The sequence below is a fragment of the Euprymna scolopes genome, chromosome 46, assembly GCF_053919585.1.
Source record: "Euprymna scolopes isolate OS-2025 chromosome 46, ASM5391958v1, whole genome shotgun sequence".
Lineage (NCBI taxonomy): Eukaryota > Metazoa > Mollusca > Cephalopoda > Sepiida > Sepiolidae > Euprymna > Euprymna scolopes.
The window spans coordinates 90,427,043-90,571,221 of record NC_136527.1 but is presented as its reverse complement, the minus strand read 5'-3'; the positions used below and the strand labels follow the sequence as shown (position 1 = coordinate 90,571,221).

The window sequence follows — 144,179 nt, the reverse complement described above, 5'->3', positions numbered from 1 at the left end:
AAATAATGAGAAGAATACTCTGTTGTCAAAATAATGAAAAGAATATTCTGTTGTCAAAATAATGAGAAGAATATTCTGTTGTCACAATAATGAGAAGAATATTCTGTTGTCAAAATAATGAAAAGAATATTCTGTTGTAAAAATAATGAGAAGAATATTCTGTTGTAAAAATAATGAGAAGAATATTCTGTTGTCAAAATAATGAGAAGAATATTCTGTTGTAAAAATAATGAGAAGAATATTCTGTTGTCAAAATAATGAGAAGAATATTCTGTTGTCATAATAATGAGAAGAATATTCTGTTGTAAAAATAATGAGAAGAATATTCTGTTGTCAAAATAATGAGAAGAATATTCTGTTGTCAAAATAATGAGAAGAATACTCTGTTGTCAAAATAATGAAAAGAATATTCTGTTGTAAAAATAATGAGAAGAATATTCTGTTGTCACAATAATGAGAAGAATATTCTGTTGTCAAAATAATGAGAAGAATATTCTGTTGTCACAATAATGAGAAGAATATTCTGTTGTCAAAATAATGAGAAGAATATTCTGTTGTCACAATAATGAGAAGAATATTCTGTTGTAAAAATAATGAGAAGAATATTCTGTTGTCAAAATAATGAGAAGAATATTCTGTTGTCAAAATAATGAGAAGAATACTCTGTTGTCAAAATAATGAAAAGAATATTATGTTGTCAAAATAATGAGAAGAATATTCTGTTGTCACAATAATGAGAAGAATATTCTGTTGTCAAAATAATGAGAAGAATATTCTGTTGTCAAAATAATGAGAAGAATATTCTGTTGTCAAAATAATGAGAAGAATATTCTGTTGTCACAATAATGAGAAGAATATTCTGTTGTCACAATAATGAGAAGAATATTCTGTTGTAAAAATAATGAGAAGAATATTCTGTTGTAAAAATAATGAGAAGAATATTCTGTTGTCACAATAATGAGAAGAATATTCTGTTGTCAAAATAATGAGAAGAATATTCTGTTGTAAAAATAATGAGAAGAATATTCTGTTGTCACAATAATGAGAAGAATATTCTGTTGTCAAAATAATGAGAAGAATATTCTGTTGTCACAATAATGAGAAGAATATTCTGTTGTAAAAATAATGAGAAGAATATTCTGTTGTAAAAATAATGAGAAGAATATTCTGTTGTCAAAATAATGAGAAGAATACTCTGTTGTCAAAATAATGAAAAGAATATTATGTTGTCAAAATAATGAGAAGAATATTCTGTTGTCAAAATAATGAGAAGAATATTCTGTTGTCAAAATACTGATAAGAATATTCTGTTGTCAAAATAATGAAAAGAATATTCTGTTGTCAAAATAATGATAAGAATATTCTGTTGTCTAAATAATGATAAGAATATTATGTTGTCAAAATAATGAGAAGAATATTCTGTTGTCAAAATAATGAGAAGAATATTCTGTTGTCAAAATAATGAAAAGAATATTCTGTTGTCAGAATAATGAGAAGAATATTCTGTTGTCAAAATAATGATAAGAATATTCTGTTGTGAAAACATTGAAAAGAATATTCAGTTGTAAAAATAATGAGAAGAATATTTTGTTGTAAAAATAATGAGAAGAATATTCTGTTGTCAAAATACTGATAAGAATATTCTGTTGTGAAAACATTGAAAAGAATATTCAGTTGTCAAAATAATGAGAAGAATATTCTGTTGTAAAAATAATGAGAAGAATATTCTGTTGTCAAAATAATGATAAGAATATTCTGTTGTCAAAATAATGATAAGAATATTCAGTTGTCAAAATAATGAGAAGAATATTATGTTGTCAAAATAATGAGAAGAATATTCTGTTGTAAAAATAATGAGAAGAATATTCTGTTGTCAAAATAATGAAAAGAATATTCTGTTGTCACAATAATGATAAGAATATTCTGTTGTCAAAATAATGATAAGAATATTCTGTTGTCAAAATAAAGATAAGAATATTCTGTTGTCAAAATAATGAGAAGAATATTCTGTTGTAAAAATAATGAGAAGATTATTCTGTTGTCAAAATAATGAAAAGAATATTCTGTTGTCACAATAATGATAAGAATATTCTGTTGTCAAAATAATGAGAAGAATATTCTGTTGTAAAAATAATGAAAAGAATATTCTGTTGTCACAATAATGAGAAGAATATTCTGTTGTCAAAATAATGAAAAGAATATTCTGTTGTCAAAATAATGAGAAGAATATTCTGTTGTAAAAATAATGAGAAGAATATTCTGTTGTAAAAATAATGAAAAGAATATTCTGTTGTCACAATAATGAAAAGAATATTCTGTTGTCAAAATAATGAGAAGAATATTCTGTTGTCACAATAATGAGAAGAATATTCTGTTGTCAAAATAATGAGAAGAATATTCTGTTGTCAAAATAATGAGAAGAATACTCTGTTGTCAAAATAATGAAAAGAATATTCTGTTGTCAAAATAATGAGAAGAATATTCTGTTGTCACAATAATGAGAAGAATATTCTGTTGTCACAATAATGAGAAGAATATTCTGTTGTCACAATAATGAGAAGAATATTCTGTTGTAAAAATAATGAGAAGAATATTCTGTTGTAAAAATAATGAGAAGAATATTCTGTTGTCAAAATAATGAGAAGAATATTCTGTTGTCAAAATAATGAGAAGAATATTCTGTTGTAAAAATAATGAGAAGAATATTCTGTTGTCAAAATAATGAGAAGAATATTCTGTTGTAAAAATAATGAGAAGAATATTCTGTTGTCAAAATAATGAGAAGAATATTCTGTTGTAAAAATAATGAGAAGAATATTCTGTTGTCAAAATAATGAGAAGAATATTCTGTTGTAAAAATAATGAGAAGAATATTCTGTTGTCAAAATAATGAGAAGAATATTCTGTTGTAAAAATAATGAAAAGAATATTCTGTTGTCAAAATAATGAGAAGAATATTCTGTTGTCATAATAATGAGAAGAATATTCTGTTGTAAAAATAATGAGAAGAATATTCTGTTGTAAAAATAATGAGAAGAATATTCTGTTGTCAAAATAATGAGAAGAATATTCTGTTGTCACAATAATGAGAAGAATATTCTGTTGTCACAATAATGAGAAGAATATTCTGTTGTCAAAATAATGAGAAGAATATTCTGTTGTAAAAATAATGAGAAGAATATTCTGTTGTCAAAATAATGAGAAGAATATTCTGTTGTAAAAATAATGAGAAGAATATTCTGTTGTCAAAATAATGAGAAGAATATTCTGTTGTAAAAATAATGAGAAGAATATTCTGTTGTCAAAATAATGAGAAGAATATTCTGTTGTAAAAATAATGAGAAGAATATTCTGTTGTAAAAATAATGAAAAGAATATTCTGTTGTCAAAATAATGAGAAGAATATTCTGTTGTCATAATAATGAGAAGAATATTCTGTTGTAAAAATAATGAGAAGAATATTCTGTTGTAAAAATAATGAGAAGAATATTCTGTTGTCAAAATAATGAGAAGAATATTCTGTTGTCACAATAATGAGAAGAATATTCTGTTGTCACAATAATGAGAAGAATATTCTGTTGTCACAATAATGAGAAGAATATTCTGTTGTAAAAATAATGAGAAGAATATTCTGTTGTAAAAATAATGAGAAGAATATTCTGTTGTCAAAATAATGAGAAGAATATTCTGTTGTAAAAATAATGAAAAGAATATTCTGTTGTAAAAATAATGAGAAGAATATTCTGTTGTCAAAATAATGAAAAGAATATTCTGTTGTCAAAATAATGAGAAGAATATTCTGTTGTAAAAAAATGAGAAGAATATTCTGTTGTCACAATAATGAGAAGAATATTCTGTTGTCAAAATAATGAGAAGAATATTCTGTTGTCACAATAATGAGAAGAATATTCTGTTGTCAAAATAATGAAAAGAATATTCTGTTGTAAAAATAATGAGAAGAATATTCTGTTGTAAAAATAATGAAAAGAATACTCTGTTGTCAAAATAATGAAAAGAATATTCTGTTGTAAAAATAATGAGAAGAATATTCTGTTGTCACAATAATGAGAAGAATATTCTGTTGTAAAATAATGAGAAGAATATTCTGTTGTAAAAATAATGAGAAGAATACTCTGTTGTCAAAATAATGAAAAGAATATTCTGTTGTCAAAATAATGAAAAGAATATTCTGTTGTAAAAATAATGAGAAGAATATTCTGTTGTAAAAATAATGAGAAGAATATTCTGTTGTCAAAATAATGAAAAGAATATTCTGTTGTAAAAATAATGAGAAGAATATTCTGTTGTAAGAATAATGAAAAGAATATTCTGTTGTCAAAATAATGAGAAGAATATTCTGTTGTAAAAATAATGAGAAGAATATTCTGTTGTCATAATAATGAGAAGAATATTCTGTTGTCAAAATAATGAGAAGAATATTCTGTTGTAAAAATAATGAGAAGAATATTCTGTTGTCAAAATAATGAGAAGAATATTCTGTTGTCAAAATAATGAGAAGAATATTCTGTTGTAAAAATAATGAGAAGAATATTCTGTTGTCAAAATAATGAGAAGAATATTCTGTTGTAAAAATAATGAGAAGAATATTCTGTTGTCATAATAATGAGAAGAATATTCTGTTGTCAAAATAATGAGAAGAATATTCTGTTGTAAAAATAATGAGAAGAATATTCTGTTGTCAAAATAATGAGAAGAATATTCTGTTGTCATAATAATGAGAAGAATATTCTGTTGTAAAAATAATGAGAAGAATATTCTGTTGTCAAAATAATGAGAAGAATATTCTGTTGTCAAAATAATGAGAAGAATACTCTGTTGTCAAAATAATGAAAAGAATATTCTGTTGTAAAAATAATGAAAAGAATATTCTGTTGTCACAATAATGAGAAGAATATTCTGTTGTCAAAATAATGAGAAGAATATTCTGTTGTCACAATAATGAGAAGAATATTCTGTTGTCAAAATAATGAGAAGAATATTCTGTTGTCACAATAATGAGAAGAATATTCTGTTGTAAAAATAATGAGAAGAATATTCTGTTGTCAAAATAATGAGAAGAATATTCTGTTGTCAAAATAATGAGAAGAATACTCTGTTGTCAAAATAATGAAAAGAATATTATGTTGTCAAAATAATGAGAAGAATATTCTGTTGTCACAATAATGAGAAGAATATTCTGTTGTCAAAATAATGAGAAGAATATTCTGTTGTCAAAATAATGAGAAGAATATTCTGTTGTCAAAATAATGAGAAGAATATTCTGTTGTCACAATAATGAGAAGAATATTCTGTTGTCACAATAATGAGAAGAATATTCTGTTGTAAAAATAATGAGAAGAATATTCTGTTGTAAAAATAATGAGAAGAATATTCTGTTGTCACAATAATGAGAAGAATATTCTGTTGTCAAAATAATGAGAAGAATATTCTGTTGTAAAAATAATGAGAAGAATATTCTGTTGTCACAATAATGAGAAGAATATTCTGTTGTCAAAATAATGAGAAGAATATTCTGTTGTCACAATAATGAGAAGAATATTCTGTTGTAAAAATAATGAGAAGAATATTCTGTTGTAAAAATAATGAGAAGAATATTCTGTTGTCAAAATAATGAGAAGAATACTCTGTTGTCAAAATAATGAAAAGAATATTATGTTGTCAAAATAATGAGAAGAATATTCTGTTGTCAAAATAATGAGAAGAATATTCTGTTGTCAAAATACTGATAAGAATATTCTGTTGTCAAAATAATGAAAAGAATATTCTGTTGTCAAAATAATGATAAGAATATTCTGTTGTCTAAATAATGATAAGAATATTATGTTGTCAAAATAATGAGAAGAATATTCTGTTGTCAAAATAATGAGAAGAATATTCTGTTGTCAAAATAATGAAAAGAATATTCTGTTGTCAGAATAATGAGAAGAATATTCTGTTGTCAAAATAATGATAAGAATATTCTGTTGTGAAAACATTGAAAAGAATATTCAGTTGTAAAAATAATGAGAAGAATATTTTGTTGTAAAAATAATGAGAAGAATATTCTGTTGTCAAAATACTGATAAGAATATTCTGTTGTGAAAACATTGAAAAGAATATTCAGTTGTCAAAATAATGAGAAGAATATTCTGTTGAAAAAATAATGAGAAGAATATTCAGTTGTCAAAATAATGATAAGAATATTCTGTTGTCAAAATAATGATAAGAATATTCAGTTGTCAAAATAATGAGAAGAATATTATGTTGTCAAAATAATGAGAAGAATATTCTGTTGTAAAAATAATGAGAAGAATATTCTGTTGTCAAAATAATGAAAAGAATATTCTGTTGTCACAATAATGATAAGAATATTCTGTTGTCAAAATAATGATAAGAATATTCTGTTGTCAAAATAAAGATAAGAATATTCTGTTGTCAAAATAATGAGAAGAATATTCTGTTGTAAAAATAATGAGAAGAATATTCTGTTGTAAAAATAATGAAAAGAATATTCTGTTGTAAAAATAATGAAAAGAATATTCTGTTGTAAAAATAATGAAAAGAATATTCTGTTGTCAAAATAATGAGAAGAATATTCTGTTGTCAAAATAATGAGAAGAATATTCTGTTGTAAAAATAATGAGAAGAATATTCTGTTGTAAAAATAATGAAAAGAATATTCTGTTGTAAAAATAATGAAAAGAATATTCTGTTGTAAAAATAATGAAAAGAATATTCTGTTGTCAAAATAATGAAAAGAATATTCTGTTGTAAAAATAATGAGAAGAATATTCTGTTGTAAAAATAATGAAAAGAATATTCTGTTGTAAAAATAATGAAAAGAATATTCTGTTGTAAAAATAATGAGAAGAATATTCTGTTGTAAAAATAATGAGAAGAATATTCTGTTGTAAAAATAATGAAAAGAATATTCTGTTGTAAAAATAATGAGAAGAATATTCTGTTGTAAAAATAATGAGAAGAATATTCTGTTGTAAAAATAATGAAAAGAATATTCTGTTGTAAAAATAATGAGAAGAATATTCTGTTGTAAAAATAATGAAAAGAATATTCTGTTGTAAAAATAATGAAAAGAATATTCTGTTGTCAAAATCATAATAAGAATATTCTGTTGTCAAAATAATGAAAAGAATATTCTGTTGTAAAAATAATGAGAAGAATATTCTGTTGTAAAAATAATGAAAAGAATATTCTGTTGTCAAAATAATGAAAAGAATATTCTGTTGTCAAAATAATGAAAAGAATATTCTGTTGTCAAAATAATGAAAAGAATATTCTGTTGTAAAAATAATGAGAAGAATATTCTGTTGTAAAAATAATGAAAAGAATATTCTGTTGTAAAAATAATGAAAAGAATATTCTGTTGTAAAAATAATGAGAAGAATATTCTGTTGTAAAAATAATGAGAAGAATATTCTGTTGTAAAAATAATGAGAAGAATATTCTGTTGTAAAAATAATGATAAGAATATTCTGTTGTAAAAATAATGAAAAGAATATTCTGTTGTAAAAATAATGAAAAGAATATTCTGTTGTCAAAATCATAATAAGAATATTCTGTTGTCAAAATAATGAAAAGAATATTCTGTTGTAAAAATAATGAGAAGAATATTCTGTTGTAAAAATAATGAAAAGAATATTCTGTTGTCAAAATAATGAAAAGAATATTCTGTTGTCAAAATCATAATAAGAATATTCTGTTGTCAAAATAATGAAAAGAATATTCTGTTGTAAAAATAATGAAAAGAATATTCTGTTGTAAAAATAATGAAAATAATATTCTATTGTCAAAATAATGAGAAGAATATTCTGTTGTAAAAATAATGAAAAGAATATTCTGTTGTCAAAATAATGAGAAGAATATTCTGTTGTCAAAATAATGATAAGAATATTCTGTTGTCAAAATCATAATAAGAATATGCTGTTGTAAAAATAATGAAAAGAATATTCTGTTGTAAAAATTATGAAAAGAATATTCTGTTGTAAAAATAATAAAAAGAATATTCTGTTGTAAAAATAATGAAAAGAATATTCTGTTGTAAAAATAATGAAAAGAATATTCTGTTGTAAAAATAATGAAAAGAATATTCTGTTGTAAAAATAATGAAAAGAATATTCTGTTGTAAAAATAATGAAAAGAATATTCTGTTGTAAAAATAATGAAAAGAATATTCTGTTGTAAAATAATGAAAAGAATATTCTGTTGTAAAAATAATGAAAAGAATATTCTGTTGTAAAAATAATGAAAAGAATATTCTGTTGTAAAAATAATGAGAAGAATATTCTGTTGTAAAAATAATGAAAAGAATATTCTGTTGTAAAAATAATGAGAAGAATATTCTGTTGTAAAATAATGAGAAGAATATTCTGTTGTAAAAATAATGAAAAGAATATTCTGTTGTAAAAATAATGAAAAGAATATTCTCTTGTAAAATAATGAAAAGAATATTCTCTTGTAAAATAATGAAAAGAATATTCTGTTGTAAAAATAATGAAAAGAATATTCTGTTGTAAAAATAATGAAAAGAATATTCTCTTGTAAAATAATGAAAAGAATATTCTGTTGTAAAAATAATGAAAAGAATATTCTGTTGTAAAAATAATGAGAAGAATATTCTGTTGTAAAATAATGAGAAGAATATTCTGTTGTAAAAATAATGAGAAGAATATTCTGTTGTAAAAATAATAAAAAGAATATTCTGTTGTAAAAATAATGAAAAGAATATTCTGTTGTAAAAATAATGAGAAGAATATTCTGTTGTAAAAATAATGAAAAGAATATTCTGTTGTAAAAATAATGAAAAGAATATTCTGTTGTAAAATAATGAGAAGAATATTCTGTTGTAAAAATAATGAGAAGAATATTCTGTTGTAAAAATAATGAAAAGAATATTCTCTTGTAAAATAATGAAAAGAATATTCTGTTGTAAAAATAATGAAAAGAATATTCTGTTGTAAAAATAATGAAAAGAATATTCTGTTGTAAAAATAATGAAAAGAATATTCTGTTGTAAAAATAATGAGAAGAATATTCTGTTGTAAAAATAATGAAAAGAATATTCTCTTGTAAAATAATGAAAAGAATATTCTGTTGTAAAAATAATGAAAAGAATATTCTGTTGTAAAAATAATGAAAAGAATATTCTGTTGTAAAAATAATGAAAAGAATATTCTGTTGTAAAAATAATGAAAAGAATATTCTGTTGTAAAAATAATGAAAAGAATATTCTGTTGTAAAATAATGAGAAGAATATTCTGTTGTAAAAATAATGAAAAGAATATTCTCTTGTAAAATAATGAAAAGAATATTCTGTTGTAAAATAATGAAAAGAATATTCTGTTGTAAAAATAATGAAAAGAATATTCTCTTGTAAAATAATGAAAAGAATATTCTGTTGTAAAATAATGAAAAGAATATTCTGTTGTAAAAATAATGAAAAGAATATTCTCTTGTAAAATAATGAAAAGAATATTCTCTTGTAAAATAATGAAAAGAATATTCTGTTGTAAAAATAATGAAAAGAATATTCTCTTGTAAAATAATGAAAAGAATATTCTCTTGTAAAATAATGAAAAGAATATTCTGTTGTAAAAATAATGAAAAGAATATTCTGTTGTAAAAATAATGAAAAGAATATTCTGTTGTAAAAATAATGAAAAGAATATTCTGTTGTAAAAATAATGAAAAGAATATTCTGTTGTAAAAATAATGAAAAGAATATTCTGTTGTAAAAATAATGAAAAGAATATTCTGTTGTAAAAATAATGAAAAGAATATTCTGTTGTAAAATAATGAGAAGAATATTCTGTTGTCAAAATAATGAAAAGAATATTCTGTTGTAAAATAATGAAAAGAATATTCTGTTGTAAAATAATGAAAAGAATATTCTGTTGTAAAAATAATGAAAAGAATATTCTGTTGTAAAATAATGAAAAGAATATTCTGTTGTAAAAATAATGAAAAGAATATTCTGTTGTAAAAATAATGAAAAGAATATTCTATTGTAAAAATAATGAGAAGAATATTCTGTTGTCAAAATCATAATAAGAATATGCTGTTGTAAAAATAATGAAAAGAATATTCTGTTGTAAAAATAATGAAAAGAATATTCTGTTGTAAAAATAATAAAAAGAATATTCTGTTGTAAAAATAATGAAAAGAATATTCTATTGTAAAAATAATGATAAGAATATTCTGTTGTAAAAATAATGAAAAGAATATTCTGTTGTCAAAATAATGAGAAGAATATTCTGTTGTAAAAATAATGAAAAGAATATTCTGTTGTAAAAATAATGAAAAGAATATTCTGTTGTAAAAATAATGAAAAGAATATTCTGTTGTAAAAATAATGAGAAGAATATTCTGTTGTCAAAATAATGAAAAGAATATTCTGTTGTAAAAATAATGAAAAGAATATTCTGTTGTAAAAATAATGAAAATAATATTCTGTTGTAAAAATAATGAAAAGAATATTCTGTTGTAAAAATAATGAAAAGAATATTCTGTTGTAAAAATAATGAAAAGAATATTCTGTTGTCACAATAATGAGAAGAATATTCTGTTGTAAAAATAATGAGAAGAATATTCTGTTGTAAAATAATGAAAAGAATATTCTGTTGTAAAAATAATGAAAAGAATATTCTGTTGTAAAAATAATGAGAAGAATATTCTGTTGTAAAAATAATGAAAAGAATATTCTGTTGTAAAAATAATGAAAAGAATATTCTGTTGTAAAAATAATGAGAAGAATATTCTGTTGTAAAAATAATGAAAAGAATATTCTGTTGTCAAAATAATGAAAAGAATATTCTGTTGTAAAAATAATGAGAAGAATATTCTGTTGTAAAAATAATGAAAAGAATATTCTGTTGTAAAAATAATGAGAAGAATATTCTGTTGTCAAAATAATGAAAAGAATATTCTGTTGTAAAAATAATGAAAAGAATATTCTGTTGTAAAAATAATGAAAAGAATATTCTGTTGTAAAAATAATGAAAAGAATATTCTGTTGTAAAAATAATGAGAAGAATATTCTGTTGTAAAAATAATGAAAAGAATATTCTGTTGTAAAAATAATGAAAAGAATATTCTGTTGTAAAAATAATGAAAAGAATATTCTGTTGTAAAAATAATGAAAAGAATATTCTGTTGTAAAAATAATGAAAAGAATATTCTGTTGTAAAAATAATGAAAAGAATATTCTATTGTAAAAATAATGAGAAGAATATTCTGTTGTAAAAATAATGAAAAGAATATTCTGTTGTAAAAATAATGAAAAGAATATTCTGTTGTAAAAATAATGAAAAGAATATTCTGTTGTAAAAATAATGAGAAGAATATTCTGTTGTCAAAATAATGAAAAGAATATTCTGTTGTAAAAATAATGAAAAGAATATTCTGTTGTAAAAATAATGAAAAGAATATTCTGTTGTAAAAATAATGAAAAGAATATTCTGTTGTAAAAATAATGAAAAGAATATTCTGTTGTAAAAATAATGAAAATAATATTCTGTTGTAAAAATAATGAAAAGAATATTCTGTTGTAAAAATAATGAAAAGAATATTCTGTTGTCAAAATAATGAAAAGAATATTCTGTTGTAAAAATAATGAGAAGAATATTCTGTTGTAAAAATAATGAAAATAATATTCTGTTGTAAAAATAATGAAAAGAATATTCTGTTGTAAAAATAATGAAAAGAATATTCTGTTGTAAAAATAATGAAAAGAATATTCTGTTGTAAAAATAATGAAAAGAATATTCTGTTGTAAAAATAATGAAAATAATATTCTGTTGTCAAAATAATGAAAAGAATATTCTGTTGTAAAAATAATGAAAAGAATATTCTGTTGTAAAAATAATGAAAAGAATATTCTGTTGTAAAAATAATGAAAATAATATTCTGTTGTAAAAATAATGAAAAGAATATTCTGTTGTAAAAATAATGAAAAGAATATTCTGTTGTAAAAATAATGAAAAGAATATTCTGTTGTAAAAATAATGAAAAGAATATTCTGTTGTAAAAATAATGAAAAGAATATTCTGTTGTAAAAATAATGAAAAGAATATTCTGTTGTAAAAATAATGAGAAGAATATTCTGTTGTCAAAATAATGAAAAGAATATTCTGTTGTAAAAATAATGAAAAGAATATTCTGTTGTAAAAATAATGAAAAGAATATTCTGTTGTAAAAATAATGAAAAGAATATTCTGTTGTAAAAATAATGAAAAGAATATTCTATTGTAAAAATAATGAGAAGAATATTCTGTTGTAAAAATAATGAGAAGAATATTCTGTTGTAAAAATAATGAAAAGAATATTCTGTTGTAAAAATAATGAAAAGAATATTCTGTTGTAAAAATAATGAAAAGAATATTCTGTTGTAAAAATAATGAAAAGAATATTCTGTTGTAAAAATAATGAGAAGAATATTCTGTTGTAAAAATAATGAGAAGAATATTCTGTTGTAAAAATAATGAAAAGAATATTCTGTTGTAAAAATAATGAAAAGAATATTCTGTTGTAAAAATAATGAAAAGAATATTCTGTTGTAAAAATAATGAAAAGAATATTCTGTGGTCAAAATAATGAAAAGAATATTCTGTTGTAAAAATAATGAAAAGAATATTCTGTTGTAAAAATAATGAAAAGAATATTCTGTTGTCAAAATAATGAAAAGAATATTCTGTTGTAAAAATAATGAAAAGAATATTCTGTTGTAAAAATAATGAAAAGAATATTCTGTTGTAAAAATAATGAGAAGAATATTCTGTTGTAAAAATAATGAGAAGAATATTCTGTTGTAAAAATAATGAAAAGAATATTCTGTTGTAAAAATAATGAAAAGAATATTCTGTTGTAAAAATAATGAAAAGAATATTCTGTTGTAAAAATAATGAAAAGAATATTCTGTGGTCAAAATAATGAAAAGAATATTCTGTTGTAAAAATAATGAAAAGAATATTCTGTTGTAAAAATAATGAGAAGAATATTCTGTTGTCAAAATAATGAAAATAATATTCTGTTGTAAAAATAATGAAAAGAATATTCTGTTGTAAAAATAATGAAAAGAATATTCTGTTGTAAAAATAATGAAAAGAATATTCTGTTGTAAAAATAATGAAAAGAATATTCTATTGTAAAAATAATGAAAAGAATATTCTGTTGTAAAAATAATGAAAAGAATATTCTGTTGTAAAAATAATGAAAAGAATATTCTGTTGTAAAAATAATGAGAAGAATATTCTGTTGTAAAAATAATGAAAAGAATATTCTGTTGTAAAAATAATGAGAAGAATATTCTGTTGTAAAAATAATGAAAAGAATATTCTGTTGTAAAAATAATGAAAAGAATATTCTGTTGTAAAAATAATGAGAAGAATATTCTGTTGTAAAAATAATGAGAAGAATATTCTGTTGTAAAAATAATGAAAAGAATATTCTGTTGTAAAAATAATGAGAAGAATATTCTGTTGTCAAAATAATGAAAAGAATATTCTGTTGTAAAAATAATGAAAAGAATATTCTGTTGTAAAAATAATGAAAAGAATATTCTGTTGTAAAAATAATGAAAAGAATATTCTGTTGTAAAAATAATGAGAAGAATATTCTGTTGTAAAAATAATGAAAAGAATATTCTGTTGTAAAAATAATGAAAAGAATATTCTGTTGTAAAAATAATGAAAAGAATATTCTGTTGTAAAAATAATGAAAAGAATATTCTATTGTAAAAATAATGAGAAGAATATTCTGTTGTAAAAATAATGAAAAGAATATTCTGTTGTAAAAATAATGAAAAGAATATTCTGTTGTAAAAATAATGAGAAGAATATTCTGTTGTCAAAATAATGAAAAGAATATTCTATTGTAAAAATAATGAGAAGAATATTCTGTTGTAAAAATAATGAAAAGAATATTCTGTTGTAAAAATAATGAAAAGAATATTCTGTTGTAAAAATAATGAAAAGAATATTCTGTTGTAAAAATAATGAAAAGAATATTCTGTTGTAAAAATAATGAAAAGAATATTCTGTTGTAAAAATAATGAAAAGAATATTCTGTTGTAAAAATAATGAGAAGAATATTCTGTTGTAAAAATAATGAAAAGAATATTCTGTTGTAAAAATAATGAAAAGAATATTCTGTTGTAAAAATAATGAGAAGAATATTCTGTTGTCAAAATAATGAAAAGAATATTCTATTGTAAAAATAATGAGAAGAATATTCTGTTGTAAAAATAATGAAAAGAATATTCTGTTGTAAAAATAATGAAAAGAATATTCTGTTGTAAAAATAATGAAAAGAATATTCTGTTGTAAAAATAATGAAAAGAATATTCTGTTGTAAAAATAATGAAAAGAATATTCTGTTGTAAAAATAATGAAAAGAATATTCTGTTGTAAAAATAATGAAAAGAATATTCTGTTGTAAAAATAATGAAAAGAATATTCTGTTGTAAAAATAATGAAAAGAATATTCTATTGTAAAAATAATGAGAAGAATATTCTGTTGTAAAAATAATGAAAAGAATATTCTGTTGTAAAAATAATGAAAAGAATATTCTGTTGTAAAAATAATGAGAAGAATATTCTGTTGTCAAAATAATGAAAAGAATATTCTATTGTAAAAATAATGAGAAGAATATTCTGTTGTAAAAATAATGAAAAGAATATTCTGTTGTAAAAATAATGAAAAGAATATTCTGTTGTAAAAATAATGAAAAGAATATTCTGTTGTAAAAATAATGAAAAGAATATTCTGTTGTAAAAAAATGAGAAGAATATTCTGTTGTAAAAATAATGAAAAGAATATTCTGTTGTAAAAATAATGAAAAGAATATTCTGTTGTAAAAATAATGAAAAGAATATTCTGTTGTAAAAATAATGAAAAGAATATTCTATTGTAAAAATAATGAGAAGAATATTCTGTTGTAAAAATAATGAAAAGAATATTCTGTTGTAAAAATAATGAAAAGAATATTCTGTTGTAAAAATAATGAGAAGAATATTCTGTTGTCAAAATAATGAAAAGAATATTCTGTTGTAAAAATAATGAAAAGAATATTCTGTTGTAAAAATAATGAAAAGAATATTCTGTTGTAAAAATAATGAAAAGAATATTCTGTTGTAAAAATAATGAGAAGAATATTCTGTTGTCAAAATAATGAGAAGAATATTCTGTTGTCAAAATAATGAAAAGAATATTCCGGGGTCAAAATAATGAGAAGAATATTCCGGGGTCAAAATAATGAGAAGAATATTCTGTTGTAAAAATAATGAGAAGAATATTCTGTTGTCAAAATAATGAGAAGAATATTCAGTTGTCAAAATAATCAGAAGAATATTCTGTTGTCAAAATAATGATAAGAATATTCTGTTGTCAAAATAATGAAAAGAATATTCTGTTGTAAAAATAATGAGAAGAATATTCTGTTGTCAAAATAATCATAAGAATATTCTGTTGTCAAAATAATGAAAAGAATATTCAGTTGTCAAAATAATGAGAAGAATATTCTGTTGTCAAAATAATTAAAAGAATATTCAGTTGTCAAAATAATGAGAAGAATATTCTGTTGTCAAAATAATGAAAAGAATATTCTGTTGTCAAAATAATGAGAAGAATATTCTGTTGTAAAAATAATGAAAAGAATATTCTGTTGTAAAAATAATGAAAAGAATATTCTGTTGTTAAAATACTGATAAGAATATTCTGTTGTCAAAATAATGAAAAGAATATTCAGTTGTCAAAATAATGAGAAGAATATTCTGTTGTCAAAATAATGAGAAGAATATTCTGTTGTTAAAATACTGATAAGAATATTCTGTTGTCAAAATAATGAAAAGAATATTCAGTTGTCAAAATAATGAGAAGAATATTCTGTTGTCAAAATAATGAGAACAATATTCTGTTGTAAAAATAATGAGAAGAATATTCTGTTGTCAAAATAATGAGAAGAATATTCTGTTGTCAAAATAATGAAAAGAATATTCAGTTGTCAAAATAATGAGAAGAATATTCTGTTGTCAAAATAATGAAAAGAATATGCTGTTGTCAAAATAATGAGAAGAATATTCTGTTGTCAAAATAATGAGAAGAATATTCTGTTGTCAAAATAATGAAAAGAATATTCTGTTGTCAAAATAATCAGAAGAATATTCTGTTGTCAAAATACTGATAAGAATATTCTGTTGTCAAAATAATGAAAATAATATTCAGTTGTAAAAATAATGAGAAGAATATTCTGTTGTCAAAATAATGAGAAGAATATTCTGTTGTCAAAATAATGATAAGAATATTCTGTTGTCAAAATAATTAGGAGAATATTCTGTTGTCAAAATAATGAGAAGAATATTCTGTTGTCAAAATAATGAGAAGAATATTCTGTTGTCAAAATAATGAAAAGAATATTCTTTTGTCAAAATAATTAGGAGAATATTCTGTTGTCAAAATAATGAAAAGAATATTCTGTTGTCAAAATAATGAAAAGAATATTCTGTTGTCAAAATAATGAAAAGAATATTCTGTTGTCAAAATAATTAGGAGAATATTCTGTTGTCAAAATAATGAAAAGAATATTCTGTTGTCAAAATAATGAGAAGAATATTCTGTTGTCAAAATAATGAAAAGAATATTCTGTTGTCAAAATAATTAGGAGAATATTCTGTTGTCAAAATAATGAAAAGAATATTCTGTTGTCAAAATAATGAAAAGAATATTCTGTTGTCACAGCTCTATTCATCATTTGTTTTTCTTTTATTATACTTCCTGCAGTTTTGTTTGTGCTGCGATCTTTAAGTGTCTGAAAGAAAGACGCAACTTAGTAAAAACAAAATACGTTACACAGAAAAGTAAATACAACAAGTGAGGATATGTGTAGCTGCAGGGAAACGTACGACTTACCTAACTAGCAGGTGTGCATAATTCAACGGGTCGGTCGTGGAATGAAATGAATGAAGAAGAAAGAAACAAAAATGGCTGCCTTATCTCTGTATATGCATGTAATGTGACCACCCGATATGCAAATGAGATGCTCCTGGTTGGAGATAAAAGAGGGTTGATTTTTTAGAGATACGTTCATTTGAAGTTGGATTTCGAAGAAATAAGTTGAATTAGCAGAAGTTCGTTGGGAGTTGAGAGAAGGTGCGTTACGTATACAGAAGTTTGGAAGTTGGAAGTTTGGACAAAAGTGTAAACCTTACCCAGGAAATTATTGGTGTGACGGGCAGAAGAAATAACACTCAAGTTATTAAATATATTGTAGCAGAAACAAATAGAACTCTTTTTCTTGTGCGTCAGTGCCTCCCCTGACTGTGCGATATGGCACATACTGACCAATCAGAGGCATGGCGCAGGGATCTTCTTTACCCCTTAGGAACTACTTCCATTCCGGACGAGAAAACTCCCTTCTTTTCCAGCCAGACGCCTAAGAGAGCGGACCTGTTTTCTCCCTCCCCCTCTCTGCCTACACCGATATCAACGATTCCCACTTGGGAATAATTACCAGGCAAAGGCAGATAAGTTTTATCCGAGTTATATCTTTTTGGCATCCTGCCCTGATTCGCTTCAATAAACCTGTTCCTTGTGAAGTTTGACGAAGTTGTTGGTTCATTTATTCAGTAGCTTGTGTTGAATTATTTATTTTATTAGGGAGTGCCCGAAAAGCACTAACTCAACTCCCTAAATATGCGTGCTAACTGACGCTTTTTACTAAGAGTAAGAGATATGCTAAAAAAAAGAGAAATTAAGCCTAGATATCAGTTACATTTAGGAGCCTCTAATTGGAGAAAGCGTATTTTATTTTAAATTTATTTTTATTTTATTCTAAATTTATTTAATTTTATTTTAAAATATTTTTTGTTTTATTCTAAATTTATTTATTTCATTTTAAATTTATTTTGTTATTTTAAATTTATTTTATTTCATTTGAAATTTATTTTTATTTTATTTTATTTTAAATTTATTTGTTACGTGGTTCATTACTTCAGATTTTATTTTATTTGATTTTAAATTTATTTTATGTTATTTTAAATATATTTTATTTCATTGTAAATTTATTTTTTTATTTTAAATTTATTTTTATTTTATTTTAAATTTATTTTATTTCATTTTAAATTTATTTTTATTTTATTTTATTTCAATTTTTTTTATTTTACATTTATTATTATCTTATTTCATTTTAAATCTAGTTTCATTTTATTTTAAATTTATTTTTATTTGATTTTATTCTAAATTTATTTTATTTTATTCTAAATTTATTTTATTTTATTCTAAATTTATTTTTATTTTATTTTAAATTTATTTTTATTTTATTCTAAATTTATTTTATTTTATTTTAAATTATTTTTTGTTTTATTCTAAATTTATTTAATTCATTTTAAATTTATTTTATGTTATTTTAAATTTATTTTATTTGATTTTAAATTTATTTTAAATTTATTTTATTTTATTTTAAATTTATTATTATTTTATTTCATTTTAAATTTATTTTTATTCTACTTTATTTTAAATTTATTTTTATTTTATTTTATTCTAAATTTATTTTATTTTATTCTAAATTTATTTTATTTTATTCTAAATTTATTTTATTTTATTCTAAATTATTTTTATTTTATTCTAAATTTATTTTATTTTATTTTAAATTTTTTTATTTTTTTTTAATTTAATTTTATTTTATTCTAAATTTATTTTATTTTATTTTAAATTATGTTTTGTTTTATTCTAAATTTATTTATTTAATTTTTAATTTATTTTATGTTATTTTAAATTTAATTTATTTCATTTAAAATTTATTTTTATTTTATTTAAAATTTATTTTTATTTTATTTTATTTCAAATTTAATTTATTTTAAATTTGGTATTATCTTATATCATTTTAAATTTATTTTTATTTTATTTTATTCTAAATTTATTTTATTTTATTCTAAATTTATTTTATTTCATTTTAAATTTATTTTATATTATTTTAAATTTATTTTTTTATTTTATTCTAAATTTATTTTATTTCATTTTAAATTTATTTTATTTTATTTTAAATTTATTTTTATTTTATTCTAAATTTATTTTATTTCATTTTAAATATATTTTATTTTATTCTAAATTTATTTTTTATTTTATTCTAAATTTATTTTATTTCATTTAAAATTTATTTTATTTTATTCTAAATTTATTTTATTTTATTCTAAATTTATTTTATTTTATTCTAAATTTATTTTATTTTATTCTAAATTTATTTTATTTTATTTAAAATTTATTTTATTTTATTCTAAATTTGTTTTATTTCATTTTAAATTTATTTTTATTTTATTTTATCCAAATATTTTTTGTACATTTATAATAAAAAAAAAATGCTTACGTAACTATTCAGTGGACAAAAGACTTCGATTCTTCTCATAATTTAAATTATTTCTTTAAATTATTAGAAGAATCAAAGTCCTTTTTCCACTCAAATAGTTGCGTAAGCATTTTTTTTTATTATAAATGTACAAAAAATATTTGGATAAAATAAAAATGAATTTAAAATGAAAATGCAACAAATTTAGAATGCATTAATATAAAAATAAAATCAATTTGGCATTTTTGGGGGTTTGAAAAAAAATTATTTTAGGCTGAAAAAGTTTTTCATGGCTAAATAGACAAATGTTTGCGCAGGGTCCACACTCGTCATTAAGTACCGAACCCCCCTTAAGAGTCATTAAATTTATTTGTTTTCAAAAAAAAGGTTTTATTTATTTATTTATTTATTTTTAAGTTCTGCGGGCACCATTTTTTTTGGAGAGGGGGCGCAGAGTGGATTTTTCTGCTACGGGGAAGAGGGGGGCGGCGGCAATCCCAGAAAAGTTTTTTCCGGTAGGTAGCAGTGTCATAGATGAGTAGATTCGTTTATGGCGCGCGCACGCGCGTAAAAAAGATGGCCGCGAAAGATTACAATGCATAATACAACTTTTTATATCCCGACAACTACTTACTTCTGCAAAATTTCAATGCGATTTTCGTATTCAGCATAGTCGAAAACCGGTAAAAGTTGTCATTTAAAAGAAAATTGTGGAGGTGGACCTAATCTGAAAGTTTACCGATGATTATATTATTCATGAAAAAGAACAGCCACCTATTTCGGCAGTCTTACAGTGAAGTCCCGTAAAGTTCGACTGCTCTAGAAGGGGAACATCAGTATTTTTACACCGTCAAACCACAAATATTACGAATTATTAGGTTTAAAATAAAAATAAAAATTATTAAAGTTTTAAAATTAAAAATATGTAATTAATATAAAATATATAATCAATATAAAAAAATATGCAAATTTGTTCCATTCCCATCTAATGGAAGAGTTGTGGAGACGGCGTGAGAAAGGACACGCATTTCCACGAATTATTAAAAGCATAAGACAACAAAACACTTTTTAAGAAATGTTTAATTTTTAAAGTTGTTTTATTTTGTATAACTTTATATTTTGTTACGTGGTTCATTACTTCAGATTTTATTTTGTATAAATTTATATTTTGTTAAGTGGTTCATTTTATTTTATATAAATTTATATTTTGTTATGTGGTTCATTACTTCAGATTTTATTTTATATAAATTTATATTGTGTTACGTGGTTCATTACTTAAGATTTTATTCTGTATAAATTTATATTTTGTTATGTGGTTCATTTTATTCTATATAAATTTATATTTTGTTATGTGGTTCATTACTTCAGATTTTATTTTATATTAATTTATATTTTGTTACGTGGTTCATTACTTCAGATTTTATTTTATATAAATTTAAATTTTGTTATGTGGTTCATTACTTCAGATTTTATTTTATATGAATTTATATGTTGTTACGTGATTCATTACTTCAGATTTTATTTTGCATAAATTTATATTTTGTTATGTGATTCATTACTTCAGATTTTATTTTGTATAAATTTATATTTTGTTATGTGGTTCATTACTTCAGATTTTATTTTGTATAAATTTATATTTTGTTATGTGGTTCATTACTTCAGATTTTATTTTATATAAATTTATATTTTGTTACGTGATTCATTACTTCAGATTTTATTTTGTATGAATTTATATGTTGTTACGTGATTCATTACTTCAGACTTTATTTTGTATAAATTTATATTTTGTTATGTGGTTCATTACTTCAGATTTTATTTCATATAAATTTATATTTTGTTATGTGGTTCATTACTTCAGATTTTATTTTATATAAATGTATATTTTGTTACGTGATTCATTACTTCAGATTTTATTTTATATAAATTTATATTTTGTTACGTGATTCATTACTTCGGATTTTATGTTGGATAAATTTATATTTTGTTACGTGGTTCATTACTTCAGATTTTATTTTGTATAAATTTATATTTTGTTACGTGATTCATTACTTCAGATTTTATTTTGTATAAATTTATATTTTGTTATGTGGTTCATTACTTCAGATTTTATTTTGTATAAATTTATATTTTGTTACGTGGTTCATTACTTCGGATTTTATTTTATATAAATTTATATTTTGTTACGTGGTTCATTCCTTCAGATTTTATTTTGTATAAATTTATATTTTGTTACGTGGTTCATTACTTCAGATTTTATTTTGTATAAATTTATATTTTGTTATGTGGTTCATTACTTCAGATTTTATTTTGTATAAATTTATATTTTGTTATGTGGTTCATTACTTCAGATTTTATTTTGTATAAATTTATATTTTGTTATGTGGTTCATTACTTCAGATTTTATTTTGTATAACTTTATATTTTGTTACGTGGTTCATTACTTCAGATTTTATTTTGTATAAATTTATATTTTGTTACGTGGTTCATTACTTCAGATTTTATTTTGTATAAATTTATATTTTGTTACGTGGTTCATTACTTCGGATTTTATTTTATATAAATTTATATTTTGTTATGTGGTTCATTACTTCAGATTTTATTTTGTATAAATTTATATTTTGTTATGTGGTTCATTACTTCAGATTTTATTTTGTATAAATTTATATTTTGTTACGTGGTTCATTACTTCAGATTTTATTTTGTATAAATTTATATTTTGTTACGTGGTTCATTACTTCAGATTTTATTTTGTATAAATTTATATTTTGTTACGTGGTTCATTACTTCAGATTTTATTTTGTATAAATTTATATTTTGTTACGTGGTTCATTACTTCAGATTTTATTTTGTATAAATTTATATTTTGTTATGTGGTTCATTACTTCAGATTTTATTTTGTATAAATTTATATTTTGTTATGTGGTTCATTACTTCAGATTTTATTTTGTATAAATTTATATTTTGTTATGTGGTTCATTACTTCAGATTTTATTTTGTATAAATTTATATTTTGTTATGTGGTTCATTACTTCAGATTTTATTTTGTATAAATTTATATTTTGTTATGTGGTTCATTACTTCAGATTTTATTTTGTATAAATTTATATTTTGTTATGTGGTTCATTACTTCAGATTTTATTTTGTATAAATTTATATTTTGTTATGTGGTTCATTACTTCAGATTTTATTTTACATAAATTTATATTTTGTTATGTGGTTCATTACTTCAGATTTTATTTTATATAAATTTATATTTTGTTATGTGGTTCATTACTTCAGATTTTATTTTGTATAAATTTATATTTTGTTATGTGGTTCATTACTTCAGATTTTATTTTACATAAATTTATATTTTGTTACGTGGTTCATTACTTCGGATTTTATTTTGTATAAATTTATATTTTGTTATGTGGTTCATTACTTCAGATTTTATTTTGTATAAATTTATATTTTGTTATGTGGTTCATTACTTCAGATTTTATTTTACATAAATTTATATTTTGTTATGTGGTTCATTACTTCAGATTTTATTTTATATAAATTTATATTTTGTTACGTGGTTCATTACTTCGGATTTTATTTTGTATAAATTTATATTTTGTTACGTGATTCATTACTTCAGATTTGATTTTATATAAATGTATATTTTGTTACGTGATTCATTACTTCAGATTTTATTTTATATAAATTTATATTTTGTTACGTGATTCATTACTTCAGATTTTATTTTATATAAATGTATATTTTGTTACGTGATTCATTACTTCAGATTTTATTTCATATAAATTTATAATTTATTACGTGATTCATTACTTCAGATTTTATTTTGTATAAATTTATATTTTGTTATGTGATTCATTCCTTCAGATTTTATTTTGTATAATTTTATATTTTGTTACGTGGTTCATTACTTCGGATTTTATTTTGTACTTTTCTGTTTAGACAGTAATACACTTTCTAAAAATTGTTTAATTTTTCTGTTAAATAAATAATCATAAATATATAAAAATGTATATTTTGTTTGTTTACTTTATTTAATCAAGTTCTTACTTCCAATATTATATGTTTTATAATTATTACATATTTTTTAATTTTAAAACTTTAATAATTTTTAATTCTTTTTTAAACCTAATAATTTGTAATATTCGTGATTTGACGGTGTAAAATGCTGATATGGCCCTTCTAGAGTTGTCGAACTTTGCCGGGACTTAACTGCAAAACTGCCCCTATTTTTATATTACAAAAATAATTTTTTTAATCATGAATTTTGCTTTTGTTGTTGTTGTTTTTTTTGGTTTTTGTTGATGTTTTTTTTTTTTGTTTAAAAACACAAAGTAACTATTTTAAGTTACTCGGTGTTTGTCATTCAGCATGTTTGTTTACTTATCCTCCCTACATATATACTATGATTTTGACCTTAATAGCATTAAAAATCAAGACATTTCATGCGAATGTAATATGTGCAAACTACAGCACATTATCTAAGGTGTGTTATAGGCATATTACCTCTCCACTTCCTCGATAAGCGTAGATTCCTATATTTTTTCTGCTGAGAGTTTACTGTCAAAATCCGTTAAAATCTCTCTATAAATTCCTCCTTTCCCCCACCACCACTTACACCATTTCCAGGATCGTTCAAAGGGACAGTTACAAAGAAACACCAGTTTGGGGTTTTCTTTACTTCGTAGTTGCTTAAAAAAACTGGAATGGAATTTTATTATACTTTTCCGTTCTATGCTTTCCACTGGGTGAAACGCACCATGGACTTAATACTGTTAGAAATTCGCTCGCTACATGTTACCGTGACATAAGTTGACATATATTCGGTGTTTTTTTAATAGTATTTTTCTAGTTTATTATTTATAACATGTTTTCCCAAACTTACCGTGTTAAAGAGAGAGTTGGGCGCCATTTTGAATTTTTCAATACATCGGTAAACACTGCATGTTTCTCGAGCTAAATAAACATGTTACATTGAATAAAAACACAAAAAAATATATCCAGTTTGGTAGAAAAGTAACTTATCTTGCTTTTGATAACATTTATTTGTTATATATTTGTATTTTGACAACTTTTTCGAATCTATGTATACAGTAATACAAACCGGAAATTGTTTCTTTATGTCTATTTTTGTTGTAAAAAAGACCAAATGGCTTAATTGTTAATTTTTGCCAGTAAAGATGTACCATTTGCTCACTTTCCATAAATATTAATTTACATAACAAGAACCCAAGTTTGCCCAGCTGGGTACCAAACATGGATATAAATATCACTTAAACATCCGCTTCATTTCGGTACCTTACTTGCCTGGGTGGATTGCCTGTAGGCTGAAATAAACCGCATCACACACACACACACACACACACACACACACATACTAAATCGAACTTACTAAGGGAGATAATAACTTCCGGTGAATACCAGAAAAATATCCAGTAAATAAAACGTTGTTTAGTAAATCGTTATTTTTTTGCATTTTTTTTTTTTGCATTTCCATACACCAAACGTGCATATATCACTAAAACATCTGCTGGGCCATAAGCTTCATTTTTGTCTGGGTGGATTGCCTGTAGGCTGAGATAAACCGTGTCACACACACACACACAGACAGACATTAGGAAAATTTATAATAATAAAGATTATCTTATTAAATAGTAAAAAGATAGTTTCTTATTTTCTCCACATATTTCAGAGGTAAGCATAAGAGAATATTCTTTCATTATTTTGACTCTCGAGTATATATCTAACACAGTTAGGCACAATTAATCAACCGAGAACCACATCACTCTATCTAAAAACATATGATATCAACTGATATATACTCAAGAGTCAAAATAAGGAAGAGAATACTCTCTTGTCATAGCCCTAATGCTTAGATGTCTCGTTGACCGCTACGTGGCCCAAAATTGGGTGCTCATTTTAGGTTAAGTTTAAATAGGAAAGTGATCCCCCATATGAATATGCTTAGTAAATTAAGAGAATATACAGAATATAAAAGCGTATATAATAAGTATGTAATAAGTGAAGTTAAGCAGCATAGAGCCTGGCCAGTACCAGATGGGTGACCATTTGGGAAGACGAGGTGCTGTCTGTACCGCGACGTAAAATACCAGGTTGAGAAACTAGTGCGATTTATCTTTCTCTCGAGGGAAGATCGGACTCTCTTAAGCTGTGATAGGCACTCCTTCTAGTGATGGCGTCATGACACAAGATACCCTTGATAGCCCTGGTGGAGTATGTTGGTTGAGCCAAAAACAAAAAAAAAAAAGTGGTATTAGGCAAACAGGCACAAACCTGTACCGTGAAGGAGGAAAAGAATGTGAAAAATAAAAATGACATCGCCAAACCGGAAGTGACGTAGGTTTAAATTAAGGCTAGTCAATCGAAAATAGGCAATGACTTTGGAAAATATCAGCAAAAAAAAGTACCCCCCCCTGTCTGAAGAAAAGTGTCCAGTTGAAGGTCAAGCAATTAATGTTTTTAGTCAATTTTTTGATATTTGTTGTCTGAAGGGTCGAGCTTAAAAATGATACCGATCTCATGAAAATCTGTTGCCTCTGTCGAAAGTTTTAGGCGGATATACAAACATACATACATACATACATACATACATTCATTTAAACAGACAGGTGAGATTTATGTTATAGATTATATATGTAACCCGACGTGCACCCCACAACAGATCGCCGACTCCCAACGTCATGTACCGTGGATTTTTCGTTCGACTATTCCTCTTATGACCGGACCGTCATTTTCTCGCTGGCGACTGTCGGTGGGAACACACGCGGTTCACAAAATAGAAATATGAACAAAGAAAGGAAAAACACAAACGGCAATGTTCACATATAAATTGACTGTTGGACTTGTGTGTGTACGTGTGTGTGCGTGTGTGTGTTCTTCCTGTTCTATTGATGTTACATTCGTCTATCTCTGTTTCACAGTCAACTCTATAACTGTTCAACTGTAGTCGTTATCAACTCCCATCTGCCATAAAGGGTATCTAGTTGTCAACTTTAACTGTCCAACTTCCATCCGCCGTCTAATGCATCTAGATGTCAACTGTCTCCTCTGTCTTGGTCTCTCAGGTCGCCCACCCCACCCTGGCTACCGGAAGCTGCCCTTCCCTGTTTTATCAGTAGGTTTCTATTGTTATTGTTTGCTACTTCCTATCTATTGTTGATTGTAGAATATTTCCGATTTCTTTGTTTATTCTAAGCCATTTCCTATCCCTTTGTCTATTCTTCCCTCTTAGCTCAAATCCACCTCAGGGCCACTTTATAGTATCACATATATACTAGCAGATCACCCGGTCATAAAATACACATAAATATTATATTTTAATTAATGCAAAATTCTTATTTATTATAAACAGAAATACTTTAAGTATTAAACGTAATGTAAAATTCCTTTAAAAAAATGAAATAAAAAAATGGAAACATAGACATATATATGCGAATAGTTTTTCTAAACAGTTCACTTCTTGTAAGTAAAAAAATACTTGAGTTGAGATAGAAACAAAAACCTAAAGACAGTGAGTCAAGTACGATAGCCATTAAGCCAGCTTGACACAATCTCTAAAAGGTGTTTTCAAACTTACTTATTCTTAGCATAAGTATTTACTCATGTGAACGTTTCACGCATGCGCATTCGTTAAACAGTTGAGAAACGGGCAAAATCTGATGGCTGCTACCTACAAATGTTCGAGTTTTTTTTTTCTGGATGAAAACCGACTTTGCCCGGATGTTTGGAGGTGTATGTTGAGCAAAAAAAAAAAAAAAGGTCAATTTTTTAAAACTTTGACCCCTATTATGACCCCTTAACATTTATTGTTTTGGGCTCACATTAAGTTATTCAGTTAGATCCATGTCCAAGGAACCTATATCTAAAATTTCAAGTGTTTAGATCCAAAATAGGTGGAGGAGTTTGGTAGAGTTCTTAAAGATCAAATCGTTGAACTTTGACCCCTTAACAGCCAAATTTCTGGCCGAAAACCCGATCACATAGATTTTCCCAAATCTCAGTACCCTGTATATCAAATTTTGAGTTATTGCGTACAATGTAAAATGTACACAGAGACACACACAGACACTTTCACTTTTATAGATATATAGATTATTAATTTTATTTATTAAAGATTTGAATATTAAAAAATTCCAATTCGGCATATATAAATTTTTATATTTAAACAAACTTGAACATGAACTGAACACTATCAAATATATTTTCATTCGTAATGGTTATCTGAATTTGATTAATTATATTATTAATAATCAAGTAGAGAAATACAATTCGCCAATAGCCCTGGGTCCCTCCAAGTGTCCTGTTTATTTAAAACATCCTGGGGTTGGAGATGCTGGTTAGTGTTTTGTCAGACAGATTAAGTTTGTATCATATTGTTTCCCGTCTGTTGGGTTACGTTTGGTTTTTGGTGCAAAATCTGCATTCACGTTGTTTATGAATTCAATTGCCAGTATGCTGCTGGCTGTGTGGGTCGATCTTCCTTAAATTTGAAGACCCGCATTAATCAGCATATCCTGGAAAAAACTAGATTGGGCAAGTGACGTCGCTCTCACCCCTCTTCTACCTTGGAACCTGCCATTGGCCAGAACTTAATCTAAAATTCAACTCGTGTTAACGCATAGAAAATCGACTGTTTTTGAATCTTACACTTGGCTGACTTTCAAAACCATTTAAAAGATTTTGAAATCAGTCTCAATTACTTGACGTAGGCCCTCTCTTTGCTGGCAGAAGGAATTTATTAAATCATTGGGCTTGCTCGTTCCCATACCTTATTTGTACATACCTTTTATATAATTGTATATATATTATTTTACACAAATTACCATTCGTTTTTTTTACTTGTATATCCCTGAGTACTTGCTGTTTCAATTTTTTTTTTTGTATTTTTGTGTTGCCTCCTGATTAGGTTTTCCCTACATTATTTTTCAAGTGCTATATAAGTTTTGTACCGTTAAAATGTTGTATAAATTATTATACACACCTGTGTCATCCTTGTGAATTTGGGGTGCTATTATCTGTGGATATCAAGCACCTCAGATGCTGATATTTAGTTTAAAAAAAGGCTTATTTACAAAAAAGAAAAGAGACCACTACATTAAACAGCAATGAAAAGGCGTTTGGTTTGTTTTCCCCTCGTGCCTGTTATAGAGATTGGTGCCATCAGCAAATATACCCATCTCAGAAACAATTTTATCAGGGAGGTCATTTATGAATATCAAGAATAATAAAGGTCCAAGAATCGACCCCTGAGGTACACCCGCACTTTTAGTTGTATATCCCTAAGTATTTGCTCTTTCGTAATAATTTAATTTGTTTTTGTTACCTCCTGATGAGTTTTTCCATACATTATCTTTCAAGTGCTATATAAGTTTTGTGCCATTAAAATATTGTATGAATTATTATACACACCTGTGTCTTCCTTGTGAATCTGGGGTGTTCTTATCTGTGGATACCAAACAACTCAAACGCTGATATTAAGTTTAAAAAACGGTTTATTTAAAAAAAAGAAACAATCACATTGAACAGCAATGAAAAGACGTTTGTGGATGCATTAAAAAAGGAGAGAAATGTAGACAGACAAATTGATAGCTCGTCACAAATTCATCAGCTTTATAGTCCCTGGATATGTATTCTATGCTTGAAAGATCTTCCGCATCCTTTTTATGAATCGTTTGCAGTCTTAGTGTCACACAGTGCATTGTGCGGAAACATCTGCATGTGTTGGATTGTCAACGGTAGCGGAGGCCGGATGTACACATTGATGGGGTTACAGGTTAAAGCCGTTGACATCGCAGGTGCATCAGGGAACTCGCGACTGATATAAACAAAGCGGGTAGCTTGTCAGGGCAGGAGAGAAAACAGACACGTGCCCAGCTATTGGGACACCGCTTGATTGTCTACCGACCACCGTCAACCGCCGCCCTCTCTATTCCACGTCGTCGCTTAGTTTCTCGCAACAATTGATTTTAGTAGTCGCAGCACTTTGGAAAAGAAATAAAGGCATTTATTTTTGTACAAGTTGTTTTGCGTGTATTTTTGGCTGGAGAGCACTGGGAATGCATCATTAGCTTCTATAGAAAAGTTGGTAGATTGCTAAGAGGAAGCTGTATACAAAATTGATTCCAGACCTCTATCCAGTGCAGTTGCACTTGATTTATAAAAGTTTCAATTATTATTTTTGTTTGCCGTTCGACTTAGTGTTGGGCCGATTAATCAGAATCAGAAGATATGGAGGTATCAGAATTGGTATTGGAAAAATTGATGCCTATTTTCCGATGCGAAAACGATTCTTTTAATTGCCTTTTTTTTTTTTAATTTGATTTTGTTTAAAATAAAATGTTCCATTGCTGGTCATAATGATAAAATGATAAATATTTATTGATTTTTAAATACCAGTAAAGATAAAATCAATGGATCATCATCCGCAAATGTAATTTTACGTTTAGGGAAATATTTGCATATTTTTACGAAAATCAGGGGGAATAAAAATCTTTCAATATTTAAGTTAAATAATTAGAGATTTATTAAGAATCGGAATCGGTAACTGTATCGGGATCAGGAATTTTGTATGGAATCGGTAATTGTATCAGACTTGGGAAAAATATTGGAATTGTCCCATCACTAGTTCGACTGTTGTCAGCTGCACGAGAAAGAGATATAGACAAATTGATAGCTTATTCTTCTACAGCTTGGTACATCAAACCTTAAATATTCATAAAAACTGTTGCAGTCGTTTTCGAATCTATAGGGAACAAACTCACAGACACAAAGTTTCTTTGATATAATTGTAGAGATAGAGATGGAGATAGAGGTTTAAAATTGAAAAAAAAAAATGTCTGTTCGTCTGAAGCCGTTTTTTTATTCACTGGTCATAAATAAGAAGTCTGTTCGTCTGAAGCCCTTTTTTATTCACTGGTCATAAATAAGAAGTCTGTTCGTCTGAAGCCCTTTTTTATTCACTGGTCATAAATAAGAAGTCTGTTCGTCTGAAGCCCTTTTTTATTCACTGGTCATAAATAAGAAGTCTGTTCCTCTGAAGCCCTTTTCTTTGTTCACTGGTTGTAAATAGGAAAATCCTCAGTCTATTATTTTACACCTCGATACATCAAACCTTAAATGCATATTCTTTGCTTAAGATATCTACGCTGTCCGTTTCTTGGATTGTTTGAAGTCTTCACTTTTACATTGAATAAACAAATTCAACATTCAGAAAATTCAAGGTGAGTAGAAAAATAAAGGAAATACAAGGTGGTCGCTAGAAAAGCGGGAAATTTGAAGGTCAGCGTAGATCATGAATAAAATGCGTGATTGCTATTTTTTGATTGGTTCTTTTGTTGTCGAATGGGTGTGCAATCTGCATTTCATTAAATGTCATCGATTACTGTTCTGGGAGCTTGTTATTTACAGAGACGCAGAACTGTCGACGAGACATACACTCTATTGATGACTTGAAAACGTGCTTGGCAAGAGCTTGGAATGATATCCCACAAGTTACCCTTCAAAACGCCACACGAGCTTCGATTTCTAGCTTAAGACGCTGCAGTGAAGTGCACGGACAACATTTTGAGTATCTATGAGTATAATATAACATTTTAAATATCTATTAATATAACATTTTGAGTATCTATGAGTATAATATAACATTTTAAATATCTATTAATATAACATTTTGAGTATCTATGAGTATAATATAACATTTTAAATATCTATTAATATAACATTTTGAGTATCTATGAGTATAATATAACATTTTAAATATCTATTAATATAAGATTTTGAGTATCTATGAGTATAATATAACATTTTAAATATCTATTAATATAACATTTTGAGTATCTATGAGTATAATATAACATTTTAAATATCTATTAATGTAACATTTTGAGTATCTATGAGTATAATATAACATTTTAAATATCTATTAATGTAACATTTTGAGTATCTATGAGTATAATATAACATTTTAAATATCTATTAATATAACATTTTGAGTATCTATGAGTATAATATAACATTTTAAATATCTATTAATATAACATTTTGAGTATCTATGAGTATAATATAACATTTTAAATATTTATTAATATAAGATTTTGAGTATCTATGAGTATAATATAACATTTTAAATATCTATTAATATAAGATTTTGAGTATCTATGAGTATAATATAACATTTTAAATATCTATTAATATAAGATTTTGAGTATCTATGAGTATAATATAACATTTTAAATATCTATTAATATAACATTTTGAGTATCTATGAGTATAATATAACATTTTAAATATCTATTAATATAACATTTTGAGTATCTATGAGTATAATATAACATTTTAAATATCTATTAATATAACATTTTGAGTATCTATGAGTATAATATAACATTTTAAATATCTATTAATATAGCATTTTGAGTATCTATGAGTATAATATAACATTTTAAATATCTATTAATATAACATTTTGAGTATCTATGAGTATAATATAACATTTTAAATATCTATTAATATAACATTTTGAGTATCTATGAGTATAATATAACATTTTAAATATCTATTAATATAACATTTGGAGTATCTATGAGTATAATATAACATTTTAAATATCTATTAATATAACATTTTGAGTATCTATGAGTATAATATAACATTTTAAATATCTATTAATATAACATTTGGAGTATCTATGAGTATAATATAACATTTTAAATATCTATTAATATAAGATTTTGAGTATCTATGAGTATAATATAACATTTTAAATATCTATTAATATAACATTTTGAGTATCTATGAGTATAATATAACATTTTAAATATCTATTAATATAGCATTTTGAGTATCTATGAGTATATAACATTTTAAATATCTATTAATGTAACATTTTGAGTATCTATGAGTATAATATAACATTTTAAATATCTATTAATATAACATTTTGAGTATCTATGAGTATAATATAACATTTTAAATATCTATTAATATAACATTTTGAGTATCTATGAGTATAATATAACATTTGTCTTTGAAAAACTTCGTAAAAATTATTCTTTGTAAAAATAAATCGTTGTTTGGCAAATTTCCCGCTTTTCTAGCAACCACCCTGTAATATAGACATGTGACACTTTAGTATTCTGGCCATACTCTTAAATATGATATAACTTTGATGAATAAAAATATGGATTTTTTGAAGTCTTCGCTTTTACAGAGAATAAGCAAATTGAACATTCAGGAAATTCAAGGTGAGTAGAAAAGTAAAGGAAATAGTAAAGACATGTGACTGAAGAATGATATTACTTTGATTTATAGTAATACTAGCCTGGGTACCCGGCATTGCCCAGGTGGCAGTAAGCAGGCAGGCTCAAACCTATACTGCAAAGAAGGAAAAGAACGTGAAAAAAAGTGACGTTTTTTGCGGTTGCACCCATCGCCAAACCGGAAGTGACGTATGTTTAAATTAAGGCTAGTCAATCGAAAAAAAGACGCTGACTTTGGAAAATATCGTCAAAAAAAAAAAAAAAAAGCGACCGCCTCCTTGTACAAAACTGCCCAGTTGAGGGTGAAGAGATTAATCTTTTTACCCAATATTTCTATTGATGACTTGAAAACGTGCAAGAGCTTTTTTTAAATTTTTTTTATTACATTTTCACCCCAAACACTTTGGTGTAGGGGGCTACTATCAGGGGCAACAACTACTGGGGTACTATGTAGGGATTTGGGCAGCAAGGTGTCGGTTCACGTTACACTTGAACTTCTGCACGTCAGTACTGTTGGGGAAGCAGGGACCTGGAATGGAATTCCAGAGTCTAGCGGTTCTGGGGAAGAAACTATTGGAGTAAAAAGATCTTTTACATCTAGGGATCTCTACAGTGTGGGGGTGGGATTTAGCAGCCTGTCGGGTTTGTCGAGGGTGCTCACGTCATGGGGGCACAAGTGATTGCAGTTCGTCAGAGCATTCACCACTAAAATACTTGTAGAAAAGGCAGAGGGATGCAACATTTCGTCGATGGGACAGAGGCTGAAGCTTAGATGCCAGTTCAGGGCCTATCAGGTTTGCGACTCTCTTTTGAACCTTGTCAAGGAGCGAGAGACTAGTAGCAGATGCTTGGAATGATATCTAACAAGTTACCCTTCAAAACACCACATGAGCTTCGATTTCTAGGTTAAGACACTGCAGTGAAGTGCACAGACGACATTTTGAGTATCTATGAGTATAATATAACATTTGTCTTTGAAAAACTTCGTAAAATATCGTAAAAAAAAAAAAAAAAAGAAAAAGCGATCGACTCCTTGTACAAAACTGCCCAGTTTAGGGTGAAGAGATTGATCTTTTTACCCAGTTTTTCGATTATTGTCATCCGACAAAAACGGTACCAATCTCGTGAAAATCCATCGCCTCTGTCGACCAGACAGGGGAGATCTATATTATAGATAATGACAACTTTATTGTGGGGTTTGGTGGTGAGTCTGGTGAGTGGAGATGGATGGTGAGTTGGTAGGAGGAAAATGCTCGCACAGAAATTCAGCGAGTGACATTTGACATTCATAAAAATTACTCTCAATGCAATTCAGGCTGCTGTTATGTATTTTTTTTATGTTTGTTGCATTTACTAGATTTTTTTTTATTGCATTTTCATCCCAAACAAGGCAAAGTGCCACTTTGATGTAGGGGGCTACTATCAGGGACATAAATTGCAGGGATACTATGTAGGGAATTGAGCAGCAAGATGTCTGTTCACATTACACTTGAACTTCTGCATGTCAGTACAGTTAGGGAAGCAGGAACCTGGAATCGAATTCAAAAGTCATCAATAACATCCAGTGTTGATAAACCTGAAGATGGTCAGAGGTTACATTGGGCGAAACGTTGTGGAAAAAAAAAAACCAACCAAGATGAGAACAATAGCCCAAACAATCCAAAAAATAATTATCTAGGCTCATCTAAAAAATATACAAACATTAGATACAAGCAGTCATGCCATATGAAGTTCTAGTGACCATTGGGAAGAGAATGAGATTGTATGATGACCATGTCACACAATGATCAGGTTTTGCAAAAAGAAAAGAAAAAGAGGGAAGAGAAAGAAGAAAAAGAGGGAGGAAGAGAAAAAAGAAAAAGAGGGAGGAAGAGAAAAAAGAAAAAGAGGGAGGAAGAGAAAAAAGAAAAAGAGGGAGGAAGAGAAAAAAGAAAAAGAGGGAGGAAGAGAAAAAAACTATTAGAGGAGAAGGTCTGTGTAAGAATGGGACTTTGCTGCTTGCCAGGTTTATTGGGGGTTATTTATATCAAGGGGGTTCAAAGGCTTGTAGTTTGTCGAAGCATCCACCATTAAAATACATATAAAACAGGCAGAGGGGTGCAACATTTCGTCGATGGGACAGAGGATGATGCTTAGATGACACCCTGTCCAAGGCAGGTAGCAGATGCACCTGCCCAAATATGACAACAATACTCCATACATGGGCGAATGGTGGCCTTATAGAGGGGCAAGATGCTTTCAGTTGTAAGTAACTTTCTAGCATGGTAGAGAGAGCCCACCTTTCTCGTAGCAGCCATTTTCTGAGACCTATATCTGACATCTTTTGAAAATCGATTATGAACCATTATATAGTGCAACTGTACTCGCCTTTGTTTTACCCAAATGGCCTTTTGAGATGTCAATTTTTGTTTTAGTTTGAGGGATTTTTGGCACACATGACTGTAATTAATAAACGGAGATAGGAAGAAAGAGGATTTGAATCCAACTAAATAGTGATAAATGTACAGAGGTAATTTCTTACTATGGGAGCACATTTTAACAAAAAACAACCGAAGAATTTACTTCAGTAAGAGGGACTAGTAATATAATTAGAAATCCACTTTTACTCAATTAAAAAAGTGGAATTCAGCTAATTATTGGAGAACTAACATTAACATAAATGGTTCTGATGGCTCTTTCTTAGAAATGATAATTTGGGTTTGTATTCCTATACACAGAGATATGAAAAAGTTGTCAAAAAGCAAATATATAACACTAAATGGTGGTAGAAACCCACCCAATAAATGTTACCATGACATTTTGCTTTATTTCTTATTTTAAAGTGATTTTCGAGTCTTCAAAGACATCACACCCATCTTTTCTTGTTCTCTGGTAGTTCTCAACATTACTCGTTTTTTTTTAACTGAATAAACGTTTTACATTAAATAAAGACACTAAAAACTTTTTACATTAAATAAAGACACTAAAAACTTTTTACATTAAATAAAGACACTAAAAACTTTTTACATTAAATAAAGACATTAAAATTTGTTATATATTTGTTTTTTGACAAATTTTTTGTACCTCTTTTTACTCTTTCATTATCTCATGTTGCATATATTTCAAATTCATTTCGCCCCTCTTATGTGCACATGCATGTGTTTGGTGAGACTGGTACTCTGTGTAAAAGCTGACCCACAAACTGTACAGGAATATGGTTTCTCACCTGTGTGTACACGCATGTGGCTTTTTAGATTGCCTTTCAGGGCAAATACAGAAGTACAAATTGTACAAGAATATGGTTTCTCACCTGAGTGTATATACATGTGATTCTTCAGCGAGTTGCTCTGTGAAAATGCAGACCCACAAACTTCACAAGAATATGGTTTCTCACCTGTGTGTACACGCATGTGGGTCTTAAGATTGGTATTCAGAGAAAATATAGACCCGCAAACATGGCAGGAAAACGGTTTCTTAATGGTATGCTTCCTCATGTGGTTTTTCAGGTGATTTCTCTGTGAAAATACAGACGAACACAGTTCACAGATATACGGTTTCTCATTTTGGTGCACTGTCAGGTGCTTGTTTAGATGGGAACGCTTTGAAAATGAACATCCACAAATTTTACAAGAATAAGGTTCCTCGAGTTTAATTTCTATTTTCTTGTTTTGTTCTAGCTCCGGTTGAAGCATCTTACCAAATGCCAGACTTTCACCTGCTATGTTACCCATTCCGACTGAGAGATTTCTTTCCGTGTGTACCCACATGTGAGCTTTAAGATTAGCGATCAGAGAAAAAACCACGCCACAAACATTGCAAGAATATTGTGTCTTACGTGCATGTTTTCTCAGGTGACTTTTAAGATGGTTGCTTTGGGAAAATGCAGAGGGGCAAAGTTCACAAATATACGGCTTCTCATTTCGATGTATTATCAAGTGCTTGTTTAGATGGGCACGTTTTAAAAATGAAGATTGACAAAGTTTACAAGAATATAATTTTTCATTTGGGTGAGTTTCAAGTTTTGTTGCATGTTTTCTAAGGTGATTTTTAAGGTGGTTGCTTTGTGTAAACGCAGATGGACAAAATTCACAAATATATGGTTTCTCATTTCGGTGGATTATCAAGTGCTTGTTTAGATGGGCACGGTTTAAAAATGAAGATTGACAAAGTTTACAAGAATATCGTTTTTCATTTGGGTGAGTTTTACGTTTCACTGCATGTTTTCTCAGGTGATTTTTTAGGTGGTTGCTTTGAGTAAACGCAGCACTGCAATGTACACAAATATATGGTTTCTTATCTTGGTGTACTATCAGGTGCTTGTTTAGATGAGTACTGTTTAAAAATGAAGATTGACAAATTTTAGAAGAATGTGGTTTTTCATCTGGGTGTAGTTTCATGTGAGTTTTTAGACTATGACTTTGTGAAAAGCAAGAGCCACAAACTTTACAAGAATAAGGTTTCTCTCCAGAGTGTATTCGACTGTGAATTTTTAGATCGGACTTGCGTGAAAATGTAGAGGGGCAGACATCACACGAGTATGGTTTATCCCCTGTGTGTGTTATCATGTGAGTTTTTAGACTGCTGCTTTGTGAAAACGCTGAACTGCAAACTTGACAGGAATATGGTTTAAGCCCTGTGTGTGTTCGCAAATGAATTTTAAGGTGAATACTCAGTGAAAATGTTGATCCGCAAATCTGGCAAACGTATCGTTTCTCACGTGTGTGAATCTGCATGTGAGCTTTTAGACCATTACGCTGAGAAAACGCAGATGGACAATAGCTACAAGAATATGGTTTCTCACCTGTATGCACTCTCATATGATTTTTCAGATAGACATGTTGCGAGAAAGCAGTTCCGCAAATCTGACAAGGATACGGCTTGTCACCTATGTGTAAACGCAGGTGCAACTTAAGACTCTGCTTCAACGAAAATGCTTTACCACAAACTTCACAAGAAAATGGCTTCTCCCCACTGTGGATTAGCATGTGACTTCTTAACGTGTTACGCTGTGAAAAAGCCGATTTGCAAATTGTACAAGAATATGGTTTCTCGCCTGTGTGTGTTCGCAGGTGGGTCTTAAGGTAGGCATCTAGGGAGAATGAAGCATCACATATGTCACACGAATATGGTTTGTAACCTGTGTGTATCAACATGTGATTTTTCAGGCTACTGCTCTGTGAAAATGCGGACCCACAAATTTGACAAGAATATGGTTTCTCACCTGTGTGTACACGTATGTGGACTTTCAGATTCGAGCGAAATGAAAATGTCAGTCCACAAATTTTACAAGAATATGTTTTCTTATATCGTTTCATTTTGATCAGTTACTTCTCATGGGTCAAGGGGCTTCACACTGGTGCAAACACTTTATTAGTCGTCACGACGAATACTTTATTTGTCCAGGGTTGGTTTTATTTATAGCATTTTATTGTACGGCCGAACCCAAGTAAGCTGGGTTTTTTTTTTTTACATAGGCATCACCATTTATAAAGGCCAAGAGGCCACTCGAGGATAAGGGTTAAAGAGTGTACAGTAGAAATTGACAATATAGTAACCGTTAGTAATGGCGATTCGGTAAATTTGTTAACTTATATGGAATGGCTCATCAAAAACTTGTTCACATTAGACTTGAAGGCAACCATATTGTAGTCAGCTGCATTAATTCATGTGACTTTTAAGCTGCATTTAAGAATGGAATAGGGTTTCTCACCTGTGTTTATTTGAGAATTTACTCACTTATATATATTCTTTCATTTTTGGTGAAATCTGTAAAAGAAATGTTAAATTTTTATAGTTTTCATATAAAACAAAATGTAAATAAAGAAACGTTCAATTTTTATTTTTTTCATATAAAACAAAATGTAAATAAAGAAACGTTAAATTTTTATTTTTTTCATATAAAACAAAATGTGAATAAAGAAATGTTAAATTTTTATTTTTTTCATATAAAACAAAATGTAAATAAAGAAATGTTAAATTTTTATTTTTTTCATATAAAACAAAATGTAAATAAAGAAACGTTAAATTTTTATTTTTTTCATATAAAACAAAATGTGAATAAAGAAACGTTAAATTTTTATTTTTTTCATATAAAACAAAATGTAAATAAAGAAACGTTAAATTTTATTTTTTTCATATAAAACAAAATGTAAATAAAGAAACGTTAAATTTTTATTTTTTTCATATAAAACAAAATGTGAATAAAGAAACGTTAAATTTTTATTTTTTTCATATAAAACAAAATGTAAATAAAGAAACGTTAAATTTTTATTTTTTTCATATAAAACAAAATGTAAATAAAGAAACGTTAAATTTTTATTTTTTTCATATAAAACAAAATGTAAATAAAGAAATGTTAAATTTTTATTTTTTTCATATAAAACAAAATGTAAATAAAGAAATGCTACATTTTATATTTTTCATATAAAACAAAATGTAAATAAAGAAATGCTACATTTTATTTTTTTTCATATAAAACAAAATGTAAATAAAGAAATGCTACATTTTATATTTTTCATATAAAACAAAATGTAAATAAAGAAATGCTACATTTTATTTTTTTTCATATAAAACAAAATGTAAATAAAGAAATGCTACATTTTATTTTTTTCATATAAAACAAAATGTAAATAAAGAAACGTTAAATTTTTTTTTTCATATAAAACAAAATGTGAATAAAGAAACGTTAAATTTTTATTTTTTTCATATAAAACAAAATGTGAATAAAGAAACGTTAAATTTTTTTTTTCATATAAAACAAAATGTGAATAAAGAAACGTTAAATTTTTATTTTTTTCATATAAAACAAAATGTGAATAAAGAAACGTTAAATTTTTATTTTTTTCATATAAAACAAAATGTAAATAAAGAAATGTTAAATTTTTATTTTTTTCATATAAAACAAAATGTGAATAAAGAAACGTTAAATTTTTATATTTTTCATATAAAACAAAATGTGAATAAAGAAACGTTAAATTTTTATTTTTTTCATATAAAACAAAATGTAAATAAAGAAACGTTAAATTTTTTTTTTCATATAAAACAAAATGTAAATAAAGAAATAATGTTAACTTTTATAGTTTTCATATAAAACAAACTCGTGTGCAACAATAATCTTTCTAATTATATAATTCTGAAATTAAAGTTTGTTTTTGAACTGACGAATACCATTACATGTTTGTGCAAAAAAAAAGATGTATTTTGATTCCTCAGCTTGCGACATTCTCGGCACACACAAAAACGAAAATCCTTTTTCTTTTCCTGTTTCGACGTTCGTAGAAAATCCATGGGTTTCTTCCCTCTACCATGTGAATTAACCGTACGTTCAAAATAATTTAGTCAAAGAATGAATGTTGTTATCAATGAAAGAAATACCAGCTTTTTATTTGCTCAAATTTGACACTGTTTTAATTTGCATATATCATCATTTTTTAAATATGCACATAACACCCTTGGACGCTTGTTTTGCTGATTATTACCACCAGGGTTGTGGAGTCTGGTGGTGAAAGTCCGACTCCTAGAATGCCAACTCTGACTCCGTTGATATCTTAGACTCCGACTCTGACCCCTATGTGGAAATCTATTCTGCAGATCCATATATCAGCCTCCCACAACTATTCAACAAACATTTTATAATTACTTTTCATGTATATTATTTTTTACGTTTAACATTCGCTTGTATGATAAATATACTCACATATACACTCAACCAGCTTTATTTATTTATTTTACTTACGGTAACTCTTAACGAGGTATATCACCACTTGGATGAAAAAAGGCTACTTTTTTGGACCATGTCTAGGAAAGATTAGCAAGATTTCGGTTTACGTTACATTTAAACTTCTGCATATCAGTACAACCAGGAAAGCAGGTCGCAGAAGTCTTGTGGAAGGGCCTTTTCAGAACAGTGAGCTTAATCATGAGCTTTTTCTATTCCTGCCTCATGACTAGGGCTATGACAACAGCATATTCTTTTCCTTGTTTTGATTCTCAGGTATATATCCATTGATGTCTTATATGCTTTTATGTAGAGTGATGTGGTTCTCAGTTGATTAATTGTGTCTGTGTCAGATATATATTCGAGAGTCAAAACAATGGAAAGAATATGCTGTTGTCATAGCACTACTCATGACCATCTTCAGACTCTGTTTCATCATTGGGTATCAGATTTTCTGACCCACTCTCCAAAGATGTTTTGCTGTTAAAATCTTCTGATCAGAGTACCTTATTTCAGAAGCACAGGTCCTTCACATGTCAGGGAATACCATCCACCAAGTATCTCAGTTGGACAAATCTATATATAGTATTGGCTGGTGAATTCAAAGATGTATGAAGGATTATGATCGTCTTCGTTGTATAAAAGGACAGTTATTTCGTTTTAAAATGAATACGAGATACTTTATTGTTTATAATACAGATTTGTTTACATTTTACACTTCAAAAGTAACAGTGATAACTATCATCATCGCGATGGGGGTTAGGACGAGAGTGGGTCGCAGAACTCTGTCAAACTGTATTTTTGCTTTATGTCTGCTTTCTTTCTGCTCTTTTATTTATATCACTTTTACCTGCTGAACTTTTTCTCGCCAGCTTGTTTATTGTTTTGCAACTCTCTGGGTCATAGTTCCTGTTGATTGACCTGTTAACCTTATTTCCACAAGCATTTGTTAATTGTACTTTTTGCTGGCTTTGGTCTAACCCATTTAATATTGGTTAGCTTTCCTGGCCGAATGATGTCATAGGTCATTTTAAATCCCAGGATTTCCCATTGTGTTCTTTTGTTTGCCCGGATACGCTCTGTAACACTATTATAGGTCACCTTTGCTGGGATTGACTTATTGTATTCTTTTGATCGCCTGGACACTTCTCCGTAACGCTATTATAAGTCACATTTGCTGTCTTCCAGGATCGACATTTGTATCTATAACAGTATGCGAGCAAAACCGCATTCCATCAACCAACTGTCTGATATTGTTCACGTAAACATCCACCTACTCGCCAGCTCGTTTCATGATGGTTAACTAATACTTAGTTTTGTTCCCGAATAGACACCCACTGTATGATACCATGCGCCAGTTTAAAAAAAATTGAAATTTGTACATCTGAATTTATAATTCATGGCTTATGGTAAAGAGATACATCAAATTTGACTGCATAATCAGAAAGAGCACACAATTTTACATAAGAGTGCCAAGTTTCATGAGAATAGCTTGGAAAATAAATAAATGGTGGCGAAATTACCAAATTTCTTGAAATGTTGAGGTCCATAATTTAGCCCACTTTTTCTAAAGAAAAAATGTCCATGGAAAAGCATAAATTTTGGCACTTAAAATTCTCATAACTTTTGAACTACTGATGGTATTTGCATAATTCAAACGGTTTTAAGCATCGTTTACATAGTTCTTTCATGCAAGTTGATAAAATAATTATTATCTAAAAAGAAAATCGTCAACTTGTAATGCTATAGCAAGTCTTTCTAGTCCAACTCCCTCAAAACCAGCCAGTCCAACCAAGCATCTGATATTGTTCGCGAAAACGTCTACCTGCTTGCAAGCTAATTTCACCATGGTAAACTTTCTATAGGCTGTGAACACATCAATGAATGCCTCTTTAATCGTGTCTCTATCTGCTCGACATCCAGTTGGTCACTCTTGCTCATCTCCAAGTAAAGGGCCAATGCATCTCCCTCCAGATATAATGGCAGTAAGCTTGCCACATCATCTATCTTTTGAAGTCTTGCCACCAACCTTAACTTCTTCAGCCATGCCACTACATCTCCCTTGAATCTTTGCTGCTTAGTCATATCTAAGTCGAAATGGCTGAAATTGTTCGAACTGCTGAATACCACTACATGTTTGTGCAAAAAAAATGTTTTTTTTTCTTCAGCTTGCAATGTTCTTGTGTGCAGTCAGCACCAACCCTGTTCGGGATTAATCGGCTTCCTCCGAAGGAGGAAGTTTCATGCGAGTATGAAATCCACAAGCGGTCCACAGTCACATGTATATCCCCGTTAGGGGAGATGACGATGTTAGGTTTTTGCAATTTTCGCATCCTCCTACATACAGCACCTGGAATTCCCAAATTGGTCAACCATTTTAGTAATGACCAGGTTCAACGTTGCTTAACTTCGGTGATCTGACGGGAACCGGTGTGTCAACGTGATTATGCTGTATTGCAATGTTCTTGGCACACACAAAAACAACAATCTTTTTTCTTTTCCTGGTTCGACATTCGTAGGAAATCCATATTTTTTTCTTCCCACTGACACGCGAATTACCCGTACATTAAAAAAATGAATGTTCTCACCAATGAAAGTAATACCAACTTATTATATGCTCAAATCGAACTGTGTCTCAGTTTTTGTTTTCTATCAGTCAGGTTTCGAGGCATGTGCTATCCTTATATGTTTGTATTCATGATTGTTGTCACAAATTTAAAAATTCAAAATAAATAAAAGTGCTCGTCTGAACTCCAATCTCTGGTCCCCCCTCGCCAATCTTTCACGAAAAACACCCATCTAGCCGAATCCACTGTGAAAAATTTCCCCCACTCTTTATCTGTGCCTAAATCAAAACGTGGATTCCATGAACAAAGCTTCTTTCTTAGAACTGCACGCCTGTGGAACTCTGTTCCGTCTGCCTGCTTCCCACCGGACTACAATTTGGATGTCTTCAAGTCCAATGTTAACAAATTCCTAATGAACCGCCCCCTTAAGTAAACACTCCATCAAATCTCCACACTAATGTAATGTACTTGCAATAACCCTTATCCAGTGGCTTCTGGGCCTTGATAAGTGGTAATCACTGTGTAAAAAAAAACAAAAAAAAAACTGGATTCGGCATTAAATAACCTGAAAAGGATTGATATGCCGTAAAACAAAAACAACCAACCAACCATCACACTCTAAATCATCCCACGTCCAGCAATTTCTACATTATCTTCTAAACTGTTAAATGAGTTAAATATTACACTTTATATATCGTGTGTATGTATATATATATATATATATATATATATATATATATATATATATATATATATCTTGTGTGTGCGTATATAAATGAGTTAACTATTACACTTTATATCTCAATTCCTTTTTAGTGGTAATTATTAGACCACACCTATCATCAGACGTAACATCATCATGATGTCTTCTGGAAATAATTGTATCTCTTACAAACAATGGATGCTATAAGTCTTCCTCTTCTATTTTAGACTTGGATCTTGAAAGTGCTGAGGATTCTTCAACTGAAACAGAAGATACGGAAGATGCCAAGTCGACCACGTCCTGGGAGGATATGAGTAAGCTTGATCCGAACATGTTATTGTACAAAGCAGCCCAAGCCCGAAATTTACCTGTCATGCTGGAGGCCCTGTCTCACGGGGCAAACCCCAATTGGGTTAATGATAATGACGAGGGGAAGAGCCCTCTTATGAAAGCGGTGGAAACCGTAAGCCTGCTGCTGCTTACAATAGGCATGTGCCATCCTTATATGTTTGTATTCATGATTGTTGTCACAAATTTTTAAAATTCCAAATAACTGGATTCGGCATTAAATTACCTGAAAAGGGTTGATATGCCATAAAACAAAAACAACCAAACCAACCAATCAACAAAATGTTCCCTTCCTCCAGCTACAAGCAAACATAGTGGCATAAAGATGGGGGGGGGGTATATAGTTTGGAAAACCGATTCATCATAATTTTTTTTGTAGGTTTCCAACTACATTTATTGTATTTGAAAAATTAAAAACTAAAATTAATTTCCAAAAAGTAAAAAAAAATCTGTACACGTGAAAAAAAATGTTAACCATGGGGAAATGAGCTGACGAGCAGATGGATGTTTACACAAATAACGTCAGACAGCCTATAGTGGAATGGGGACAAAAACGGATGGTCACATTCAATGCTGCCAAGACTAAACTTGTTTCCTTCAATAATTACACAAAACCTTCTCTACCACCAATAGCAATGGCCAAAAACTCTTTATCTGAAAGTACATCTTTTAAACTCCTCGGCTTAACATTTACAAGAAACATGAGTTGGAACAATTACATTGAGACTAATGCCAGGACCGCTGCGAAGAAGGTAGGCTCTCTCTACCATGCTAGAAAGCTACTAACGTCCGAAAGTATCCTGTACCTCTATAAGGCCACCATTCGCCCATGTATGGAGTATTGTTGTCATATTTGGGCTGGTGCATCTGCTACTAGTCTCTCGCTCCTAGACAAGGTTCAAAAGAGAGTCGCCAACCTGATAGGTCCTGAACTGTCATCTAAGCTTCAGCCTCTGTCCCATCGACGAAATGTAGCATCCCTCTGCCTGTCCTATAAGTACTTTAATGGTGAATGCTCCGACAAACTACAAGCACTTGTGCCCCCTCGACGTAAATACTCCCGACAAACCCGACAAGCAGCTAAATCCCACCCCTTCACAGTAGAGATCCCTAGATGTAAGAGAGCCTTCTACTCCAGTAGTTTCTTCCCCAGAACCGTTAGACTTTGAAATTCCCTTCCGGGTTCCTGCTTCCTCAACTGTACTGACATGCAGAAGTTCAAGTGTAATGTGAACTGACATCTTGCTGCCCAACTCCCCACATAGCACCCGTGTAGATTATGTCATTGATAGTAACCCCCTACATCAAAGTGGCAATGTGCCTTGTTTGGGGTGAAAATGTAATAAACAAAAAAAAATTGGTGAATGCCGACTCACACCCCACATATACTATATCTGGTGATACATTGTGAGTCCTAGACAGTTACGCCGGGCCAAGTCGCAAATATGTTCGACAACTCTAGAAGGGTCATATCTCAATAGGTAATCTCCAAAAATACCGTTAGGGCTTACAACATGGTCGCCAGAAGAGTCACGTGATCCAGTAGGTGTATCAGAATTTTAGGCGGAATTTTTGACACCCCCAACAAAAAACTGCGAATAAAATATATAAAACTCGTAATTTCTGTTTTTAAAGTGGGTTGTCAATTTTCTTTATGAAATATACTTCCAAAATAAACTATTACAGTCGTTTAAAACATAATAGAAGTATTATTTTTTATTTTTTAAAAACAATATTTACAAAATGTCTACGAACGTGCATAGACATTTTGTAAACATTGTTTTTAAAAAATAAAAAATAATACTTCTATTATGTTTTAAACGACTGTAATAGTTTATTTTGGAAGTATATTTCATAAAGAAAATTGACAACCCACTTTAAAAACAGAAATTACGAGTTTTATATATTTTATTCACAGTTTTTTGTTGGGGGTGTCAAAAATTCCGCCTAAAATTCTGATACACCTACTGGATCACGTGACTCTTCTGGCGGCCATGTTGTAAGCCCTAACAGTATTTTTGGAGATTACCTCTCAATGTTACACCATTTTAATAATTATGTACGTAGGAAACACGAATTTGATCTCACCGAAAATTATATTAAACAAATTTGAGAAAAACACGTGATTAACTAAAGTAAACGAACAAAATGTTTTTATATATTTATAACTATTTATTTAACAGAAAAACGAACAAAATAAACCACGATTGTTAACACGTCTAATTTTTACCATATTTTAATTTAATAATTTTTCTTTATTCCTGCTTTTAAAAACTTTATTTTTCAATATTATATAAGGTATTTGTACAGTTTAACCAAGACATTAAAAAATGAAAATATCGAAAAAAGTTTAAATTGTATGCATCCGTTATGGAATGAAGTTCTCTAAAAAAACATTTCACTTAATTTCATCAACTAGTTTTTTTTTGTTTTTTTTTACAGTGAAGAAACAATTTGTTAGGACACCGAGCAAAAGATTAAATTTTTAGGAAGAAAAGCTAACATTAAAGATGGGGAGGGAGTGTCGACGCTTTACGTGGAGTTATCTCCCCGTGGCGTTTTTAACATCCAAACAAAAAATTTATAAAAAATCCAAGATGTCTGCCTTCAACGTATTGTCTTAAAAATGTGTTTTTACGCTGTAAAAAAAAAAAAGAAAAAAAAAAAAAAAAAACTACTCGATCAAATCAAGAAAAAAATTTTTTTTCGGAGATCTTCAGTTCAAAACGGATACGTATAATATAACCATTTTTTTCGACATTTGCATTTTTAAATGTCTTGATTAAACTGTACAAGTACCTTATATAAAATGTATGTTATTCTAAAAGTTTCACATTCAAGGAAAATATTAGAATCTTATATATAAAAATTATGCAAAACCTGTAATTCCAAACCAAAGTAGAAATATTTTTGCTATTATAATTTTTTTGTGTGTGAAAATATTCAATAGACAATGCTTAATTCAATGGTAATATCGGTAGTTTGAGAAATTAATTTTTCTTTGGGTTATATCAAATTCATTATTACAAACTTTAAGGGCTTTTTTCGTAATGTTCCTGTAAAAATTAATGTTTTTTTAAATTGTTATATTTAACGATGCTTTATTTATATAAAAAAAGCAAAAATAAATTCTTGCGTTTTTATTTACTAATGAAAACCATAACTTTAGTAAAGGTATATTTTGTTTAAACAAAATAATACATCTCCACTAAGATTTAAGTAAAAATAATTAGTTCAGTATACGTGATAATTAAATTGATTGACTTACCGAGGGTGGCTCGGTGGGAAGGGAAAGACACTCATGGCTGTGAACGGCCCGGCCTGGTGTTTGTTAATGAAGAAAATAGGAGGTCTATTCCTTATAGCTTAAATAGACATTCCAGTCTCGTTTCAATCTTTCTGAACGAGAGATTGAGACTATAAAAAGAGTCACCTTTGTAGGCTTGTTGTTGTTGTAGTTTGTTCTTGTCGTTGTTAGAGATCTATCAGACCGGTACGACAACTGTTAACAGCACGTTATATTTACAAGAATACGTTTGCTTGTAAGCAACGAGGTAATTTTTCGTTGCAAGCTAAACATCTTTTCTTCCCCCCCCCACTCGTCGGTAGGAAATATCGACATATATTCTGTGATCATTATTTGATGAATACTGAAAATTTCATTAAAATTGGTTAATTTCCTGATTTTTGGTGAATTTTTAAGTAAAGGGAGGGGTCAAAATGTTTATACATTTTGAGCATCGGCATTCATTTTGCACGTACCTACTTTCCTCTCACTCATACCGAACCCCCCCCCCCCCCCAAAAAAAAAAAACCCACAGTGTTTGCACCTTCGGACGTATGATAATTTGGAGCAATACACCATGTTCTACTAGAAAGTTACTTAAAATCTTCTTGCTCCCCAAATTTTATTATTGTTTAAAAATTCGGCGCTTCTACACTATTGGGACGAAATTTCGGAAATCATAAAACCGAATTTCACCTGAAAACAATTGTATCTATGTATTCCTCGTATTTTTAAGATGATTATATCCAAAAATTACGAAAATCGATAAGGTAGAAAATTATTTATTGAAGAAAATAAAAAAAATAGAATTTGATGAAAACGGTTGTAAGACACATGAGAGTTGAAAAAGGGAGGTAATTTTCCGTTTTGATTTAAACAAGAGGCAGTAATTTTTCACCTGCTAATAGGATTAAAGTTTTTTTTTTTTTTTAATAAGTCAGAAATATTTAGGTAACTTCGATTGCATAATTTGGACGCTACCATTATAATTTATTAGAATTGACAAAGAAACAAAGAAAAAATCCGTTGAAACCATTGTTCTTTTAGTTTTTTTTTTAAATTCTATTTATCGACTACAAAAATCTCGCCCCAATAGTGTAGAAGCGCCCCAAATTCTTATTTTTGCAAACTGTGCACATATCGGCGGTCGTGCGTGCTATCCATTAAAATTTATTTTTTTTATTATTTTAAATTATTTTGTCGATTATTTTTCGATTTTATTGGCACATGCGCAATTTTTTTAAAAGATTCAAACGGAACGAAATTCAAATTTACATTCCAGTTTTAAAACAACCTAAAAACCGAGCGCTTTCGACAAATTGTAGCCGTTTATTTATTATATATTTATTTCTTGGCCACGTTTTCATTGCGTTTCTACATCTTGAACTTCACTTATTTAGTTGAATAAACGTTGGTAGAAAGAAAGACGTATTCTTACCTCCTTCAATTTTTCACCTTCCGACCTTGTGTCGCATCCAATCGCGTTGGCAGAGAGGTATTACCTTGTTGGCACAAGGTTAAGAGCTAATAATTTAACCGGTCGACGACGAAGCCATTCGGATTTCTTGCGTCCGCGTTGTCTTTGTTTAAAACCAATATTCATATTTTCCTACGCGATTAGAGATCTCCTCACTTTTAAAAATGTCGATTTTTTTTTTTTTTCACGATTTAAATTCAGAAATTATTTTGAATTTATCGTTCATACCTTTTAACGGACCTTTCAGTCGCTAATAAAAACTATTTATTTATTTATTTTTTTAACTTTGTTAAAACTTGATAAAGTAAAGGGTTTATTTTGTTTCGGCGAAATCTTTCTCATGCGTAATTTGGTCCCAATTTGTTTAAAAAACACGAACAGGAAAACTAAAACGAAACGAAATTTTGATTTTATTTTTTCTCATAACAAAAATACTGACGCTATTCACAATTGAAATTTTATTTATTGTACGTTTTCCTTAAATATTAAGGTTAAACTGAGAGACGCCTTTTGAACGGGACCGCTCGAGTCAGTATGGATGGCCAGAAGTGTTATAAAATACTGGTTGGATGTAGAGTTTTATTTGAACTTTAACAAACGTTGTAAAAGAATATATTTTAAAAGGAGTTTAGATAAAACGTCTTTATTAATTTGACAAACATATTTATTTATATAAAAAATAAACAATGTTTTTGTCGACTTCAATCAAACATTATAAAACATTTTTTTAAAACTTTTACAAACAGAAAATGTTCCTCTGGCAGTTTAAATCTGAGGAAAATACGGGGGACATATTTGGGGCTACACCGTTGTAAGAATGTGATTTGATTGGCTATTGAAATTGACATAATTTTGTAAAAAAAATTTTTTAAATTAAAATGAAACAAAATTTAAATTGACATGATAATATTAAAAACAATATTAGGAAGCAATATTTTTTATCAAATAATTTTTTATTAAAAACAGAATTTTTAGCGCTTCTACACTATTGGGACGAAATTTCAGAAATCATAAAACTGAATTTCATTTGAAAAACAATGGTATCTACGTATTCCTCGTATTTTTAAGATGATTATATCCATAAAACTATGAAAATCGATAAGGTAGAAAATTATTTATTAAAGAAAATTATTTATTAAAGAAAACAGGGAGGGTAGAGTGGTATCCCTTGATATATCTAAAGCTTTTGACAGGGTATGGCACGATGGTCTTCTAAGGAAAATCAGATCATATGGTATCACTGGAAGAATACATAATGTAATTAAATACTTCTTAAGTAAGAGAAAAATCAAAATTGTCCTCGACGGTCGTCTTACATCTAAACAATATGATATAAATGCGCGAGTACCTCAGGAGTCTATCCTTGGACCTTTTTTTTTTTTTTTTTTTTTTTTTACATAGGCATCACCACATTATCAAGGCCAAGAGGCCACTCAAGGATAAGGGTTAAAGAGTGTACAGTAGAAATTGGACAATATAGTAATCATTAGTAAGGAAAATTTGGTAAATTTGATAACTTATATGGAACGGCTCATCAAGAACTTATTTACGTTAGACTTGAAGACAACCATATTGTAGTCAGCCGGAAAGCAGGAAAACGGAAGACAATTCCACAGGCGTGCAGTTCTAAGAAAGAAGCTTTGTTCATGGAATCTACGTTTAGGTGTAGGCACAGATAAAGAGTGGGGGGAATTATTGATAGTGTTTACAGCTAGACGAGTGTTTCTTGTGAAAGTTTGGCGATGGGGGACCATAGATTGAAGCTCAGTCAAACACTTTCCATGAAAATAACGATACATCAGAGACAAACTCGCAACATCTCTTCTGTGAGATAGAGGTTGCAAGGAAGAGAAAAGGACATCTCCTACGAGGCTACGAAGTCTATTTTGAACTCTATCAAGGCAGGACAAGTCCTTTCTAGCAGCTCCTGCCCAGATGTGGCAACAGTATTCCATCTTTGGACGTACCTGGCTCTTATATATAGAGAGAATAGCATCAGCAGGGAGATATCTACCGGATCGATAGAAGGATCCCACCATTTTTCCAGCGGCCTTGGCAACAGATTTGATGTACGTGTTCCATTTAAGATCAGGAGTAATGGTCAAGCCCAGAAGCTTGTCAAAACTTGAGGCCTCCTGAAGACGAGAGCCATTCATTTCAATTGATGCCAGATGTGGATCAGAATGTTGATGATGTAAAGAGAGAAGCTTGGTTTTAGATGCATTAAAAGTAACCAGCCACTCCTTACCCCATTGTACTACGTGCTCAAGATCAGAGGAGAGAGAATTGGAGAGAACTTGGTCGTTTACTGTCTTAGATGTGCTACCATAAATGGTAGTGTCGTCAGCATAAATGTCTACAAATGATGTAAGGATGTGATTTAGAAGATCATTAATGTAGATCAGGAAAAGAGTTGGGCCCAGGATGGACCCCTGAGGGACACCGGCATTAATACTGTGAGCTTCTGATTTTTGCCCCTCAACTACTACGCTTATGAACCTATCAGAAAGAAATGATTTAATAATTGAGAAGACATTTCCAGCAATACCATAGCTAGAGATCTTATGAAGTAAACCTTTATGCCATACCCTATCAAAGGCCTTAGATATGTCAAGAGCAATTGCCCTAGAAAGGTTGCCTCCATCGAGAGATTTGCTAATCCTATGAGATATAACTGTAAGCACATCTTTATTATTCTTGATATTCATAAATGACCTCCCTCATGGAATTGTTTCTGAGATGAGTATATTTGCTGATGATACCACTCTCTATGACAGACACGAGGCGGGGGGATGAACATATATCTAAGGAAATGGCAGAAACACTAGAGGAAGACCTCCAATCTGTAGTGGAATGGGGACAAAAATGGATGGTCACATTCAATGCTGCCAAGACTAAGCTTGTTTCCTTCAATAACTACAAGAAACCTACTCTATGACAAATAGCAATGGCCAAGAACACATTACCCGAAAGTACTTCCTTTAAACTCCTCGGCCTAACGTTTACAGGGAACATGAACTGGAATAAATACATTGAGAGCATTGCTGAGGCTGTTTCAAAGAAGGTGGGCTCTCTCTACCGTGCTAGAAAACTACTTACGCCTGAAAGTATCATGTACCTCTATAAGGCCACCATTCGCCCATGTATGGAATATTGTTGTCATATTTGGGCTGGTGCATCTGCAGCTTGTCTTTCACTCCTAGACAAGGTTCAAAAGAGAGTATCCAACCTGATAGGTCATGAACTGTCATCTAGGCTTCAGACTCTGTCCCATCGACGAAATGTTGCATCCCTCTGCCTGTTCTACAAGTACTTTAATGGTGAATGCTCTGATGAACTACAAGCACCTGTACCCTCGACGTGAATACCCCTGACAAACCCGACAAGCAGCTAGATCCCACCCCTTCAGTGTAGAGATCCCTAGGTGTAAGAAAGCCTTCTACTCCAATAGTTTCTTCCCCAAAACTGCTAGACTTTGGAACTCCCTTCTGGGATTCTACTTTCCAACTGTACTGATATGCAGAAGTTCAAGTGTAAATCAAACAGACATCTTGCTACTCATCTCTCTTCATAATACCCCTGCAACTTATGTCCCTGATAGTAGCCCCCTACTTCAAAGTGGCACTATGCCTTGTTTGGGGGTGAAAATTGAATTTAAAAAAATAAAATAAAAAAATGAAAAAATAGAATTTGATGAAAACGATCGTAAAACACAGGAGGGTTCAAAATGGAGGTAATTTTTCGTTTTGATTTAAACAAAATGGCGGCAATTTTTCACCTGCTAATGATTTTTTTTTTTGATGATTCAATAATATTAAGATAATTCCGACTGCATAATTTGGAAGTTACCATTGTAACTTGTTAGAATTGATAAAAATATATATATATATATATAAATATCAGTGTAAAACCGTTGTTTTTTTATCTGAAAACTCCATTTATCGACCATAAAATTTCCTCCCAATAGTGTAGAAGCGGCAATTTTTTGTTTATTAAATGATGTGGTAAATTTTTACATTAGGTTCACTTCCACAATTTTCCTTAAAATGACGACTTTTGTAGGTTTTCGGCTAGCTGAATACAAAAATCACATTTAAATTTTGTAAAGACAAGTAGTTATTGACATATAAAAACCTGTCTCATGCACTGTAATTCTCTGGCAGCCATGATTTTATGCGTGTTTGTGCAAAAAACAAGTCTACTTCTATGTGAAGTAGACTTGTTTACGGTGTGTAAAAACATGGCCGCCTGAGAATTATTGTGCATAATACAGGTTTTTATATCTCAATAACTACTTGTCTCTGCAAAATTTAAATGAAAACAAGGAAGGGTAGAGCGGTAGCTCTAGATATATTTAAGGCTTTTGACAGGGTATGGCACGATGGTCTTCTTAGGAAAATCAGATCATAGAGTATCGCTGGACAAATACTTAACATAATAAAATCCTTCTTAAATAAAAAAAGAATCCAAGTTGTCATCGACGGTCGTACATCTAAACAATGTGATATAAATGCGGGAGTAACTTAGAGGTCTATCCTTGGTCGTTTATTATTCCGGATATTCATAAATGACCTCCCTTATAAAATTGTTTCTGAGACGGGTATATTTGCTGATGACACCACTCTCTATAACAGGCATGAGGGAAAAACACATGAACACATATCTATGGTAATGGCAGAAACACTAGAGGAAGACCTCCAATCTGTAGTGGAATGGGGACATAAATGGATGGTCACTTTCATTGCTGCCAAGATTAAGCTTGTTTCCTTCAATAATTACAAGAAACCTTCTCAACCACCAATAGCTATGATTAAGTTACATTACCTGAAAGTACTTTGAAACAAAAATGTAGTAGGCAAAAAAAATAAATGTTCTGTCAGCAACAGTACAACTTCAAAATAGTCAATATCGCCCACCTCCAGAAGAGAGGGAATTCCTGTCCGTGATAATCGTGGTAAAAGAAGACACACTCCAATCGCCAGAAACACCCACACACACAATTTGCAGGACACTGCCGACTCGTCTCTAGCCTCCTGCTTTTATAGTGGCCGGGAATTATCTATTTGCATAATCACATGAGAAAAAACGTGATTTTCCGAGAGTTGCAGGGGGTAAACGCTAATAAAAACCCCCGGACGCCATCTTGGAATTCTCTTTTCCCCCCCAACCGGTGACACAACAGACGTACCCGAGGTAAGCTCTTTTTCCCCTCATTTTAGTTATTGCTACTTCTGCTACATACTTCTTTCAAACTCTTCGGCTTAACGTTCACAGGGAACATGAGTTGGAATAGATACATTGAGAGCATTTCCAGCACCACCGCGAAGAAGGTGGGCTCTCTCTACTGTGCTAGAAAACTACTGACACCTGAAAGTATCCTATACTTTTATAAGGCCACCATTCGCCCATGTATGGAATCTGCTACTTGTCTCTCACTCCTGGACAAGGTTACAAAAGAGATTCGCCAACCTGATAGGTTCTGAAATGTCATCTAGGCTTCAACCTCTGTCCCAGCAACGAAATGTTGCGTCCCTCTGCCTGTTCTACGATGATGACTGCTCTGACGAACTACAAGCCTTTGTACTCCCTCGATGTAAAAACCTCTGACAAACCCGACAACCAGCAAAATCCCACCCCTACACAGTAAAGATCCCTAGATGTAAGAAAGTCTTCTACTCTAATAGTTTCTTCCCCAAAACTGCTAGACTTTGGAATTCCCTTCCGGGTTCCTGCTTTTCCAACTGTACAGACATGCAGAAGTTCAAGTGTAATGTGAATAGACATCTTGCTGCTCAACTCCCTACATATTATCTCTGCAACTTATGTCCCCGATAGTAGAGCCCTACATCAAAATGACACTCTGTGCCTTGATTGGGGTTATAATTGAATAAAAAAAATTTTTATTTTTAAATTTCGTATTCAGCATAGTTGAAAACCGGGAGTATTTAACTTATGCCCGGCCAAGTTCGAAAACTCTAGACGGGTCATATCTCGATGTTACACTGTTAAATAACGATATTACGATTCATCGCGCATGATAACGTTTTTAAATATTTTTTATTTATTTTAATTTTTACACTTTTTCGTTATGCACAGCAAAGTTTCGCAGTTTTTTTTTAAAAATTTTTTTAATTTATTTTATCTATAAATCTTTTCATTATATAAAAAAAGTATACTTGTCCAGTTCAATCAAGACATTAAAAAATGAAAATATAAAAAAAAAAGGTTATATTGTACGTATCCGTTATGGAATGAAATTCTCTGGGGGAAAAAAATGTTTTTTTTAAATCTCATTTCAATAAATAAATTGTGTATTTTTCAAAAATAAACTATTTTATTCTGTAGTATAAAAAACTTTTTAAAACATTGAAATATAAGAGCTCCATAGCTTCATCTAAACTAAACACAGATTGCATCAGCAAGAGCGGAGACACCCAAACACCAGGATCAGCCAATGATATGACAGTGTTGCTTCATAAACGACAATGGTGCAGACCAGCGCTTAAATATGATATTCAATCACTTGTTAACGACATATTAATTTGTCAGAAACTATGCATTTTGTATCCATCCTTCCACTATTAGACACACTATATATCTATCTGTGTAAAAGCCAAGTACGTCCAAGGTATATTTGCTGATGACACCACTCTCTATAACAGACGCGAGGGGAAAATAAATGAACACATATCTAAGGAAATGGCAGAAACACTAGAGATCCCTTGGTGTAAGAAAGCTTTTTACTCCAAAAGTTTCTTGCCCAGAACTGCTAGACTTTGGAACTCCCTTCCGGGATTCTGCTTTGCAACTGTACTGACATGCAGAAGTTCAATTGTAATGCGAACAGACATTTTCCTATTCATCCCCCTTCATAATACCCATGCAATTTATGTCTACAACTACGTCTGCACACACAGTATATAAGGGCTCACCACTTCAGTTGGCCAACAATGGTGGTGGAGGTTAATGCGATTACTCATATGCTTTACTCTCCTTTAAGAGCAGTAGCAGCTAACTTGAGCATCTTTGCCCTTTCCTTCACATAGTAGCAGAGGCTGTTCGCCGACCATCACCACCAAAAAATTTAATAACAAGGACTTTGATATTTTCTTGGAAATCTTAAAACAGTATACATTTCTAATTATTCTCACTTTAAACAACCTTCAATAACAACGACTTTGATATTTTCTCCATCTCGGAACATCCCACCAACAAGAGACATTTCTAATTATTTTCACTCCAACAAACCTTAATAACAAGGACTCCATTATTTTCTTCTTTTCGGAAACTTCTTATCAACAAGAGACATTTTCAACCATTTCGTTTCTCTTCAGTAAATATGTACCAGACGATCTTGCAACAAGCAGAGTAGCAGGAGCTAATTCTCGCGGCTCGAGATTTGAAATCCATTTTCTCCCTGGCTTGCCCAATCACAAGCCAGCTCTCAGTCACATGACCAAATATATACAATGTGAAACCAGCAACACTCTTCCTCTTTCTTCAAAGCAAACTGTATCGTTACGACACATCTGACAGGAAAATTTTTCTATTGTTCACACCTGTACCATGTGGGTTTAACCAGCTTCCTCCGAAGGAGCAAGTTTCATGGGAGTATGAAATTCACAAGCTGTCCCCATTTGCATGTATATCCCCGTTATGGGGAGATGACAATGTTAGGTTTTTGCAACTTTTTGCAGGGAGGTGTCGACGTCCTCCTACATACAGCACTTGGTCTTCCCAAACTGGTCACTCATTTTAATAATGACCAAGCTCAACGTTGCTTAACTTTGGTGATCTGGCGAGGAACCGGTGTGTCAATGTGATTATGCCGTATAACAATAGTGGTGGAGGTTAATGCGACTCTCCTCTAAGAGCAGTAGCAGCTAACTTGAACATCTTTGCATTGCCAAGGCTGCTGCAAAGAAGGTGGGCTCTCTCTACTATGCTAGAAAACTACTTACGCTTGAAAGTATCCTGTATAAGGCTACCATTCGCCCATATATGGAGTATTGCTGTCACATCTGGGCTGGTGCATCTGCTACTAGTCTCTCGCTCCTTGACAAGGTTCAAAAGAGAGTCGCAAACCTGATAGGCCCTGAAATGGCATCTAAGCTTCAGACTCTGTCCCATCGACGAAATGTTGCATCCCTCTGCCTGTTCTACAAGTATTTTAATGGTGAATGCTCTGATGAACTACAAGCACTTGTACCCCTTCGACGTGAATACCCCCGACAAACCCGACAAGCAGCTAAATCCCACCCCTTCAGTGTAGAGATTCCTAGGTATAAGAAAGCCTTCTACTCCAATAGTTTCTTCCCCAGAACTGCTAGACTTTGGAACTCCCTTCCGGGATTCTGCTTCCCAACTGTACTGACATGCAGAAGTTCAAGTTATATAAAATATTATATTAATATTAAAATATTATATTTTTATATAAAAATAAAAAAATATAATATAAAATATAAAAAATATAAAAATATAAAATAAAAATATAAAAAATATAATATAAAAAATATAAAAATATAATATGAAAATATAAAAAATATAAAATCTACAATATAAAAATATAATTTTTTTTTAAAAATTACATTTTCACCCCAAACAAGGCACATAACCACTTTGATATAGGGGACTACTATTAGGGACACAGGCTACAGGGGTACTAGGTAGGGAGTTGGGTAGCAAGATGTTAGTCCATGTTACACTCGAACTTCTGCATGTCAGTACAGTTGGGGAAGCAGGAACCTGGCAGGGAGTTCCAAAGTCTAGCGGTTCTGGGGAAAAAACTACTGGAGTAGAAGGCTCTCTTGCATCTAAGGATCTCAATGTAATTTTTCCAACTCATGTTTCCTGTGAACGTTAGGCCGAGGAGTTTAAAAGATGTGCTTTCAGATAATGAATCTTTGGCCATTGCTATTGGTGGTAGAGAAGGTTTCTTGTAATTATTGAAGGAAACAAGTTTAGTCTTGGGAGCATTGAATGTGACCATCCATTTTTGTCCCCATTCCACTACAGATTGGAGGTCATCCTCTAGTGTTTCTGCCATTTGTTTAGATATGTGTTCATTTGTTTTTCTGTTGTGTCTGTTATAGAGCGTGGTTTCATCAGTATATATATCCATCTCACAGACAATTTTGTCAGGGAGGTCATTTATGAATATTAGGAATAATAGAGGTCCAAGGATAGACCTCTGAGGCACTCCTGCATTTATATCATATTGTTTAGATGTACGGCCGTCGAGGACAACCTGGATTTTTCTCTTATCTAAGAAGGATTTAATTATGTTAAGTATTTTTCCAGTGATACCGTATGATCTGATTTTCCCGAGAAGACTTTCGTGCCATGCCCTGTCAAAAGCCTTAGATATATCTAGAGCTACCCCTCTACCCTCCTTTGCTTTGTCAAGTGAATGATATATACGCTCAGAGATTACAGTTAGAATGTCTGCCATGGAACGGGCTTGCCTAAATCCATATTGTTGGTCGGTAAGAAGTTTAGCATCTGTAAGGTGATGGACTAGAGCTTGGTTAATTATGGACTCAAATATTTTGGCAAAAAGTGGGAGGAGGCTAATGGGGCGATAATTTGATTGGTCAGTTCTTTCGCCAGAATTCTTGAAAATTGGTACCACAGAAGCAGTTTTCCAGCAGGCAGAAAAGCAAGATTCATTAAGGCATTTGTTGTAAAGTTTGGAGAGGATTGGAGCTACTTCAGTGGAGCACTTTTTTAATAGCACAGCCGGGATGAGATCAGGTCCATATGCTTTTGCAGTGTCAAAATTTTTTATAATAGAATGCATCTGATAAGGGGTGATTTTCAGATCGTCAAGTGTGGCATCTGTCCGCAAAGGAAAGTCTGGGAGAGGGTGGTTAGCAGGGTCTAGTGTGGAGTTGGAGGCAAACCAACTGGCAAGCATGTTAGCCTTCTCAGTTGCTGAGCAAACAACTTCATGATTGTTGGATAGTGGGGGAATTGTTGATTGCCCATTATTTACTACACTGTTGTAGATTTTCCAGAAGTCATGGGTTCCTAATTTCTGAGCTTCGATGCGTTTTTGGGTGGTTTCAGTAAATTCTCTCTTAGCTGTTGCTATTTCTTTCTTACAGTTAGTTCTGGCTTCTATATACTTCTGTCTATTTGAACTGGATTTATGTTGGTTAAATCTGTGATACGCGTGCTGCCTTTGCGCGATGGCAGCTGCACATGTGGAAGTAAACCATTGGGGAAAGTGGGGCTTGCTATAAAATTTCTGCATGGGGACATGTGCTTCAATTGCTGTTTTGAACCATTCAGTGGTCTCATTTGCGCACTGTTCAGCAGGAAGTGAAAAGACATTACGCCATGGGGCATCTCTAATGAGATCCCTGATGGCTTCCCAGTCGGCCTTTTTATAATATCTTGTTGTTTTGAGCAATGGCTCTTCCATTTTGGCTCTAGAGTTTAGGACGATTTTAACTATTATCACATGATCAGCATGCGTGTTGTTTTTGCTGGTCAGGGAAATGGGTTGGAAACATAACCGTCTGTGATAGGGAATGAGATATAGAGAAGCTATGTGTTGTGATACAAGCTGCGTATAAAAATATAAAAAATACAATATGATATAAAAATAATAAAATAAGTATAATATAAAAATATAAAAAATGTAATATAAAAAAATCCAAAAATATGAAAAAATAAAATAAAATTTAAAAAATATAATCCAAAAATATAAAAATATATTATAAAATATAAAAAATATAATATAAAAATATAAAAAATATAATATAAAATATAAAAAATATAATATAAAATATAAAAATATAATATAAAATATAATATAAAATATAAAAATATAATATAAAAATATAAAAATATAATATAAAAATATAAAAAATATAATATAAAAATATAAAAAATATAATATAAAATATAAAAATATAATATAAAATATAAAAAATATAATATAAAATATAAAAATATAATTAAAAATTTAAAAATATAAAAAATATAATATAAAAATATAAAAATATTATATAAAAATAAAAATATAAAAAATCTATAATATAAAGCTGAATGTGTGTGTGTGTGTGTGTGTGTGTGTGTGTGTGTGTGTGTGTGTGTGTGTAGTCACGAATAGACTCCTATAGATGTATCGAGACAGAGGAATGGGCATGTTTAATCTGGCAGAACGGTGGTTCATTAAAATTGTGGGGTCTGCGTTCGTGCCTGGTCCATAAAGTATGGAAATAAAAAATTTAAAAATTAAAAAAAAAAACGTTTACAAGTGTCTTTGATATAGATGTACATAAGAATACTTTGATAAGTATGTTTTAACTTAAATAGGGATGGTATAATAAAATTGTGGAGTCTGCGTTCGCGCCTGGCCTCCATAGAATGGAAATAGGCACAAACTTTAATAAAGACTTTTCATATCTATCTGCGTAAGTATACTTTGATAATTATGTTTCAGTTTGAAGAAATATGGTATAATAAAATTATGGGGAGGTGTTCGTTCGCACCTGACCTCCATAGAATAGAAATATGTCACAAAGTTTAACAAGGTTTTTTTAATATAGATCCAGAGAATATTGTGATAAGTGTTTCAGTGTGAACAGGTATGGTATAATAAATCATGAGGTTTATCTATTTTATTTTTACTTTCATCATATTTTTCTTTGGTTTTGATACCCCCAAATTAGAAGCTATCTCTTTACAACCCTTCCTTTTCATAACCTATCATACTTTTGTTATGTAATGGATGGCTGGAACCATCATACATAACTGAAAAGAAAAAAAACTTCTTTAATAAAAGATTTAAAAGAGTGGGCATCGAATAATCGATTGTCTACCAGTTGAAAAGAGAAAGGGCTTACGTCATAAACAGAGAAATCGGACGACGATTTTTTTGTTTACAAAACAAAGAAACGTGACATTCCTCGTAAGCTCTGGAAGTACAGATATTGCCATGAGTGGTAAATTCACATGTCGGTCAGCTGAAGATAAATCGGATGATCTTCCGAGGTCAGGAACCGGCAAAGAAATTGTCAAAACGTGACTAAAGAACGCATGTTCTATTATCGATCAGCTGATTGACAGATCGTGTGGATAGGAAAAACAAAGCGACAAAAATGCCAATAAAAACGGTGAATCTAACGAGAAGAAGCAGAGAGCTAGCAGAGAGAGGAGAAACAAGAGACAGCACGTGTTGCTGAAGACCGGATCGTTGAAATGTCATTTCCCTCCTCAGAACACTGTGAGAACACTGTTACCATCGCGGTGAACTTCAAAATCACCAAAAGAAAAAAAAGACGAACTGTTTTAAATTGTAAATATATTGTAAAATATAATTTAATACAAAAACAAACGCAATTGTGACTTACGTCTTTTAATGCATATTTTTAAGTTACGGCTGATCGTTCTAAGTTGTCAACCGCTTTGTTTTCAGGTTCAACGTTGTTATGACATTTTTGACAATTGACGAGAGGCAAGATAAGGAAAAAGTGCCAGTCTAAGGTGAGATAACTCACTAGTCTTAACTCGTTGTCATGACAACCGCTTAGTAAACAAGTGAACCCACGGACGACCGATGTAATTAAAACTGCTATGTACCACAGCCAGGGAGTCCTACGCACTACTACGATTTCCCAACCTGGGGGCCACTCCACAATACTACACTTTCATAAATCAGAGTCCATTTTCTGTAGGCTGTTTTTGAACCCAGTCAACGATGGGTAGTTTTGCTAGTATAATATAAAATATAAAAAATATAATATAAAAACATAAAAAATACTGTATAAAAAATATGAAAAATATAATATAAAAATATAAAAAATATAATATAAAAATATAAAAAATACAATATAAAAATATAAAAAATATAATATAAAGATATGAAAAATATAATATAAAAATATAAAAAATATAATATAAAAATATAAAAATATAATATAAAAATATGAAAAATATCATATAAGAAATATAAAAAATATAATATAAAAATATAAAAAATATAATATAAAAATATAAAAATATAAAAAATATAATATAAAAATATAAAAAAAATAATATAAAAATATAAAAAATATAATATAAAAATATAAAAATATAAAAAATATAATATAAAATATAAAAAATATAATATAAAAATATAAAAATATAAAAAATATAATATAAAAATAGTAAAAACATAATAAGAAAATATAAAAAATATAATATAAAAATATAAAAATATAAAAAATATAATATAAAAATATAAAAAATATAATATAAAAATATAAAAATATAAAAAATATAATATAAAAATATAAAAAACATAATATAAAAATATAAAAAATATAATATAAAATATAGAAATATAAAAAATATAATATAAAAATATAAAAAATATAATATAAAAATATAAAAAATACAATATAAAAATATAAACATATAAAAAATATAATATAAAAATATAAAAAATACAATATAAAAATATTAAAAATACAATATAAAAATATAAAAAATATAATATAAAAATATAAAAAAATACAATATAAAAATATAAAAAATATAATATAAAAATATAAAAAATATATTATAAAAATATAAAAAATATAATATAAAATATAAAAAATATAATATAAAAATTTAAAAAATACAATATAAAAATATAAAAAATATAATATAAAAATATAAAAAATATAATATAAAAATATAAAAAATACAATATAAAAATATAAAAAATATAATATAAAAATATAAAAAATACAATATAAAAATATAAAAAATATAATATAAAAATGAAAAAAATATAATATAAAAATATAAAAAATATAATATAAAAATATAAAAGATATAATATAAAAATATAAAAAATATAATATAAGAATATAAAAAATACAATATAAAAATATAAAAAATACAATATAAAATATAAAAATATAAAAAATATAATATAAAAATATAAAAAATATAATATAAAAATATAAAAAATACAATATAAAAATATAAAAAATATAATATAAAAATATAAAAAATACAATATAAAAATATAAAAAATATAATATAAAAATGAAAAAAATATAATATAAAAATATAAAAAATATAATATAAAAATATAAAAGATATAATATAAAAATATAAAAAATATAATATAAGAATATAAAAAATACAATATAAAAATATAAAAAATACAATATAAAAATATAAAAATATAAAAAATATAATATAAAAATATAAAAAATATAATATAAAAATATAAAAAATACAATATAAAAATATAAAAAATATAATATAAAAATATAAAAAATACAATATAAAAATATAAAAAATATAATATAAAAATGAAAAAAATATAATATAAAAATATAAAAAATATAATATAAAAATATAAAAGATATAATATAAAAATATAAAAAATATAATATAAGAATATAAAAAATACAATATAAAAATATAAAAAATACAATATAAAAATATAAAAATATAAAAAATATAATATAAAAATATAAAAAATATAATATAAAAATATAAAAAATACAATATAAAAATATAAAAATATAAAAAATATAATATAAAATATAAAAAATATAATATAAAATATAAAAAATACAATATAAAATATAAAAAATATTATATAACAGTATGTGGGGGGGGATTGCAGTGGGGTGTTGTGCTCCCAATTAAATACATGTTCGTAAACGACAAACTTGTCGCATGCAGTGAGACAGAATAACTAAAACTAACAAATAGAGTAAAGTTTAAAGAGATGTTTTATTTCTCGCGTGCGCCTGTGAGAATAAAAATGTTATTGTGTATGTGTGTGCGTGTGTGTGTGTGTGAGAAGTGGAATTCAGTCCGCGTACGTATGCGTGTCTGACGGTAGAGCTAAATGTTTCTTGAAGGAAAAGGCTGGAAAAGTGTTCATTTGCTTACCGGGTTGATGTTGACCGGCGGGGGCGTTGTCTCACCGTTTCGTTGCGAGGCTGATTCCCAGAACGAGCGAGAGAGAGAGAGAGAATTATCCGGGCATCCCCTTTTATATCTCTCCCAAGGGCAAATAACCAGGTCGCTTTTTGCGACACCTACCGGCTGGTTGGTGCAGTTATCGCTGGAAAGGAGCAGATAACTCCTACAAGTATAAACATATAATATAACAAAAACAAATAAATATAATATAAAAATATAAAAAATACAATATAACAATAATAAAACATAATATAATACAAAAATATAAAAAATATGATATAAAAATATAAAAAATATAATACAAAAATATAAAAAATATAATATAAAAATATAAAAAATACAATTTAACAAAAATAAAATAAACCATTTAAAAATTAAAGAAAATATATATTCTTTTTATAATGTTTGTTAAAGTTCAAATAAAACTCTAAATCCAACCAGGAGTTTATAACACTTCTGGTCATCCATACTGACTCGAGAGGCCCTGATCAAAATTAGAAAGGCGTCTCTTCAGTTTCACTTATTACTTAATGAATTAAATGTTGCGTCCTTCTGTTCTACAAGTATTTTAGTAGTAGTTGCTCTGATAAACCACAAGCCCTTGTACCCCTTTTACGTAAATACCCCCGACAAACCCGACGAGCAGCAAAATCCCACCCCTTCACAGTAGCAATCCCCAGATACCAGAAAGTCTTCTACTCTAATAGTTTCTTCCCCAGAGCTGCTAGACTTTGGAATTCCCTTCCGGGTTCCTGTTTCCCCGACTGTACTGACATTCAAAAGTTCAAGAGTAATGGAAACAGACATCTTGCTGCTCAACTCCCTACATAGTATTTCTAGAAATTATGTCCCAGATAGTAGCCCCCTACATCAAAGTGGAAGTGTGTCTTGTTTGGGGTGGGGGGAAAAAATTTATTAAAAAAAAAAAAAAAAAAGAAGGAAATCTAGCTAAAAATGTTTTCTTAAATCTGGTTTCAAAAAAATAATTTTTTTTTTAATAAATTGTTTTATTCTTTTGTTTTAATAATAAATTTAAAAAATTAGACAGTGATAATAAAATAAATTATTTAAAAATTAAAAAAAATATATTCTTTACAATATTTTTTAAAAGTTAATATAACACTCTACACCCAACCAGGACTGTATGACGCTACTAGACTCGAAAGGTCCCGTTCAAAATTGGAAAGGCGTCTCTTTTAAACCAATATTTAAAATGGTTACGTTGGAGAAATAAAATAATATATTGTTAGTTGTCAGTAAGTAAAACAAAAAAACAAAAAATGGTAAAACTTGCGGAGAATGCTCTGTTATACGGTTGTTGTAAATATGGAACGGAAATTAAAATTTCGTTCTGGTTTAATCTTTTTTTTTTTTAATTGTGCTAAAAAAAACACGAAAGTAATCGAAAAAATAACATTCAACAATCGTATTTATTATTTATTAAAAAAAAACGAGATTTTTTTTTTTAAATAGAATTTTATTAACAAAAACGAAATAATTTAATTTTTAAACAAAAAAAAGTCAATTTGGTATAACTTTTTCGCAGTTAAGCCCGGGTAACTCGAAAGTAAGTTCGACAACTCTAGAAGGGTCGCATCAGCATTTACACCGTCAAATCACGATATTACGAATTATTAAAGTTTTAAAACATAAAATAAAAAATATTTAATTAATATTTCATAAAAAAATATTTTTAAAAAATTATTTAAATATATTTTATTTTATTTTTATTTTCTTTTATTGCGTAAGGCAAAGTTTCATGGTTTTTAAAAAATATTTTAATATTTCAAAAAAATTTAATTTGAGGGTAAAACGATATTACGAATTATTAAAGTTTTCAAATATTTTTTAAATATATTCTTTTTTAATATTTTATTCCAAGTTTTACGCTTTTACACACGACAAAGTTTCAGATTTTTATATTATATTTTGTTCTGTTAAGACAATAACATACTTTCTAAAAATTGTTTCTTTTTTCTGTTAAATAAATAGTTACAAATATATAAAAATTTATATTTTGTTCGTTTATTTTATTTAATCAAGTGCTTACTTCCAATTCGTTCAATTTAATTTTCTTAGCAAAATAACACATGATTTGACGGTGTATATACTGATCTGACCCTTCTAGAGTTGCCAGGCTTAACTGCAAGACTGCCCCTTTTTAGTATTTATTTATTTTTTTTATTTTACATAAGTCAAACTCAACCGTTCACATTGGAAATGTCGACTTTTATAGGTTTTCGGGTATGTTTACAACGTATAAACACCCCAACCTCCCAATGTTAAGAACGACTTTCGGAATAGACACCTCCAACCTTGCCAGCGTAACCTACAAAGGTTGACATGTCGAATGTGAACGCTGATGAGTCGGACGTAATATAAAAGTGTACCGAATTTAAAACAGAACGAAATTTAAATTTCCAACTCCATTTTTGCAACAACCGTAAAACAGAGCATTCTCCGCAAGTTTTACCCCTCCCCCCTCAAAAACTTTTTTTAATTAAATTAAACTAATTATTAGCATTTTATTTAGATGGTGTTACGGCGGTGTAACTTGCAACCTTTCCCTTTTTAACCATGCAAGTGTTAAAGGCTATGTTTACGACCTTAACCAGGGGTGCACGCACATTTTCGGCATGAGCGTAAGAGATGACTTTTTTTTTTTTACAAGGGTGTCACCACTTATCAAGGCCCAGAGGCCACTCGAGGATAAGGGTTAATAGGTATACATTAGTCATTGTGATTTTAGCATAGTAAACAGTGGGAATTTTGTAACTTGGATTACTTAGGGGGACGATTCAATTAGAACTTGTTCACATTGGACTTTTTCTTTTTTTTTTTTTCATAGGTATCAACTCATTATCAAGGCCAAGAGGCCACTCAAGGATAAGGGTTAAAGAGTGGACAGTAGAAATTGGACAATATAATAATCATTAGTAATGAAAATTTGTTAAATTTGATAACTTATATGGAACGGCTCATCAAGAACTTATTTACGTTAGACTTGAAGACAACCATATTGTAGTCAGCCGGAAAGCAGAAAAACGGAAGACAATTCCACAGGCGTGCAGTTCTAATAAAAAAGCTTTGTTCATGGAATCTACTATGTCTAAATGATCTACCACCTACTAAAAATGAAAAACGCATTATTATAGCCCCACCCCCCTGCTCTCTTGGATAGGATTCAAAAAAAGAGTTATACATCTAATCGGCCCCACTTTGTTAACTAAGCTCCAACCCCTGTCCCATCACTGCAGTGTTGCATCCCTGTGCCTGTTTTAGAAATATTTTAATGGAATGTGCTCTGATGAACTCGTTGCACTTATGTCCCGTTGGCGTACATATTCCTGACAAAACTGCTTAGCTGTAAGAAATTATTTCTCGCATCCCAATTTCCCAGCCAGCCTGAATGATCGGCCCATCATCGGCCCATTACATAACCGACGATCAGCCGACAAACACTGTAATGGGCCGATGATGGGCCGATCATTCAGGCTGGCTGGGTTACTCCCTGCAGAGGCAAAAGAATCCACAAATACAAAAGCCATATTTTTTCAAACTCAAAATTTATTCAAAAGTAACAGCAATGAAAGTTTGTTGGTTCTGGTATTGTCCTTTTGCAAAACAATGGCATGTTTTGCCTCTATTGCAAACAGCCAGTAGTATGAACTCCTATTTACGGAGTGGTAGTTTGTTGTTCCTCGAAAGGATCCATGTAGATTCATGGTGAACTCGGCCGGAGTATTGGCGCCTTTAATTAGGCATTGTAGAATCAAGAATCAAGAATGCGCTTACCTTCCCTTTTCACCATTATGGACCATTTAACTAATTTCAACATATTTATTCAGTAGCCATTAGTGGTATACTAATTGCTATTGGACCAGCCTACAATTAGTCGGAGATGGTGGATTGTTCTATTTTGAGGTGCCTGATTGGCTAAACATGCCAGGAGGGGCAGGTGCCACTCTACAAATGCCAGCTGCTCTGGCATTCAGGGGTTTTACTGTTCTAGACTTCTGCCAGGAACTACACTCTGTCAATTATCGCATCCATTCAGCACAACATCTTCATTGGATTAGCTGGCTCACCCTAGCAATATTCTACAATGAGAATTGCTTCGGACTCTAGTTGAATTGAGATAAGATCCAATATTTGGTAAATAAACATGAAAAACTGTTCTTGAATGTCATCCTTTAATTTGGATAGATTCAGCAGGATAAAGTTGTCTCTGCTTGTAGAGATGTGGCCCTTTGTTCACCAACTGTTTTGTGATGCAACATGAAGGAATTGTTGTGGCTCCCTCCAGTGTAGAAGCCGCTGGGTTTGGAGTCCATCCGCTTGCTGAGTTCCTGTGTGGACTGAAAAATAAAGCATGATACAAAAAGCGCGCCAAGCAAATGACCTGACTCATCCAAAATTAACCAATGACGGCAGATCACTAAACTGACCGGCCGGCTGAACTAAAAGAAATGGCGAATGTGAATGGAATTTCTCCCATAGCAACAAAATCTCACCCCTTCACTGTTGAGGTCCCTAAATGCCAGAAAGCTTTCTACTCTAATAGTTTCTTCCCTCGAACAGCTAGACTTTGGAATTCCCTTCCTGCTACCTGCTTCCCTGACTGTACTGATATGCAGAAGTTTAAATGTAATGTAAACTAACATCTTGTTAATCTTTCCTAGGCATGGTCCCAAATAGTAGCCTCATTACGTCCAAGTGGCGATATACCTTAATGTGAGAAAATATATATATATATATATATATATATATTTAAATTGTAATTCAATGAATTTCAAAAAACTCTCATTGAAATGAAATGAAGTGGTTGAGTTTCATATCAAAGAATTTTTATTATTCTAAGCAAGACAAAGAATGTTTTAGAAAATTTATCTCCTTAACCTATAGGGTTTCGATGTCTACCATCTCATCAGAGGAGAGAAAATATTAGCGAATAGTTATAAAGGTATGCACCCTATTTGCTAAAGTCAGTGAGACATGGAAAGATGAGATAGTAGACATCGAAACCCTATAGGTTAAGGAGATTAATTTTCTAAAACATTCTTTGTCATGCTTATAATAATAAAAATTCTTTTATATGAAACTCAACCACTTCATTTCATTTCAATGAGAGTTTTTTGAAATTCATTGAATTACAATTCAATTTATTTGCTCTATCTTGCATATCGAGCAATTCTTGTTTAGATGGGATAACTTATAGAATATTACTGCTAGTAATATTTTGTAAACCTACAATTTCACGTTTACATAACCATTGATTGTTAAATAAAAACTCTTCCGAAGTATATATATATATATATATATATATATATATATATATATATATATATATATATGAACAAATGATTAATAAAATATGTTAAAAGACATCTTGAAAAAGAGTTAAAAACATATTTAATTTTAAAAAAGGAACCACAAGATAAGTGGATAGTCCTTAATCCGCGGAGTTTCGAAGAAATACTCTCCTTCTCATCAGAGGGCAGGAAATAGCAAAATGCAGGAACGGATTTTGCATATAAAAGTATTTAATGAAACTATTATATATATATATATATATATATATATAAGTTATGAAAACAAAAGGATGTCGTGTTTACCTGATATACGCAAGGTAAACTTCAAACTAATATAAATAACAGTATTTATAAATAGAAACTTTAATCCCAAGCGAATAAAAACAACTTAATACGCAATAGAGCACAGAGCTTGTTATAATAGAAAGAAAATTAAAACTGTAAGTTGAAATTTACAATCAAAATTTCTTGTTCATCTGAATACTCCAAAAAACAATTTATATGCAAAAATACATGCATACATATATATGCATATATATATATATATATATATATATATATATATATATATATATATATATATATATATATATAAATATATATATATATATATATATATATATATATATATTTATATATATATATGTATATATATAAATATATATATATATAAATATATATATATAAATATATATATATTTATATATATATATGTATATTTTTTATTCAATTTTCACCCCAAACAAGGCACAGTGCCACTTTGAAGCAGGGGGCTACTATCAGGGACTTAATTACCGGGGTCATTATGAAGGGAGATGAGTAGAAAGATGTTTGTTGACATTACACTTGAACTTCTGCATATCATTGCAGTTGGGAAAGCAGAATCCCGGAAGGGAGTTCCAAAGACCCGCAGTTCTGGGGAAGAAACTATTGTAGTAAAAGGCTTTCTTGCACCTAGGGATCTCTACTGTAAAGGGATGAGACTTAGTAGCTTGTTGGGTTTGTCCGGGGTAGTTACGTCAGGGAGGTACAAGTGTTTGCAGTTCGTCAGAGCATTCACCATTGAAGTATTTGTAGAACAGGCAGAGGGATGCAACATCTCGTCGATGGGACAGAGGCTGAAGCCTAGATGACAGTTCAGGACCTATCAGGTTGGCGACTCTCTTTTGAACCCTGTCCAGGAGCGAGAGACAAGAAGCAGATGCACCAGCCCAGATGTGACAACAGTACTCCATACATGGGCGAATGGTTGCCTTATAGAGGTATAGGATACTGTCAGGCGTATATATATATGTATATATATATATTAGACGAGAGCCACTCCCTCAGTCACTAAAAATCCATGTGCCCGAAGGTGACATTTTAGCCCTGCCAGTGACTTGCACACCCTCAAGCAGACATGACACTGAAAACGGTCACCGGTTTGTATGTAACTAACAGCAGTGGAACATCGTGGGCTTTCATGTGATTAACAAAACCTGCCTTAGACAACAGAGCCCGATCACACACCTTACAGATCCAGAGATCTCCATGGTTGGGCGACAGGGTTTGGCATTTCCTACATGCTCTCTGGAGCTTTGCTTGATCTATTTTGGCTGCTTCAAAGTGTTCTGCGCCCCTCCACTGCTATATATCAGTGTCCTCCACTGCTTGTGATCATACACTAGGGACTCCCAACTGTTAACAGGAATATAAAAGCTCACCAGACTCTCCTTGATGCTATCACGAAAACGTTTTATATATATACTAGCAGTTCAGCCCGGCTTTGCTCAGGCCCTATGTAGTGTCAAATTTTAGTTCCGGGGTAGATGCTACAAATGCATCAACCCATATTGCACAGTGCAACAATGCACATTTTTTGTCATTACATTACACTGATTACTTTCTTGGCCTTCGGGCCAAGATCAAAGTGTAGTATCTGTTCCGGCAGATACTACAAGCTATGACTACCTATGACTAGCAAAGACCAGATGTGGGGGCAACCCCACATGCCTGACCTTTAACCAGCTCCCATTTCCCACCTCTCGGGAGCTGGTCCCCTTTTCCCCTTCCCCCTCCCTTCACTCCTCACATTAAAAATTGGCCTTGTGCCTAATTTGCTCGGTGGGGGAGCAAATAAATACCATCTGTTCCGGCAGATACTGCAAGCTATGACTAGCTATGACTAGCTATGACTAGCAAAGACCAGATGTGGGGGCAACCCCACATGCCTGACCTTTAACCAGCTCCCATTTCCCACCTGTCGGGAGTTGGTCCCCTTTTTCCCTTCCCCCTCCCTTCACTCCTCACATTAAAAATTGGCCTTGTGCCTAATTTGCTCGGTGGGGGAGCAAATAAATACCATCTGTTCCGGCAGATGCTGCACTTAAGATAATTTGTACCAGTCAATGGAGGGGAAACCCTCTATACTGGGACAATTATTATTTTTGGTAACCAGAGTGCCCCCTTTTTGCCTACTTTTAGGGGAGCTGGTTTTTACCTCACATTAAAAACGGCCTTGTGCCTAATTTGCTCAGTGGGGGAGCAAATAAACACCATCTGTTCCGGCAGATGCTGCACTTAAGATAATTTGTACCAGTCAATGGAGGGGAAACCCTCTATACTGGGACAATTATTATTTTTGGTAACCAGAGTGCCCCCTTTTTGCCTACTTTTAGGGGAGCTGGTTTTTACCTCACATTAAAAACGGCCTTGTGCCTAATTTGCTCAGTGGGGGAGCAAATAAATACCATCTGTTCCGGCAGATGCTGCACTTCAGATAATTTGTACCAGTCAATGGAGGGGAAACCCTCTATACTGGGACAATTATTATTTTTGGTAACCAGAGTGCCCCCTTTTTGCCTACTTTAAGGGGAGCTGGTTTTTACCTCACATTAAAAACGGCCTTGTGCCTAATTTGCTCAGTGGGGGAGCAAATAAATACCATCTGTTGCGGCAGATACTGCAAGCTATGACAGCTAGGACTAGCTATGACTAGCAAAGACCAGATGTGGGGGCAACCCCACATGTCTGACCTTTAACCAGCTCCCATTTCCCACCTCTCGGAAGCTGGTCCCCTTTTCCCTTTCCCCCTCCCTTCACTCCTCACATTAAAAATTGGCCTTGTGCCTAATTTGCTCGGTGGGGGAGCAAATAAATACCATCTGTTCCGGCAGATACTGCAGGCTATGACTAGCTATGACTAGCTATGACTAGCAAAGACCAGATGTGGGGGAAACCCCACATGCCTGACCTTTAACCAGCTCCCATTTCCCACCTCTCGGGAGCTGGTCCTCTTTTTCCCTTCCCCCTCCCTTCACTCCTCACATTAAAAATTGGCCTTGTGCCTAATTTGCTCGGTGGGGGAGAAAATAAATACCATCTGTTCCGGCAGATACTGCAAGCTATGACTAGCTATGACTAGCAAAGACCAGATGTGGGGGCAACCCCACATGCCTGACCTTTAACCAGCTCCCATTTCCCACCTCTCGGGAGCTGGTCCCCTTTTTCCCTTCCCCCTCCCTTCACTCCTCACATAAAAAATCGGCCTTGTGCCTAATTTGCTCGGTGGGGGAGCAAATAAATACCATCTGTTCTGGCAGATACTGCAAGCTATGACTAGCTATGACTAGCAAAGACCAGATGTGGGGACAATCCCACATGCCTGACCTTTAACCAGCTCCCATTTCCCACCTCTCGGGAGCTGGTCCCCTTTTCCCTTCCCCCTCCCTTCACTCCTCACATTAAAAATTGGCCTTGTGCCTAATTTGCTCGGTGGGGGAGCAAATAAATACCATCTGTTCCGGCAGATACTGCAAGCTATGACTAGCTAGGACTAGCTATGACTAGCAAAGACCAGATGTGGGGGCAACCCCACATGCCTGACCTTTAACCAGCTCCCATTTCCCACCTCTCGGGAGCTGGTCCCCTTTTTCCCTTCCCCCTCCCTTCACTCCTCACATTAAAAATTGGCCTTGTGCCTAATTTGCTCGGTGGGGGAGCAAATAAATACCATCTGTTCCGGCAGATGCTGCAAGCTATGACAAGCTTTGACTAGCTATGACTAGCAAAGACCAGATGTGGGGGCAACCCCACATGCCTGACCTTTAACCAGCTCCCATTTCCCACCTCTCGGGAGCTGGTCCCCTTTTTCACTTCCCCCTCCCTTCACTCCTCACATTAAAAATTGGCCTTGTGCCTAATTTGCTCGGTGGGGGAGCAAATAAATACCATCTGTTCCGGCAGATACTGCAAGCTATGACTAGCTATGATAAGCTATGACTAGCAAAGACCAGATGTGGGGGCAACCCCACATGCCTGACCATTAACCAGCTCCCATTTCCCACTTCTCGGGAGCTGGTCCCCTTTTCCCCTTCTCCCTCCCTTCACTCCTCACATTAAAAATCGGCCTTGTGCCTAATTTGCTCGGTGGGGGGGCAAATAAATACCATCTGTTCCGGCAGATACGGCAAGCTATGACTAGCTATGACTAGCAAAGAGCAGATGTGGGTGCAACCCCACATGCCTGACCTTTAACCAGCTCCCATTTCCCACCTCTCGGGAGCTGGTCCCCCTTTTTCCCTTCCTCCTCCCTTCACTCCTCACATTAAAAATTGGCCTTGTGCCTAATTTGCTCCGTGGGGGAGCAAATAAATACCATCTGTTCCGGCAGATACTGCAAGCTATGACTAGCTATGACTAGCAAAGACTAGATGTGGGGGCAACCCCACATGCCTGACCTTTAACCAGCTCCCATTTCCAACCTCTCGGGAGCTGGTCCCCTTTTCCCCTTCCCCCTCCCTTCACTCCTCACATTAAAAATCGGCCTTGTGCCTAATTTGCTCGGTGGGGGAGCAAATAAATACCATCTGTTCCGGCAGATACTGCAAGCAAAGACCATATGTGGGGGCGACCCCACATATAAGACCTTGGTCAATGTAGGGGCAACGCTTCATACCAATTGTCACTATCCAACTCCCCTACTCCCCGGGGAGTTGATCCCCATTTCCCCTTCACTCCTCACATTAAAAATCGGCCTTGTGCCTAATTTGCTCGGTGGGGGAGCAAATAAATACCATCTGTTCCGGCAGATACTGCAAAGCTAAGACTAGCAAAGACCAGCTATGACTAGCAAAGACCATATGTGGGGGTAACCCCACATATCTGAACTTGGTCAAGGTAGGGATCACCCTACGACCACAGTTACTATCCAGCTCACATTTCCCACCTCTCGGGAGCAGGATCCCCCTTTCCCTCCCCCTTCCTCCTTCTCCACATTAAAAAACGGCCTTGTGCCTAATTTGCTCAGTGGGGAAGCAAATAAATAAATTGGCCTTCGGGCCAAGATCAAAGTGTAGTATCTGTTCCGGCAGATACTGCAAGCTATGACTAGCTAGGACTAGCTATGACTAGCAAAGACCAGATGTGGGGGCAACCCCACATGCCTGACCTTTAACCAGCTCCCATTTCCCACCTCTCGGGAGCTGGTCCCCTTTTTCCCTTCCCCCTCCCTTCACTCCTCACATTAAAAATTGGCCTTGTGCCTAATTTGCTCGGTGGGGGAGCAAATAAATACCATCTGTTCCAGCAGATACTACAAGCTATGACGAGCAAAGATCAGATGTGGGGACAACCCCACATGCCTGACCATTAACCAGCTCCCATTTCCCACCTCTCGGGAGCTGGTCCCCTTTTTCCCTTCTCCCTCCCTTCACTCCTCACATTAAAAATCGGCCTTGTGCCTAATTTGCTCGGTGGGGGAGCAAATAAATACCATCTGTTCCGTCACATACTGCAAGCAAAGACCAGATGTGGGGGCAACCCCACATGCCTGACCTTTAACCAGCTCCCATTTCCCACCTCTCGGGAGCTGGTCCCCATTTTCCCTTCCCCCTCCCTTCACTCCTCACATTAAAAATCGGCCTTGTGCCTAATTTGCTCGGTGGGGGAGCAAATAAATACCATCTGTTCCGGCAGATGCTGCAAGCTATGACTAGCTATGACTAGCTATGACTAGCAAAGACCAGATGTGGAGGCAACCCCACATGCCAGACCTTTAACCAGCTCCCATTTCCCACCTCTCGGGAGCTGGTCCCATTTTTCCCTTCCCCCTCCCTTCACTCCTCACATTAAAAATCGGCCTTGTGCCTAATTTGCTCGGTGGGGGAGCAAATAAATACCATCTGTTCCGGCAGATGCTGCAAGCTATGACTAGCTATGACTAGCAAAGACCAGATGTGGAGGCAACCCCACATGCCTGACCATTAACCAGCTGCCATTTCCCACCTCTCGGGAGCTGGTCCCCTTTTTCCCTTCTCGCTCCCTTCACTCCTCACATTAAAAATCGGCCTTGTGCCTAATTTGCTCGGTGGGGGAGCAAATAAATACCATCTGTTCCGGCAGATACTGCAAGCAAAGAGCAGATGTGGGGGCAACCCCACATGCCTGACCTTTAACCAGCTCCCATTTCCCACCTCTCGGGAGCTGGTCCCCTTTTTCCCTTCCCCCTCCCTTCACTCCTCACATTAAAAATTGGCCTTGTGCCTAATTTGCTCGGTGGGGGAGCAAATAAATACCATCTGTTCCGGCAGATACTGCAAGCAAGGACCATATGTGGGAGAAACCCCACATGTAGAACCTTGGTCAATGTGGGGGCGGCCCTTCATACCAATTGTCACTGTCCGGCTTCCCTATTCCCCGGGGAGTTGGTCCCCATTTCCCCTTCACTCCTCACTTTAAAAATCGGCCTTGTGCCTCATTTGCTCAGTGGGGGAGCAAATAAATACCTCAAAGTGTAGTATCTGTTCTTCAGATGCTGCACTTCTATTTCTTGTTCTCTTTCGGTGGAGGAGAAATCCTTCACGACTGAGACAATTTTTATTTTTGTTCCTTTTCTCCACGTTAAAAAACGACCCTGGTGTCTAACTCTGTCCCGTGGGGAGGCATTGTAAATAGGTACACTGATTACTTGCGTTAGATGAAATCAATCAGGGATGCAGAGTCCAGACAGTAACTGTTAATAATATCCAGCTTCAAGCTGACCTCCAGATGCTCATCAGTCGACAGGTTTGCGACGGGTTTGAATATGAGATTTGTTGTCAGAAACCCCGAAAACCCTAAAATGCCCATTTCTCCTCCTCGTAACCTTTTTCTCACAGAAGAGATGTTATGAGCCTGCCTCTGCTTTATCTGAAATGAATCAAGGATGCCTATTTTTCCTATATGTTAAAAACATTATCTTATAAGCTGCATTCTTTCAATTTAAAATTTAATTACAAACTTGAGAGTTCACATTCTTTCCTTGAAATATTTATCTATATTCTAAACAAACGTTTGTTCTACATTTTTAAATTCTCACACGTAATCTATTTTTAAACCTAAATTACGAGGTTCGAATTTCGCCTATGCTATTTCATTTTCATTTTAACTAAATTCTATTTTTATACTTACATGAATTGGAGCTCGTTGCCATCTTATGGCGTGAATCGGAGCTCGTTGCCATCTTATGGCGTGAATCGGAGCTCGTTGCCATCTTATGGCGTGAATCGGAGCTCGTTGTCATCTTATGGCGTGAATCGGAGCTCGTTGCCATCTTATGGCGTGAATCAGAGCTCGTTGTCATCTTATGGCGTGAATCGGAGCTCGTTGTCATCTTATGGCGTGAATCGGAGCTCGTTGTCATCTTATGGCGTGAATCGGAGCTCGTTGTCATCTTATGGCGTGAATCGGAGCTCGTTGCCATCTTATGGCGTGAATCGGAGCTCGTTGTCATCTTATGGCGTGAATCGGAGCTCGTTGCCATCTTATGGCGTGAATCTGAGCTCGTTGTCATCTTATGGCGTGAATCGGAGCTCGTTGCCATCTTATGGCGTGAATCAGAGCTCGTTGTCATCTTATGGCGTGAATCGGAGCTCGTTGCCATCTTATGGCGTGAATCGGAGCTCGTTGCCATCTTATGGCGTGAATCAGAGCTCGTTGTCATCTTATGGCGTGAATCGGAGCTCGTTGTCATTTTATGGCGTGAATCGGAGCTCGTTGTCATCTTATGGCGTGAATCGGAGCTCGTTGTCATCTTATGGCGTGAATCGGAGCTCGTTGCCATCTTATGGCGTGAATCGGAGCTCGTTGTCATCTTATGGCGTGAATCGGAGCTCGTTGTCATCTTATGGCGTGAATCGGAGCTCGTTGTCATCTTATGGCGTGAATCGGAGCTCGTTGCCATCTTATGGCGTGAATCGGAGCTCGTTGTCATCTTATGGCGTGAATCGGAGCTCGTTGCCGTCTTATGGCGTGAATCGGAGCTCGTTGTACACTTTTGGCGTGAATCGGAGCTCGTTGTCATCTTATGGCGTGAATCGGAGCTCGTTGCCATCTTATGGCGTGAATCGGAGCTCGTTGTCATCTTATGGCGTGAATCGGAGCTCGTTGCCGTCTTATGGCGTGAATCGGAGCTCGTTGTACACTTTTGGCGTGAATCGGAGCTCGTTGCCATCTTATGGCGTGAATCGGAGCTCGTTGCCATCTTATGGCGTGAATCAGAGCTCGTTGTCATCTTATGGCGTGAATCGGAGCTCGTTGTCATTTTATGGCGTGAATCGGAGCTCGTTGTCATCTTATGGCGTGAATCGGAGCTCGTTGTCATCTTATGGCGTGAATCGGAGCTCGTTGCCATCTTATGGCGTGAATCGGAGCTCGTTGCCATCTTATGGCGTGAATCGGAGCTCGTTGTCATCTTATGGCGTGAATCGGAGCTCGTTGTCATCTTATGCCGTGAATCGGAGCTCGTTGCCATCTGATGGCGTGAATCGGAGCTCGTTGTCATCTTATGGTGTGAATCGGAGCTCGTTGCCATCTTATGGCATGAATCGGAGCTCGTTGTCACTTTACGGAAAAAAAAAATATTTGTACACGTGAAAAAAAAAAAGTTATGAAAAATGTTTTCATGGTTAGCTAACCAATTCAACTAAATTTTGAAGTTAAATAAATTCATTGTAAAAATACTTTGGAAGATAAAGATTAGTTTTCTGGATCTATTTCACAGATAATTAGATATAAGTTCTAAGATATTGAATTAAAAAAAAAAAACTGTGTTTGTACAAAAAAATAGCTTAATTAGCCCCCAAAAGTGAGAGATTCTTGCTTCATTCAAAATCAATCAATCTCAGACAGTCGAAAGGCTGTTTGAAAATGACGTCAGGTGGTTAAATGGTGGTAGGGGGTTCTGCTTTTCTCTTTTACCCCCAGCTGTGCATCTGTACATTCCTATCGTGAATGTTTGTCTAATTTTTTACCATTTCTTAACTTAATTATCTTTCTATGTTCCTGCTTTTAAATTAAAAAAAAGTTTTATTTTTCAAGATTATATAAAAATTATGTGATGCCGAACGTTTCACATTTATTCAAGCAAGGAAAAAATTAGAATCTTACATATAAAAATTATGAGAAACCTGTAATTAAAAAAAAAAAAAATATTTTTTGCAGTTATAATTTTTTTGTGTGAAAATATTAAACAAACAATGGTTAATTCAATGATAATATTTTTCTTCAAGTTATATAAAATTCATTAGGAGCTTTTTTGTAATGTTCCCGTAAAAACTAATTTTTCTCTTTTTTTACTGCTACAATTTACAATGCTTTCTTTTCATAAAAAAAGCAAATATTAACTCATTTTTTTTATTTATACTGAAAACCATAACTTTAGTAAAGGTATTTTTTTGTTTAAACAAAATAATGCATTTCAACTAAGATTTAACGTGCTAGAAAACTTTTAACACCCGAAAGTATCCTGTACCTCTATAAGGCCACTATTCGCCCATGTATGGAGTATTGCTGTCATATTTGGGCCGGTGCATCGGCTACTAGTTTCTCGCTCCTTGACAGGGTTCAAAAGAGAGTCGCAAATCTGATAGGCCTTAAACTGGCATCTAAACTTCAGCCTCTGTCCCATCGTCGAAACGTTGCATCCCTCTGCCTGTTCTACAAGTATTATAATGGTGAATGCTCTGAAGAACTGCAAGCACTTGTGCCCCCACGACGTGAACACCCTCGACAGACCCGACAAGCTGCAAAATCCCACCCCCACACTGTAGAGATCCCTAGATGTAAAAGATCTTTCTACTCCAGTAGTTTCTTCCCCAGAACTGCTAGACTTTGGAATTCCATTCCAGGTCACTGCTTCCCCAACTGTACTGACATGCATAAGTTCAAGTGCAACGTGAACCAATATCTCGCTGCCCTAATCCCTACATAGTACCCTAGTAGATGTTTCCCCTGATAGTAGCCCCCTACACCAAAGTGGCAATGTGCCTTGTTTGGGGTGAAAATGTAATAAAAAAAAAAATAAATAAATAAATAAAACTAATTCATTCAATATATTCCGTGATCATTATTTGATAAATACTGAAAATTTCATTAAAATTGGTTAATTTTCTGATTTTTGGTGAATTTTTTAAGTAAAGGGAGGGTTCAAAATGTTTATGCATGTTTAGCATCGGCATTCATTTTGCTGTTAAGTCTGTAATCAATGATGATCGTCGGAAAAGGCTTAAAAAAAAAAAGATGAAAATATGCAATATAGTAATGACGATAAAGTTCGCTCGGCATATTGAGAGACAGGTGTGAACAAATCCATTGGCTATAACATATTTTTTCCTTGGATGTAAAGAGTGGTATTTATTTGCTTCCCCACTGAGCAAATAAGGCACAAGGCCGTTTTTTAATGTGGAGAGATTGGGGAAAGGAGGACCAGCTCCCTGGGGAGTATGGGAGCTGGGTAGTGACAATTGGTATGAAGGGTTTCCCCTACATTGACCAATAACTGATTACTACAAGAGCAATGGTCTTATATGTGGGTTTGATTGCAGTATCATTTTTTTTTTTTTACATAGGCATCACCACTTATCAAGGTCAAGAGGCCACTCGAGGATAAGGGTTAAAGAGTGTATAGTAAAAATTGGACAATATAGTAACCGTTACTAATGGAGATTCGGTAAATATGTTAACTCATATGGAATGGCTCATCAAAAATTTGTTTACGTTAGACTTGAAGACAACCATATTGTAGTCAGCTGGAACAGGGGGAGGTCCTTGGATGTAAAGGATGGTTATAAGTCTACCCCAGCAGAATTTATGCAAAAAGAGGGCCTCTTCTTCTGCCAGGCTTGTTCGGTCGCTAATGATGGATCAACCCCCAATCAGTGACTCATGTGATAATTGGTATCATTTCAGTTGCGTTAGCGTTAATCAGGAGGACATCATGGGGAAGGGATTTTGTCCGAATTGTGCTGATAAAATGTCACAATAAATTCAGTTCTTGCTGGTTTAATTCTAATTTGCGAGTTCGATGTTTGTTTTCTTTTTTCTTTTTTTTTTTTACACGGTAGTCACCACTTATCAAGGCCCGGAAGCCACTCATGGATAAGATTTATTGCAAGTACAGTACGTTAGTGTGGAGATTTAATGAAGTGTTTACTTAAGAGGGCGGTTCATTAGGAATTTGTTAACGTTGGACTTGAAGACATCCAAGTTGTAGTCAGGTGGGAAGCAGGCAGACAGAACAGAGTTCCACAGGCGCGCAGTTCTCAGAAAGAAGCTTTGTTCATGGAATCCACGTTTTGATTTAGGCACAGATAAAGAGTGGGGGAAATTTTTCACAGTGGATTCAGCTAGACGGGTGTTTTTCGTGAAGGATTGGCAAGGGGGAACCAGAGATTGGAGTTCAGACAAGCACCTGCCATGGAAATAGAGATAAAACAAGGATAGGCTCGCAACGTCTCTTCTGTGGGAGAGAGGTTGCATGGTAGAGAAGAGGGCATCCCCCACTAAGCCACAAAGTCTATTTTGTACTCTGTCAAGGCAGGATAGGCTGTTTTTAGCAGCTCCTGCCCAGATATTGCAGCCGTATTCCATCTTTGGACGTACTTGGCTTTTATATAGATAGAGAATTGCATCAGTAGTGAGATATCTTCTGGAGCAGTAGAAGGATCCCACCATCTTTCCAGCGATCTTGGCAACAGACTTGTTTATTCATTTATTTTTTTTTGTTGTTGCTAAAATGGTCGCCTTTTCAATTTTAAAAAAAAAAGGGAGATAATTTAAAAAATGAAAATAGTTTCTTGCCAATTTGTGGGAGAAACAATTTGGTTTTCTCTCGTTAACAGTATTTATCGTTCTTTCATTCCCTTTTCTTCCTAAGTGGAGGCGATTGGTTCTAACCTCAAATCTACTGATAATAAAACGGGATCAGTCCTCTTTAAAAATTTCACAGATAATAGTGAGAATAACATTGTTCAAACAAAACATCTCATTAAATCTTAAAATCAGTATATGCGGATAAAGTCACTTTCTTTTTTATTGTTAACTAGCCTGGGTGCCCAGCATTGCCCGGGTATTTGGAGGTGTGTGCTGAGCAAAAAAAATAATGTGGTAGCAGGCAGGCAGACTTGAACCCGTACCGTAAAGGAGGAAAAGAATGTGAAAAAGAAAAAAAGTGACGTGTTTGCTGTTATGCCTATTGCCAAACCGGAAGTGACGTAGATCTAAATTAAGGCTAGACAATCGAAAAGAGGGCACAAAGGAATTAATGTTTTTGGCCAATTTTTCGATATTTGTCGTCCAAAGGGTCGAACTTTAAAAGGATATCGATCTTGTGAAAATTTTCCGCCTCTGCTGAAAGTTTTAGGCAGACATACATGATGATGATTGCAACGTCTTGTCAGACGAGTGCCACTCCCTCAGACATTTAAAATCCAGGAGCCCAAATGCCTGAGGGAGTATCTATACAAATATGATGTTACAGAGTCTTAGCTTTGTACGACAGCTAAATCTCTCTCTCGGTCCAAAATGTTGAGATCCAGCAACAAGCAAGAGCAAGATAGCCAGCAACAAATTAAACTGCAGACCAGCTTAATGCGGGTACTGGTCTTCCGCTTTATGGTTTTTTAAATCAGAGATTTGCTTCTCCTAGAAAGGTTGCCTTCACCACGGCTTACGGGAGCCCTCTCCACCCCAATACACATATACACACACACACACACACACACACACACATACACTGTGCTAGTTGGCCGTTGACCCAGAAAAAGAGTTCATTCGCCCTTTGGAAGGTCTTGTTTTTAATCCTTCAGGGAGACTAGCCACCCTCCTCACCAAACAAGTCTGGTGGGGGAACCAGTTTAGTCGCCGGTGACCCGACCATGAGGCAGGTAGTACTGGGTTACATGGTACCAGTAGCATATGACATGACCTGACAACAAAAAATACATACATACATACATACTTACATACATTTAAACAGACAAGTGAGATTTATAGATAACTGATTTAGACAAACTAGATTCATTGTATATAAATTCATTCAACAGCAGACAGACGCGCATATATAAATTCAATAATTGTATTAAAGTTAAGTCATTGAAGACAACCGTTGTCACTTATTGACAATTTTAAATTACGTCATTTTAATTAGAAAAAAAGTATTGTATAATCATTACTTTTTCCTCCTTTCCATATTTCAGTATGTGAGAAATTCTACAATTATAAGCAAGCCCCTTATTGGCTGATTTGGCCACCCACCGACTTTGTTTAGACCACTCATATTGGTCATTGTTTTAACTGCGCTTGACGGGAATTTGAATGCTTCTTTTTCAGTTCCAGACATGCAGCCGAGCAAAATAGAAGGACAGAACTCAACTTTATGGATATGAGGCATTTGGGCGCTTCTTTTTTTTTTTTTTTTTTTTTTTACACAGTGATCACCACTTATCAAGGCCCGGAAGCCACTCAGGGATAAGGGTTATTGCAAGTACATTACGTTAGTGAGGAGATTTGCTGAAATGTTTACTTAAGGGGGCGGTTCATTAGGAATTTGTTAACATTGGACTTGAAGACATCCAAGTTGTAGTCCGGAAGGAAGCAGGCAGACGGAACAGAGTTCCACAGGCTAACAGTTCTAAGAAAGAAGCTTTGTTCATGGAATCTGCGTTTTGATTTAGGCACAGATATAGAGTGGGGGAAATTTTTCACAGTGGATTCAGCTAGACGGGTGTTTTTCGTGAAAGATTGGCGAGGGGGGACCAGAGATTGGAGTTCAGACGAGCATCTGCCATGGAAATAACGATAAAAATGTTCGAAGATCAGATTAATTACAGCCGTTTGAACCCTTCTACCCTTTGTCTCTTTGAGACTTTAATTTTAAGCGTAAGGTTATTATTAAGGCTGTGACAACAGTATTCTTTTCATTCTTTTGACACTAAAGTATATATCCGACACAGTAAGACACAGTCAATCAACCGAGAACCACATCAGTCTATATAAAAACGTATAAGATATTAACGGATATATACTCAAGAATCAAAACAATGAAAAGAATATGCTGTTGTCACAGCTCTAGTTATGAAAAAAACGATGACTAGCATTGCAAAAGCCTCAATGTCGTCAACTATTTCATATACAGTGACTTTTTTTCAACAAGCAGTCAGTCGCGGCTAGATCGCCACAGTATCAGCAATCATGCTCATACAGAACGGTTTAGACTACTTCCATGACAACAGCCGAACCCAGTATCAGCAGCAACGACCACTCGCCGTCAATGCGCTCGATTCCTAGCAGGCCAGCTTCTCAATCCAGCATGCGTTTCCCATAGCCACTAGCAACGACTTCAAAACCTGCCAGTTCAAACACCAGCTGGATTCCAACCCTCGGCCTGAGACCTCCTACCACCATTTAGTTTCTTTATGAAAAATAAACCTGAACGGATTTATATTCGTTCACGACAGTACCCATTGCATTTGTCATCTCTTCTTTGTAGTACTTACCACGTGTTTGTGCCTTGTGTAGGCATGCGCGACAACAAAACTTGGGTTTTTATAAGCGGAAGTCTAAATGATTAGGCAAAGTCTCTTAGAGACTTTTTTAATGACTTTTCCTTCAAATGAACATTAACTATGGACTTCTGTAATGTCGACTTAAGTCGAGAATTGCCTCTTTTCGTTAGAAGGCATCATAGCAACCCCTTCAAACGGCTGTAATTAATCTGATCTTCGAACATTGCTGTACCCGTATACCAGTTCTTGCTTCGAGATAATGTCACCAGCTCTATTTCAGATGCAAATTAGGCATTTCCTTTGTGTTATACAGGACATAACTATGTATCGAACCGGACACAAAACCGGATATAAAAGAGCAACCATTTTAAGGTAGGGCGTCGTCTTGCTTGCAGTCTTGCATCCTTAGGGTTTTAAATGCTTTTAAGGCACAACCTTTTTTTTTGTTTTTGTAAACCGCATTTTAAAAACTACGTGAGACAAAAAAAAAAAAAGAAAAAGGTCCCCCAATTTGTTGTACTTTTCTTTAACTGTAAGTCATTAAAAATGTCGGTCCGTAATTTTTTGATTGGTACGCCATGTGAGAAGGCAGTTTGCTAGGTGAAGCAAGCCGTCGTTCATGCTGCAGCGCGCGCGTAGCGTAAACGGAAGCTGCAAAATGGTGGAAAGTAGTTCGTGGGTTCAGGGGTTAATACCATGCAAACGGTAAATTTGCCCCAAGTTTGACTATCAGATTTGTTGTCAACGACCCCAATTACCTATAAAAAAACAAATTAGAGTGGTCGGTGTTCTGTTGTAGCGTATCTGGATATTTACCGCTTCTGACATGACGAACGCAACAACTTCATAAAATGTAACACAGAACAGGTTTATTAAGGAGAATGTGATATGTTCCTTGTCAAAAGCTGGACTCCGGCTACCTGGTGCTATCATGGTAGTTATTCCCAGTGGAATCGTCGATACCGGTAGAAATAACACTGAGGTGGAGAAAGAGAAGAAAAGGGAGGTCCGTTCTGTTTGGTGTCTCTCTCAGTAAGGACGAGTTGTTCTTCTTCAAACCGGATGCAGGCTGACTTCCTTTGGGGATAGGAAGGATCAATGCGCCGTACCCTTGATTGGTCAGTATATGGCCAAATAGCACAGTGGGGGAGAGGCATTGATTCGAGGAAGAAAAAAGTTTCATTTGTTTCTACTACATATTCTACCTGTCTCGCGTCTTACACTCTACAAGTGTACTCCAGCTAACCAAGCTTCCCAGGGACGAGCGTTTAGATCTCACACGCTAAGTTCCTTTTTCTTTACCTTCAGTTACATTTATCTGACTTCAAAAGCAAGTAGCCATTTTGTATTTGTATTATTATGAAATACTAATAAACCTTTTTGTTACGTATCCCACTCGACGTATTTTATTATTATATACCGTTGAAACATGATATAACAGTTTTTTTTTTGCAACAAAGAAAGATAAAATTTGTGTCGAATTTTAGAGGTATAATTTGTTGTAATGCAAAAACAATCTCTGCCCCCCCCCGCCAATCCTTCATGAAAAACACCCGTCTAGCTGAATCCACTGTGAAAAATTTCCCCCACTCTATATCTGTGCCTTAATCAAAATGCGGATTCCATGAACAAAGCTTCTTTCTTAGAACTGCATGCCTGTGGAACTCTGTTCCGTCTGCCTGCTTCCCACCGGACTACAACTTGGATGTGTTGTTACTTAAAAAAGGTATTTTCTTTAAAATAATTTCACTTTTTCTAAAATACATGCAAAAACGTAGTTAATTTTCAGAAGTCTGTCTCGTTACAACTTGCCGGGGTTTTCTTCTTAGAAGGATGCTCGTCAAAATTCCATCTTCAGCGCCAGGCAATGAACCAAAATGTCCAATCTCCATGCCCGCCGAATTTCAAAAGAGACCGAAATCCGCGCTGAGCTCGTGACGTCACCACAGAGCTAGCATTTCCCTTTTCTTCAAATTAAAGGGAGTTTCGTTCAAACCCAAAACATACGAAACTAAAAATCATAAAGGATACAAAATACAAAAAATCATATATAAGAACCAAATAAAAAATAATAAATGTAAACAGGGAGGAATGCACCATTATTGGTACAAAAAAAATTCCAACACTGGGGCTGCTGGGCCGGTTCCCGGCCCCTCACCTGGCGGGCTGAGTGTCAAGAACAGATCCTTGACGAGTACTTCTACCCTGTCTCCCTACAGCAAAAGCCGCTAGGAGACACATCCCAACATAGAATAACTCGAAACGGAAAATTACCTCCTTTTTGAAATCTCCTGTGTCTTACATAAGCAAATACGATCGTTTTCTTAATTTTCTTCAAATTTTATTTTCTTTAATAAATAATTTTCTCCCTAATCGATTTTTGGATATAATCATCTTAAAAATACGAGGAATACGTAGATACCATTGTTTTCATGTGAAATTCAATTTTATGATTTCCGAAGTAGAAACGCCGATTATTTTCAACTAAAACCGGAAGTAACAGGAAATATTTTATATCAGGAATCTATTTCGGCCTAACACCGTTTCCTGCTGACTTCAAATCAGGACTCAAAAGATTGTATCGGTTGCCTTCTTTTGAATCTAAGCATTTATTAAAAAATAGTTAAGCAATAAAATAAATAGAAATTTTATTTATTAAAGAAATTGGCACGTTTTATGAAAAATCATTGTTTAACGTTCATTTAAATTTTCTGCGAACCTGCATTCACCATCTTAAATTTATATTTACTTCCGTTACAAATCGAACAATGACTTCCAAAAAAAAAAATAAAATAAATAAATAAATAAAAATTTAAAAAATCCGGTCATCATTTTGTTAAAGCAGATTATGTAAACGAAAGTAAGTATTTTTATTTTTTTAAAGATTTACAAAAAAAAAAAAAAAAAAAAAAAATATGCCATGAACTTTCTAAAAAATCTCACATTTTGGACATTTTTAACAAGATCTGATAAAACAAAAAGTAAATAAAAATTTGGCGGATCTGTGAGAGAGTGCCCACTATTTTTCACTTAAAAAAAAAAAAAAAAAAGAATAAACGTAAATGTTTACTTTAACTACAACAGAAACCCGACCAATAAAATTTGGTTCTATGAAAGTTTTCGGGGTCGCTGACAACGAATCTGATATTCAAACCCGTCACAAATTTACCATTTGCATGGTATTAACCCCTGAACCCTCGCACTATTTTGCGCCATATCACTAGGTGTGTCAGAAATTTCGTGAAAAATATTGAATAATTCCACCCCGTCTTTCCTCTTTTCCTCGAAAAATGTAATTCAAGCCCTAATTTTTTTTTCAATTAAAAGAGCAAGGACCAAGGTTTCATTAAAAAAAAAAAAAAAAAAAAAACAACGTGGCTTTAAAAAAAAAAGGTTTTAAACTTCGAACTTTACAGTCAAATTTCTAAAAAAAACACTACTTTTTTTTGTTTTAAATTTGAATATATTATTTATTAATCTTTTATCTTCAATTTGTGATATATAAAACTTTGGTGAGTAAATTATTTACTTTTTAATAGACATTTCAAACTGGGGGGGGGGGAGGCGTAAATTGAAAAAAATAAAACAACGTTTGTCTCAAATATTATATTCAGTTTATTGGAAAGAGCATAAAATTTCACATTGAACCTAAAAATATTGTAAAAATTGAATCAATAGAAGAATTTTGATGGATTTTTAAAGTTTAAAAATTGAAAAATAAAATTCAATTAATTTCATTACTATTTAAAAAAAAAAAAAAAAATTTTATTACTTTTAAAACAACTTTAATAGTTTATTTTGGAAGTATAATCCATAAAGAAAATAAACAACCCACTTTTAAAAGAGAAATTATGAGTTATTTATATTTTATTTGCAGTTTCGTGTTAGGAGTGTCAAAAATTGTGATACACCTAATGAACCACATAACAAAATATAAATTTATATAAAATAAAATCTGAAGTAATGAACGACGCAACAAAATATAAATTCATATAAAATAAAATCTGAAGTAATGAACCACGCAACAAAATATAAATTGATATAAAATAAAATCTGAAGTAATGAACCACGTAACAAAATATAAATTTATATAAAATAAAATCTGAAGTAATGAACCACATAACAAAATATAAATTTATACAAAATAAAATCTGAAGTAATGAATCACGCAACAAAATATAAATTTATATAAAATAAAATCTGAAGTAATGAACCACGTAACAAAATATAAATTTATATAAAATAAAATCTGAAGTAATGAACCACATAACAAAATATAAATTTATACAAAATAAAATCTGAAGTAATGAATCACGCAACAAAATATAAATTTATATAAAATAAAATCTGAAGTAATGAACCACGTAACAAAATATAAATTTATATAAAATAAAATCTTAAGTAATGAACCACGCAACAAAATATAAATTGATATAAAATAAAATCTGAAGTAATGAACCACGTAACAAAATATAAATTTATGTAAAATAAAATCTGAAGTAATGAACCACGTAACAAAATATAAATTTATATAAAATAAAATCTGAAGTAATGAATCACGCAACAAAATATAAATTTATATAAAATAAAATCTGAAGTAATGAACCACGTAACAAAATATAAATTTATACAAAATAAAATCTGAAGTAATGAACCACGTAACAAAATATAAATTTATACTAAATAAAATCTGAAGTAATGACCCACGTAACAAAATATAAATTTATACAAAATAAAATCTGAAGTAATGAACCACGTAACAAAATATAAATTTATACAAAATAAAATCTGAAGTAATGAACCACGTAACAAAATATAAATTTATACTAAATAAAATCTGAAGTAATGAACCACGTAACAAAATATAAATTTATACAAAATAAAATCTGAAGTAATGAATCACATAACAAAATATGAATTTATACAAAATAAAATCTGAAGTAATGAACCACGTAACAAAATAGAAATTTATGTAAAATAAAATCTGAAGTAATGAACCACGTAACAAAATATAAATTCATATAAAATAAAATCTGAAGTAATGAATCACGCAACAAAATATAAATTTATATAAAATAAAATCTGAAGGAATGAATCACATAACAAAATATAAATAAAAATTGAAAAATACTGAACTCGTAAAATTCAATTAATTTCATTACTGTTTTTTAAAAATTAAAAAAATAATATTTCTATTACATTTTATACAACTTTAATAGTTTATTTTGGAAGTATAATCCATAAAGAAAATAAACAACCCACTTTTAAAAGAGAAATTACGAGTTTTTTTATATTTTATTCGCAGTTTCGTGTTAGGGGTGTTCCCTAATAAAATAAATATTTCAACACAAGCTACTGAATAAACGAACAAACGACTTCGTAAAACTTGCAAGCAAAAGGGTTATTGAAGTAAGGCAAGATGCCATTTAGATATAGCTGGGATAGAACTTGTCTACCTTTGCCTGGTAGTTATTCCCAAGTGGGAACCGTCGATACCGATGTAGGCAGAGAGAGAGAATGAGGAAACAGGTCCACTCTCTTTGACGTCTCGCAGTTTTGCGTGAGGGGGTGTCAAAAATTCCTACAAAAATTCTGATACACCTACCATATCACCATATTCGTTAATGCTACGTTAATGCTATTTTAAATGACAGGAAATATTTTTCATAAAATAACAAAAATAGTTTTCATCTCATTGAAATACTTTAAATAAAATAAAAAAATAGTTTTCATTCATAGTAAAAACTAATGCCAGTAAGTTTTCACGAGTGGTTTACAAAAACATTTGTTTTTCGTTCCTTTTTTTTTTCTTTTTTTTTGAGGGGGAGTATTTAATTATAGAATTTGTATGGATTTTGACAGGTGCTTCTGCAGTTTAATTTATCGTTTTTCCGTAAGTAACGTGCCAATATACACCGAGCAGAAGAACTATTTAAATTTTCACAAAAATTCTGTTTGAGGGGGGGGGCAGAGAGGGACGAGTGGTGTCGCTCAATATATGTTATTGTGACATAGGCTGACATATATTCGGTGGGTTTATAACAGTATTTTGTGTAGTTTTTTTTTATTTTTAACTCTTTTTCCCAAACTTACCTTGTCAAAGAGAGAGCCGGGCGCCATTTTTAATTTTCCAATACATCGGTAAACCCTGTATGTTTTTCGAGCTGAATAAACATGTTACATTAAAGAAAACATGAGAAAATTATCCAGTTAGGTAGAAAAGTAACTTATCTTGCCTTTGATAGCATTTACATAGTGACCCCCCCCCCAAAAAAATGGGACCCAACTCTAATTAGATCATGATTAGTTTATTATATTCAAAACATCACATCAAAACACTAGGGTCTTTGGCCTTTTTTTCTCCGTTGACTGTAAAATGCTCAGAAAAACAATTGAATGTTCTCTGTTTTTTTTGGGTCACCATGTATTTGCTATATATTTGTTTTTTGACAACTTTTTCAAATCTATGTGTACAGTAATAAAAACCCTATTTTTTTATTATTATTTTTTTTTTATTAAACTGTTAGGGGGGAGCACAGATTAGTTACCCTCCCCTCCCATGTTATATGGTGATTTTCCATCTGCTATGGCTTGAAATGTTTTTTTTTTTACATAGGCATCACCATTTATCAAGGCCAAGAGGCCACTCGAGGATAAGGGTTAAAGAGTGTACAGTAGACATTGGACAATATAGTAACCGTTAGTAATGGCGATTCGGTAAATTTGTTAACTTATATGGAACGGCTCATCAAAAACTTGTTTACGTTAGACTTGAAGACAACCATATTGTAGTCAGCTGCATTAATTCATGTGACTTTTAAGCTGCATTTAAGAATAGAATAGGGTTTCTCACCTGTGTTTATTTGAGAATTTACTCACTTAGGGAGAAAGTTGCAACAGGTTGCCCTGTTGCGACCTTCAAGGTCTGGAAACACTGATGTGCGTCCAACCTCTTATACTGCCAATGCCAAAAAAAAACAAAAAAAAAACCCATCGCCTATGCGGTATTAAGCCGTTTTAAAGAGGAAGCAGTCTGAAAATAATCGATTGGGTCGGACAACACACTATAGTAAAGTTGCACCAAATATTCTAGCAGTATATTATAAAGAGACAAATAAACTAAAAAACTAAAAATATAAACAAATGTGTCTGAGGACACAAAAATATATAATAACAAAATAAATAACACCAAAATATATAATAACGAAATAAATAACACAAAAATATATAATAACGAAATAAATAATACAAAAATATATAATAACGAAATAAATAACACCAAAATATATAATAACGAAATAAATAGCAGAAAAATATATAATAACAAAATAAATAATACAAAAATATATAATAACGAAATAAATAACACCAAAATATATAATAACGAAATAAATAACAAAACTATATAATAATTAAATAAATAACACAAAATATATAATAACGAAATAAATAACACAAAAATATATAATAACGAAATAAATAACACAAAATATATAATAACGAAATAAATAACTGTTGTGGTTGCAAGGTTAAACAATAATTAGTAAGGAAATACAATGAAGACGCAAACAACAAGATAACGCAATAATAAGTGTATTAAAGAAAAGGTATATTTACAATATGTACAAATGACGGTGTCGAGTCAGAGAGTCTTGGTGGGAGGACATGTACGCTCTTCGGCGTCACTTCCGGTGGCATTTGAGTAAGACACGCCAAGGCCAACCTAGGCTTGCCATTTATAGTGTTATGTTATTCGCATATGCAAATAAGTGGTTGCCACCACAACACCCCCCTCCCAAGATTTGAAGTCACACAGATTTCAATATCTTTTTCTTTTTGGGTTTACCATTAATGGTTCATTCACTTTTCTTTTCCTACCTGATCTTCGGGGTTCAGGTACATTTTGAGGCAGTTCCAAATTAAAAGATTCGTATATGATATCTATGGTGTCCTCCTCTTCGACTGTTGTCGTATCATCATCATCTTGGATATGACGTTTTTTTATCTGATTTAGGTGCCTTTTATGTATATTCTGTGGACCTTTAATCATGTATGTACAATCACCAATGCGTTTATCCACTACTCCACATTCCCAGTAAGATGTGTTATTTCTGTAGCACTTAAGATATACTCGATCTCCCGAGTTATATTTCTTTCTTCTCGTGTGTGTAGTGTTTCGGATAATTGCCTGCCTTGGCAATAGTTTGTCAAACGCTGATTTTACCTTTCTGGCAAACATCAGATCAGCTGGTGATATGTTTGATGGTGTACTAGGATGTGGTGTAATCCTATATACTTGCAAGAATTGTTGCAAAGCTTTTTCTGTTGGTGTTCCAATGGATTTCTTTAACGCTCGTTTTAGCGTGTCCACGAACCTTTCCGCGAGGCCGTTTGACCTTGGATGATACGGCGGAGTCGTGATGTGCTTCACTCGGAACGTGTCGCAAAATTCCTTAAACTCTGTGGATGTGAACTGCGTTCCGTTGTCAGTGACCAGTGTGTCTGGTACACCGAATCTTGCAAACAACTCGTGTAGGAACCCTATTGAGTTGTTCGTTGTTGGATTCCTGCAACGCATTACCTCCGGCCATTTTGTGAAACTATCCATTACAATTAAATAATAGTTTTCACCTACTGGACCAGTGAAGTCCATGTGGATTCTCGACCATGGTTGGTTGGTTTTCGGCCAAGGTTTGTGTACTATAGGTGGAGATTTTGCCGCTAACTGGCATCCTTTACATTTATCAATTGTTGTCGCTATGTCAGTGTTCATGTTACGCCAGTACACGTAGCTTCTCATTAACGACTTCATTCGATTTATCCCCGGATGTCCTGTGTGGAAATCTCTTAACATCCTATTCTGCAATGTTTTGGGTATTACCACTCTCTCGCTGTACAGTAACACATCGTCACATATGGAGAAAACTTCCTGCACCTTTGTGTCCGTTATAATTTTCTCTTTTATGTCCTTTATATATTCGTCTTTCTCGGCTTCCCTTTTAATGTCCGACAAAGTTACGGGTAGTTCCTTAATGATGTTTGCTACCATATTTTTTACTTCAACATTTGTCCGAATTGCTGCAATGACTGATTCTTCCAGATTGTGTTTCTGTGGTATCAGTCTTGACAGTCCATCCGCATGGCAAATCTTTTTTGATGCTAGATGTTGTAGCTGGAAATCGTAATTAAGTAGTATTGTACCCCAGCGCAGCAATCTATTTGCGGTGTATACCGGCAATCCTTTTTTTGATCCATAGATCGTGACTAACGGTTTATGGTCGGTTTCAAGTATGAATTGTCTACCATATAAATATCGGTGAAATTTAGTCACGGCAAAGATTATGCTCAACGCTTCTTTTTTGATTTGTGAATATGCCCTTTCGGCTGGTATCAGCGTTCTCGAAGCGTGCGCTATTGGTTTTCTAGACCCATCCGGCATAATATGTTGAATGCATGCTCCTAAGCCGTAGGAGCTAGCGTCACTAGCAACAACTATTTTTAAGTTTGTGTCAAAGTGCGTTAAGAATAATTCGGATGTTAGTGCGCTCTTTATTTTGTCAAAAGCGGTTTGACATTCTTGCGTCCAGTTCCATGGTGTATCCTTGTTAAGCAGATTATTTAAGGGGGCTCGCAAGTTATGCATTCCTTCAATAAAAGATTGGTAATAATTTGCGAGTCCTAAGAAACTCTGCAAGGTTGTTACATTATCGGGTGCTGGCATATTTTTTATTGCTGCAGATCTGTCTGGGTCTGGACGTCGTCCATGTTTGTTTATTATGTGTCCAAGATACTTAATCTCGCTCATACAAAAGTCACATTTACTTTCTTTTACTTTAAAGCCGAATTCTTGTATTCGGGTAAATACTTGTTTCAAATGTTCCTTATGTTCTTCTAGGGATTTGCTCCTGACAACAATGTCCTCCAGGTATGCACATGCGCACTCAATACCACTTAGCATGGTGTCCATCGCTTACTGAAAGATGGCAGGCGCTACTTTGATGCCAAAAGGCAATCGGTTGTATTTGTATAATCCCTTATGCGTATTGATGCATAGTATTTTTGAGCAATTCTCCTCGACCGGTATTTGCAAATACGCGTCGCTCAAGTCTATCTTGGAGAAGATATTACCCCCATTCAACTTCGTGAATATTTCCTCTGGGCTTGGTAGGGGGTAATGGTGATCTTTTAATAGGGAGTTGACCCCGGTCGAAAAGTCTGCGCACACTCTAACTTCGTCATTCTTTTTCTTTACGTATACGGTGGGGGCTGCCCACTCGTTGTGTTTTATTTCTGATAGAATTCCCGTCTGTTCCAATCTATTTAATTCTTTATCAATCTTTTCCAACCCAGCGAACGGAACATTTCGCTTTTTTCTAAAAATTGGGCTGGCGTTTTCTTTAAGTTCAAACGAGGCCTTTAATTCATTGCAGCGACCTAAGTTAGTCGTGAATGCCTCAGGAAATAATTCTTTTAAATCGTCTTTTATATTTACTGTTGTTGGAGAAGAACATTCTAATTTTTTACAGAATGTATTGATTGGCTTATCCCATAGTCCGAATTTCTCAATTAAATCTATTCCAAACAGATTTTCACTATTTTTTAGTACGAATATTTTTAATTTCTTTTAAATCCCTTTCAATTTTATCGGGAGGACAACTTCTCCTTCAAATTTTATACCACCACCAGTTACCGTCCGGGCTGCTTTACTAGTTTTCATCATGGCCGGTTTTCCCAACTTTTTCTACGTATTCAGGTTTATTATAGAAATATCGGAATCGGAGTCGAGTTGTAACTTTATTGATGTTTTAAATATTTCCACTTTTACGTATTTTCGCCGATCTTTGTCTAATTTTGTATTTGATTTTGTTTGCTGTACTCTCTTTCTGGTGTAATCTTTATATCTGCAGCAATCGCTTTTGTGTCCCACCTTCTTACAAATGTAGCATTTTTTCTTCTTATAAGGACAATCTGATTCCCAATGCTTTTCTGCACATCTCTTACAGTTATATCTAGGAAGAGGCTTGTTATATTCTGTACTATATTTATGGTTATTATCTTCGGAATATCCCATTCCATTGCTTTTCTTTGTAAAGTTCTTGGTTGGTGCGTATGGTTTTCTAACTTTTCTTACATATGCCACTCCGGATTCTTCTATATTTTTTTAATCCTTTTTTAGTGTAATGGCCCTTTCACAGTCCTCTGCTAGTTTCTGGAGGGTTAAATCTTGCTCAGATTCCAGCTTAGACAACACTCGTCTGCGTATTTCTGCATTTTTCGTGGAAACTAACCCTTGAGCGAAGATTAGACATTTAAAATCTTCTACCATTAGTTCTGCAAGCTTAAAATTATCGCAGTTTTTATTGACAACTGATGCGTATGTCAAATAATCTTGGTTGTCCATCTTTCTTAGATTCATGCACAGCCATCTTTTATGAAAAAGAGATATATTTGGATTAAATAATTCTTTTAGTAATTTTACAGCTTCCATGAACTCTAATTCCGCAGTTTTTTTAGGTAATATGTAATCTACGAATTTGCTGTGTTCTGATGTACCCAATTTTCTGAGTAAGAGGCTCACTTTCTGACTATTTGGCCAATTTTTACAGTCCAGTTGAAAAACATCCTCGTATCTTGTGTAGTATGCTTCAAAATTCTTCTCTTCCTCAGGCACATAATGAAATGTGTCCATGCTATTAAAAATAGTTGTATGGGAGAAATTAACACTGTCGACATTTTCTCGATTACTCTTTAATAGTTCCAGTGTTTTAGCAAAACGTTCATCTTGTCTTTCTTCATATTCCAATTGTAGTTTCTTATGCCTTTCTTCCTGTTCCAATTGCAGTTTTTTCTGCTTTAATTGTGCCATTTTCTGCTTTTCTTTTTGTTCCTGCTGCCATTTCAATAATCTGTCCTCTCTCTTTTCCTCGCGGTCAGCCTGTGCCTGTATTTGTGTTTGCAAAAGCTCGTTTTGTGTAGCTTGTCTGCGTTCATCCCGCTCAGCCTGTGCTTGTAAAAATTGCATGAACATTTTTGATAAGTCTTCCATGTTTTTTTTTTTTTTTTTTTTTTTTTAGTGTGTAGTTAAAAAAAAATATTGTACCATGTACAATATACACCGGTTTGGGTTACAACAAAAAAGCAAATTGCTGTAAGCTCCTGTTTTCAATAATAATATCGCTGCTTGCTATAATATATTCTTTTTGCGAGTCACGCTGCAAAAAAAAATAAATCTGGAATCACGAAATGGAATTGACTTTCCGTTTTTAGGCACTTACTAATAAGTAACTCTTTCCACAAAATAAAAGTTTGGCTTTTTTTTTTTAATTGAGTCACAATTGAATAAATGTATGCAGTACATTTAGTTCTTTGAGTTTTTTTTTTCTCTAGTATTTTAATAATTAAAATACCTCTTAAATTGAGATTACCTTTTTTTTCCGTGACGTTTTACTGTATTATCCGTTATTCAGTGACAACTTCAAGAAAAAAAATCCTTTCTTTGAATTTTAGTTTTAGCTGTGGTATTTCCTTTTAGTACCGACGTCAACCAAAACATTAATTAAAAAGTCCTTTAGTTGTTGTTTTGTTTATGGAGAACAGTAATTAGAATCCACTGGTGAACTTTTTTCGTAGGTTACTTCCTTGCTTTTCGTAATACGGGTCTGAGCTGTCGTTTTTGCGACAGAACAAAGTTCGCTTTTCGTTTGCAAGTTGGTCCTTCAGTAAGATTTGTCGTGTAGCGACAAAACAAAAATTCACTTTTACATTCGTTTGCAAGTCGGATTCCCAGAAAACGGCGTAAATTGTCGCTTTTGCCACGTTAGAGTTTTTTTTTTTTTTCACTTGAGTTGAAACTTCTCTTTAGCGTAAAATCCGTTTGCTCGTCAACACTTTGCATTCCTTAAATAAAATGGTCAACCTTTGCGTTGTACTTTTTTTATATTTTTTTTAAATAGTTCTTCGTCAAACTGTTATATTTGACGCTTCATATCTCCTCGCCAACTGTTGTGGTTGCAAGGTGGAACAATAATTAGTAAGGAAATACAATGAAGACGCAAACAAGATAACGCAATAATAAGTGTATTAAAGAAAAGGTATATTTACAATATGTACAAATGACGGTGTCGAGTCAGAGAGTCTTGGTGGGAGGACATGTACGCTCTTCGGCGTCACTTCCTGTGGCATTTGAGTAAGATACGCCAAGGCCAACCTAGGCTTGCGATTTATAGTGTTATGTTATTCGCATATGTAAATAAGTGGTTGTCACCACAACAATAACAAAAAAATATATAATAATGAAATAAATAACACAAAAATATATAATAACGAAATAAATAACACAAAAATATATAATAACGAAATAAATAACAAAATATATAATAACGAAGTAAATAACACAAAAATATATAATAATGAAATAAATAACATAAAAATATATAATAACGAAATAAAAAACATAAAAATATATAATAACGAAATAAATAACATAAAAATATATAATAATGAAATAAATAACCCAAAAATATATAATAACGAAATAAATAACAAAATATATAATAACGAAATAAATAACACAAAAATATATAATAACGAAATAAATAACAAAAAAATATATAATAATAAAATAAATAACATAAAAATATATAATAACGAAGTAAATAACATAAAAATATATAATAACGAAATAAATAACACAAAAATATATAATAACGAAATAAATAACGCAAAAATATATAATAACGAAATAAATAACACCAAAATATATAATAACGAAATAAATAACACCAAAATATATAATAATGAAATAAATAACGCAAAAATATATAATAACTAAATAAATAACGCAAAAATATATAATAACGAAATAAATAACGCAAAAATATATAATAACTTAATAAATAACACCAAAATATATAATAACGAAATAAATAACATAAAAATATATAATAACGAAATAAATAACGAAAAAATATACAACGACCTAAATAAATCAAAAATATATAATAACGTTATACATAACACAAAAATATATAATAATAATGAAATCACACAAAAATATATAATAACGAAATAAATAATGAAATAAATATCACCCAAAATATATAATAACGAAATAAATAACATAAAAATATATAATAATTAAGTTAATCACACGAAAATTTATAATAATGGAATAAATGGCACAAACATATATAATAACGAAATAAATAAAACAAAAATATATAATAACGAAAGAAATAACAGAAAAATATAATAATGAAATAAAGAACACAAAAATATAATAACGAAATAAATAACACCTAAATGTACAATAACAAAAACAATAACACAAAAATATTAAATAACGGCATAAATAACACAAAAATATATAATAAAGAAATAAATAACAGAAAAATATATAATAATGAAATTAATAACAAAAAATATATAATAACGAAATAAATAACACAAAAATATATAATAATAAAATAAATAATACAAAAATATATAATAATTAAATAAATAACACAAAAATATATAATAATGAATAAATAACACAAAAATATATAATAACAAAATAAATAACAAAAAAATATATAATAATGAGATAAATAACGTAAAAATATATAATAATGAAATATATAACATAAAAATATATAATAATGAAATAAATAACAAAAATATATAAAAATGAAGTTAATAACATAAAAATATATAATAACGAAATAAATAACAACTAATCCACCACTCGCCCATGTATGGAGTATTTTTGCCACATTTGGTCTGGTTTATCTGCTACTAGTCTCCCGCTCCTAGACAAGGTTAAAAAAAGAGTCGCCAATCTGATAGGCCCTGAACTGGCATCTAAGCTTCAGCCTCTGTCACATGGACGAAACGTTGCATCCCTCTCCTTGTTCTACAAGTATTTTAATGGTGAATGCTCTGACGAACTGCAGACACTTTTGCCCCCACAACGTAGACACCCTCGACAAACCCAACAGGCAGCTAAATCTCACCCACACACAGTAGAGATCCCTAGATGTAAAAGATCTTTCTACTCCAGTAGTTTCTTCCCCAAAACCGCTAGAGTCTGGAATTCCATTCCAGGTTCCTGCTTCCCTAACTGTACTGACAAACAGAAGTTACAGTGCAACGTGAACCGACATCTTGCTGCCCAAATCCCTACATAGTGCCCCAGTAGTTGCTGCCCCTGATAGTAGCCCCCTACACCAAAGTGGCAATGTGCTTTGTTTGGGGTGAAAATGTAATAAAAAAATAATAAATAAAAATATACAATACTTAATAAATAACCCTAAAATATGTAATAATGAAATAAAACAAAAACATATAAAATAATAAAATTAACCACACAAAAATATATAATAACGAAATAAATAGCATAAAAATATATAACGAGATAAATAACATAAAATATATAATAACGAAATAAATAACAGAAAAACACATAATAACGAAATAAATAACATAAAAATATAAAACAACAAAATGAGTAACACAAAGATAAAAAAAACGAAATACATCACACAAAAATATAAAATAACGAAATAAATAACATAAAAATATGTACTAAAGAAATAAATAACAAAAATATAATAACGTAATAAATAACACAAAAATACAAAATAAATAACACAAAAATATATAATGAAATTAGTAACACAAAAATATATAATAATGAAATAAATAATAATAAATATATACTAATCAAATGAATAACATAAATACATATAATAACGACATAAATCACACAAAAATATAAAATAATGAAATAAATAACACAAAAATATATAAAAACGAAATCAATAACACAAAAATATATAATAACGAAATAAATAACACAAACATATATAATCATAAAATAAATAACAGAAAAATAAATAAAAACGAAATAAATAACACAAAATATGTAAAATTGAAATAAAGAACACAAACATATATAATAATGAAGTAAATAACACCGAAATAAATAATCACAAAATAAATAATAAAAAATATATAATAATAAAATAAATGACACAAAAATATATAAAAATTAAAAAATATCACCCAAGTATATAATAACTAAAACAGTAACACCAAAATAAATAATAACGAAATGAATTACATAAAAATATATAATAATAAAATAAATAACAAAAATATATAATAATGAAATAAAACATACAAAAGTATATTATAATGAAATAAATAACACAAAAATAATGAAATAAATAACACAAAGATAATAAAATAAATAACACAAAAATAATGAAATAAATAACACAAAACTATATTAAAATCATATAAACAACACAACAATATATAATAATGGAATAAATAAAATTATATTATTACGAAATAAATAACAGAAAGTATATAATTACGAAGTAAATAACATAACAAATGTATAATAACGAAATAAATCACACATAACTATATAACTATATAATTACGCAATAAATTACACAAAAATATATGATAATGAAATAAACACCACAAAAATATATAATCACGAAATAAATATAACAAAAATATATAATAATAAAATAAATGACAGAATCAGGTATAATAATGAAATACATAACACAACAATATATAATAATGATATAAATAACATAAAAATATATCATAACGACATAAATAATAAAAAATATATAATAACGAAATAGATAACACAAAAATATACCATAAATAAATAACATAAACATATAGAATAACGACATAAATTACACAAAATATATAATAATGAAATAAAGTACAGAAAACTATATAATAACGAAAAAAATAACATCAAAATATATAATAACGAAATGAATAATAAAAAATATATTATAACGTTATAAATTACAGACAAATATATAATAAATAAATAACATAAAATATATAATAACGAAACAAATAACTCAAAATATATAATAATTAAACAAATAACACAAACATATATAATAATGAACAAAATAACACAAAAATATATAATAACGAAATAAATAAAAATATATAATAATGAAATGAATAACACAAAAATATATAATAACGAAATAAATAACATAAAATATATCATAACGGAAGAAATAACACAAAAATATATAATAATGAAATAAATAACACAAAAATATATAATAATGAAATAATTAACACAAAAATATATAATAATGAAATAAATAAAACAAAAATATATAATAACTTAATAAATAACATAAAAATATATAATAACTTAATAAATAACATAAAAATATATAATAACGAAATAAATATTAATAAAATATATATAGAAGTAAATAACACAAAAATATATGATAATTATATAACAAACATAAAAATATGTAAAAACGAAATAAATAATATAAAAATAACTAATAATGAAATAAATTACATGAAAATATACGATAATCAAATACATACACTAATAATATATAATAATGAAATAAATAAACCCAAAATATATAATAATTAAATAAACAACATGACAATATATAATAACAAAATAAATTACATAAAAATATATAATAATAAAATAAATAACGCCAAAATATATAATAATGAAATAAATAACACCACAAAATAACGAAATATATAACACAAAATATATAAAAATGAAAATAAATAACGCAAAATTAAATAATAACGAAACAAACAACACAACAATATATATAAAAAAAATAAATAACACCAAAATATATATGAATATCACAAAATCAAATAATAACGAAATAAATAACATGAAAATATATAATAATGAAATACCTCAAACAAAAATATATAATAATGAAATACCTCAAACAAAAATATATAATAATGAAATACCTCAAACAAAAATATATGATAATGAAATACCTCAAAAAAAAATATATGATAATGAAATACCTCAAACAAAAATATATGATAATGAAATACCTCAAACAAAAATATATAATAATGAAATACCTCAAACAAAAATATATAATAATGAAATACCTCAAACAAAAATATATAATAATGAAATACCTCAAACAAAAATATATAATAATGAAATACCTCAAACAAAAATATATAATAATGAAATACCTCAAACAAAAATATATAATAATGAAATACCTCAAACAAAAATATATAATAATGAAATACCTCAAACAAAAATATATAATAATGAAATACCTCAAACAAAAATATATAATAATGAAATACCTCAAACAAAAATATATAATAATGAAATACCTCAAACAAAAATATATAATAATGAAATACCTCAAACAAAAATATATAATAATGAAATACCTCAAACAAAAATATATGATAATGAAATACCTCAAACAAAAATATATGATAATGAAATACCTCAAACAAAAATATATGATAATGAAATACCTCAAACAAAAATATATAATAATGAAATACCTCAAACAAAAATATATAATAATGAAATACCTCAAACAAAAATATATAATAATGAAATACCTCAAACAAAAATATATAATAATGAAATACCTCAAACAAAAATATATAATAATGAAATACCTCAAACAAAAATATATAATAATGAAATACCTCAAACAAAAATATATAATAATGAAATACCTCAAACAAAAATATATAATAATGAAATACCTCAAACAAAAATATATAATAATGAAAGACCTCAAACAAAAATATATAATAATGAAATAAATAACGCCAAAATATACAATAATGAAATAAATAACACCACAAAATAACGAAATATATAACACAAAATATATAAAAATGAAAATAAATAACGCAAAAATAAATAATAACGAAACAAACAACACAACAATATATATAAAAAAATAAATAACACACAAAATATATATGAATATCACAAAATCAAATAATAACGAAATAAATAACATGAAAATATATAATAATGAAATACCTCAAACAAAAATATATCATAATGAAATACCTCAAACAAAAATATATGATAATGAAATACCTCAAACAAAAATATATGATAATGAAATACCTCAAACAAAAATATATAATAATGAAATACCTCAAACAAAAATATATAATAATGAAATACCTCAAACAAAAATATATAATAATGAAATACCTCAAAAAAAAATATATAATAATGAAATACCTCAAACAAAAATATATAATAATGAAATAGCTCAAACAAAAATATATAATAATGAAATACCTCAAACAAAAATATATAATAATGAAATACCTCAAACAAAAATATATAATAATGAAATACCTCAAACAAAAATATATAATAATGAAATACCTCAAACAAAAATATATAATAATGAAATACCTCAAACAAAAATATATAATAATGAAATACCTCAAACAAAAATATATAATAATGAAATACCTCAAACAAAAATATATGATAATGAAATACCTCAAACAAAAATATATGATAATGAAATACCTCAAACAAAAATATATAATAATGAAATACCTAAAACAAAAATATATAATAATGAAATACCTCAAACAAAAATATATAATAATGAAATACCTCAAACAAAAATATATAATAATGAAATACCTCAAACAAAAATATATAATAATGAAATACCTCAAACAAAAATATATAATAATGAAATACCTCAAACAAAAATATATAATAATGAAATACCTCAAACAAAAATATATAATAATGAAATACCTCAAACAAAAATATATGATAATGAAATACCTCAAACAAAAATATATAATAATGAAATACCTCAAACAAACATATATAATAATGAAATACCTCAAACAAAAATATATAATAATGAAATACCTCAAACAAAAATATATAATAATGAAATACCTCAAACAAAAATATATAATAATGAAATACCTCAAACAAAAATATATAATAATGAAATACCTCAAGCAAAAATATATAATAATGAAATACCTCAAACAAAAATATATAATAATGAAATACCTCAAACAAAAATATATAATAATGAAATACCTCAAACAAAAATATATAATAATGAAATACCTCAAACAAAAATATATAATAATGAAATACCTCAAACAAAAATATATAATAATGAAATAAATAACGCCAAAATATACAATAATGAAATAAATAACACCACAAAATAACGAAATATATAACACAAAATATATAAAAATGAAAATAAATAACGCAAAAATAAATAATAACGAAACAAACAACACAACAATATATATAAAAAAATAAATAACACCAAAATATATATGAATATCACAAAATCAAATAATAACGAAATAAATAACATGAAAATATATAATAATGAAATACCTCAAACAAAATATATAATAATGAAATACCTCAAACAAAAATATATGATAATGAAATACCTCAAACAAAAATATATGATAATGAAATACCTCAAACAAAAATATATGATAATGAAATACCTCAAACAAAAATATATAATAATGAAATACCTCAAACAAAAATATATAATAATGAAATACCTCAAACAAAAATATATAATAATGAAATACCTCAAACAAAAATATATAATAATGAAATACCTCAAACAAAAATATATAATAATGAAATACCTCAAACAAAAATATATAATAATGAAATACCTCAAACAAAAATATATAATAATGAAATACCTCAAACAAAAATATATAATAATGAAATACCTCAAACAAAAATATATAATAATGAAATACCTCAAACAAAAATATATAATAATGAAATACCTCAAACAAAAATATATAATAATGAAATACCTCAAACAAAAATATATAATAATGAAATACCTCAAACAAAAATATATAATAATGAAATACCTCAAACAAAAATATATAATAATGAAATACCTCAAACAAAAATATATAATAATGAAATACCTCAAACAAAAATATATAATAATGAAATACCTGAAAAAAAAATATATAATAATGAAATACCTCAAACAAAAATATATAATAATGAAATACCTCAAACAAAAATATATAATAATGAAATACCTCAAACAAAAATATATGATAATGAAATACCTCAAACAAAAATATATGATAATGAACTACCTCAAAAAAAATATATAATAACGAAATACCTAAAACAAAAATATATAATAATGAAATACCTCAAACAAAAATATATAATAATGAAATACCTCAAACAAAAATATATAATAATGAAATACCTCAAACAAAAATATATAATAATGAAATACCTCAAACAAAAATATATAATAATGAAATACCTCAAACAAAAATATATAATAATGAAATACCTCAAACAAAAATATATAATAATGAAATACCTCAAACAAAAATATATAATAATGAAATACCTCAAACAAAAATATATAATAATGAAATAAATAACGCCAAAATATACAATAATGAAATAAATAACACCACAAAATAACGAAATATATAACACAAAATATATAAAAATGAAAATAAATAACGCAAAAATAAATAATAACGAAACAAACAACACAACAATATATATAAAAAAATAAATAACACCAAAATATATATGAATATCACAAAATCAAATAATAACGAAATAAATAACATAGAAATATATATTAATAATGAAATACCTCAAACAAAAATATATAATAATGAAATACCTCAAACAAAAATATATGATAATGAAATACCTCAAACAAAAATATATGATAATGAAATACCTCAAACAAAAATATATGATAATGAAATACCTCAAACAAAAATATATAATAATGAAATACCTCAAACAAAAATATATAATAATGAAATACCTCAAACAAAAATATATAATAATGAAATACCTCAAACAAAAATATATAATAATGAAATACCTCAAACAAAAATATATAATAATGAAATACCTCAAACAAAAATATATAATAATGAAATACCTCAAACAAAAATATATAATAATGAAATACCTCAAACAAAAATATATAATAATGAAATACCTCAAACAAAAATATATAATAATGAAATACCTCAAAAAAAAATATATAATAATGAAATACCTCAAACAAAAATATATAATAATGAAATACCTCAAACAAAAATATATAATAATGAAATACCTCAAACAAAAATATATAATAATGAAATACCTCAAACAAAAATATATAATAATGAAATACCTCAAACAAAAATATATAATAATGAAATACCTCAAACAAAAATATATAATAATGAAATACCTCAAACAAAAATATATAATAATGAAATACCTCAAACAAAAATATATAATAATGAAATACCTCAAACAAAAATATATAATAATGAAATACCTCAAACAAAAATATATGATAATGAAATACCTCAAACAAAAATATATAATAATGAAATACCTCAAACAAACATATATAATAATGAAATACCTCAAACAAAAATATATAATAATGAAATACCTCAAACAAAAATATATAATAATGAAATACCTCAAACAAAAATATATAATAATGAAATACCTCAAACAAAAATATATAATAATGAAATACCTCAAACAAAAATATATAATAATGAAATACCTCAAACAAAAATATATAATAATGAAATACCTCAAACAAAAATATATAATAATGAAATACCTCAAACAAAAACATATAATAATGAAATACCTCAAACAAAAATATATAATAATGAAATACCTCCAACAAAAATATATAATAATGAAATACCTCCAACAAAAATATATAATAATGAAATACCTCAAACAAAAATATATAATAATTAAATACCTCAAACAAAAATATATAATAATGAAATAAATAACGCCAAAATATACAATAATGAAATAAATAACACCACAAAATAACGAAATATATAACACAAAATATATAAAAATGAAAATAAATAACGCAAAAATAAATAATAACGAAACAAACAACACAACAATATATATAAAAAAATAAATAACACCAAAATATATATGAATATCACAAAATCAAATAATAACGAAATAAATAACATGAAAATATATAATAATGAAATACCTCAAACAAAAATATATAATAATGAAATACCTCAAACAAAAATATATCATAATGAAATACCTCAAACAAAAATATATGATAATGAAATACCTCAAACAAAAATATATGATAATGAAATACCTCAAACAAAAATATATAATAATGAAATACCTCAAACAAAAATATATAATAATGAAATACCTCAAACAAAAATATATAATAATGAAATACCTCAAACAAAAATATATAATAATGAAATACCTCAAACAAAAATATATAATAATGAAATACCTCAAACAAAAATATATAATAATGAAATACCTCAAACAAAAATATATAATAATGAAATACCTCAAACAAAAATATATAATAATGAAATACCTCAAACAAAAATATATAATAATGAAATACCTCAAACAAAAATATATAATAATGAAATACCTCAAACAAAAATATATAATAATGAAATACCTCAAACAAAAATATATAATAATGAAATACCTCAAACAAAAATATATAATAATGAAATACCTAAAACAAAAATATATAATAATGAAATACCTCAAACAAAAATATATAATAATGAAATACCTCAAACAAAAATATATAATAATGAAATACCTCAAACAAAAATATATAATAATGAAATACCTCAAACAAAAATATATAATAATGAAATACCTCAAACAAAAATATATAATAATGAAATACCTCAAACAAAAATATATAATAATGACATACCTCAAACAAAAATATATAATAATGAAATACCTCAAACAAAAATATATAATAATGAAATACCTCAAACAAAAATATATGATAATGAAATACCTCAAACAAAAATATATGATAATGAAATACCTCAAACAAAAATATATGATAATGAAATACCTCAAACAAACATATATAATAATGAAATACCTCAAACAAAAATATATAATAATGAAATACCTCAAACAAAAATATATAATAATGAAATACCTCAAACAAAAATATATAATAATGAAATACCTCAAACAAAAATATATAATAATGAAATACCTCAAACAAAAATATATAATAATGAAATACCTCAAACAAAAATATATAATAATGAAATACCTCAAACAAAAATATATAATAATGAAATACCTCAAACAAAAATATATAATAATGAAATACCTCAAACAAAAATATATAAAAATGAAATACCTCAAACAAAAATATATAATAATGAAATACCTCAAACAAAAATATATAATAATGAAATACCTCAAACAAAAATATATAATAATGAAATACCTCAAACAAAAATATATAATAATGAAATACCTCAAACAAAAATATATAATAATGAAATACCTCAAACAAAAATATATAATAATGAAATACCTCAAACAAAAATATATAATAATGAAATACCTCAAACAAAAATATATAATAATGAAATACCTCAAACAAAAATATATAATAATGAAATACCTCAAACAAAAATATATAATAATGAAATACCTCAAACAAAAATATATAATAATGAAATAAATAACGCCAAAATATACAATAATGAAATAAATAACACCACAAAATAACGAAATATATAACACAAAATATATAAAAATGAAAATAAATAACGCAAAAATAAATAATAACGAAACAAACAACACAACAATATATATAAAAAAATAAATAACACCAAAATATATATGAATATCACAAAATCAAATAATAACGAAATAAATAACATGAAAATATATAATAATGAAATACCTCAAACAAAAATATATAATAATGAAATACCTCAAACAAAAATATATCATAATGAAATACCTCAAACAAAAATATATGATAATGAAATACCTCAAACAAAAATATATGATAATGAAATACCTCAAACAAAAATATATGATAATGAAATTCCTCAAACAAAAATATATAATAATGAAATACCTCAAACAAAAATATATAATAATGAAATACCTCAAACAAAAATATATAATAATGAAATACCTCAAACAAAAATATATAATAATGAAATACCTCAAACAAAAATATATAATAATGAAATACCTCAAACAAAAATATATAATAATGAAATACCTCAAACAAAAATATATAATAATGAAATACCTCAAACAAAAATATATAATAATGAAATACCTCAAACAAAAATATTTAATAATGAAATACCTCAAACAAAAATATATAATAATGAAATACCTCAAACAAAAATATATAATAATGAAATACGTCAAACAAAAATATATAATAATGAAATACCTCAAACAAAAATATATAATAATGAAATACCTCAAACAAAAATATATAATAATGAAATACCTCAAACAAAAATATATAATAATGAAATACCTCAAACAAAAATATATAATAATGAAATACCTCAAACAAAAATATATAATAATGAAATACCTCAAACAAAAATATATGATAATGAAATACCTCAAACAAAAATATATGATAATGAAATACCTAAAAAAAAAATATATAATAATGAAATACCTCAAACAAAAATATATAATAATGAAATACCTCAAACAAAAATATATAATAATGAAATACCTCAAACAAAAATATATAATAATGAAATACCTCAAACAAAAATATATAATAATGAAATACCTCAAACAAAAATATATAATAATGAAATACCTCAAACAAAATTATATAATAATGAAATACCTCAAACAAAAATATATAATAATGAAATACCTCAAACAAAAATATATGATAATGAAATACCTCAAACAAAAATATATAATAATGAAATACCTCAAACAAACATATATAATAATGAAATACCTCAAACAAAAATATATAATAATGAAATACCTCAAACAAAAATATATAATAATGAAATACCTCAAACAAAAATATATAATAATGAAATACCTCAAACAAAAATATATAATAATGAAATACCTCAAACAAAAATATATAATAATGAAATACCTCAAACAAAAATATATAATAATGAAATACCTCAAACAAAAATATATAATAATGAAATACCTCAAACAAAAATATATAATAATGAAATACCTCCAACAAAAATATATAATAATGAAATACCTCAAACAAAAATATATAATAATGAAATACCTCCAACAAAAATATATAATAATGAAATACCTCAAACAAAAATATATAATAATGAAATACCTCAAACAAAAATATATAATAATGAAATAAATAACGCCAAAATATACAATAATGAAATAAATAACACCACAAAATAACGAAATATATAACACAAAATATATAAAAATGAAAATAAATAACGCAAAAATAAATAATAACGAAACAAACAACACAACAATATATATAAAAAAATAAATAACACCAAAATATATATGAATATCACAAAATCAAATAATAACGAAATAAATAACATGAAAATATATAATAATGAAATACCTCAAACAAAAATATATAATAATGAAATACCTCAAACAAAAATATATCATAATGAAATACCTCAAACAAAAATATATGATAATGAAATACCTCAAACAAAAATATATGATAATGAAATACCTCAAACAAAAATATATGATAATGAAATTCCTCAAACAAAAATATATAATAATGAAATACCTCAAACAAAAATATATAATAATGAAATACCTCAAACAAAAATATATAATAATGAAATACCTCAAACAAAAATATATAATAATGAAATACCTCAAACAAAAATATATAATAATGAAATACCTCAAACAAAAATATATAATAATGAAATACCTCAAACAAAAATATATAATAATGAAATACCTCAAACAAAAATATATAATAATGAAATACCTCAAACAAAAATATATAATAATGAAATACCTCAAACAAAAATATATAATAATGAAATACCTCAAACAAAAATATATAATAATGAAATACCTCAAACAAAAATATATAATAATGAAATACCTCAAACAAAAATATATAATAATGAAATACCTCAAACAAAAATATATAATAATGAAATACCTCAAACAAAAATATATAATAATGAAATACCTCAAACAAAAATATATAATAATGAAATACCTCAAACAAAAATATATAATAATGAAATACCTCAAACAAAAATATATAATAATGAAATACCTCAAACAAAAATATATGATAATGAAATACCTCAAACAAAAATATATGATAATGAAATACCTAAAAAAAAATATATAATAATGAAATACCTCAAACAAAAATATATAATAATGAAATACCTCAAACAAAAATATATAATAATGAAATACCTCAAACAAAAATATATAATAATGAAATACCTCAAACAAAAATATATAATAATGAAATACCTCAAACAAAAATATATAATAATGAAATACCTCAAACAAAAATATATAATAATGAAATACCTCAAACAAAAATATATAATAATGAAATACCTCAAACAAAAATATATAATAATGAAATACCTCAAACAAAAATATATAATAATGAAATACCTCAAACAAAAATATATAATAATGAAATACCTCAAACAAAAATATATAATAATGAAATACCTCAAACAAAAATATATAATAATGAAATACCTCCAACAAAAATATATAATAATGAAATACCTCCAACAAAAATATATAATAATGAAATACCTCAAACAAAAATATATAATAATGAAATACCTCAAACAAAAATATATAATAATGAAATACCTCAAACAAAAATATATAATAATGAAATAAATAACGCCAAAATATACAATAATGAAATAAATAACACCACAAAATAACGAAATATATAACACAAAATATATAAAAATGAAAATAAATAACGCAAAAATAAATAATTACGAAACAAACAACACAACAATATATATAAAAAAATAAATAACACCAAAATATATATGAATATCACAAAATCAAATAATAACGAAATAAATAACATGAAAATATATAATAATGAAATACCTCAAACAAAAATATATAATAATGAAATACCTCAAACAAAAATATATCATAATGAAATACCTCAAACAAAAATATATGATAATGAAATACCTCAAACAAAAATATATGATAATGAAATACCTCAAACAAAAATATATGATAATGAAATACCTCAAACAAAAATATATAATAATGAAATACCTCAAACAAAAATATTTAATAATGAAATACCTCAAACAAAAATATATAATAATGAAATACCTCAAACAAAAATATATAATAATGAAATACCTCAAACAAAAATATATAATAATGAAATACCTCAAACAAAAATATATAATAATGAAATACCTCAAACAAAAATATATAATAATGAAATACCTCAAACAAAAATATATAATAATGAAATACCTCAAACAAAAATATATAATAATGAAATACCTCAAACAAAAATATATAATAATGAAATACCTCAAACAAAAATATATAATAATGAAATACCTCAAACAAAAATATATAATAATGAAATACCTCAAACAAAAATATATAATAATGAAATACCTCAAACAAAAATATATAATAATGAAATACCTCAAACAAAAATATATAATAATGAAATACGTCAAACAAAAATATATAATAATGAAATACCTCAAACAAAAATATATAATAATGAAATACCTCAAACAAAAATATATGATAATGAAATACCTCAAACAAAAATATATGATAATGAAATACCTCAAACAAAAATATATAATAATGAAATACCTCAAACAAAAATATATAATAATGAAATACCTCAAACAAAAATATATAATAATGAAATACCTCAAACAAAAATATATAATAATGAAATACCTCAAACAAAAATATATAATAATGAAATACCTCAAACAAAAATATATAATAATGAAATACCTCAAACAAAAATATATAATAATGAAATACCTCACACAAAAATATATTATCATGAAATAAATTACACAAACATATATAATAACGGAACAAATAAGACAATATATATAATAATCCAATTAATAACACAAATAAAGAAAAAAATAACACAAAAATATATAATAAGGAAATAAATAACATAAACATATATAATAACGAAATAAATCACACAAAACTATAAAATAACGAAATAAATAACACAAAAATATATAATAACGAAACACATAACAAAAATACATAATAATGCCATAAATAATAGAAAATATATAATAAAGAAATAAATAACAGAAATCGATATAATAATGAAATAAATAACATAAAAATATATGATAACGGAATAAATAACACAAAATATAAAATAACGAAATAAATAACACAACATAAAAATAACGAAATAAATAACATAAAAATATAAACTTACGAAATAAACAACACAAAAATATATAATAAAGAACTAAATAACAGAAAAATATATAATTATGAAATGAATAACAAAAAAATATGTAACAACAAAATAAATAACATAAAAATGTATAATAATGAAATAACAACACAAAGTATATAATAATGAAATAAATAACACAAAAATATATAATAATGAAATAAATAATACAAAAATATATAATAACGAAAAAAAATCAAAAAAAGAGGGAATAACAAAACAAATATACAATAATGAAATAAATTACGCAAAAATATATAAACATTAAATAAATAAAAAATATATAATAACGAAATAAATAACATAAAAATATATAATAATAATGAAATAAATAACAAAAAGATATATAACGTAATAAATAACACAATAATATATATAATAACGGAATAAATAACACTAAAATATATAATAACGAAATCAATATAAAAATATATAATAACAAGATAAATAACATAAAAAATATATAATAATTAATAAATTACATAAAAATAGATAACAATGCAATAAATTACATAAAAATACATAATAATGAAATAAATCGCATAAAAATATATAATAATGAAATAAATAACAGAAAAATATATAACAATGAAATCAATAACATTAAAATATCTAATAACGAAAAACACAAAATAATTTTAAATTTATTAAATAACAAAAAAATATATAATAACGAAATAAATAATAAACATATATATATAATACCGAAGTAAATAACAGAAAAATATATTATAATTAAATAACATAAGAAATATGTAACAATGAAATAAATAACATAAAAAATAACGAAATAACATAAGAATATACAATAACGAAAATAAATAACAAAAATATATAATAACGAAATAAATAACAAATATATAATAACGAAATAAATAACAAAATATATAATAACGAAATAAATAACAAAATATATAATAACGAAATAAATAACAAAATCTATAATAACGAAATAAACAACAAAAATCTATAATAACGAAATAAATAACAAAAATCTATAATAACGAAATAAATAACAAAAATATATAATAACGAAATAAATAACAAAATATATAATAACGAAATAAACAACAAAAATATATAATAACGAAATAAACAACAAAAATCTATAATAACGAAATAAACAACAAAAATCTATAATAACGAAATAAATAACAAAAATATATAATAACGAAATAAATAACAAAATATATAATAACGAAATAAATAACAAAATATATAATAACGAAATAAATAACAAAATCTATAATAACGAAATAAACAACAAAAATCTATAATAACGAAATAAATAACAAAAATCTATAATAACGAAATAAATAACAAAAATATATAATAACGAAATAAATAACAAAATATATAATAACGAAATAAACAACAAAAATCTATAATAACGAAATAAACAACAAAAATCTATAATAACGAAATAAACAACAAAAATCTATAATAACGAAATAAATAACAAAAATATATAATAACGAAATAAATAACACAACATCTATAATAATGAAACAAATAACAGAAAAATATATAATAACGAATTAAATAAAATAACAATATATAATAATGAAATAAATAACACAGAAATATATAATAACGAAACAAATAACACAAAAATATATAATAATAAAAATAATAACACAAAAATGTATAATAATGAAATAAATAATAATAAAATATATAATAACAAAGTAAATAACACAAAAATATGTAATAATTAAATCAAGAACATAAAAATATATAATAATGAAATAAATAACAAAAAAATATATAAAAGTGAAATAAATAACACAAAGATATATAATAACGAAATAAATAACACAAAGATATATAATAATTAAATCAAAAACATAAAAATATATAATAATGAAATACATAATATAAAAATATATAATAATGAAATACATAACATAAAAATATATAATGATGAAATTAATAACACAAAAATATATAATAATGAAATTTATAACACAATAATGTATAATAATGAAATAAATAATAATAAAATATATAATAACGAAATAAATAACACAAAAATATATAATAAATCAAAAACATACAAATATATAATTACGAAATAAATAATATAAAAATATATAATAATGAAATACATAAAATAAAAATATATAATGATTAAATAAATAACAAAAATATACAGTAAGTAAATAAACAAGATGATAATCTATAATAACGAAATAAATAACATAAACATATATATAATGAAATAAATAATGCCAAAATATATAACGAAAAATATCTAACACAAACATCTAATAATAAAGTAAATAACGAAATACCAACTAAATAATAACGAAATCAATTACACAAAAATATATAACAAGGAAATAAATATGATACAAAATATATAATAAAGAAATGAACAACAGTAAATCCAATAATAACGAAATATATTATTGTTGTACACCATCAAACCTATCACCAGCTGATCTAATGTTTGCCAGAAAGGTAAAATCAGCGTTTGACAAACTATTGCCAAGGCAGGCAATTATCCGAAACACTACACACACGAGAAGAAAGAAATATAACTCGGGAGATCGAGTATATTTTAAGTGCTACAGAAATAACACATCTTACTGGGAATGTGGAGTAGTGGATAAACGCATTGGTGATTGTACATACATGATTAAAGGTCCACAGAATATACATAAAAGGCACCTAAATCAGATAAAAAACGTCATATCCAAGATGATGATGATACGACAACAGTCGAAGAGGAGGACACCATAGATATCATATACGAATCTTTTAATTTGGAACTGCCTCAAAATGCACCTGAACCCCGAAGATCAGGTAGGAAAAGAAAAGTGAATGAACCATTAATGGTAAACCCAAAAAGAAAAAGATATTGAAATCTGTGTGCCTTCAAATCTTGGGAGGGGGGTGTTGCGGTGGCAACCACTTATTTGCATATGCGAATAACATAACACTATAAATGGCAAGCCTAGGTTGGCCTTGGTGTGTCTTACTCAAATGCCACCGGAAGTGACGCCGAAGAGCGTACATGTCCTCCCACCAAGACTCTCTGACTCGACACCGTCATTTGTACATATTGTAAATATACCTTTTCTTTAATACACTTATTATTGCGTTATCTTGTTGTTTGCGTCTTCATTGTATTTCCTTACTAATTATTGTTCAACCTTGCAACCACAACAGTTGGCGAGGAGATATGAAGCGTCAAATATAACAGTTTGACGAAGAACTATTTAAAAAAAAAAAGTACAACGCAAAGGTTGACCATTTTTTTTAAGGAATGCAAAGTGCGCAAACGGATTTTACGCTAAAGAGAAGTTTCAACACAAGTGAAAAAAAAAAAAACTCTAACGTGGCAAAAGCGACAATTTACGCCGTTTTCTGGGAATCCGACTTGCAAACGAATGTAAAAGTGAATTTTTGTTTTGTCGCTACACGACAAATCTTACTAAAGGACCAACTTGCAAATGAAAAGCGAACTTTGTTCTGTCGCAAAAACGACAGGTCAGACCCGTATTACGAAAAGCAAGGAAGTAACCTACGAAAAAAGTTCACCAGTGGATTCTAATTACAGTTCTCCGTAAACAAAACAACAACTAAAGGACTTTTTAATTAATGTTTTGGTTGACGTCGGTACTAAAAGGAAATACCACAGCTAAAACTAAAATTCAAAGAAAGGATTTTTTTCTTGAAGTTGTCACTGAATAACGGATAATACAGTAAAACGTCACGGAAAAAAAAGGTAATCTCAATTTAAGAGGTATTTTAATTACTAAAATACTAGAAAAAAAAACTCAAAGAACTAAATGTACTGCATACATTTATTCAATTGTGACTCGATTAAAAAAACAAAAAAACCCAAACTTTTATTTTGTGGAAAGAGTTACTTATTAGTAAGTGCCTAAAAATGGAAAGTCAATTCCATTTCGTGATTCCAGATAAACCTGTTTTATTTTTTTTTGCAGCGTGACTCGCAAAAAGAATATATTATTGCAAGCAGCGATATTATTATTGAAAACAGGAGCTTACAGCAATTTGCTTTTTTGTTGTAACCCAAACCGGTGTATATTGTACATGGTACAATATTTTTTTTTAACTACACACTAAAAAAAAAAAAAAAAAAAAAAAAACATGGAAGACTTATCAAAAATGTTCATGCAATTTTTACAAGCACAGGCTGAGCGGGATGAACGCAGACAAGCTACACAAAACGAGCTTTTGCAAACACAAATACAGGCACAGGCTGACCGCGAGGAAAAGAGAGAGGACAGATTATTGAAATGGCAGCAGGAACAAAAAGAAAAGCAGAAAATGGCACAATTAAAGCAGAAAAAACTGCAATTGGAACAGGAAGAAAGGCATAAGAAACTACAATTGGAATATGAAGAAAGACAAGATGAACGTTTTGCTAAAACACTGGAACTATTAAAGAGTAATCGAGAAAATGTCGACAGTGTTAATTTCTCCCATACAACTATTTTTAATAGCATGGACACATTTCATTATGTGCCTGAGGAAGAGAAGAATTTTGAAGCATACTACACAAGATACGAGGATGTTTTTCAACTGGACTGTAAAAATTGGCCAAATAGTCAGAAAGTGAGCCTCTTACTCAGAAAATTGGGTACATCAGAACACAGCAAATTCGTAGATTACATATTACCTAAAAAAACTGCGGAATTAGAGTTCATGGAAGCTGTAAAATTACTAAAAGAATTATTTAATCCAAATATATCTCTTTTTCATAAAAGATGGCTGTGCATGAATCTAAGAAAGATGGACAACCAAGATTATTTGACATACGCATCAGTTGTCAATAAAAACTGCGATAATTTTAAGCTTGCAGAACTAATGGTAGAAGATTTTAAATGTCTAATCTTTGCTCAAGGGTTAGTTTCCACGAAAAATGCAGAAATACGCAGACGAGTGTTGTCTAAGCTGGAATCTGAGCAAGATTTAACCCTCCAGAAACTAGCAGAGGACTGTGAAAGGGCCATTACACTAAAAAAGGATTCAAAAAATATAGAAGAATCTGGAGTGGCATATGTAAGAAAAGTTAGAAAACCATACGCACCAACCAAGAACTTTACAAAGAAAAGCAATGGAATGGGATATTCCAAAGATAATAACCATAAATATAGTACAGAATATAACAAGCCTCTTCCTAGATATAACTGTAAGAGATGTGCAGAAAAGCATTGGGAATCAGATTGTCCTTATAAGAAAAAAAAAATGCTACATTTGTAAGAAGGTGGGACACAAAAGCGATTGCTGCAGATATAAAGATTACACCAGAAAGAGAGTACAGCAAACAAAATCAAATACAAAATTAGACAAAGATCGGCGAAAATACGTAAAAGTGGAAATATTTAAAACATCAATAAAGTTACAACTCGACTCCGGCTCCGATATTTCTATAATAAACCTGAATACGTTGAAAAAGTTGTGAAAACCGGCCATGATGAAAACTAGTAAAGCAACCTGGACGGTAACTGGTGGTAGAATAAAATTTGAAGAAGAAGTTGTCCTCCCGATAAAATTGAAAGGGATTTAAAAGAAATTAAAAATATTCGTACTAAAAAATAGTGAAAATCTGTTTGGAATAGATTTAATTGAGAAATTCGGACTATGGGATAAGCCAATCAATACATTCTGTAAAAAATTAGAATGTTCTTCTCCAACAACAGTAAATATAAAAGATGATTTAAAAGTATTATTTCCTGAGGGATTCACGACTAACTTAGGTCGCTGCAATAAATTCAAGGCCTCGTTTGAACTTAAAGAAAACGCCAGCCCAATTTTTAGAAAAAAGCGAAATGTTCTGTCTGCGGGGTTGGAAAAGATTGATAAAGAATTAAATAGATTGGAACAGACGGGAATTCTATCAAAAATAGAACACAACGAGTGGGCAGCCCCCACCGTATACGTAAAGAAAAAGAATGACGAAGTTAGAGTGTGCGCAGACTTTTCGACCGGGGTCAACTCCCTATTAAAAGATCACCATTACCCCCTACCAAGCCCAGAGGAAATATTCACAAAGTTGAATGGGGGTAATATCTTCTCCAAGATAGACTTGAGCAACGCGTATTTGCAAATACCGGTCGAAGAGAATTGCTCAAAAATACTATGCATCAATACGCATAAGGGATTATACAAATACAACCGATTGCCTTTTGGCATCAAAGTAGCGCCTGCCATCTTTCAGCAAGCGATGGACACCATGCTAAGTGGTATTGAGTGCGCATGTGCATACCTGGACGGCATTGTTGTCAGGAGCAAATCCCTAGAAGAACATAAGGAACATTTGAAACAAGTATTTACTCGAGTACAAGAATTCGGCTTTAAAGTAAAAGAAAGTAAATGTGACTTTTGTATGAGCAAGATTAAGTATCTTGGACACATAATAAACAAACATGGACGACGTCCAGACCCAGACAGATCTGCAGCAATAAAAAATATGCCAGCACCCGATAATGTAACAACCTTGCAGAGTTTCTTAGGACTCGCAAATTATTACCAATCTTTTATTGAAGGAATGCATAACTTGCGAGCCCCCTTAAATAATCTGCTTAACAAGGATACACCGTGGAACTGGACGCAAGAATGTCAAACCGCTTTTGACAAAATAAAGAGCGCACTAACATCCGAATTATTCTTAATGCACTTTGACACAAACTTAAAAATAGTCGTTGCTAGTGATGCTAGCTCCTACGGCTTAGGAGCATGCATTCAACATATTATGCCGGATGGGTCTAGAAAACCAATAGCGCACGCTTCGAGAACGCTGATACCAGCCGAAAGGGCATATTCACAAATCGAAAAAGAAGCGTTGAGCATAATCTTTGCCGTGACTAAATTTCACCGATATTTATATGGTAGACAATTCATACTTGAAACCGACCATAAACCGTTAGTCATGATCTATGGATCAAAAAAAGGATTGCCGGTATACACCGCAAATAGATTGCTGCGCTGGGGTACAATACTACTTAATTACGATTTCCAGCTACAACATCTAGCATCAAAAAAGATTTGCCATGCGGATGGACTGTCAAGACTGATACCACAGAAACACAATCAGGAAGAATCAGTCATTGCAGCAATTCGGACAAATGTTGAAGTAAAAAATATGGTAGCAAACATCATTAAGGAACTACCCGTAACTTTGTCGGACATTAAAAGGGAAGCCGAGAAAGACGAATATATAAAGGACATAAAAGAGAAAATTATAACGGACACAAAGGTGCAGGAAGTTTTCTCCATATGTGACGATGTGTTACTGTACAGCGAGAGAGTGGTAATACCCAAAACACAGCAGAATAGGATGTTAAGAGATTTCCACACAGGACATCCGGAGATAAATCGAATTAAGTCGTTAATGAGAAGCTACGTGTACTGGCGTAACATGGACACTGACATAGCGACAACAATTGATAAATGTAAAGGATGCCAGTTAGCAGCAAAATCTCCACCTATAGTACACAAACCTTGGTATAAAACCGACTAACCATGGTCGAGAATCCACATTGACTTCGCTGGTCCAGTAGGTGAAAACTATTATTTAATTGTAGTGGATAGTTTCACAAAATGGCCGGAGGTAATGCGTTGCAGGAATCCAACAACAAACAACTCAATAGGGTTCCTACACGAGTTGTTTGCAAGATTCGGTGTACCAGACACACTGGTCACTGACAACGGAACGCAGTTCACATCCGCAGAGTTTAAGGAATTTTGCGACACGTTCTGAGTGAAGCACATCACGACTCCGCCGTATCATCCAAGGTCGAACAGCCTCGCGGAAAGGTTCGTGGACACGCTAAAACGAGCGTTAAAGAACTCCATTGGAACACCAACAGAAAAAGCTTTGCAACAATTCTTGCAAGTATATAGGATTATACCACATCCTAGTACACCATCAAACATATCACCAGCTGATCTAATGTTTGCCAGAAAGGTAAAATCAGCGTTTGACAAACTATTGCCAAGGCAGGCAATTATCCGAAACACTACACACACGAGAAGAAAGAAATATAACTCGGGAGATCGAGTATATTTTAAGTGCTACAGAAATAACACATCTTACTGGGAATGTGGAGTAGTGGATAAACGCATTGGTGATTGTACATACATGATTAAAGGTCCACAGAATATACATAAAAGGCACCTAAATCAGATAAAAAACGTCATATCCAAGATGATGATGATACGACAACAGTCGAAGAGGAGGACACCATAGATATCATATACGAATCTTTTAATTTGGAACTGCCTCAAAATGCACCTGAACCCCGAAGATCAGGTAGGAAAAGAAAAGTGAATGAACCATTAATGGTAAACCCAAAAAGAAAAAGATATTGAAATCAGTGTGACGTCAAATCTTGGGAGGGGGGTGTTGTGGTGGCAACCACTTATTTGCATATGCGAATAACATAACACTATAAATGGCAAGCCTAGGTTGGCCTTGGTGTGTCTTACTCAAATGCCACCGGAAGTGACGCCGAAGAGCGTACATGTCCTCCCACCAAGACTCTCTGACTCGACACCGTCATTTGTACATATTGTAAATATACCTTTTCTTTAATACACTTATTATTGCGTTATCTTGTTGTTTGCGTCTTCATTGTATTTCCTTACTAATTATTGTTCAACCTTGCAACCACAACAATAATAATGCAATAAATAACACAAAATATATAATAAGTTAATTAATCACACAAAAATATATATTAATGAAATAAATTACACAAACATATACAATAACGAAATAAATAACATAATGACACAATGACATATCATAATAAAATAAATAACGCAAAAATATATAATAACGTTATAAATAACACACATACATATAATAAAGAAACAATTAACAAAAACATAAATAATAACGCATTAAATAACACAAAAATATATAATATTTACATAAATAACACAAGTATATCATAAAGAAATAAATAACAGAAAAATATATAAAAATTAAATGAATAACACAAACATATATAATAACGAAATAAATAACAAAAAAATATAATAACAAAATAAATAGCATAAAAATATATAACGAAATAAATAACATAAAAATATATGATACGAAATAAATTACACGGTTCTGTTATTTATTTCGTTATTATATATTTTGATGGTATTTATTTAGTTATTATATATTTTTATGTTATTTTTTCGTCATAATATAAATACCACAAAAATATATAATAATGACATAAATAACATAAAAATAAAAAATAATGAAATAAATAACGTAAAAATAAAAAATAATGAAATAATTAACACAAAATATACAATAAATAACATAAAAACATATAATAACGAAATAAATAACATAAAAACAAATAATAACGAAGTAAATAACAAAATATATAATAAATTATTGAATAACATAAAATTATATAATAACGAAATAAATAATATTAAAATATATAATAATAAAATAAAGGAACTGAAAATATATAATACAATTTATTACATAAAATATATAATAATGAAATATATAACATTAGAATATATAATAACGAAATAAATAACATAAAAATATATAAAAATGAAATACATAGCAAAAATATGTAAAAATGAAATGAATACAAAAAATATATAATAATACAATAAATAACACAAAAAATAAGAATTAATAACGTAAACATATGTAATATAAAAATACATAACATAAAAATATATAATGATTAAATAAATAACCCCAAAATACATAGTAATTAAAGAAACAAGATGACAATCTATAATAACGAAATTAATAACATAAACATATATAATAATGAAATAAATAACGCCAAAATATATAACGAAATACATAACACAAAAAATAAGTAAATATCAAGCACAAACATATAATAATGAAGTAAATAACGCAATACTAAATTATAACGAAATCAATGACACAAAAATATATAACAAAGAAATAAATATCACCAAAAATATATAATAACGAAATAAATAACAAAAAATCCAATAATAATGATAAAAATAGCAAAAATATATAATAATGAAATAAATAACACAAAAATATATAATAATGAAATAAATAACACAAAATATACAATTATTTTATTAATCACACACAAACATATATTAATGAAATAAATAACACGAACCTATATAATAACGAAATAAATAACACAATGACACAATGACGTATAATAATGAAATAAATAACGCAAAAATATATAATAACGTTATAAATAACACACATATAATAAAGAAACAAATAACACAAAAATATATAATAACGCAATAAATAGCACAAAAATATATAATATTTACATAAATAACACAAAAATATACAATAACGAAAAAAATAACATAAAAATATATAATAATGAAATAAATAACACAAAAATACAAAATCTAATTTTTAGCTAAGTACATTTTTTTGTATTTTCTTTGCACACTTTATCTTCTTATATTTTATTCTATCCTTTTTAAACCAAACAAATCTAACCCTTCTATTTTATTTTATTTTATTTATTTATTTTGTTTTTATTTATTTATTTATTTTTTTTTTTTCTCGATGTAATTTTTATCTTATTTCTCAGACATCTTGACCCTTCTTGATTCACTTATTTTAAAAACAATTTCCTGACTAATTTCTTTTTTACCATGTCACATCGACGTAGTAATGCGGAGGGGGAATCCCTATTTAGCTTATTTAGATGACAGAAGAACTTTATTTAAGTACAATACTTAATAGTAACAGCCATGGTAAGGTGCAAAAAAAAAAAAAAAAGTGCCACCTAATTTAACTTTTAGTATTCGTTACCTAAATATGCAGTATCTTAGCTGTGATACTAGAGCTATTCTTCCTGAGTGGATGCTATGCTCCGTGCGTTACTTTAATGTCTTCCTATAAATACGAAATACGGAATTCCGACCCACCATGAACTAGTTCTTGTAACTGGAACAAACACCTAACTGCTAGCTACCGAATCCCAATATACATTTTACCTCCAAGACGATTACCTGTCTAGTCTGCATGCGCAAAAAAAAAAAAAAAAAAAAAAAAAAATTACCTGCCACTCTAAATCCTAATGTAGATCTGTTTCTTGTAAATTAATAACCCCTATCCCTTGAAGGCTAACAATCTGCTCCTTCCCACCAAACCGCCACTTAACTCCTACATTTCACTCCGTTTTGTACTGGAATCTTTAACTTCCAGCCCCTGACTCTCACATGCTAACTGCTTAGTCATCACTAAACATCTATACAATTCTACCCTCTAGACATGCATTGGAGTTCATTCCTATTCCAGTTGGTATTAAACAGCCAAAGTATGTACTCGGAAGCAAAGCACACCGCACTGCATTACACAACTGTCTCCTCTTAGATAGCTTTGCAACGCTAATACGAAACTGAACCAATGCTCCTTGCTATGCTAAATGTCCATAACTTTTACTTGAAAGCTGAAAACATCTCTCAATAATAGAAACTCACCTTGTACCTCCAACTTTATTCGCACCTACTAAAACCAGCCCATATATCTATTTACCAAATTACACATGACTCAAAACTTGCTGTTTTACCCGCACTATACTGCACTCGCATCTCATGCCCTGCTATCATCTAAAATATAGTTTTGGCACAACTCGTGGTTCAATTCTTAACACCTACTCACATTTTAATATTATACTAGACCCAAGTTCACATGAATAAAAAAAAAAAAATAAATAAATAAAAATAAAAATAAAAAAGGAAAAAAAATAATAAAAAATATATATAAACAAAAGTGTAAGCCTCAAACCACATTATCTCCTAACAAGCCTCCTTACAATCATAGTTGCTTACACTGCATAAGCTCTACTCAACCCCTTTATCCACTAACAATGAAATAACAATATCCCTAATCCACTTTGAGGAGTGTAACTATTTAGCAGATATAACCTCTACAAACTAACCCAATAACATTAACTAACCTCGCGGGGTCGCAGAAATACCTGGATTAGAACCCAGGCGCGGAGCAAACCCTCTCAGTGGTGACGGACCCAGTGAATCTTTCCAGATCATCCGTCTAGGAGAAGGAAAACTCTGAAACTAAACCAGAGAGGAGGGAGGCCTCTTCAGTCTTGGATGACAACCTTCCTAGAGCTGGTGACTCAAACAAATTACCGGTTTGCAATACCTAAATTGCTTAAGGAGTAGATAGGTCCTGCCTATCGCCCGGCTTCCATACTCCTTCTTTGCCTATTAGTCAGGCGCAGAGATGCTATCACAGTGATTCGACAGAAACACCCATTGGTAGATCTTGTTTCTTGTCTAGGGCAATGAACGCCGTTTCCCCCACTCCCGACACACCCCACCCCTTTAGCTGGGCACTTGAGAATGCTTGAGTACCACATATGCCTGAGCAATTAGATTGGGTTGACCTTCCTCTGATGGGTTGAGGGTACCGGATTGACAGTTACTGGCTGCTGTTTCCGACCGGTAGTACAGGAGCCCTAACTCTTTGGTAGCGCTTAGAGCGGCTGCTCCATCAACAGTTGAATAATATCGGGATGTTTGCAGTGCCATGGCGCGCATGGAAAGGGACCCTGCACTCATCCCCGGTGGGCTTTCCTGAGGCCACAGTCCTAGTTGATGGAGGGTCAGCTGATGGTCTACTTGTGATGCATGTGTGATATTCTGCATAACCTCCTGTTCGGCTTCCCCTAACCCAACTGAAACTCGTTAAAAAACATGATGATAGTACAATCTAAAAATAAGCTTAAACCAGGCTTAGGGACAAACAAATCCAACTTGCCTCCTCCCTTGAGGCTTGCATTCACAAATATCCGTGGGCTTAGAACTAATTTAGCTGATGTTGAAGCATTTCTCCTAACAAATACCCCGGATATCTTAGCACTAAGTGAGACTAACCTACACTCCTCCATCCCCTCTAACTACTTTAACATGCCTGGATATCTCCCACTCTGCCGTAAGGACTCTGACAGACATATGCACGGACTTGGAGTTTACATTCGTAATACCCTTCCCTTGACTAGAGAAACAAACCTAGAAACAGATGATCAAGCCTTTATGTGCTTTAGACTTATCATGCAACACAACATTAGCTACTTTTACTTTCTCTACCGCTCTCCCTCGACCCAAGACTGCACCATAATAAACAAAGTATCTGAGAGCATAGACACAGCACTCTCCTTCGACACTAGCGCCCAAGTACATGTATTTGGTGACTTTAATGTCCATCACAAAAACTGGCTTGGATTCTCTACTTATACAGATGCAGCAGGCAGCGCAACTCATAGCTTCTCTGTATCTCACTCCCTATCGCAAATTGTTACTATCCCAACCCGCTTCCCTGATCAGGAAGAGCAACACGCATCACTATTAGATCTGTTTTTGACCACAGTTCCTGATGATTGTGTAACGAAAGCCGACAGCCCACTTGGGAACGCTGATCATGCGGTAATAATGGTTGAAATCGCCCTAAACTCCAGACCCAAAACTGAAGAGCCAGTGCTCAAAACAACGAGATATTATAAAAAGGCTGACTGGGAAGCTATCAGAGATCTTATCAGAGACGCCCCATGGGGAAATATTTTTTCTCTTCCTGCTGAACAGTGTGCAACTGAGACCACTGAATGGTTCAAAACTGCAATCGAAGCGCATGTTCCCATGCGGAAATTCTATAGCAAGCCCCACTCTCCCCAATGGTTTACTTCGACTTGTGCAACTGCCATTGCTCAAAGGCAGCATGCATTCCGCAGGTTTAACCGACATAAGTCCAGTTCAAACAGACAGAAGTACATAGAAGCTAGAAGTAACGTTAAGAAAGAAATAGCGACAGCTAAGAGGGAATTTACGGAAACCACTTAAAAACGCATCGAAGCACAAAAATTAGGAACTCGTGACTTCTGGAAAATCTACAACAGTGTAGTAAATAATGGGCAATCAACAATTCCCCCACTAACCAACAATCACGAGGTTCTTTGCTCAGCAACCGAGAAGGCTAACATGCTTGCCAGTCGGTTTGCCTCCAACTCTACACTGGACCCTCTAAACCACCCCCTACCTGACTTTCCTATGCGGACAGACGCCACACTAGACGATCTGGAAATCACCCCTGCTCAGGTGCATGCTATCATAAAAAACCTTGACACTTCAAAAGCATGTGGACCCGACCTCATCCCAGCTGTGCTATTAAAAAAGTGCTCAGCCGAAGTAGCTCCAGTTCTCTCCAAACTCTACAACAAATGCCTTAATGAATCTTGCTTTCCGAGCTGTTGGAAAACTGCTTCTGTGGTACCAGTATTCAAGAATTCTGGCGAAAGAACTGACCCATTAAATTATCGCCCTATTAGCCTCCTCCCACTTTTTGCCAAAATATTTGAGACCTTAATTAACCATGCTCTAGTCCAGCACCTTACAGATGCTAAACTTCTGACCGACCATCAATATGGATTTAGACAAGCCCGTTCCACGGCAGACATCCTCACTGTAATCTCTGAACGCATATACCATTCACTGGACAAAGCGGGAGAGGGCAGAGCGGTAGCTCTAGATATATCTAAGGCTTTTGACAGGGTATGGCATGAGGGTCTCCTCAGGAAGATTAGATCTTACGGTATCACTGGTAGAATACTTAACATAATTAAATCCTTCTTAGATAAGAGAAAAATCCAGGTTGTCCTCGACGGTCGTGCGTCTAAACAATATAATATAAATGCGGGAGTGCCCCAGGGATCTATCCTTGGTCCTCTGCTGTTCCTGATATTCATAAATGACCTCCCCGACAAAATTGCCTCTGAGATGGGTATATATGCTGATGACACCACACTCTATAGCAGGCACGACAGGAAAACAAATGAACATATATCTAAAGTAATGGCAGAAACACAAGAGGATGACCTCAAATCAGTAGTGGAATGGGGACAAAAATGGATGGTCACGTTCAATGCCACCAAGACAAAACTGGTTTCATTCAATAATTACAAGAAACCTTCTCTACCACCTATAGCAATGGCCAACAACTCTTTAGCTGAGAGTACGTCTTTCAAGCTCCTTGGCCTAACGTTCACAGGAAACATGAGCTGGAACAATTACATCGAGGGCATTGCCAGGGCCGCTGCGAGGAAGGTGGGCTCTCTCTACCGTGCTAGAAAACTTCTAACACCCGAAAGTATCCTGTACCTCTATAAGGCCACTATTCGCCCATGTATGGAGTATTGCTGTCACATTTGGGCCGGTGCATCGGCTACTAGTCTCTCGCTCCTTGACAGGGTTCAAAAGAGAGTCGCAAATCTGATAGGCCCTAAACTGGCATCAAAACTTCAGCCTCCGTCCCATCGTCGAAACGTTGCATCCCTCTGCCTGTTCTACAAGTATTATAATGGTGAATGCTCTGAAGAACTGCAAGCACTTGTGCCCCCATGACGTGAACACCCTCGACAGACCCGACAAGCCACAAAATCCCACCCCCACACTGTAGAGATCCCTAGATGTAAAAGATCTTTCTACTCCAGTAGTTTCTTCCCCAGAACTGCTAGACTTTGGAATTCCATTCCAGGTCACTGCTTCCCCAACTGTACTGACATGCATAAGTTCAAGTGCAACGTGAACCAACATCTCGCTGCCCTAATCCCTACATAGTACCCCAGTAGATGTTTCCCCTGATAGTAGCCCCCTACATTAAAGTGGCAATGTGCCTTGTTTGGGGTGAAAATGTAATAAAAAAAAAAAAATTAAAAAAATTAAATAAATGACATAAAAATATATAATAACGAAATAAATAAAAACAAAGTATATAATAACGAAGTAAATAACAAAAAATATATAATAAATTATTGAATAACATAAAATTATATAATAACGGAAAAAATAATATAAAAATATATTATAATTAAATAAAGGAACTAAAAATATATAATAATGAAATAAATAACAAATAGATGATAATGAAACAAATTACATAAAATATATAATAATGAAAAAAATAGCATAAAATATATTATTATGAAATAAATAACATTAAAATATATAACAACGAAATTAATAAAACAAAAATATATAATAATTAAATAAATCACATAAAAGTATATAAAAATGAAATAAATAACATAAAAATATATAATAATAAAAAATAACAAAAATATGTAAAAATGAAATAAATACTACAAAAATATATAATAATAAAATAAATAACACAAAAAATAAGAAATAAATAACGTAAACATATATAATAATGAAATACATAATGCAAAACATAACGAAGTAAATAACACAAACATATAATTATGAAATAAATAACACAAAAATATATAATAAAAAATAAATATCATAAAAATATATAATAACCAAATAAATCACACAAAAATAAATAATAAAGAAATAAATAACAAAAAAAATAAATAATAATGATATAAATAACAAAAAATATATAACAAAGAAATAAATATCACCCAAAATAATTTAATAACGAAATAAATCGCACCAAATCAAATAACAACGAAACAAATAACAAAAAATATATAATAATGAAATAAATAACACAAAATATATAATAATGAAATAAATAACACAAAGATATATAAAATGAAATAAATAACACAAAAATATATAATACGAAATAAATAACACAAAAATATATAATAACGAAGTAAATAACACGAACATATAAATTAATTAAATAAATAAAAATATATATAATAACGAAATAAATCATAAAAATATATAATAACGAGATAAATAACATAAAATATATTATAATGAAATAAATAACAAAATATGTAAAAATGAAAAATAACACAAAAATATATAATAATTATAATAAAATAAATAACACAGAAAATAACGAAATAATGACGCAACCATATATTTGAATGAAATAAATAACACAAAAATATATAATAATAAAATAAATAACATAAAAATATATAATAATGAAATATATAACATAAAAATATATAATAATGAAATAAATAGCACAAAAATATATAATAATGAAATAAATAAAACAAAAATATATAATAATGAAATAAATAACATAAATATATATAATAATGAAATAAATAGCACAAAAATATATAATAATGAAATAAATAAAACAAAAATATATAATAATGAAATAAATAACATAAATATATATAATAATGAAATAAATAGCACAAAAATATATAATAATGAAATAAATAACATAAAAATATATAATAATGAAATAAATAACACAAAAATATATAATAATGAAATAATTAACACAAAAATATATAATAATGAAATAAATAACATAAATATATATAATAATGACATAAATAGCACAAAAATATATAATAATGAAATAAATAAAACAAAAATATATAATAATGAAATAAATAACATAAATATATATAATAATGAAATAAATAGCACAAAAATATATAATAATGAAATAAATAAAACAAAAATATATAATAATGAAATAAATAACATAAATATATATAATAATGAAATAAATAGCACAAAAATATATAATAATGAAATAAATAACATAAATATATATAATAATGAAATAAATAGCACAAAAATATATAATAATGAAATAAATAACAAAATATGTAAAAATGAAAAATAACACAAAAATATATAATAATTATAATAAAATAAATAACACAGAAAATAACGAAATAATGACGCAACCATATATTTGAATGAAATAAATAACACAAAAATATATAATAATAAAATAAATAACATAAAAATATATAATAATGAAATAAATAACATAAAAATATATAATAATGAAATAAATAACACAAAAATATATAATAATGAAATAATTAACACAAAAATATATAATAATGAAATAAATAACATAAAAATATATAATAATGAAATAAATAGCACAAAAATATATAATAATGAAATAAATAAAACAAAAATATATAATAATGAAATAAATAGCACAAAAATATATAATAATGAAATAAATAACATAAATATATATAATAATGAAATAAATAGCACAAAAATATATAATAATGAAATAAATAAAACAAAAATATATAATAATGAAATAAATAACATAAATATATATAATAATGAAATAAATAGCACAAAAATATATAATAATGAAATAAATAACATAAAAATATATAATAATGAAATAAATTAAACAAAAATATATAATAATGAAATAAATTAAACAAAAATATATAATAATGAAATAAATTAAACAAAAATATATAAAAATGAAATAAATAACACAAAAATATATAATAATGAAATAAATAAAACAAAAATATATAATAATGAAATAAATAACATAAAAATATATAACAATGAAATAAATAACACAAAAATATATAATAATGAAATAAATAACACAAAAATATATAAAAATGAAATAAATAACACAAAAATATATAATAATGAAATAAATAACATAAAAATATATAAAAATGAAATAAATAGCACAAAAATATATAATAATGAAATAAATAACACAAAAATATATAATGTTCACAATGTGGAATGGTTGACCCACTCAAACAAGACCGATGATGAGGGGAGATTCTGTCATGATTTCTCCATTGCTTATGACCTCTCTCAGATTGTTCACGAACCCACCCGTGTGCCCGACAATGTCGGCCAGTATGCAAGTCTCCTAGACCTTTTTCTCACAACTTGCCCTGAATTATGTTCACTTTCTGTTCTTTCTTCTCTTGGATCATCCGACCACTCAGTTGTATCAATTAAGATAAAAATGAAATGTAATAAGTCCTCAGACATACCTCTCCATCGTACAGTATATCGATACACTATGGCTGACTGGGATAGTTTCTGTACATTTGTATTGGATCTTCCTCTGTGTTCCATGTGTTAAAAGGATGTGTCGTCTATACTATCAGACCTGACAGAATGGGTAATTTTAGGTATAGACAATTTCATACCCTCGAAAAAGTTCCAGCAAAAACCTAACAGCCAGCCATGGTTTTTCTCCAGAAGGTGCTGCTGCTAAATCACTTTTTCCACTGCTTCCAACATAATAGATGTATCGAAACTAAAGCCACTTTCAGGACTGCCAGCAACGATTATAAGAAAGTAATAAAGGATGCTCAGTCAAAGTAGCTGAGCAGCGGCTTGGTTCTCACCAGTTTTGGCAAATTGCAAACAGAATCCTGAACAGAAGCGTGTGCTCTATCCCAACTATCATCAATGGACCTGAGGTAATCTCGTCAGCATCAGACAAAGCCAAGCTCTTTGCCAAGAACTTTGCAGCCAATTCTACCCTTTGCGACCAAGGCCGCCAACCCCCAATATTTCCTCCTGTATCAGAAAACACACTATGTGATATACAAATATCTGTATGTGATGTTCCCAAACTAATCAAAAACCTTGATTCCAGTAAAGCAACCGGCCCTGACGGTATTCCAATTATAGTACTCAAAAAACTTCAACCAGAACTAGCACCCATACTTACAAAACTGTTTAAACGTTGTCTTAAGGAAAATTGCTTCCCATCACCCTGGAAAATCTCATCAGTATGTCCTGTATTTAAGAATTCAGGTGATCGCTCATCCCCCTCTCAGTACAGGCTAATAAATCTCTTGTGCATCATCTGTGTGTCATTAGTAAGTTGCTGGAATCTGTGTTAAATAGAGAAGTAATCAACCATCTCATCAAAAATAACCTTCTTAGTGACACACAATATTGTTTCTGTTCTGCTAGATCTACAGCAGATGTGCTTACAGTTATATCTCATAAGATTAGCAACCTTTCTAGGGCAATTGCTCTTGACATATCTAAGGCCTTTGATAGGGTATGGCATAAAGGTTTACTTCACAAGATCTCCAGCTCTGGTATAGCTGGAAATGTCTTCTCAATTATTAAATCATTTCTTTCTGATAGGTTCATAAGAGTAGTAGTTGAGGGGCAAAAATCAGAAGCCCACAGTATTAATGCCGGTGTCCCTCAGGGGTCCATCCTGGGCCCAACTCTTTTCCTGATCTACATTAATGATCTTCCAAATCACATCCTTATATCATTCGTAGACATTTTTGCTGATGACACTACCATCTATGGTAGCACATCTAAGACAGTAAACGACCAAGTTCTCTCCGATTCTCTCTCCTCTGATCTTGATCACGTTGTACAATGGGGAAAGGAGTGGCTGGTTACTTTTAATGCATCTAAAACCAAGCTTCTATCTTTACATCATCAACGTTCTGATCCCCATCTGGCATCAATTAAAATGAATGGCTCTCGTCTTAGGGAGGCCTCAAGTTTTGACAGGCTTCTGGGCTTGACCTTTACTCTTGATATTAAATGGAATACGTACATCAAATCTGTTGCCAAGGCCGCTGGAAAAATGGTCAGACCCTTCTATCGATCCAGTAGATATCTCACTGCTGATGCAATTCTCTATCTATATAAGAGCCAGATACGTCCAAGGATGGAATACTGTTGCCACATCTGGGCAGGAGCTGCTAGAAAATACTTGTCCTGCCTTGATAGGGTTCAAAATAGACTTTGTGGCCTGGTGGGAGATGTCCTTTTCTCTTCGCTGCAACCTCTATCTCACAGAAGAGATGTTGCGAGTTTGTCTCTGCTTTATCGTTATTTTCATGGAAAGTGTTCAACTGAGCTTCAATCTATGGTCCCCCCTGGCCAAACTTTCACAAGAAACATTAGACTAGCTGAAAACATTATCAATAATTTCCCCCACTCTTTATCTGTACCTAAACCTAAACATAGACTCCATAATCAAAGCTTCTTTCTTAGAACTGCACGCCTGTGGAATTGTCTTCCGTTTTCCTGCTTTCCAGCTGTCTATAATATGGTTGTCTTCAAGTCCAACGTGAACAAGTTTCTGATGAGCCGTTCCACTTAAGTTAACAAATTTACCGAACTTCCATTACTATCGATTACTATATTGTCCTTTTGACTACTCTACACTCTTTAACCTTTATCCTTGAGTGGCCTATCGGCCTTGATAACTGGTGACGTCTTTGTAAAAAAAAAGAGCATTTCATTTACTCATATAAACAACAGAAAGATGCTGCTTATAAAAACTAATTGGCCGCAAAAAAAATAAAACCCGTAATCTTGTAAAATTTGTGAATTTTCATTGAAAATGGAAATTGATTTATTGAATTGAATTTCAACATAAAACATGTTTACATTTGCTGATAACATTTTTGCTTTATTTACAGACAAATGATGGATAATCAAGTATCAGTTTGGCTTCAAATGGAAAGTGAAAATGAATTGAATTTCAACATAAAAAATAACCAGGACAAATAGTGGAGAAGAAATGGTTTTAGAAGGAAATTCTTTAAATGAAATCACAAATATTTACATGAAGTATACTTAAGTTGATTCCATTACAAAAAAAAACTATTTGTCCATTGTGGAAGGGAACAACTGTGATCACTCTTGATTATTAGAGAAAATTTATACTCATGTCACATCAAGTAGATGTATATCACATTTATTAAAAAATACCCACAGGATACACCAGTTTGTGTTATTTAATATACATGATGAACACAAAATGTCTCCAGAAATTTAAAAAATACCCACAGGATACACCAGTTTGTGTTATTTAATATACATGATGAACACAAAATGTCTCCAGAAATTTAAACGTGTGCTCTCAAATGTAAACACAAAAACTTCTCATCAATTTGAAAAGTAAAAACAGTAAATTCTACAAAAAAAAAAAATTAAACATCTATTGTGGGAAGAAAAATCAAACTCGTGAAATGAAAACAGAAGGCGAAGAATGGAAGTTTGCCTTTGCAAAGAATCTCTCAATTTCAACAAAATCCTCTTTGAAGAACCATTATTAGATTATTTTGAACTCTGTCAAGGCAGGTAAGCTCCTTCTAGCAGCCCCTGCCCATATGTGGCAACAGAACTCCATCATTGCCCGAACCTGGCTTTTATATAGGTAGATAATTGTGCTTTTTGTTTTTGCTGATTCAAGAAATTTACGCCGAAATTGATTTACAGTAAATTTAATGAGTAGCTTGTTTAAAGTTAAATGAATGATCGGGTTGTAATATATGAGAGAATTGTGCATTCAGATAACTTTTATACGTTCTAAGATAAACACTACTGGGGATAAGCAGCTCGGGTACTATTTCTTGTCTCAACAAAATACAGGCTGCTTCTTTGCCAACTAGAGCATTGTTCGTATTATTTAGAATCTTCGACTACTGTTTTCATCTTGAGCGCTATTTCACAAAGTTTCGGTAGATGTAACCTCAGACCTTCTTTAGGTGTATCTTGTGGAACTTGAGAATGCTTCGATCAAATTTGGGAATTTTTTTTTTTTTGCATCAAAAAAATTATAATCGTTTATATATGTAATCAATACATCAATATGCATCAAATAAATTATAATCGTTTATATATGTAATCAATAATCAATAAATAAAATATTTACAATTGAAGAATTTATAGCAGACACAACAGTTGAGACAGGATAAATCTTAATGCGGGTATTGGTCTCCCGCTTTATGGTTTTTTAAATCAGAGATTTGCTTCTCCTAGAAAGGTTGCCTTCACCACGGCTTACAGGAGCCCTCTCTACCCCAATACACATATACACGCACACACAAACACACACGGTGCTAGTTGGCCGTTGACCCAGAAAAAGAGTTCATTCGCTCTTTTTGGAAGGTCTTGTTTTTAATCCTTCAGGGAGACTAGCCACCCTCCTCACCAAACAAGTCTGGTGGGGGAACCAGTTTAGTCGCCGGTGACCCGACCATGAGGCAGGTAGTACTGGGTTACATGGTACCAGTAGCATATGACATGACCTGACATACTGTGACTAATACATACGATATAGACATTTGTTTATTTTCATTAATTTTAAATGGCGTCATAAATCCCAATCTGAACAAGCCTCCCCTCCCCCCCGCAAGTTTCAGGCGTTGTTAATTGCAATGAATTAACACATACAGAAAAGTCTGCATGATGTACTTACCAGTTAAGGAAAAATTACACATTACAAAAGTCATATAATTTGATCAAGTAGATTTTTTTTATTAAAAACACATCGAATTTTACAACTAAGCGAGTCCTAGTATTTTTGTTAGCCATGATTAAATCCTACGACATAAGAGCGAGACAATTCAAACCGAAATTGAGAGGTCAAAAATCAGCCTTATATTCAACAGAGTTTAGTAATAAAATTGTAGATTTGGATTTTCTGAGTTAAAAAAAAAACTACTTTATTGATTTACGTAATTTTAGGAATATGACATCTTTGTCCTGTGCATCATACGGACTTTTCTGTATTTTCTTTATTTTTAATTGCCACCATAAGTGCCGATTTGAATAAGCACCGAAAAGAAAAGAAATAAGTTGCAAACTAGGAATTATGAGCACTTAAGCAAAATTGGGGTGACAAAAAATCCCATGGGATTAATGAAAGGTTAAATAGATCTCGAATATTTACAGTAAATGTGATCAAGAAAACAAAAAAGCTCAAAGGAGCAAAAAATGTGATCATTCTTGATTATTAAAGCAAACTAGTACTGATGTCACAGCAAGTAAACTGGATACACAAGTTTAATTAAAAAGGATAACGTTTGTTTTTCAAATATACTCATAAAATAAACACTCGCGTATTTACATAACTCATGTGATATACATGTAGCAGCAGAAGAAAGATACGCCTTGATCTATGAGAACTAATTGACTCGAAAATGAAACAATATAAATTTTCTTGTAAAATTTGTGGATCTGCATTTTCACTAAATGCAAACCTAAAACTTCACATGCGAACACACACAGGCGAGAAACCATTTTCTTGTAAAGTTTGTGGAAAAGCTTTCTCAACGAAGGGAAATTTAAAAACACACTTGCGAATACACACAGGTCAAAAACCATATTTTTGTGAAATTTGTGGATCAGCCTTTTCACAACAAATTGGTCTAAAAAATCACCTGCAAATACACACAGGTGAAAAACCATATTCTTGTGACATTTGTGGATCTAAATTTTCACAGAAGGGAAATTTAGAAACACACTCTCGAACGCACACAGGTCAAAAATTATATTCTTGTGAAGTTTGTGGGAAAACCTTTTCACAGAAGGGGAATTTAAAAACACACTCTCGAATGCACACAGGTGGCAATAATGTAAAAATACATACAATTGAGAAACCATACTCATGTGATATTTGTGGATCTAAATTTTCACAAATAGGAAATTTTAAAACTCATGTGAGAATACACACAGGTCAAAAACCATATTCTTGTGAAGTTTGTGAAAAAACTTTTTCACAGAAGGGGAATTTAAGAACACACTCTCGAATCCACAAAGGTGAAAGTCATGTAACAATACATCCAATTGAGAAACCATACTCCTGTGATATTTGTGGATCCAAATTTTCACAAATGGGAAATTTTAAAATTCACATGCAAATACACACAAGTGAAAAACCACATTCTTGTGAAATTTGTGGAAAAGCTTTTGCACAGAAGGGAAATTTAGAAACACACATGCGAATTCACACAGGTGAAAAACCATATTCTTGTGAAATTTGTGGAAAAGCTTTTTCACAGAGCATTGGTCTTAAAAATCACATGCAAATACACACAGGTGAAAAACCACATTCTTGTGAAATTTGTGGAAAAGCTTTTTCACAGAGTATTGGTCTTAAAAATCACATGCGAATTCACACAGGTGAAAAACCATATTCTTGTGAATTTTGTGGAAAAGCTTTTTCACAGAGTATTGGTCTTAAAAATCACATGCAAATACACACTAGTTAAACATCAACCTGAAAAGAACAGTTGGAAATGACTTATATGCCATATACCATATATTACGACAATGTAATCCCTACAGCCTTGAAAATGCTGCTGTGAAACCTGACATAGTTATATAGAATAAGGCAGAGAGAGTTGCAACCTTAGTGTCCCTAATGATGGCGGTCTGAACAGAGCTGAAAGGGAGCAAATATCAAGGTCACATGTATGATATGAAAAGAAATTGGAATCTTGAAGAGATATCAATCATACCAGTTATCATAGGTGCCACAGAGCTTATGAAGAAGAACCTGAAGTCCTACCTAACTAATATACCTGGTGAACCAAGTGCAAAGGAGATCCAGACAATTGCACTTAAGGGAACAACGAGGATACTAAAAAGAGCTCTCGGTTGGTTTCAATAAAAAGCAGGGCAATGTTGGCAGCTGGTTTGGCTGCCCTATACTCAGCATTACAATCTTCAAAGGAATAACATCTTTTTAAAAAAGTGAAAAACCATAATCTTGTAGCATTCGTGAAAAAGCTTTCTCAATTAAGGGAAATTTTGAAACACATAGGAATACACACAGGTCAAAATTGAATGCCTAATAGACGCTATCCTCGAGTGTCTAAGTACTCTCTGTTCAAGGGCTTGTCCAAACAACCTGGCATGAGGACACTTTTTCCATAGAAGTAAACCCTGACCAAATATTCCAAATCTCATAGTATTCGCTGCCCAAATAAGATCTCCTCACTTTGCCTAACACATTAGCTTTTACCAGGAATGGTGCAGCTTCTCCAAGTGATATTGCCTTCAGTAACAGCGCGAAGCTGGCTACTCCACCAGATTAGATAAATTCTTGTCCTAGAATCCAGTAAGACTAAGAGACCAAAATGAAAGATATACTACAACGTATGAAAATGGTTAATTGGGGAGAATAAGACTATGCTCTCAAGTTCTTTATTAATTCAGTTTTTGAGAGATAAAGAACTAATAGAAAATTTGAATATCTATTTATCTCATATAGAGTTCAAGTGTTAGCTTCAGGTAGTGGGCTACTTGATTTCTGAGAACTTCGACTGAAGTAAAATGAAACAAAAAAAGTGAAAAACCATATATTGACTAATCAAAGGCCGTTTCTAAGGTGAGCTGAACACGTCACAGAACTAATAAAAAAGTTTAATGCAAGGCAACTTTTACTTGGTTAGTAGATGCTAACAGTAACAATTCCATGTGGCTCCGACTCTCAAACTTCTCTCTGAAAGGTGCAACAAAAAACGACCTGCTCCTTTGGCTATAGTTTGACTTTGCCAACAAGAATCCATCATTGCTATCTTTGCACCCTAACTTCAATAGAAACACACTCTTTTCCCAACCAAATCGTAATGAAATCAAGTGTTAGCTCCAGGAGGGATTAAGCCTTTGATCTCTTAAAACTAAATCAAAATGAATATTTTTTTTTTAAAAAGTGAAAACCATATTCAGGGAAAATTTGTAGATCAGCGTTTTAACAAAGTATTGGTTCGCAAAACCACATGCAAATACATACAAGCACAGAACCATATTCTTGTGTATCTACATTTTCACAGTAATAGAATTACAAACACATACGTGTACACACAGGTCAAAAACCATATTTTTGTAGAAATATGTGGATCTTCATTTTCTCAGAGAAGCATTCTGACCACTCTCGTGCGTATACATATAAGAGCTGCCAAATAGATGTCTTACAGCAGTAGCAACGACACTTGGCAGTTTACTAGTTTGAATCTCTTTAATTTATAAGCATAGTGCTGATTGGTGCAAGCATTCAGTTTTCTATTAGCCTTTATTAACAGAAGGCCAATTCTCAAATGAGCTGAGTGACATTACAGATTAAATAAAAAGGTTTAATGCACGGCACCTATTTCTTGGACAGTACATGCTACCAGTAACAATTCTATGCAGCTCCGATCCCCAAACTTCTCTCTGAATGGTGCAACAAAAAAAAAAAAACACCCGCTCATTTGGCTCTGGATTTACTTTGTGAATGAGAATCCATCACAGTTATTGTTGGACCCTAACTCCAACAGAAATAAACTCTTTTCTCATCCAACAAGATTTGGTAACCTTTTTTTTGTCTCTGTTCATACACATGAACTCATTCTACTAGTAACCCTTTTTTACTTTCAAATTTTCTTTGTACTAACGAAGATAAACAATAAAGTTTGTTATTTTATTATTGGAATGTGTATATTTATTTTTTGTTTGTTTATTTATTTATTTGTTTGTTTATTCATTTGTTTGTTTATTTTTTTGTTTGTTTATTTATTTGTTTGTTTATTTTTTTTTTGTTTATTTACTTGTTTTATTAGTTTATTTGTTTGTTTGTTTATTTATTTGTTTATTTTTTATTTGCTTGTTTATTTACTTGTTTCATTTATTTGTTTGTTTATTTTTTGTTTGTTTATTTACTTGTTTTATTTGTTTATTTATTTGTTTGTTTATTTATTTGTTTATTTATTCATTTATTGATCTGTTTATCTATTTATTTGTTAATTTATTTATTCATTTATTTATCTGTTTATCTATTTATTTGTTTATTTATTTATTTGTTTATTTGTTTGTTATTTATTTGTTTATTTATTTATTTGTTTATTTTTATTTATGTGTTTATTTGTTTATTTATTTATTTGGTTGTTATGTATTTGTTTGTTTGTTTATCTGTTTATCTATTTATTTGTTTATATATTTATTTGTTTATTTGTTTGCTATTTATTTATTTGGTTATTTTTTTATTTTATGTGTTTATTTGTTTATTTATTATTTGCTTGTTTTATTTGTTTATTTATTTGTTTGTTTGTTTATTTATTTATTTATTTATCTGTTTATCTATTTATTTGTTTATTTATTTATTTGTTATTTATTTGTTTGTTTGTTATTTATTTGTTTATTTATTTATTTGTTTATTTATTTGTTTATTTTTTATTTATGTGTTTATTTATTTGTTTATTTACTTGTTTTATTTGTTTATTTATTTATTAATTTATTTATCTGTTTATCTATTTATTTGTTTATTTGTTATTTAGTTATTTATTTATTTGTTTATTTTTTATTTATATGTTCATTTGTTTATTTATTTACTTGTTTTATTTGTTTATTTATTTGTTTATTTACTTGTTTATTTATTTTATTGTTTATTTATTATGTTAATATTGGAATTTTATATTTACTTTTTATTTATTTTTTTCATTTATTTATTTGTTTATCTGTTTATTTTTATTTGTTTATTTATTTGTTAATTTATTTTTATTTATTTATCAATTATTTATTTGTTTATTTATCGATTTGTTTGTTTATTTGTTTGTTTATTTATTTGTTATTTTGTTCATTAATTTGTTTATTTATTAGTTTGTTTATTAATTTGTTTGTTTATTTTTTATTTGTTTATTTATTTATTGGATTATTTATTTGTTTGTTTATTTATCAATTATTATTTTATTATTGGAATTTTGTATATTTATTTTTTGTTTGTTTGTTTGTTTGTTTATTTACTTGTTTGTTTATTTATTTGTGTGTTTATTTATTTACTTTTTTATTACATTCTCACCCCAGACAAGGCACATTGCCACTTTGGTGTAGGGGGCTACTCTCAGGGGTAACATCTACTTGGGTACTATGTAGGGATTTCGGTAGCAAGGTGTCTGTTCACATTACACTTGAACTTCTGCACATCAGTACAGTTGGGGAAGCAGGGACCCGGAATGGAATTCAAAAGTCTAGCGGTTCTGGGGAAGAAACTATTGTTTTATTTATTTGTTTATCTGTTTATCTATTTATTTGTTTTTTCATTTATTTGTTTGTTTATTTATGTATTTTTTGTTTGTCTATTTGTTTGTTTGTTTATTTATTTATTTGTTTATTTATTTGTCTATTTATTTGTTTGTTGATTTATTTATTTATTTGTTTGTTTATTTATTTGTTTATTTGTTTGTTTATTTATTTACTTATAAGTTTGTTTATTTATTTGTTTATTTATTTGTTTGTTTATTTATTCGTTTATTTATTTATTTGTTTATTTATTTATTTGTTTATTTATTTCTTTATTTGTGTGTTCATTTGTTTATTTATTTGTTTATTTGTTTATTTATTTGTTTATTTGTTATTTATTTGTTTATTTGTTATTTATTTGTTTGTTTATTATTTATTTGTTTATTTATTCGTTCATTTGTTTATTTATTTGTTTATTTATTCGTTCATTTGTTTATTTATTTGTTTATTTGTTTATTTATTTGTTATTTATTTGTTTGTTTATTTATTTATTTGTTTATTTATTCGTTCATTTGTTTATTTATTCGTTCATTTGTTTATTTATTTGTTTATTTGTTTATTTATTTGTTTATTTGTTTATTTATTTGTTTATTTATTTGTTTATTTATTTCTTTATTTGTTTATTTATTTGTTTATTTGTTTATTTATTTGTTTGTTTATTTATTTATTTGTTTATTTATTTATTTGTTTATTTATTTATTTGTTCATTTGTTTATTTATTTGTTTATTTGTTTATTTATTTGTTTATTTGTTATTTATTTGTTTATTTGTTATTTATTTGTTTGTTTATTTATTTATTTGTTTATTTATTCGTTCATTTGTTTATTTATTTGTTTATTTGTTTATTTGTTCGTTCATTCGTTCATTTGTTTATTTATTTATTTGTTTATTTGTTCGTTCATTCGTTCATTTGTTTATTTATTTGTTTATTTGTTATTTATTTGTTTGTTTGTTATTTATTTGTTTGTTTATTTATTTATTTGTTTTTTTTATTTGTTTAGTTGCTGACTTTTATCCTGTTCATAGTTGTTTTTTAACAACAATTCGTCAAACTATTTCTCTGGCCTTTGGCAGATGGTTAACTGCGATGGAATAAAAATGTTAATCCCTTAACTGCATCCTCAGCAATTACTACCTTCCATAGTTGTTGTTGTCTCACCCCGTTTTTGCCAACTAATCCTCTGGTCGACTTTGGGTAGAATTGAAACCACTTAACTAGGAGTGTCAGAATTCACCATTAGAAAAAGAGTGATCAAATAGACTCGCTATCTTTCGAAGCTCATAACAATATGAATAATGTAATTTAAACCCTAATTTCGATAAAAGTAGCAAAGACCAAACTTTAAAATAATAAAAGGTTTTATTGAAAAATATACATTTTTTTTTCAAATCGGTTTTCTTTAAGAAAGATTTCACGAAATTCAACGAATTTTAACTTAAAAATAATAAATATATATAAATTCAAAAAATCACTTATCTATATAAAATACTAATCAATGGATGCTTCCATTCTTCATTTATGAGAATTTGTCCATGTTTTTATTTTATATTCCATGTATTTTTTAAATGAAAGAATTTTTTTAAACAACAATTTGAAAAGACCGCCATTACGTAAGCATTGTTACGGTGTTAGCAAAACGCCATAGCCGTGTTTCTTCCTGTTTTGAAATATGGATGGATAGAAGGACATAAAAAACACATATGCATTAGCCGTCTAGTCTTGTGCGTGAAGAAATATGTGTCACCATAGGTGAAAAATAATGACATTTTACTTATCAGTTTTTGCCTTAAAAAAAACTCAAATTATTTCTTTTTTTTTTCTTTTCTCTAAGAAATACATTTGTTTTTGATTTAATATATTTTATTATCCTTTATGGAGTGAATTTTTTTTAATATCTAAAAAAAAACATTGGATGAAATAAAAAAAATTATCGTAATTCTACCAAATTTTCTTGGACAATATAACAAAATTATAAGGTTTCACTTAAAAAAAAAAAAAATTCCACGTGGTTTAAAAAAATGGTTTTACAGGTAAATTTGCAAATAACTGTTCTTTTTTGTTTTAAATTAGCTTATTTTATTTATTGATCTTTTATCTTGAATTTGTGGCATATAAATTTGAGGTGAGAATATTATTTTTATTTGAATAGACATTTCAAAATGGGGGGGGGGTGAATTTAAAAAACGCTTGCCTAGAATATTATATTCGGTTTATTGGAAAGAGCATAAAATTTCACATTGAACCTGAAAATATCGTAAAAATTGAAGCATTAGAAAAATTTTGATAGATTTTTAAAGTTTAAAAATTGAAAAATATTTAACTCGTAAAATTCAATTGATTTTATTACGTAAAAAAAATGGCTGCATGAAAAAAAAATGTAAAAAAAATGTAAAAAAAAAAAATCTATTATTTTTTAAACAACTTTAATAGTTTATTTTGAAAGTATATTCCATAAAGAAAATAACCCACTTTAAAAGGAGAGATTATGAGTTTTTTTTATATTTTATTCGCAGTTTTGTTTTAGGGGTGTCAAAAATTCCCCCCAAATCTGACACACCTACCTCTAGGTGTGTCAGAATTTGGTGGGGGGGGGCAGTCGCCATTGCTAACAATTGATTAAAAGGCTCTACACATCTACAAGCGGGTTTCTATTACTGTACACATAGATTCGAAAAAGTTGTCAAAAAAACAAATATATAACAAATAAATGTTATCAAAGGCAAGATAAGTTATTTTTCTATCAAACTGGATACATTTTATT

General features: G+C 29.7%; 1 protein-coding gene and 2 pseudogenes across 1 annotated transcript; 2 read left to right on the top strand and 1 right to left on the bottom strand.

Annotated features, from left to right (window-relative positions):
• Nucleotides 1–42,662: 42,662 nt before the first annotated feature.
• Nucleotides 42,663–42,781, bottom strand: LOC145272036 (5S ribosomal RNA; annotated as a pseudogene).
• Nucleotides 42,782–70,822: 28,041 nt separating this feature from the next.
• LOC145271870 (U2 spliceosomal RNA) lies at nucleotides 70,823–70,987 on the top strand (annotated as a pseudogene).
• A 15,381-nt stretch (nucleotides 70,988–86,368) lies between these two features.
• Nucleotides 86,369–139,840, top strand: LOC145270984 (uncharacterized). Its single transcript, XM_080126520.1, has 2 exons — nucleotides 86,369–86,606; nucleotides 134,052–139,840. The coding sequence occupies exon 2, from the start codon at nucleotides 136,560–136,562 to the stop codon at nucleotides 137,628–137,630; it is 1,071 nt and encodes a 356-aa protein (XP_079982646.1). The 5' UTR covers nucleotides 86,369–86,606; nucleotides 134,052–136,559; the 3' UTR covers nucleotides 137,631–139,840.
• The last annotated feature ends 4,339 nt before the right edge of the window (nucleotides 139,841–144,179 follow it).

What these genes read in the sequence shown, in the direction of transcription:
- LOC145270984 (XM_080126520.1), top strand. Translation starts at nt 136,560, where the DNA reads ATGAAACAATATAAATTTTCTTGTAAAATTTGTGGATCTGCATTTTCA.